This window comes from Colias eurytheme, chromosome 19 (genome assembly GCF_061535395.1).
Source record: "Colias eurytheme isolate Ceu_HAF_F1 chromosome 19, ilColEury1 Martin Lab GWU primary, whole genome shotgun sequence".
Lineage (NCBI taxonomy): Eukaryota > Metazoa > Arthropoda > Insecta > Lepidoptera > Pieridae > Colias > Colias eurytheme.
The window spans coordinates 6,676,198-6,804,598 of record NC_142998.1 but is presented as its reverse complement, the minus strand read 5'-3'; the positions used below and the strand labels follow the sequence as shown (position 1 = coordinate 6,804,598).

The following is a 128,401-nucleotide window of genomic DNA, read 5'->3' as shown; positions in this document are numbered from 1 at the left end:
TCTTTGAAAACGCGGGCGAAGCCGCGGGCGGAAAGCTAGTAATATATAAAAATGAAACCCGTTTCGCGTTGTCACGGGATCACGTGTGAACGGCTGAACCGATTTCGATAATTCTTTTTTTATTATATTCCTTGAAGTAAGGATGGTTCTTATGTAGAGAAAACGTAAATATGTACCACGGGCGAACCGCTAGTGAGTTATATAACTGTAAACTGAATGATAATGTATTTTTAAAAGAACACACTGTGTGTTGTACATTAGGCCCTGCGCAGACGGCACACTTTTTGTGCGATCGAGTCTGCGGCGCACAAAAAGTCTGCATGGCGCGCAAAAAGTCGGTCGCGGATTTTTCACAGACTCAACGACTCACACGACGCACATCTTCGATCATTTTGTCGGCAGAGCTGTAGGGACGTAGACGCTATGGAAATCGTGCAGAGATCGCGAAGTATTATTTTGTACATGAAGTACAGTAAAAGAAAAAGAAATAGATAATTACGTCCACCCCTAGCAAATGCAGATTGCTGACTAAAGTGTGCGCCGTCTGCGTTAGCACGCGTTGAAGCAAACGTTCAATTCTTTTCACACACTTTTTGTGCGGAGCGGCGCGGTGCGATCTGCCCGAATTACACGGATTTTTTGTGCGCCGGACTTTTTGCGCGTCGTGTGCGTTACTGCATATAATTTCATAGGTTCTATTTTCACAGACTAAAAAGTGCGTCACAGATAGTCTGTCGTCTGCGCAGGGCCTTACGATATTACCTACCTGATGGGAAAAGGAAGGATGAGTCGTATACCTAATCTAAAACCTAAAATCTATATATAAAAATTGTTTTTATTGAAAGCCAAAGGTAATTTATCAAATCAATTAGGAAAAAATACACGTTACCTACACATATTACGTACAAAGGGTGATGATACTACATTTATATGGTAGACATTCATTTGAATAGTATTTGATGTAGGTACCTAATCCATACTAATATTATAAATGCGAAAGTAACTCTGTCTGTCTGTCTGTTACTCAATCACGCCTAAACTATGGATGTATGGATGTTTGTTACTCTTTCACGTAAAAACTACTGAACCGATTACAATGAAATTTAGCACACATATAGAGGGTAACTTGGATTAAAACATAGGATAGGTTTTATCCCGGAAATCCCACGGGAACGGGAACTATGCGGGTTTTCCTTTGAAAACGCGGGCGGAAATCTAGTTATATAAAAACGCATGGCACTTTACTGTGAATTATCAATATGATTATTGTATATAATTTGAGCGCCTTAAGATAAAGCTACAATTTAAAAGGTAAACAAATGTGAAATAGGTAATATTATTTAAAATAAATTATCTTTACTTTTTATCAAATTTCAGTCCCAGCAAATAATGAGAATCAAATTTTGTATAACTGCTAATTGTTTCCTACTCACTAAACAAAGTGTTTCATAAGATAAATGGTGAGGATTTTTTTAAAAGATGTTATGTCGAACGTTATGATTAATGGCGGATGGCCAATTTGAATAAAAGTGTCTTATTCAGTGATTATTTTGCTTATTTCTGCATAATAGTTCACATACGACTACATATCCAGAAAATATTTGGTTTAATGTACAATAATTATACATTTCTCAGAGAAAGGTCTTAAATTACATACTGCAGTATACTCTTATTCAGCTTTTTAGGGTTCTTTTTATAGAAAATAAATCCATAAATATTTGAGGTTGATGAGACCTATACTAATGTAGTCTGTATCAAATTGTCTTATCTCTTTCTTTTTTTTCCATGAATTATTTACGCTTTTGTTGTTATTTTTTGGGTAGGTAGACATAATATTGTTGATACGACAGCATTATATCAGTTTTGTCACAAAATGGTGAAATATCTGGATATAAACATACGATATCTTCAACTATTCAGTTATTTGCTGCTTAAGATTTGTAACTGATATTGTTTTAAGCTGAACATAAGACAATTGTACGCTTATAGCGCTATAAGTTAGTTAATACAAAGAGTTTATTTACAATTATGCAGAAGTCAGCTGTGTAAAGAAGAAAAAATCTAAAATATTCAGCATCTGAATAAATTAGTACCATTTCGTACACTATCCAGCTTAAAGAAAATATTTCGTCTACTATTCAGCGTTTTGCTGTTTAACTGCTTTGCTTGAATATGTTATACAGGACAATGCAAAAACTTCAGCTACTGTGCAGATAATAGCTGTTTCAATTACTTTTATTTGAATATCGCTTGTTTAGCAGATTCTACTCTTGATTACTATTCAGCTAGAAAAAATACCACGAACTTTATACAGAATTTAGTAAGCTTACAACATTATTTTAAATTATGAACTCTCTTATTCAAAATAAAGCAATAACGTCAGCTGTACCTAATACAAAAGTAATAAAACTTGACACTGATTATTGTGGTAGGTATATTTTCGCTACTATCTGATCTGGCTTATGTGTTGGCTGGGCAACGGCGACCAATGGGAAAATGTCCTGAAAGCCATTCACTCCCAAGACCAAAATATGTGGTAATGCCACTCTAAACAGTCTTGTACCCGGAGGATACGTGCTTCTACATAATTATATATGAATTACATATACACCTATATACAGTACTCCCAAACTGATAATGCGCATAGAAAAATTTGTCACTACTCACTGTTCGGCAACTGTCATAATCCCCGAGCATCCGAAGACGATATTATGTATATAGAGTGGTTAAATGTATTTTCTTCATGCATAGTTTATTAGAATTATGAGTTTTATTGTGATTTTATTATTAAGAGATAAGTAACGAAATTTGTTTCGATAATTCAATATAAGTTAATACTTAATGAGGATAAGCCACACGATTGCGAATATATATTTGCTGTCAAAATCAATAGATTTACTTGGAAAATTCTATACCTACTTAGAACTATTAAAGTGTCTTACTGAAGCTGGCGTAATGATGGATGTATGGAAGTAAAAATATGGTTAAAATAAAACAAAGTTTATATTAAAAAAAATATTTTCAAACACTGGTTTACTTACATTTAAATTGTAGAAATCTAATCATTAAAATCTCAGTCCAAAGGATTTACAGAATCAGGGATTATCTCTATTTCTGATATTGTAGAATGATCAGAACTTTCATTATGCTCTTATTAATTTTCACTTTCCCCACTGCTATCTGCTACCCGTGTAAACTGTAAATAATCATTTTATCGGAAAATTCAACTTTGGCCAACATAGTTTGATCGTTTAATTAGTCCAGTCTGTGGGGAAATGTAAAAGCCTCTGCTCTACAAAAGGTGGCGTAGAAAATGTTTTGAAACGATATTGTTTAGGTATGAAAGGTTAATAAAAATCCAAGTTTTCGACCTTGACGGACCCAGGCGCTAGCCGCCATCTTGAATTAAAGGTGCTAAAATTAGGTATATTTTAAATAACTTCTCAATTGTTTACTAAATCACAAAAGTGTCTATGAGGGGTTCAAAGAAGACAAAATTACCTACATTTTTTTCATACATGATTATTCTGTAAGTCTTAAAGGTAAAAAGTTACAAGCGACGGAAATAATAATATTTACAGAAATCATATAATTTTAATTTTGTTTAAAAATTGTGCAGCAATCTTTTTTTATTCTTTTTGATGGCCCGGACTGGTTAATGGTGGCTTCTTCATTATCGTCGCTGAAATTTTCTGTTTCATTGTCTGTATTTTTAGTTTCCAACCATGAAATTTCGTCGATTAAATTTACTTTTTATTGATAACTTTACGAATCGTTCATATCGGATATCTTCTAAGGATTCCTTATCCATGTCCCCTCCGTAAAAATTTACTAGAAAGCGTGCTCCAGCGTCTTCGATTTCTTCTGGTCATGATGACGAAATTTCATGGTTGGAATCTAAAAATACAGACAATGAAACAGAAAATTTCAGCGACGATAATGAAGAAGCCACCATTAACCAGCCCGGGCCATCAAAAAGAATAAAAAAAGATTGCTGCACAATTTTTAAACAAAATTAAAATTATATGATTTCTGTAAATATTATTATTTCCGTCGCTTGTAACTTTTTACCTTTAAGACTTACAGAATAATCATGTATGAAAAAAATGTAGGTAATTTTGTCTTCTTTGAACCCCTCATAGACACTTTTGTGATTTAGTAAACAATTGAGAAGTTATTTAAAATATACCTAATTTTAGCACCTTTAATTCAAGATGGCGGCTAGCGCCTGGGTCCGTCAAGGTCGAAAACTTGGATTTTTATTAACCTTTCATACCTAAACAATATCGTTTCAAAACATTTTCTACGCCACCTTTTGTAGAGCATAAATACCTACAGACTGGATTATAATCTTCAACGTTTCACGATTTGGTCATCCACATTTGGTCAGATCGTATAAAATATAGAGATTCCATAAAACATTAAAAAATTCAGAATATTTTAAGAACATGTTTATTGTCATTTAAGTTAGTGCCGCGGTAGCGGCTGGCGAAAATATGGCAAAATATTAAAATACGGCGAATGCTGCGGTTAGTAAACTAGCTAGGTTAGTAACATAGTAGGATATATATATATATTTATGTATAGAATTTTAGACGCATTTTTTTTCTATATAAGATATCCGCGATATTTTCCATAGGAGGTACTCAAACCTCTTACCTAATTAAATTTTCGCCACCGGCCGCCATCTTATCACATAAACACAGCGCTTGCAGCGCCTCTACCAATAATTAATCTACCTAACTGTTTTACGATATGATCAAATAATTTTGATCATTTCATGAAAAAAAAAACGCGCGTTTAGTTGGCCATATCGAGAAACGATTTCTTATCATTGATCTGCTCAAACCACATCATGATGTGGCCAATAGACATTCAACCATTTCATGAAATGCGACCATTTCACGAAATGATCGATCATTTCATGAAATGAGCAAATCTACGATATGGCCTGGACATATACATCTAAATAATTATATATGAATTACATAAAGTTTTTTTACTCTGGTATGCTTTTATATGAGTATATAACTAAGATATAATTGCAAGTAAACCGGCCCCCCCTGTGCCAGAAGGTGGATAGCCCGGCAATAGAGCGTCGTTATCCTTATCGGATACCGACGCCTATTGTCACGTTATGGGCTTAGCCCGCTTAGGCGAGCCGCCAAGTCGCGGCAATGACCACGTAAGCGGTGGGGGTATAAGGCCTGGCTGTTAACCCCTGCCGCCGAAGGTGAACAGTGGCCACCGTTGGGTTTTAGTGGGTATGGCTTCTTGCGAGTCCCACATACCCCCTCACGCAGAAAAACTGCAGAGGGGGATGCGTAAATGCATTTCCCAACGTTAAAAAAAAATGTTGTGTGGTTTTATGAAACCACGGTAAAAGTGAAACTGTTCGAACGGTTCCTAACACTGCTTTGTGTAGCGCATGTCGCGTCACGGTCGGCTGCCGAGTAGGTATACCTACTCGGCAACCGCGATACACGCGACATGCGCTACACAGACCAAAAAGTTTGAGACGATGTAATAAAAGTTTCACTTTAAAAAGATATAATTGGATAAGAGTATTTATGTACTGATAAGGGTATATCAGACTATATGAATCCATAATAAATATAAGGTCTCCATAATAAATCTGGCCATATCAGCACCTACTAAGGAATAATGGAAAATTATATAATATGACCATATCAAGCTATATCAAGTCTGACATAGACATATCAAATTGATAAGGCTTGATCTGGCCTGATATGGCCAATTTTAATATCAGGCCATATCAGGTAAATTGACATTCACGAGCGGTTTAGAGCCTACATTTCTTTCGTTTATTATCAGTCTGTTCAGCTATCACCAGAATGATCACGCCAGCAATATTTCCTTACAGCCTAATTATTTTTCGACAGTATTTTGATGTTTGCATCTTATTTCTTGCATTTTGTTACGAATAGTGTTCGTAATCAGCTGTGAATCAAATTTAACCCAATTTTGTTCAGCCGCATGCTTTTTAACATAGTCCAATAAAACAGTTCTTGCATGTTCATCTAGACCGGGCCTTACACTTGTTCCCTCCAAGTCAAATGCATTGGCTTTTTTTCCAGTTAGAGAACATATACTTAATGCATTCTCTGAAAAAATTTCTAGTAACAACTTTCGTGCAAGGGTTTTGCTGTCTTTCGACGTTATTTTAATATTGCTTAGTTGAATGGCGTCTATGTACACCCGTGAAAGTGGTAGGAGTTCAACGAGGCCAATTTTCTTTTCCCGATGCTTTAGGGTCCATTTTGAGTCGTTCGGATCGTATTCTGGTGGTAAAGTAAACTTGCGCGCTTGGCCACGGATCTTATTCAGTGGATTATTATTTTTAACTTCAGTACCGTCACTGTTCTGTTTCTCTTCTTCCTTTTTTTGAGTATCATTTTGTACTTTTGATCCGGTTGATTTATCTGAATCGTTTTCATTTATATTTACGTCCATCATACTATTTTCTAACTCTTTGACTGCAGAATCTAGACTACTAATATCAGTATTACTGACTTCATTCGTTAGCTCAATCAATTCTTTTATGATTTTACAATTATTCATAAACGCAAGCAGCATTTTCTCTAATACTAATTGGTTTTTTTCAAAATCACTATGAAGTTGTTCCAATGTTTCTTTGAAGTTATCACCAAAGACTGACCGTAGAGCCATGATAATTTGCCATTTTATCATTAACTCTGGAGGGTTCTTTGCTAATGGCTTATTTTCTTGATTGCTGTTAGTCTTATCGCTCTCTTCAACACAATGGCTAGTTTTCGGAACATTCTCTTCTGTAGTTTGATCTGGCAAACTAACGGCATTATTGCCTGATAAAGATATTCTGAGTGACTGTCTTGTCAAATATCTTCTAGCTTTGGGGGAAGAAACAGCAGTTCCAACTTTAGTTTTCTTTTGGCCCATTCTTACCTCAGTATTAGTCACGTCTAGTTGCTCTGGTATTTCTTTACTCACTGGTTCCGCATCACTGTTTAGAGTTGAAGTTGTTCGGACTTTGCTTGTTTCTGAGCTCGATTGTGATTCAAATGCTTTATTGTGCGATGCACATGTTGATGGTACATCTGGAATGAAATTTTTAAACATTAGCGACCTAATCAAAAGAAATACTTTTAAATGTCAACAGAACAATAGATACCTTCGACTACCTTCATGCAGCTCTGCTCTTGATCAAATATTTTATTCAGTATCTTAATATAGTTGCTTGCGTCTTTATAGGAGTCTAGAAAAAATTAGTTTTAGTACTTAAAACATGTTGAATACTCTTTTAGACTTGTATTATTGACAGCTGGAAGTATCTCCAGTTCAGAATTAAATTAGATACTTAAAGTCAATCGCAGCGAAATAGTTTTTAGCAATCATAGTGGAGCTTGAACCGTTGAAACCTTGAACCGTATCAGATACTATCTGCTCGCTACCCAAAAAAGAGGCCCTACAGTGAACACATAAAACGATAATGGTTACAACTTACTTGTACTGTATTTTATATAAGCCAAAAAAACTTTCCCGTTTTCTGAGAATTCTTGTTTCTCAACAAGTTTCTTTATTTCTGATAATTCTTCAACGGGAAATTTAACAAGAGCTCTGCAATTTTCATCTGATGTTTCACGTAACGTTATCCAAGAATTCGGAATGCAAACATATTTTTCAGGATCTATGTATGAAGGTTCCAATAACTCAATTACATGAAACTGAAACTCTTGTTGTTTACTCATCTGAAAATAGATCATTAAATTAATCGATACAAATGCAAAGCACAGAGCAAGTAATATAGTAATGCAAAGCATCTAGTGCGGCGCCTTTACATCCGCAGACTCGGTTATCAGTCGAAAACATTTGGTATTCAATGACGCTACGATACTACGTTTAGAACTGTTTACATTAATTTTTAAATTTAGAACAAAATATTTTTCGATTACCTATTTATAATCACAACGATTATTTGGCTATTCTTTTACGTTATGTCTTTTTGTAAAAAGTGAATTTTTTTTTAAATAGTAGGTACGTTGAATGTGGACTCGGCGCAATTCTCAGTACAACTAGTTTTGTTCGAATTAAATTATACACAGCACTTATTATCAAAATACCTTACGCTTAGATGCAAACTTTGTGTCTGCTGTCGAAGAAATTGAGCCGATTCCAATAATATGGCTTGATAAAGTTTAGTAAGTATTGTTTTTACCGTGACCTTTTCTCAATAAAATTGAAAGGGAAAAAATAATTGCAACGTTTACGTCGCGAGACGTCTGTTATTACGCACGACAAGGACGCTCACTGGTCACTGAGTCCACAGAGCAAACTGGAGTCGAAGTGGAAAAGGGAACTGTAGAGCTGTTATTAATGTTAGATACACGAGTGCGAAAAGGATAGATATAGATTACATTACACAGCTTTTGTCGGTGTTATTAGTCAATGGCAGGTCATTGCGTCATCATTGATTGTTATTGTTTATTTTCGTCGTCAGGAACAATCTTTTGAATGTTACGAACGAAAATACTGATAGCAAAAAAGATCTATGCTATTCATCGACATTTAACTCGTATATTTCTCCCAGACTCAGTTATATTATTTTTTTAATTAGATATTTTTATTATATATGTCGTTGCCATATCGTAGATTTGTTCATTTCATGAAATGGCCAACATAGTTTAATCAGATCATTAAATCGTCAACGTTTCACGATTTGGTCATCGACATTTGGCCAGATCGTATAAAATATCTTAGAGAGTCCATAAAACATTAAAAAATTCAGAATATTTTAAGAACTTGTTTATTGTCATTTAAGTTAGTGCCGCGTTAGCGCCGGCGAATACCAGAAGCGAATGGTTTTTTCAATAGAAAACAGTTAGGTTAGGTTAGGTTAGACTTTAATAAACAACGAAGCGAATCGCTTTTTAAAAAAGAAACAAAAATGGTCGCATTTCGTGAAATGGCCATCCACGTTTGGCCAGATCGACGATCTGGCCAAATGTGGATGACCAAATCGTGAAACGTTGACGATTTAACGATCTGGCCAAACTAAATTGGCCATTTCATGAAATGAGCAAATCTACGATATGGCCATGACATATATATGATGAGGAGGGTATACACTATACAGGGTGTAATCGTTAAGTGTGCACAGGCGATTATTCCGTACACAGATTCCGTAACTATTGCAGATATCAAAAAACTTTAAACTGATATCGAAAGCCCTTTACCTAATGAGTAAAATGACAATAGTCAGGATAAAAAAGACCCTATATTTTTTTTTTATTTTTGGTATCGTAAGAATTTTGAAAATAATTTAAATTTTTTTCAAAATTGGTATAAAACGTTGTCGAAATCGAAAATTTTGACTTCGGAAACTTGACTGGCTGATACAAAGTTTCATCAAAATCCGTTTAGTAGTTAAGTACTGCATGTAACCCAGATAACTAGACTCCTACAGTTTTTTTTAATGTACAGTTAAGTAGATATCACTACCTAAATTTGTTTACTGCTAATTGATGAATATTTACTACGTCAATAACATCAATAAGCTTCCGCACTATCATGTAAATTTATTCAAATTCTCAAAATCTTCGTAAAAATAGAACTTGTAGAATGTGAAGAATGTTTTTAAACCTTTGATCACGACTATGAATACAAGTATTATTCAATCTAATCAAAGCATGCGACTTCAACATGAATAGTCCGCGAATTCGTGCGAACTAATTTTAGACGCGAGTGACAAATTGTTGTCGACTAGCGTATTCGCTTGTGATCACCCCAAATCTTAGTATAACACTGAAAACGTACAACTAATGTTGTATTGACTTCAAGAAGTTTGAATAGCTTTATTACAGTGTAAATATCGTGTTAAAAATGAGGGCGAGAGTCCGTAAAAGTGCTAGTTTTCAAGAGTGCCGTCATGTGAGCTCGGCCACCAGCGATGCCTCTACATCATCGAGTGCGTCTGAAAGCTCTGATACTCCATTGAAAAAGTAATTACATTTTAACTAATTCAAAGTAGGTTATCTCATAAATAATATAGTGAATAATCGCGTTATTCTTCTATAGATTAAGGAATCTTACATAAACTATCGGAAAGGTATAATTATGTAGATATATATAGTAATTAAACTTTCTGTAATCATGTGTATTCAAATTTTTATCGTCAGACGTCACATGTTTACCATCTCTACATATTTCAGAGGCTAATAGATAAATATTTACAGCAACGTGGATATTTTCTGTTAATCTTCTGTTTATTGCTTCTAAAGTATCTTTCTTTAAAAGAGTAGCAAAATATTTATGAATTACATGAAATTTGACGTACGGCAGTTGGCAGAACTTTTAACGAAATAGGTAAGCTTTTACGCACGCGATGAGTAGGTACGTTGTTTTTATAATTTTTAGTTTTATAAATATAATATTAAAAAAGGTTTTTCCTTTTTTAAACTTTAGTTTTATGATGGCACGTTATACAATAGGATTAATTCAAAGACAAAAGAATACTTATTTCTATTTACCTAAGCTCTGAGAATATACAATTTTCGTAGAAACAGCTGCAGTTGCGACACGTAATTTAATTTTTTCTCTTCGATTTCCAGTAGTTAGTTTCATTTATATTTTTATTAAATTGATACAAAATTTTGCAGTGCATAAAGTTTAAATCCAATTGAAAAGGATTAAATAAAAAAAAAAACAGAAAAACCTATTATTCGTAATTATTAAAGAGAAATTGTAGCAATGGATGATTTACAAAATTAAGTAATGTTTTGATATGTGATTAAATATTTTTTTCATGTATGATATAGTGAAATGTGGAATGTTAGATTTAATCGGCTGCTCCGGTCGGCGGTAGCCCGGCGCTGGTCGTACTTCAGGAAGCAATCAGGGCTGAGGGCCAGGGGCCGCTCCGTGTCTGACGCGGGCCTGTGTAGTGCTGTTGATAATGGTATGTAATATAATTTATGGAGTTTGATTTGAATAACTTTTATTCCACTATAGTCCGGGATACATCGCCCATTTTTGCAAGTGATTACTATCAAGCTAATTTTTCGTGAGTAGCTTTATTTTGATGAGATGCCCAATAATTTCATGTACGAAACTCTCGATTGTGGTAGCTTACAGAGGTAACAAGGATAAAAATTTTTGATTTGACGGTTCTCAAATATTTATTACGCAATTTGTAGGACAATACGTCTGTTGAATTAAATAAGTATTAAATAAGTGAAAATAAAAAAATCAGCTGGTTAGTAATCATTTATGATGACTTCGTTATCGATACACATTGGAAAGGGGGACTCTTTGATCAAACCATAGATTTTGTAGGACAAATATTTTTTCGAATAATTTAGATAATTATCTTGAGATTGAACAAAAAAAACATTCAGTTAGTAATTAATATTTGAGAACCATCAAATCAAAATATTTTATCCTTGTTTCCTCTGGTAGCTACCACAATCGAGAGTTTTGTACATGAAATTATTGGGCAAAATAAAGCTACTTACGAAAAATTAGCTTGATAGTAATCACTTGCAAAAATGGGCGATGTATCCCGGACTACTAAGTACTCATTATGCAAAGAATTAGAGCGCTCTATGATCGAAAAAAATGTTTTGCCTTGAGCAACTGTACACGATTGGTAACCCTAAATCTGCACATTTTATGGATAATTGAATGGATATTAATACTATCACTGGATAAAATTTATTAAAAAAATATAACCCGAAAAAATGTAGAAATTGAAAAAAAAAACTAAATTCCTGTCAATCAACACTTTTTTGGTTGGAATATGATACATAGTGAGCTAATAAAAAATATGATTTAATTATTTAGATCTATATCTATATATCAACACCAACCTCCGCATAGCACTATAGAGTGCTGGTTGGTGTTGAAAATGGTTATAGCATCATGTAGCGACGTTTAAGTTATTAACGAAAAACTAAAATAATTTTCTTTTTTTCGCACGAATGAGCATTATGAGTCACTAACTCACTAGCCCTGCATAGTTCCCGTTCCAGTGGGATTTCCGGGATAAAACCTATCCTAAGTGTTAATCTAAGTTACCCTCTATATGTGTGCTAAAGTTCATTGTAATCGGTTTAATAGTATTTGCGTGAAAGAGTAACAAACATAGGTACTTCCACCCTCACAAACTTTCACATAAATATAATATTAGCAGGATAGGATAGGATGCACTTTTGGAATTTCCAATTTACCTCATTAGTATGATTTTTCGCAATAGCGCCTATAACTAATTCTACTCTTTGATGAATGAACTTTTGATTGTTCGTAATTTCTCTTTATGAGGAACATAGCTTTTGACTGATTCAAACAGGAAAAATCACACAACAAAATTTTGGCTCAGAATCAATATTGCATATTCTACGAAAAAATAATTAAACCGTTACACATTTATACCTACATTTGTTGTTACATTGGAATAACTTTTTCTTTCTGAGAATACTGAAATAGGCCAATTGATGGAATTCTTTCTTGTATCTTGTACGTAGGTCCCATAACTCATTCGATTTCAATTATCAATAAGTACCTAATATTTAATATTTATACCTACGTTCGGTAAATATAGTTTCCTCAAGACATTGCGTGTGAAAATTTGAGTAAGTAAGTACTTAGAGATTTTGAGAATTGAATGATTTGATTATTCATAGTTAAATGTTAAATAATTTGAGTTTCTTGCCGACGCGACGCTCGGCTCTTCTGTGTTGAAGTGCTTTCCGAACCTCAATCTATATAAATAAAAAAAAAATTGGTTTAGATTTAATGTTTGTGTTTGAATGGTAGGTATACCTATATATGTAATTACCCTAATCATACTTTTATTCCAGATCTAAGTTATATGACCATGCCAGATATGTGCCAACGGCTCTCCTTACAAGCGCGTAGTGGATCGGCGCAATGCATTGTGCCATCTCTAATGTTAACGTAAGGATATATTCCTACATTTTAGATAAGCTCCCGACTTCATTCGCTTGCTTTAATATCCAGAGTCCAGACTATGCTAAATGTGTGTGTAATGTATCTTTGTAATATTCATACCAACCCCGTCAGCAGTTTAGCCATCCTCACAAACTTTCATACGTTTACATTTACATACGAGATACTTACATCTTTCTTTGCGGAATTTATATTATATTGACATAATTTATATTATAAATAGTCAGTTATCTGACTATTTATAATATAAATTATGTCGATTTGAATTACCTACTTACTTTGAAGAACTATTTCTTAATATGCCATTTTTGTTAGGTACCTAGTAGATGTTTATTGGCGTCAATGAGTTCTTCAGCTATTGATAGAGACATCAAATACATAGGTATAATTATATAAAATCACAGTTTAACATAAACTAAATAAATATTTACATAAACTCTTTATCTTAACAATAACCTTCATTTCTAAAAATAGCTACTTGTGTGGGTGCTTTCGCTAAAAGCATTTTAAAATTGAGAATTGGGACATAACTTATACAATGTCGACTTCCTGCTTAACCGTTACACGTTACACCTTTGAAGTTTGAATGGATAATATTATGTATATCTATTAGATTGAATTTATCTGGGTACTATCAACTAGGTATACCTATGAATGGAGTTACCTATTTTTATTCACCTATCTTAATGTACTTAACAACACAAACACTTTTAAAATAGTTTTTGTCTACCAGAAGGCGAACCCGGGACCCTTCGGCTTTAGCCCACAAGTCAATCTAACTAGGAGGCGATTTCTATTGAAATTAATTGTAATTTAAGCTATGCAAATATTTGTAACATCGAATTATGCTAAAATTCCTTATAAAAACTAAATTATAAAATAAAATCTACCACAAAAATCCTCGTTTTTTCAGCAATCAAAGGCCAAAATTTAAACATGTGATGTTAAAATCTCACCTTATCCTGCACATTGTATTGTTCTTCGAGATTGAATTATTGATCTGATCTTTGCCTTGACCCTTAAAAGAATGATACGACAGTAAATGTTGAATAATAAGAAGGCGTGTTCGATTGGTAATGAATTTTAATGATCGTCTTTTGAAAATATGAGCAGATAATATTTTATGACAAGACACGATACATAACATACCTAGGTAAGTAATATCTAACAGAAAATATTAACAATTTAAGTATAAAACTATTTTAACTTTATTCCAATGAAAAATGGACGAAAGAACATAATACATATATATATATATATATAATTAATACTTAATTTTTGCAACCATTTCTATAGGTAAAGCAAACAAGTTTTACTTACTTATTACTTACATGTACTTACCTATTGGCAGTTGAGAGACCAATGAGTTCGATTTATGCAACCAAAGTATGCAATTTCAAAGGGAAAAGAAATGTTTTTCCTCCCTCTTACCTCGAGTTTTATGTAGCATCTACCAAATCATTTCTTTCTTTCTTATCTTATATTTGATTTTAATGATTAAAATAATATGAATAAAGAAATCGCACTAGTGAAAATTACATTAATATAGTATTTACAGCATAATTTATTTATTTATTTATTTATTTATTTATTTATGTAAAGGTACCTTACAGCTAAACTTACACTAGGTATTACATTAACAATTCAATACGCCAATTAAAAGGTACACCAATAACAATACATAATACTGTGAGTGAGCAAAGTATAAAGATAAAGAACGATATTAACAATTACAAACCCTATATTATATATTATATATAATTATAGTTAAATAAAAAGGTAACAATAAACATGAGTGAGTACAAGTGCGATTGTAAGTGTGTGTGAGTGTGTGTGTGTGTGTGTGTGTGTGTGTGTGTGTGTTGTTTGTGAATTTCTTTACAAATTTTGGTCAATAAGCTGTAGTATTAGTTTTTTAAACTTAGAGCGAGATAATTGAAAGGGATCTGCCAAGGAGAATTTATTATTATAATTATTCGGAATTCTCAGAAAGGGTGAATGTTTGAGGTAATTAGTAGAGGTTGCTGGGACATTAAAGAGAGGCGTATGACGAGTACGTTGTGATGGCGCACGATATTGTAAGTATTCTAAAGCAACAGGAAAATCAAAGTTATTATTGACAATATCATACAATAACATAAGGTCGATTACATCTCTACGATCCTCCAAGGTATTGATTTTATAGTGAGAGCAAGCTTGTGAATAGGTTAAATCATGTTGTTTATTTTTATATTTCATTCTATTTACAAATACCTTTTGAAGCTTTTCCAATTTAGTTATATGACATTTATAACTTGGACGCCAAATAACGCTGGCAAACTCAAGAATACTACGTACATACGCGTAGTACAAAACTTTCAAACATGCCGAATCATCAAAGGGTTCCGCTTGCCTCAAAACAAATCCTAAATTTTTGTAGGCTTTTTGAGATATTAATTCAATGTGCATGCGGTAACTAAGTTTGTCGTCGAGGATCACACCTAGGTCCCTTACTGACGTAACGGATGGAATAATTTCGTTGCTAATTTTATAGTCAAAACATATAATTTTAGTAGCCTTATTTCGAGAAAAGGTTATTTTTTGGCATTTATTTGTGTTTACTGATATTTTGTTTAATTTATAATAATTGGTAAGCCTATTAAGATCGTCCTGAAGCAAGAGGCAGTCCTGAGGAGTTGAAATTTTTCTAAAAATTTTCTTGTCATCTGCATAAAGCAGAAATTTTGAATTTTTGAAACAAGTATCAATATCAAATAAATAAATGTTGTACAATAAGGGACCGAGGTGCGAGCCTTGGGGGACTCCGGAAGTGACATCAACAAAGTCAGATCTATAGCCTCCCAAGATAACAGACTGACTACGATTTCGAATGTACGATTCCAACCACCTAAGGAGATTCCCTCTGATGCCAACCGCGTATAGCTTGCGAATTAATATATTATAACTGACTCTATCGAATGCTTTCTCAAAATCCGTATAAAGCACGTCCACCTGCACTCCTTCATTCATGCTACTATTCACAAATTGTGTTAATTCTAATAAATTCGTTGTGACATTACGCGACTTAACAAAGCCATGTTGGTTGGAAGGGATGCAATTAATTGTTGAGCTATATAAGTGTTTATGTACAATTTTTTCTAACATTTTCGCAAATATGTTAAGTAAAGATATACCTCTGTAATTCGTTATTTCATTTTTAGATTCTTTTTTGTGTATGGGTATGATTAAAGCTTCCTTCCAGCATTTAGGAAAGACTCCTTCGTTTAAAGAACGCTGGAAGAGTAAACGTAAGGGTATAACTAAACTAGACTGACATTTTTTGACAAAAATTGCAGGTATTCCATCAGACCCAGCACCCTTCCGACCATCAAGCTCTCTGAATAATGCTTTTATTTCCTTGTCAGTAATCAATATAGAACAAATACAGTCGGCAAGATTTGACTCAACAATAGGATTCACAAGATCAGAAGAAACATCTGGTCGAAAAACAGATTGAAAGAAATCGCTAAATGCCGAACACATATCTTTTCCCGAAGTTAACATATGTCCACGATAAGACATACAACATGGATAGCTAGAATTCATACGTTTGTTCTTGATATAAGTCCAAAATTCCTTAGGAGAAGATTTAATAGAATTTTGACATCGTAAGAGATAATTTGAGTGTGCTTCTACTTTTAATTCTTTTACTCTAGCTCTGAGTAGTGAAAAGGTTGAATAATCGATAGGATTCTTGAATTTTTTCCATTTAGAGTGAAATTTAAATTTTTCTTTTATGATATTTATTAAAGCCGGAGTGTACCATTTAGGATAACGCCGACGCGAAGAAATACGAACTGAAGGCACGTATCTATCTATTAATGAGCTTAAAATAGTATAAAAATTACTGGTAGCATCATCAACTGAACCAGAATTTAAAATTTCATCCCAGTTAAATTTCCATAATTCTAAGTTGATAGCATCGTAATCCGCTTTAAAAAACTTTTTTATTCTACCAAACTGCGGTCGTAACGGCTTATTATTAATGTCGTAAATTGTAATGAATAGTGGACTATGATATCTATCCATGTTGATTAAGAAATTAGAAGTAATGCCCTGACAGTTAATACTTAAATTAGAAAAAACTAGATCCAAAATATTTCCACAACAGTTAGGTGTATTGTTAAACTGACCCATACCCATTAAATTAGTTAGATTTAAAAAACCCAAAGTGGCTTCTAAAAGATCTGAATTGCAATAATTGTTAATGTTGTAGTTAAATCTATCCACCCAAGAAATAAATGGTAAATTAAAATCACCAATAACTAAATAATTATCATTGGGGTAATTGTCATAAATTGAAAGCAACGTAGAACTGAGAGATCTTAAGAGATTAGGCAGATCTGACGAAGGAGGCAGGTAAGCGGCAACAATGTGAAGATCCACCTTACCCTCAAACGTCTCACACGACATTGAGAGCCATACACTTTCTACATTACCACACTGAACATTTTGAGTGATGAGAGCATTGTAATTTCTTTTAATGCAGATTAATACGCCACCGCCTTTCCTATTGTGTTCTCTATCGCATCTAAAAACCTCGTAGCGAGAATCGCAAATTTCCGAGTCTAAGATTCCGTCGCATAACCAACTTTCTGTGATTATAATTAGATCATAATTGTTCAACAAAATGTTTCTGTGCAACTCCGGTAATTTAGTACGTAAACCACGAGCGTTTTGATAATAAATTCTAATTATATCCTTATTTCTGGAAGCCATTGAAATAGAATGAAATAAACAAAATAACAAACGATCTCAATAAATGCAACTATATGATCAATTAAAACTTTAATTACAATAGAAACAAATAACTCGGTAATGTAAAACATATTGATTACTAACACGGCTTTTATTATAATATACGAATAATAACTAATTAAAAATTCGCGACAAAGAATTGCAAGATCGTTACAAAAAATATTAAAAGTCTCGCGGGCAGTTCTAAAAAATGTCGTCAAGGTCAATGTCCATTGCGCACGAACAGAGTAAATCAGCGGAGAGAAACCTTTTAAAGATCTGAAGTAAACATGGTTATGCAAAATTATGGAGTTATGAATAATTGATAATTGATCGAACAACACTTTAATATTAAAAACTGGAGTCAAATTAGGTCGATAAGTTAAATATGTATGAGATTTATGATTAGTTTTTAAGTGTAAATATAAGTTTGGATTTGTATAAAACTGTGAATATGTGTAATAAGAGGTAAGTTTTAACTTGTAAATTGTAAACAAAAACAAATAGAAAATTTCTACAATTTGGTATGTAAAAGTATGTTTAAATCTATTAGATAAATAAATAAAATTATTATAATATGTATGATTAATTTTTATGTGTAAATATGAGAGTGGATTTGTGTTAAGTTGTGAATATGTGTTATATAGGGTAAGTTCTAAAATTAAAATTTTAAACATAAACAAACAGAAATTTTCTACAATTTGGAATCTAAAAAATTTTTTAAATCATCTTCGGAAGATATAACTTTGGCTGGAGTCTTCTCGTTTGCGCGTATGTATATGGTACAGTTTTTAATCCATACGAACTTAATATTCCTCTCTTTGGCACGTTTTTTACATGTATTTAATAAAATTTTATTTGCCACGGTGAGGTGTTCGTTTATGAAGATCTTCAATGCGTTACCGGTAAAGCCGAGGTCATGCGACATAATACTCTTAGTTTTATTACACTTCTTGAAATTGCTTATTAATGTATCTTTAGTAAGTTTATCTCTTAATTTAGCGACAATTTTACGTGGGGAGTCCCTCTTCTCTCTGAATGACTGAACGCGAGTAATAAATTCAATGTCCTCCTTATTAAGATCACAATTAATAGCTGATGCCAAACGCAAAAAAACTTGAAGAAGATTTTCGTTTGATTCTTCAGGTATTCCAACTATTTCCACGTTCAAAAATCTACTTTTTTGTTCATTACGCTTGGATTCTCGTTCGAGAGATGTAACAGTCGTTTGAAGGTTGTTTATAATATCACGACTCTTTACTGAATCCACTTCATACTTTTGCAACCGTCCCTCGAAACCCTTAACTTGCGATTTCAACCTCTGGATATCTTCGTTCAATCTGTCTACTAAGGATAACTTAATGTCAATATCTTCGATTCTTTTATACATATCTTCAATAACATTGGGATTAATTTTGCTCGTTAAGTCATTAAGATCGTTTCTTAATTTTTCGACCTTATCAGGCAACGAAGAGAGAGTCGAGAGCATTTCCTCAATTCGGTTTAAAGAAAGTTGATATGAAGAAGGTTCTTCGCTGGGTTTAGCGACTTCACCAGATGCAGCTAAATTTCTACACTCCGAACAACACCACGCACTCTGTCTTTCGCACCCGAGCCTACGCCAGCCGATTTCCGTTAAAGTAGCACAATGAAAATGATATGAGGAACGGCAGCTCGAACAAAATGCTCCATCAGACACTAATTCGCTACAACGTTTGCAATTCATGCCGAAGGTTGTAAGCACAGGCGACAATAGAACGTCGTACAAAGCTAAATACGTTCACTTATTTCGCGTAAAGTCTCTTAGCATGAATAGCTCGAAGTCGCAACCGTCGGGCACTACGATCCGCGAAACCAGAGTTCAAATCCAAAGCGGGCAAAAAATATTTTTAATTTTAAGCACAATCTTAGAAACACGGACGGAATGTCTTGCCACACACAGAACTAAATTCAAACTGTAATGCATAATAAACACAAGTAATAAATAAAATGGTCAAAAATTAAAATAGACTAAAAGAACATTATTTTGTGGTACCATACCACTCCCACTTACATTCCGATTCATGTTATGTCACCACTCAACATATCTGCGCCTAAGGTAATACTGTAAGGTAATTTTAGAAATTATTTTATTAGTAGTAGCACAGACTAATAATAATATACTATGGTAGTAGTAGTAGTATTATCTATCGATGACCCCTCGTTGATTTGTTTTGTTTGGTGTGGCTTAAGAATCAAATAAAGAAGTAATCAAATATCTAGTTAAGTACATAAGTCACACATTAACTATCACGATGCTTATTATTATAATATAAGAAGACACTGTATGATACACACTAGAAAAAATAGAAAATTCATTTTTTTATTTTGGGAATTTAAATAAAGATATTTGCTGATTTACCATTTTCTACCTGTTTCACCTCGATAGCTTATACATTGTAAAATATGAAATCCATAGCTCTACATTTATAAATACATCGGAAATAAAGGTTTTTTAATGAGGTGATCACATAAAGTTTGATGATTTACCATCTGTCACCTGTTTCACCTCGATATAGTAGATCTAAATCCTGAAACATGAAATTCATAACCCTACATTTATATTTGGAAATTAGACCGGGAGATACTGACACAAAATTTCGAGTCATTTGTAACAGGATGGCGGTTCTACAGGGTTCTTAGTACGCAATGACAAAAAGAAAAATGATGGTGTGAACGCTGGTACCGGCGGCTTAGTCGCGTGGGCGTTAGTCGAACTCGTCGGAAAATAGCGAAAGTCAAACGATTTGTAACAGTATGGCACTTATTTTTCCTGGAAGTTTGAGGATCAAAGAATATAAATACAAAATTTCAAAGATCTAGGTGTTGGAAATCTTCACTTATATAAATTAATACTAAATTAATTTTTCAAGTATGACAGCACTTTTTCCCCCTACTAGAAGTATGGCAAATATAATAATGGTCACATTTTATCAAATACTCTCCAAAAATCCAAATGCAATACTGGTACAAAAAGTTTGGCGAAATAAATTTTTTTTGCAGATTTTCGGCGGTATGGCGACCATTTGGAATCGTCCGAAAAGTATGGCATGGCGATTTTCGTAAATGGCTGCACGACGATGGTTACCTGTGCAAAAGTTAGCCTGGTACAAATGGTTGAATAATTGTTTTATTTAAATCAACATATTCGCATCGGTATGGCGGGCTGTAAGTCACACCGGAAAAGTATGGCATGACACTACCGCCTACTTCTTTTTTATGGGCTATCGGTAAATACTAAAATTTTTGTGTTACAAATCGTTTGACTTTCGCTATTTTTCCGACGAGTTCGGCTAACGCCCACGCGACTAAACCACCGATACCAGTGATCACACCATCATTTTTCTTTTTATCATTGCGTACTAAGACCCCTGTAGAACCGCCATCCTGTTACAAATGACTCGAAATTTTGTGTCAGTATCTCCCGGTCTAAATTATTTAATTTTTCTTATCGAATATACGTCAAGAGCTAGACGTACTGTACTTGATAGTTGATACCGAACAAAGCAAGAGCAAATTTCTTATAATACATATATTATACAGTCCCAGCTCTGAGGTAGAGTGGTTGGAGAGGCTCTAGGCGTAACGGGCGCTTAAATGTATACTTACCGCAAGTGTTGTTTATGAAAACATCTAGTCGTTTGATTGTTATCGACGAATTTGGTTCATAGATTTTGTAAAATAGCAAAAATGTCAGGAAATTGCAATTTGCAATCACACAAGGTATAAAATATGTTAAAATATGGTAAACAAAACATTTTATTTTTTTATTGCATAAGTAAATTGCTCCACAAAATATCTTCCCCTTATTTTACTCCAGATCATGTAAAATTGTCGTAATATTAATATCGTCAATAGATGCGCATATTCTAGTTTTTCATTCCTTGCACTATGCTGTTCTCTTCCCTAAGTTGGGGAACTTTCCAATTTCCAACAATACGAAAATCAAATTGCCGCCATTTTGCTCGCTGTACATATGATTGCAATCAATAATATGCGCAATGCACCACGGCGCATGTTTCTCTAGGTCTAGGGGTGCTGCAAACAAATTTAAGTTTAAAATATACTCATTGAAGGCTTATTATTCAAACGTCGGCTCCTTACCCAGATGATGTCCACGATTTGTAGGGGATCGTAACAGTATGGTGTGTGATATTGTGAGCGAAAATATACGGAAAATAATGGTGATAGTCAATGAAAATCCATAATACCACGTTTTTTTAGAATTACATGCGTATTCCTTAGTCGAGTGAAGTGAGGATAGTGTGATTGTTGACCTTATAGTTAAATAATCGTTTCGTTCAAGGATTTTAATTCATAAAAATAAGTTCTTAAGTAATCGGTTACCATCATCAAATTAATGAGGAAAAATATACACATAAATTCAGGTGTTTGCTATATTTCGAATGGAGAATTTCTAAATTAAATTACATTGCACTCTTTCATTGCGTATTAGGTTATATAAATAAGTGTAAATTTAATCAAGTGAACTGTTTTATTATAAAGCAGCGTAGGTGTTAAATCTCTACTCTGTTACGTAGTAGGTGTAAGCAGTGTTATTATGGTTTAAATATTATAACCTACTTAAAATGAATATTATCTCGATAAAGTCTGAATAGTGTCTATATCGGTATAATCCTATGAACTTGTAAGTCATCGAACGTGTTACAAGTCCACATTGTTTGGCTAAACTCGGACAAACCTGGAAGTATTCAGTTATCATCATATGTTTTTGAAGAATAGTGTCATGTTATTAAATTAATTAATCCCTATATCATGTCAATCCTGGATTATGGTTTTCTGTGCCAATAATATAAGTTTAAATCATTAAATTTCGTGCTATAAAAGTGTACATAAAATATCAAGTCATTAGTCGCTTGAAGAGAATATTTCGGTAAGTGTAGCAAAAATTAAAGAAGTCATTTTGATATTCAGATTTAAATTATGAATTAGTAGTTCTATTTATCCCTAGAATTTGAATGAAAATTAAAGTCCTATTTAATTCCTCTCCTGAAAGCATTTTCATCAAGACCTAATGATAGCATAATTTTAGATAATCCATGGAAATGATTACATCCGTAATTAAAATATTATCACTATTCTCATCCAAATTGGTTAAACATAGTACACAATCAAAAATAACTGAAATAAAAAATTGCCCAAGTATGATACGTACAAAATTAGATTACCAATAGCCCTGCAACCTTAAAGCCATAACAATGCTACACAGATGAAAATCATTTGCATGAAACGTGTTAACGATATTATAAAATGTCCTTATATTAACATGATTATACCTATATATGAGTGCATAGAGCTTAGCGTACAAAATTTTTAGGTAATCGGCATGGAGTTCGCCAGGTTCATATACCATCTAGTAATCGAGAATTAGCGCCTGCTTGCAGCTTTTCAGAGCTTAAAATGCCAAGGTACTGAATATATGCAAGCACTTCTCTTTCACATTATAATAATTATACTTATAGGCTTTGTATTATGTAAGGTTTTAGGAGCACGTATTTTGGGTGTATTTATTTATCGTTTATTTGCCTGTTCAAAATCTTGTTGTTTTTAATGTCTGGTGCATGGTTTATTATTTTTGCGGCTTTATTGCAAAAAGAAGGAATTATTAAATGTAATTTCTTAATACCACATTCAAATACTTATGTCAAACATTATTTTTGGAATAAAGCCTTATCCTATAATCTTATCCTATCTTTTATTTAAGGTAAGTTTAATCTCAAATAAATATTATGTATGTTTTGTAAGGTAAGTAGATAATATATTATGTATATTAAGGTAGATAAGAAAACGCTTATATTATTATCAATAAAGCTTCTGCTTTTTATTTAAATAATTATTGATGTACCTAGTACATAAATTTAAACTACTTATTTTTTTTTATTTATATTCGTATTTGATGTGATAATATATTCTATCGCTTAACTAACTAAATTAGAATACCTCTTTAAACATATTGAATAAAATTAAAAGTTTTTTATTTTTAATACCGTTATTTTTTTTGTAAATCAGTCTAAACTCTAAAGTAGGTACGAGTTTACGTAACCAAATCTCTAAAAAAGCTTTGCGTGTCGCTATCTTTTCAATTTCGTTTCATGTACGCAAGATAATAACATAAACTAACAATTCCGCTGATTTCCCAGTCATAAAATGTTATGCTAATATAAACTTCTATTGGGTAAATATTTATTTTCAATGCCGAATATTTTTTACAAGCTTAATAATTATATTTTTACATGTTTGAAGTTTTCGACGATCTTATCCGATATCCAAATAGTTAGGAACAAAATAATAAATATCTATTAGTAATAAATTATCTATTAGACTTCCCAAAACAGATATTATTCAGTCACAAATAGATTATGACGATTTGTCCAATAATCAAAACGAAACAATTATCTTTACAGACTACAACTACTACGTGAAAAACACTGTACTCTTTGCAAACACACATTATTCTAATTTATGTCTATATATGTATATATATTATTTATATCTATGTAAAAGTACCTAATCAATATTATAATATATCATAGGTCGGCTGGTGGGTCCGGCAGTTCGCACGGCCTCGAGGAGGCGTCCGACGGCAGCGACGCCGACCGACCGCGCCGACACCATCTACGGGTACCCTCCACTGTTTACCCGGGACAGTAAGTTTTATTCTATACTTATAGCTAAGACTTGTATTATAAAGCTGAAGAGATTGACATTGAAGAACAATAAGCAACTATACTCACCATCGTTCAAAAGTTGTCCGAAGCCAAACTCTGCCTTCGCGTGTGTTAGGCAGTTTTCTAATGAGCGTAGACTTTGAACGTGCCACGAATCAGGGTGTTAATTTGAATGAAGGTTTTATACAACTACGGTATTTTTTTAACTAACCTTTCAAATTAGCCCATTAGGGCTTTTACATCCACATTACATCTGTAGTGAATTTAGTATCTATCTCTCTATATATCTAGATTTGTCTAGAAAAAAAACACACATATTATAATACAGATTAATATAAAGAACTTCAAAAATATGAGTAATTTTGGTCGCAAATCAAAAAATTAACATAGTATGAAACTAATAATTAGCAAGCAGGTTACTGATAAAAAAATTTTAAAACTCGGATAAATATTTTTTTGCGTTTATCAAAAGCAAACACATAATTATTCAGTCTTACGTAATGGTGTGTTAAATACCACAATGTCGTGCATAATATACTACCACAGTATTACCATTATTTCCTACAGTAAGGAATCGCCTTTGATGTCGCGCGATGCCGCCGCCAGCGTAGGTAATTACGCTGCAACACGAAAATACGCTAGGGTTGCAACAAATGGGAAATAAAACAATTGTGATTATTAATATTATGATGAAATCTTTATTCATATTTACATTCAAAATAATTGCGATTATTAAATCTGATGTAATTATTTGTTCATAAATATATAATTACAGATATTGCACTGCTAAATATTATTTACGTGGACACTTTATTTTTGGATGTTCTTAATTGTATATTATAACATTTAACTAAGTAATGCATTCGCATTGGGATGTACAATCTGATTAGAAAATAATGAGGACAGCATATACATAGCTTTGATTTTAATTCAACAGATACAATTAATACAATCTTTCTGAAATATTGTTTCCTTCTGGGATTTCAATGTAGATTTACATCCGTAAACCGAACAGTTTGTGCGCGCCATAATAGAATATGTAAGTACCTACCTATGTATAATAAAATTATTACACAAAAAATACGACTGCGTCATCCTTTCGCGCTAGGTAAAGCAAACTAAGCGTGTTTGCTTTACGCGGCCCGCGTCGCCCGACCCCCGCCAGTTCCCCTCCGTTTCTCTGCACAAGTACATTCGTCGCACTACTGTAGGAAATAATGGTAATACTGTGATACTACTTTACGGGTACGTTTATCAAATGAAGGCGAATGAAATTATAATTTAATGCATGTCGTTTTGGTAGAGGTAACACGATCGCAGTAAAATTTGCTAACAATTGTTATTGAACACCTTATCACTGAACTATAAATTGCGTGTTAAACGATTTTATTTTCTAGAAATAATTTATGAAATACCTATTGTTTAATAATAATTAGTAAGTAATTAGATAGTTTAGTAAATAATGCGTAATAAATTAAAGTACCAAATTATAGTCCACGCAATGTATTTTTTTTATAATTTTATAATTATCCTGTGAGTAGATACATATAAATATATAGATTTATAAAGTATAATATTTTTTCTACAATACGTATCACGTCACAAGCACAGATTAGAGAATAGTTACTTCGTAATCACAAGTGTGATGACCGGTCAAAGGATGCACCATTGATAATACTTCTCCCGCTAAGATATAAAGTACTGAAAACAATACAGTGTTGTATGAATTCTCTGGCTTTGTTCCAACCCTCCCACCCTGTCTTTGTAAGCAACTAATTGCGTCTAGCCAGTAGTGTACAGTGTACTATCGCCATTTATTTTATAGATAATACCAGAATATCAACACGCTCATGTTATTGGCCAACACCTGTTGATATTTGCTTGTCTATTGAATATCTAATACATATATGGATATTCTGTGCAAATAAATAATTTGGGGGTCTGTTTGTCCTGTCTTAATACAAGTAAATTTATGTTTAAAATAAGTGTTATTTTATTAAAAGTTTACTTGACTAATTTTATGTAGAAAACTAGATTTCCGCCCGCGGCTTCGCCCGCGTTTTCAAAGGAAAACCCGCATAGTTCCCGTTCCCGTGGGATTTCCGGGATAAAACCTATCCTATGTGTTAATCCAAGTTACCCTCTATATGTGTGCTAAATTTCATTGTAATCGGTTCAGTAGTTTTTACGTGAAAGAGTAACAAACATCCATACATCCATACATCCATACATCCTTACAAACTTTCGCCTTTATAATAGTATTAAGATGTGTTTGTCAACCCCGATAGATTTTTGCCGATATATTTTCATTGAGCGGTGTCAAAATCGCAAACTATCGCTAGTTGATCAAACCCTATGGAAAAGGTGTGAATATTGCATTATTTAGTTTTCCAAATTTGATGCATAAATGCTCCAAATAACCCGTTACGATGATTGACGGTTATTATGGAATAGGGTCGGTTTGATTTGAAATTTGGCGCAAGATAAAGGTCAATATCCTATGTTACTATCGAACTATCCCAAGAATACATAACGGTTTACATTATTATAGCCTAGAATTTTATATAGAGTCTACTTTTTATAGCAAAACGCTAGTTTAGTGTAAAAATATAAATTGGACACTAAAGTTTTAGTACATAGAATAGTCAATAGACATTACGTAAGTAACTACCTATACAAATTATCATTTTTATATCTCCAGAGTATACCTACGTAATAGTAATAAAAACATTTATTTTAGCAAACACGCAAAAAATAAACAATATCTTAATTAAATACAATAGTAATTGTGTTCATGACGCAAATTACGACTTTTATTCTTTTACAAAAATCTTAAATGGCACTACATTTAGTGATACCTTTACAGATCTCAATAAATGTTAGGTTTAACAAATTTAATATTATAAATCAAGTTTAAAATGTTATCAAGGGTGTACCGGAATAAAGAATAATGAATAAACGAACAAGAAAATCAATAAAGGAACTATTAACTTTCGTATTAATAAATTGATCTTCCTTAGATAGACTTGGGCAAGTGTTTTTCGTGTGTCTTTCGTATTCTATTCGGTTATTAACGGATTTTTTTTTATTGTCTTTCCGACTTGAATAATACAATGGCGACCGTATGACTAGAATGCGAATAGTGATATTAATTATTCATCAACAGTACCTACTAGCGTACTTTGGGGACCACCAAAGGATTATATGCGAAACGGACAGTTGATTTTTATGTAACAATAACCGATTCCTTTTTAGTTTTTGACTCGTGTTGAGAAGCAATAAATCTATTCAATAAATGTATCCCTTGACAAGATAACGAATAAATCAGTTTTCTGTTTCGTTCTACCATGGACCCAATATTATTGGGTCCATGGTTCTACTGAATACAAAATATAATATCATTTACGAGCACAGTATATTTTGTACCTAATTGAAATCATGTTTTTAAATGATGTATTTGAAAAAAAGTACTTTGTTATTGTTTAAAAAATTATATCATTTGTTTTCATTAAACTTATAGATAATACAGCCCGGTTATATTGTGGTACCTAATTAAATTTGAATACTTTTTGAAGATAAACTTTTATCTAAAAAATTTATGACTTGTAAATAGAGATGTACACGTAATTAAGCCTTAAAACTCCAGGTAATTGCAAAAAGAAAATTATATGGCCAGTTGCTTTGTTATAAATTACTTTCTTATGCAAATTTAAATAATCCCACATATTGAATAGACAACGAATAATATGAATACCTCAAATTATGCTATTATAATATAATTAATGCGTTGTTCGTTAAATAATAATTAATATTACGTATTGTATATGTATTATGCAAAGGAACAATTTTGCTCCGAATAAATTTGGTTTGCCTTGTGTTGCGAGGCTACTTACTATGCGATAGAAGATAACGTACCTATTACGTAAAAATATTATAATAACGCCTGCTGTTCAAAAGGTTATCTGAAACAATTGTAATTATTTGCAGGAATGTAGTACTCAGTTTTAGGTAGAACACACGGATCTTTATTTATTCGGTCGTATATCTCAATGCAAATAAGAAACGAATGCGCGCGATAAGAAAGAAATAATAACGCTAGTGTTATGCCGACTATGCGGCGTTTTGATCGTGATACATGAAGTAATTACTAAAGAAAATGTAATTTTATTTGAGTTCGTATTCCCACAGTACGGAAAACTGCGAGCTATTTCTACGCTGTTCCTTGTTATTCCAATTTTCGTGTCTGCGTTGCATTTGTTGTACGGGGAGATTCTATCTGACTATAATGGTGTTTTGTTAAAAAATGGATAGTGATGTGTTCATAGAATCATCTTTACCCCTACCCCGGACACGACTGAAATGGCTGTTACGCCGGGAAAGCCTTCCCATAGCAACTATACGAAAAGCCTGGCTCAAAAGTAGAACGAGCATATCACCAGAAAGTTGGCGGAGACGGTAATTTTTATTTAAATTACATTGTTGATTTAACCTCTAACTTCATTTTTAATGATAAATGGATAATCAGGAAACACTCCATATCAGTGCCTATTTTGCTTTATCTCCTATTTTTTGTAAATTAAGGTTTATGACCGTACGAAAACAAATGTAGGAACTTATACCTATCAATATTTTATTTCAGGTTTGTAACTTGAAAATGTATTTTTTTAATGAACTACGGAAATGTGAGTCTTAAAATATTTGTGTAAGTAATCAAAAAAATACTACAAAATATAATTAATATCAAATAGGTACTTACCTTTATGACGAAGATATTACCTAATTATAAAGTATAATATCAATTAGTAGGTAAGTAGGAACATCTTACCCAAAATTCCTTGTACATAGGTAGGAGAAATCCAAGTACATACCTATATCCTGTAACTAATTCGTACTAATTGTAAGTAAACACAAACATTCGTGTCATGATATATACTACAAACATCTACAAATTACAATGAGCTAAATATCACGTCGGCCATGAAATTATGCAACACCTTGATACATATACTTGACTTCCACTAAATTGTAAACTTTCTGCTAACAGATAACACTATCTGTTATCACCTCTCAATTTGCGAAAAACAAGAAAGATTTACGAAACAAATAGATACGATAACTCTGATTTATACGACTTACATAACAAAAAATAACCTACTTGAATGAATCAAATAATATTTTGATAGATACTGTACATACCGTGTACTCATTACAAAAAGCTCTTGCCACGCAATTTATCCAATTTCCTACACTGGTCTGTGTATGATTTCATCCTTTCACCTTGTTTAGGACAAACACCTGTTTTAGTGAAAGACTTACGCACTCTGATTAGAAAAAAAATGAATTTAAAAAATGTTATGGCAGTTTTTAATAAGAGCGCGAACGGCGAATATCAATCCCTGGAATTTCTGAATGCCTTCTAGAAGTTTTCAAATTTTACTACAGATTCATAATAATTTTATTTCCTAGAAAAAGTCAAATTGACAGTTTTAAACTGTGGTTTTAAACGTTCTAAAAAACGAAACAACTCAGAAAGTAAATTTTTTTTCTGTTATGGCAAGTAGGCTATTTAAAAGATAGAGAACCCTAAGAGAGAACCTCATAGAGAACTCTATTATTTTTAAAACTTTTTTCAACAGATAAAAAAGGACACACGTATTTTTTTCTTGTGATCGTCGATCGAACGTATTTGGATGAGACTGAACTATTTGCCAGTGTCAAGTTTTAAATTTTATTATAATTGAAGTTAATTCTTATTAATTAATACTTATATTGAATTGATGTGGCGAAAAACAATAAATACGAAGTTATAGATAAAATAATAAATGTTTTACGATTTAAATTATCTACGGCACGAGTGCATGATTTTTTCATAAAATTAGTTTTAATAACTGATTGCATTATAAATCCATAATTATTATTGCATTGATTTTAATGAACTTAAAAATAATTTCTCATCGATTAATAATAAAAAAAGGTATTAATATACCTAGGTACTTAGTTACCTTAACTCTTAATTAATTAATTTTAATTATTACTGAATTTTTAATTTTTAATTAGCAATCTCGAGATGATCGGCTATCGCCTATCATACCAGGAACTCATAATGTTAGATGCCTGAATATCCATTTCAATAAATTAGGTTACAAGTGTTTACGAGGTCTTTGCCCGGTATTAATCGGCGCAGTTTCACATGTAACCTGAATAATGTTTTGCTCCAGCGGGAGTAGTGCCAAAATTTATGTCGATGACAAACAAACAGTTGATAGTTGATCTTACAACGTTCGTTTAGATATAACTACATAATATAGTGCCAACCATAACTGCGTTGAGTAAAGAAGGATTACTTATAACGTATTTTTGGTGGTGACATCACTGTTTTTATTTCTTCCAAAATATAACTATTGTTATTGCATTATTAATGTTTATGTTAATGACGTCATGTTTTTTATTTCAATTTTCAATACACAAAATGAATTGTGACTACAATAGCAAAATGGTATTAATGATTTACACAATTTGTACATTTGAAAGAATTGCAAATTGATTTTCGTTATTTTAAAGGCATTCATCACTACATAGTATAAAACAAAGTCGCTTTCTCTGTCCCTATGTCCCTATGTATGCTTAAATCTTTAAAACTACGCAACGGATTTTGATGCGTTTTTTTTAATAGATAGAGTGATTCAAGAGGAAGGTTTTAGTATATAATTTATTATGTTTTAGACAAGGCGGGCGAAGCCGCGGGCGGAAAGCTAGTAGATTATATATAAACTAAAAAGTCATTGTAACTACACTTTCAAGGTGACCAAAGACATAATATGATTTGAAAACATATAATATGTGGGTATACATAAAAAATAAGCAGCCGGATTGGCGATGGATGTGTAATTAAAATATATACTCTACTTATAAAAGGTAGAAAAAAAAACCTGTCAACAACTTTTGGGGGAATACATTATGCGCAATAGTTTAGACTTTAGAGCATCTTTAGAGTAAAAATAGATGTAAGTGCGTAAATTTTTCCAGCTATTACAATTATTTGAATCATCTAACGATAGTTTAAGCGATGACTGAAACGTGTTCTTGTAAGTGATGTTATCATGTTATGTTGGTGCAAAGTTGACAGGTTATTTAGCTTCCTGGAAGCGAACTATTTCGCATCGTTTGATGTATGATCTTGTACAAGGAAGAAATTTGACGCATCAGATGTTACTATTAAGTGTAAACAAACATTCACTGTTTACATCTTTGAAAATGTTCGGCTACGTGCATTTCTCTATACATAAAACTCGGTATGATGGCTAATGTTTGCGTGTGTTTTTAAAACCACATATTATTTTATGCTCTCATTAAATCTTACTGTACATAATATTTCCAGTCTTCAGATATTGCTAATGGGCGGTGATGATAGCTAACCACAAAAAAAAAAATATTCTATGTACTAAAATTTACTTGACCACCATATTACCATATAATTATTTGTGTCGACGTTTAAAAATACAGAAAAAAGTAAACGTAGGTATATTTTTTTGGAAATATGTACGTATTATTGCATAATCCTTTTTTGTAAGAATTGAATTTGATCATACATTATTATGATATTTTAATATTGTATAAGTATGTACTATGTACCTACTCAAATATTGTTTTTGTGGCATTTTCGACGTTCTCATAGCTTGAATATATTCCAAAACCCAAAAAAATTTAAAACAATTAACAATCATATTATTTAAAGTATCATTTATGTATTTTTAGTGTTCAAAAGTGGTACGATCTAAGTAGGTACCTCTACCGAGTACCGACCGACCATTTTATAAAGCGTTGCAATGTTTGCATTATCAGGGTTCCTGGTTACCCTGGTGATCCCACTTTTGTATTCCCTTCTTTTCCATAGTGTTATTGATCGTGTTAAACGTGATTGTATTAAAGTGTCCTGTTAGGTTTCTAAACTTCTTGATAAGTTTGATAGAATGTACCTATTAAACTTTAGTATCTAAAGCTTTTTCAAAAACAGACAATGATCCATATCGCAGATCATCAGATATATATGCATATGCAAGCAGAACTAAGGAGACCATTAATAAATCCAATTAGGTATTTCATACAGTGTTTATAAGTTTAAAAATAACGGTCGTTAATCTAGGGTCATTGCGCTGGTTTTCGTCCAGTTATGGGAGTTGCCAACTTTGTGATGCGAAATAAATATTTTGGAGCACCCTTCCTTAAACATATGTATAATATTTTTATTTAGTCCTTATATAGTCTTCTTTAAGATTATATTAAGTGAAAATAAATCATTTTGACGTATCTTTTTATTTAAATTATTTTCTGCAAAAGTAGGGTAAATGCTAGTTTTCGTCCAAAAAAACTGGTTTTCGTCCTAGTGTAAGCTAGTTTTCGACCACCGTGTAGAAAAAGGAGGGTAGGTCAACTATTAAGTTAAAAACCAATTACAGGTAAATATATACTTTTATTTAATCAACATTACAATTTCTCACTACCTTACAGGTTTAGTTTTACTAATAATAATCAATATAACTAGTCAACACTGAGATCTATGTAGCACTTGGCAGTCTTTATATGCGTTAGTGATGACTGTTTAATCATTCGTAATAAAGAAAGGAATGCGTTACTTACAATGTAAATGAATAAAGTAATAATTATAGGACTGAGAAATTACATCAAAAAACAGAAATATTCATTCTAATACTTTGTTTATCAAATGAAACGTACTATATTAAACACAGCCATAATAATACGTTTTAGCTACTAAAATAAACTATACTATACCTTACTGAACTATGCATTATTGTCTTACTGATGCCTTTATTAAAGATTCTTCAGTGTACGTAGCGTTTTTTTTCTAGCTTTCTTAGACTCCTTCGAGGCCATCTAAAAACAATAAGATCTTTCTTAGGATACGTTGAGTAAGTAGAATAAAAAAATATTGCATTGGCAAAACAGACCTAGAATAAAAGATGATACTCAAGTGAATGATAATCAAGAAAAATACAGTGTATTATGTCTGACCTACCGGCTACCCCCATTTATGCCACGAATAATTGACTCTACTTCACATAAGGAGAATGATACATGACTGAATGAATGACAATATTAGGTACCTACAACACTCTGGCCCTCACCAATTATTTATAAGGAAGATACTGAATAGAAAACTTTTCAATACGTAAAAAAGACGAAAAGTACTGCAAAAGAATAGCCATTTTTAATTTTTGTCCACTCCAATACTCATTAATGGACGAAAACTAAAACGTTTAAAGCTAAATTTAGTTTTCGTCCACTTCTTTAAATATTTTTTTATTTTGGCAGCACTGACAAAGCAGTGGACGGAAACCAAAAAATCTAAACTAATAGCAATAAAGATCACTTCGGGAGAAACTATTCAGTATTTTAAAGGTCCGATACAGTAAAAAGAACCTAACAAATATTCACGTAGCTGTTTGAGTTTTCGTCCACTTGGACGAAAACCAAATATTTTGAGAATTTGGTAAACTAGTATCCGTCCACTTAATTTTTCGAAGAGTATTATAAAAAAAGTATGATAAACACTTCTAATTGCGTTTAATAGGCTTATAACTAAACATATACGTACCAAAAACATTACGTTAACTAGCTAAAACAGTGATTTAACTTACCATGAACTTTTCTCGCCGGCAAATTTTTCTCTCGCGCGATGACATCTGCAAGGCACGGATGGGAAGCGGCCACTTTTACGTTAATTTTTTGAACTCTCTTCTTGTCAAATCAAATTTTGATGTTGATAGTACTGTTGCTTACACATTAAGGACCGTAAAAAGTGCAAACTTGCGCGGGAAGGTAGGTTTGTATTCAAGTTTTACGCACGTGATTGCAGCAGGTCAGTCAAATGGACGAAAACCGAAACTGGACGGCAAACCAGCGCAATTACCCTATGTATTTTATATGTATGAATACTATACCTTATTAATTAGTATTAATACTAAAATGGGGTGTCTATAAATTATGTACCTACTTATGGTAGTTTTACAAATACTTCTAGACACAGTTCTTAGAGTATAATATATACTCTAAGCTTCTAAGGAATACTTCTTTTTAATATTGCGTGAGCGTGTCGCTAGTTTCTTCTTTAAAGTACATAGGTAAACAATTAACAATTATATATTACTAAACATAGGTAATACAAACGCACAATATAATGTATAGTACATATTACATTATTATTGTATAGCATTATACACCAAACCTTGTCCTATAGGAGGGCGGGGGCAACCGGCAGACGTAAACGAACCGGCTCCGTGCCTATCCGCGATTCCGCGCTCCACTTGTTCAGTATTCGTCAACAGCTGTTTCGAGTCGAGCGGCTTTACGTTCAACGAACACGTGTAGACGTTTCATTATGTTTTACGTTACCGAACGAAACGAAACGTCAAACTAATCGTAAACAATATAGTTTATCAATTCGTATTATCGATTTATAATGTTTTTGGCGGTGAATGTAAATTAGCTATGAAACTATTTCCAAACAACCAAAAATAATAGCACGTCTGAACAAGTGAATTGTTTTGTGTCCAATTGGATTTAAAGTTCCGTTAAAGAGTTCCCTCACTTCTTGGAAGATGTACTGTGTGACTTCGTAAAGGTATTTGTGTTGTTTATAAAGTGTATATCGCTCATCGCTGTCGAAAATGATCAAATGATTTTCGACAAACCTTATCAATGAAGGACATTCCCGATGAAATTATGCTGTGCTTAGTGCAAAGTTTTAGAGATCGAGACAACGGTTATGGCAAAAGTCGAGAATCCGTTGAATGTGAGGTGACTGACAGCAATAACGTTAAGACTAAAAAGAAAAGTGAAAAGCGTGTTACTTTGGCCAAGGAATCTAACTCTGAAGTGAGTGGACTCAGTGACGTAGAATTACGAAAGCCCTCCCTAAGTGTACGCAGGTCCTTTAGGGCATCAGGCGAGAAGTTTCTCAAAAACTTGCCGGACGTGAAAAGGAGCTTTAGTGACCGCTTCTCAGTCATATCGGATGCAAGTGGAAAAAGGCCCCAAAAAGCTTTCTCGACCATTAGGAAAACTTGGTAAATATTATAAAATTAGAAATACCTACTATTTTTGAAATTGGTCTAAATGTCTGTCTGAACATAGGTAGTAAAGTATAATTTTTGTATCTGCTTTCCATTTTTATCATTAAGTTTATAAAATGATAAAACATGGCCTTTAACTTAAAAAATGTTAATCAAAAAATTATCTTTTTGAGGTTATCAATTTTTCAACAAAATATTTGATTTCAAATTTTTAACTTAACATTATTATTTATTACCTACTTCTGAAATTTTAATAATTTTTTAACTGTCTCAAAAATGGGGTTTTGAATTTAAGTCAATAGACAAAATATGGTTTGACTCACTAATGATTTAGTTTAATAATTCAGGCCCCGGAACCACATCACAATAGAAAATCTATTGTGTCTGGGACCGCTCGGGCCGCTTGGGGCTCAATAGGTTAAATGGCTTGTACTTTACAATCATCATCACATTTTACTAGTCCAGTTTTAATATTAACAGCCTAAGCTATTCACTTACATATTGGTTTTTAGGTGTTAATATTTCAAAGCTGAAGCTTCAAAATGAATTGTGGTTGGACAAATAAATATTTAACGATGATACAAATCTATTTAGCTTATAGAGTTCCTGGACAACTAGAACATCTCCCTGAGACCTGACCAGGAAATTTGTTATTGTTAGTCCTCACGGGTAATCAAACCTAACATTTTACCTATGCTTATTCATAATCACTGAACGAAAAATATGTTCATCGCCTGCTTAATCAACCAGGTTCAAGAATATTCCGACATAACCCACGGCTCCTTCCCCGGAGACCGTGGGTATCTTTGGAAGATTTCCCCACTATAAAAAAAAAAAGGTTCAAGAATATATTTCCATCCAGGTTCAAGGTATAGGTAATTTTACTTGTGAAATGTTAAAATTTAATACAAATAGTAAATTCTATCCTATAAATAATAGTAGTACAAAAATAGATACACAAGATAACAATAAACTTAGTTTATATTTATAGTTTACAACTATTATATATTTGAACTCCATTCTTTTTGAACACATATTTAATCCATCAGGCCCCGGAATCACAGACACAATAGAAAATCTATTGTGTCGCGACTGGATCTGGCCGTTCGGGGCTCAATGGGTTAAGTAGGCTAGACTTAGAATATTGAATTAAGATTTTTTTAGAACAATGTCCTTTAATTTTTGCGACAAGGCAAAATTTTACGTTTGGGCCTTCAGTTCAATCACTGATTTATAATTTCATAACTTCAAGTTAAGAGTCAGAATATTAATTCTGACTTTTATCTATTAACTTTCTGTAAAATATCTGATAAGATGCTCAGCTATTATATTAGTCCTTGTGTTTAAACACAGTTTTCTGCAGTATGACTGTTCAATGATTGGCGTCAATCATGATTCTAAGTAGTCTAATCTAAATAAACACGGCTTATCCATCTTCTTGTTATCAAAGATAAGATAGCCAGGTGTTGAGGAAATAAAATATCTTTATGTACACCTGTAGATTGTAAACATAGGATTAGAATTATGAACATAATTTTACAATTCTACGGCAGAATCAAATATGTTTACTTTAAATAATAAATTATTAGATTTGTAAATGTTAATTAACAGAACTATGTGTTTTCCTTTTTGTTTGTAGTGTTTTAAATTATCCTTTTGCTTAAAGTTTATTGGATTTAATGGGAATATAATATTAAATTCCCGTCTTTCCTTGTTTTATATTATTATTTTTGTCAATATATAAGCAATAATTTAAAGTAGTTAAAAATACTATAAAATTGAAATATAATCATCAACTTTCTGGTTAAACTTAATTATTATGAAATTTGTAACATTAAATTTTATTCAACATTCCAAAGGTCTGTAGAAAGTTAAATTAGATAATAAATTGTCTTTTGAAATATGTTAATTTATCTAAGTACACCAATCAAATGTGATAACTGTCCTTAATTTGAAGTAATTTTCAAAGCAAGTTTATAACTTAAAAGCATTTAATACAACAAATAAGTAATTTTAATTACAAAATAAAATTAATTATGCGAATTTAGCGAAGATGTCTTGCTTAAATTGAACAATGAATCTTCATTAAATATCATTAGACATATTACCCTATTGACCTTTGCCAATTTAAATTAGTGCACCGCTGAAGTAAGTATACCTCATAGTGTTACCTACATGTTGGTTTAAATTTAAAAATTGATTTCAGTTATTTAGTCTATTTTTCTCTTTTATTTTTCTGTCAAGTTTTGAAGCATCCTTAGTTTATAAATCTATACTAATATTATAAAGAGGAAAGGTTTGTATGTATGTAGGTATGTATGGTTTTCACGCATAAACTACTGGACCGATTTTGATGAAATTTGGCACAGATAATCTTAAGACCCTGAGAAAGAACATAGGCTACCTATTTTCTATTAAATAAATAATAAATATACGCTATTGCGAAATATGTACCTCGGGCGAAGCCGGGGTGGACCGCTAGTTGATCTACTCATACTTTGATCTCAATTACTTTGGTAAGTCGTAAGTCTGACAGTTAAATAATTTTGAAATTCGCTCAATTAATTTTCACAATCATAACAATTAAATAGCCAATAACAGTAATTTTAATTCAATTATCATTACAAGGATGTTAAATAAAACCACAATACCTAAAGCTTTGCAAGTTAGTCCTAACAGGGAAGACGATTATTTAATGGGGAATAATAAAACGAGCGACTGAAAATAAAGTGAGCGACTGATTATAGACTAGAGTAGATAATTTTTGAAACAAAAAAAAATCGCAGTCGGATGAAACCCATTAGAAAAAGAGGGGAATATGATGAAAATAAAAGGAAAAATAAATTACGGTCAATCCGAGTTCGGGAAGTGGGAGGGGGGAGCTTTTAAGAGAAAAAAATGGTTTCTCTCGATTTCCGACAAAACTACAAGTCCTACGGAAAAAAGACAATGGCAAAGTTGTAGGTAATAAAAAGGTCTACAACTTTTGTATTTACAATTTTTTCACATAACCTCAAAATTTAGGTGAAAAATTCCAAAAACAAAGTGATTGGTTTTTTATTTTTATCTACTTAAAATTTTATTTTTTTTCTACGAAATTTGGTGGAAACTTACTTTATTATGTCCCAAATACACTGTAATTTATTTGATTGAAAATATTTATTTTTTCGCCTTATTTTTAATTAATACAAAAAAAAATAACCTAATTTTCAATCGAAAAGTCACCCGTCAAAATATCAGCTTTTTTCAAAAACTTGGGGAGCTTTTTATTCATTGAAATCTCGTCTTTCATATGATGTAAAAAAAATAAACATTACCATAGTAAATGTTCTCAAGAAATGCATGTACAAACAGTGTGATAATGAGCTTTTACTAAATCAGGCACACTTCTCGAACTCTATATCTTCTCTCGTATCAGCTTTTCGGTAATATTTCAAAAGAAAAAAAATTATCTGTTCTGAGTATAATATTTTACAGCATATTCAAAAGCAAAATGATGCCGATAAAAACATTTCAGGTAGTTTGTCACTGAAACGATTAATATTAGGTCGCTCAAATATTATGAAGCTGCTCATTTTGTATTTTATGTAACGCAAATTAATGTTTGTTAGTTGCTGAATGCTGATCTATTAATTTTTCATCGCTCGCAGTCAGTCGCTCACTTAGTACCTAATTCTGTTACCCCAATTAATTATTTTTGATAACTAAAACTTTAATTTACAGTCACTCCTTTAATTACTGCCCTTATTTAATTATTCATATGTGATGTCGTAATGTGATGATAGAGTTTTACCACATGTTACTGACCTACTTTATGTTGAACTGTATCACCGAAATAACTCGTAATACGTAAAGGCCAACATATTTTTGTCGTTACCCGAGATCTATGTATTCGATTTTGGTGATTATTGCTATTTAAATAAGGTCCTGTTTTGTTTTGACTAAAATTGAAGGATGTGATAAAGTTATTACATAATTTTGTGCAAATTTAAATGTTTTATATTTTACACAGTAGGAACAGACGGGATGTATGATATTTACCTACGATAAAAATTAAAAAATACTGATAACTTCGTCTGAAACTCATTTAAATTTCAATAAAATTCATTGGTTTCCATATCATAAAAAGGTTTTGAAAAAAAGACAGCTTGTAATACCTACCTATAGAACTGAGTAATAACGAATAATACGAACTTTTGTTCCATTTTAAAATAGCACGAGTAAATAATACTTAAAACAGACTCGTACCTATAATTTACATTTTTATCATGATACATTATGTTATCATAGCATGTACTGTATGATGTTAAACTGAAAAATGGGGGCGCGACTATGAGGTCATGCTAGGAAGCCAAGGAAGTTGAAGCCCTGTCCTGATAAACGGTCCTTTTCTTTGTTATAAATCTTGCAAGTAGTCCTTCGTACTCACGCGTAATATTATGTTAATGATTATAGACCATATTGTTGTATAAGATTAACGACAGTCTTCTAAACAAAATCTTGTTCTATCGTACGTTCGTATGTCAGTAAAATATTCTTCCCTTGATCTAAAGTTTTAATAGAAAATAAGTAGTGTGTTCATTGTTCCTCCTCCACAACATAACATTATATATAATATTTCCTTGAAAAGGTACATAGACATGTGTGTTTTTGTGGCCATAAAGGGGTCAGTTTGATAAGAAAACTGACGATCAAATAAGTAGCCTACGGGACCGCTAGATGAACGAATTGGTTTAAGTACCTATTGTAGAATAATAATTAAAATATTATTTTTTGACGACTTCACAATTCTCAACTTCCTAACAAGTGCACGTATTTGAATTGATGATTTCATCGAACCGGATATAACAGTTTTGTCTCTGTTGCTAGGCTGCAGGGCATATTGAACTAAGCTATAATTAATTAAATCACGAATGTATCAGCTAATTATTTAAATACGATACAAGGCGAAATAGAAGAGATTATGAGGTGAATTTAATTAAAGAAAAATAATGTTGAATTTATTTAAACTGCATAGACGAAGCAAACTAAAACCTTGATTTGTTAGGTCATTTCCTTTACGATTGTTGTGCTTAGCGGCTTGTTTTTATACTCTTAATCACCTTTAAATATTAAATAATGTTTTTAATTTGTAGGTTAAGTATGCCTTTAAATGAAACGTAAGTTTTCATCACTGAATTATACATTTAAATTAGTATCAATTATTAAGTTCTGATTACTTTTTCTGCACTTCGTTTTAAAAAGAGTTTTCCTCACGCGGGCTCACTTCGCCTTACCAAATTAAAGTCCATATCACAAATGCCTCTTGTATTGTGTGACTCGTCATCTCAATGATTAGCATCTGTCCATGACCTTAGAGTCTGTAGCTCTGCAGTAGTTTAACTTCACCCACGCAAAGTACCTACGTGCCTTGGCAACGTGATACGAGGTTTTCACGGTGACTTATGAAATCTGATATAACTGCATCCGAGTGTTCCATTTACAATACGTTATGTAATTTATAATAAGCTAGAAAAATGTATTCTTATTGTTAATACAAGTACGCTTTGTGACGGCTGTGCATAAGTTATTGCTTATACAAATTTTGATGAACAAGATTTTTTGCGGTTACATTGAACTTGTATCATAGTGGATATACATATTATTGTTGTAAAATTTCCAATAGTTGCTTTTTTGTTGCTGTTTTTGTAGATCCTATAAGATTGACTTAATATGTATTTGTTTAAATTTACTGTCTTTCTAGTTTATCGAGAGTTGATACCGAAATTTTTATTTTTGACTTGTGATCTGATTAAAATTAGTTAAATTATATTTTAGTTTTTAATAAATAAAGTAAGAATGTACTTTTGATTGACTTCGTTTTCAATTTGAATATTAGCAGTAGAAGTTATTACGCTTTCAATCATGCCATTGAATTAGGTAATTATTATTGGTTCTTGGAAAAAGGTGACTACCTATGCCATTTTCTACATTGTTTTTCCGATTCCAACACAGGCCATATATTATTAAGTGCACAATGCTAGATAACTTGAAAATTTTATATCTGCTGGTGATATTCCCACATCATCACAGATAGTACCTATATGATTAGTTGAGTACTTATTTAATTTAATAAAGATTAAGGAGTAAGGACAGATTAACATAAGAATTAAGAAGTATTATATATTGAAAATGTATGAAGAATTATCCATAGGTAGGTACATAGTTCAAAATATGACATCATAGTTTTTGTTAATTGGAACTTCAACATTTTCATTTCAACTTATATTATATTTGATTGGCATTCCCGTTGAATCGCGTGTAAAATTATTAAACGATATTGCATATTAATTGATATTGCGAATGAACTAACGGTGAAAGTAAAATCAGTAAAATAGATATCTTGCAATGCTGTAACGCCTTCGCAGTTAGATTCTAGTTCGATTTTCCTTCGCCACTATTCACTAGCCATCAATTCGTGACTGATAATAGACCGCCAACATCAAGGCCACTCACACATATACGGTGTGACTAAATATACTATTGTATTAAACATTACACCGCGGTTGTGGCGGTTCCTTAGAGTGACTGTCTCTCCGAAATTAGTCCGCCTCTAGCTTTTTGTAAAGTCCACGACGTGTATGGAAGTTGGCATGATGCCAAGTTTTTGTCGTATATCTTGTTAAACGCGATAGGCAGAATTACTTTGACCGTTTTATTTCTATTTTATCATTATTCCGAAATGGAGATGCTAAGGTTCACTGTTTGTCGTTGAATTGACGTCTTCTTTTTGTAATCGAAATATCTGTTTAGTAAAACCGGTTCTTTTAACGATGGTCTGACGCCAATTATGTGGTTTTTATACGATTGACGAACGCAGTCTTTGCTTTCAAACATAATAGTATTCGGATGTTAACCAACCATCATCACAACTCACAAGTTAGGTAATGTTGTGAAATGCGTACGTACTTCGTCCTTTTTCCGTTTTAAATCATGTCAACCAATAAAAGTTTTTGTTGCTTTTTTATAATGATAAGCGATAAGTGGTTTTAATATCTGTTCGTTTGTTAAAGGTTTAACAACTGCGATATATTATCGTCAATCAATTGGCCAAATCTCCCAAGTCTACATACAAGGCCATTTTCGCTAGCTATTGATTAAGAAACCAATGACGACCCGAATTTTCTTTAGAATAAGACTAATTTTTACTACCTTTATTTAATTTTCGTCAGGTTCTAGTCGTTACTTTCGTTTTTTATTATGTTCAATTTAAAAAATAAATAACTTCATTCTCTTTTTCATACATCTGTGGCTTATAATTTCTTATGACACAGACATATAATATCTTATAGAGATACTTAAACTAAAAATAATAATTCGATTTTTTCTATAGGTAGGTACCATAAATAAACACTATTTGATCTAAGATTGTGTCATATTGATATATTAAAATACGACAAAAATATAGCTATACCTATTCGTTTTTAGGGTTCCGTAGCCAAAATGGCAAAAACGGAACCCTTATAGTTTCGTCATGTCCGTCTGTCCGTCTGTCCGTCTGTCCGTCTGTCACAGCCGATTTACTCGGAAACTATAAGTACTACAGTGATGAAATTTGATGGGAATATGTGTTGTATGAACCGCTACAAAAATATGACACTAAATAGTAAAAAAAAGAATTGGGGGTGGGGCCCCCCATACATGTAACTGAGGGATGAAATTTTTTTTTTCGATGTACATACCCGTGTGGGGTATCAATGGAAAGGTCTTTTAAAATGATATAAAGTTTTCTAAAAAACATTTTTCTTAAAGTGAACGGTTTTTGAGATATCAGCTCTCAAAGTCGTAAAAAGTATGTCCCCCCCCCTCTATTTTTATAACTACGGGGTATAAAATTCTAAAAAAAATAGAGGTGATGCATGCTAATTAACTCTTTCAACGATTTTTGGTTTGATCAAAGTATCTCTTATAGTTTTTGAGATAGGTTGATTTAACTGTAATTTATTATATTTGCTGCTACGGAACCCTTTGTGCGCGAGCCCGACTCGCACTTGGCCGGTTTTTTTATCTGAGATGAATAAGTACTCTTATTTATCTTTCGATCAATATAAAATAAGATTTTCAATAAAATTCCTGAAGAGACACATATAAAACAATGTAGGTAATGTAATGTAAATACATAAATACCTAAATCGAATATTTCAAGTTTCAACGTATTTTTCCATACTATCCGACTGTAATGTTGATTTCGTATCAGTGAAACGAGAGAGATATAGGAAAAATACTGTATTTTCCGTGTAATATATAAGTATTTCTCCAAAATGTTTACGTTTCGGCACATACCTATGTTACACGTGATAAGTAATCTTGTTTGTTAGAACGGGTTTATGTTTCGTTTAGTAGGCTAACTAGTGGTGGTCGTGACTTGTAATATGTTACAACAGACTATATTGACTTAAAAGCCATTAATCTCTAAAATACCGGTAAATATAGCCTAGTGAAACTATTCACATGAAAGGACTGTGGTATATTTCTTATTGTATTGTGAGCTATTTAATAAGGTAAAATAAAGCATTCATATTGACGATAAACTTTATACGACCTTGACGGCATTCTCGGATCAATACGAAATTCACATGGATGGAATTACTGATTTATGATTATGAGAAACAGCAGTTGAGTTTTCACATTACGTCATAGTTACTTAATCATAATTATATCGTTAAAGCAGGACATGCTCGATCAGGTGTGAATATTTGGCTAACACCTCTAAGTTAGATCTTGGCTTATATATTGTTTACGATTTGTTATCCGTTAATCTAATTATATTTGGCATCGACTTGTCTCCCCAAATACGTTTGCTGCACTGCGACATAGAAATTATCAGTAAAAAAAATTACACAGTCGTTTTAATTTTTATTGGTGATAACACACAGTAATATAAATTGCATTTTTGCGCAATTTTACTTTAAAATTCTTGTGGCTTCACCAAGCTTGTGGTATGGGTGGCACTTCCTTATAATACCTGTAAATATTATGGTTAAGTAATTAATGGGATTACGCAATAAGTGTGGACTTACCGTTTTAGGAGGGTTATAAAACCCGCATGGCCTTACGTGTCACCGTCTGACACCGTATTTAACTAATGCCGATTAGAATAATATTTTAAAAACAGGTTCACTAATAAGGGAAATATATAAATTATATGTATTTGTTCTTATGGGTAAATGTAAAAAAGTAATTAAGCTACAAGAAAGGGGATTGCCATGATTTAAATTTTAAATACTCAAATGAAAAAGTCGCAGTCTAAAAAAGTAAATTGATGTTAAAATTGTAAAGTAAAGGCTCTTTATTTTTCTTTGATTATTATTATCTGTGATGACCTACTACGTGATTTTTATCTTGATATATTGTGATATTTTTTTAGATTGTTGCAACGAAGCAACAACTTTAAACACATAAAAGAGTATACCCAATATAATAGATACTTTCAAAGTAGGTGATACAGGTAAGAAACTTCAGAACCACTCGATTATCGAAATGTTAAAAACCAGTTCGATAAAATTTAAAAATTTGGTTAGTGAAGGTATGTTAGTAGTAAAGACTCAATTTAATCATTCGTCCTATTTTCATCATTATTCAAAATAAAATATAACAACTGGGTCGAAATATTCCAACTACTAGCATGCCCTGCTAATCGTCGGCGTATCGCCCTCTGCTTTATTTATAAAGCTTTCAGAGTGTTTCAGCATTCCCCAGATGAATCATAAAGAAATACCCAGTTTTATTCTCCTTACATACTGTTCAATACATGCACACCAACTGTATGTTAAGGGTCACAAGTAGGTTACTCTACCACGTTAGGGTACTAATGTGGTAGAGTTCTAACACACGAACGGCAAGTTGTGAACGGCAGAGGCTACTTCAGCTGTCGCCACATGTCGACAGCAGTCGTCGGAACGTCGACGGCACGTCGACGGCAGCAGTTAATATGTGGCTGCCGTCTTCACAATTTGCCGTTCGTCTGTTAGAACGCTTAGTATGCAAATATTTTAGAAATATGTTCATGTGAACAGATTGTTCCGTGCTACATATTAATAACGCATTTTCTCCATATGCTGCAAGTTTATTACTTGTGCATAGCAAGGCCTGATACTAATTTTAGTGGGCGTTTTGCCAGATCCTCGATGTAGGCATGGATTTAATGCTCACATGACTGTATTTCGACATACAATACCACCGAGATAAATGCGGGCCTGTAATGTGATATTGTGAAAGCAGAACAAAGAAATATGAATTCTAAACGCAATAGGATTACGGTAAAGAATTGTATTTACCTTACGAAACCTCCGAGTGGAGAAAAGGCTTTATCATTCAATGGCACCAGCAGCGGCGAGGCCTTTAGCCCTTGTGGCATCTTGATAAAGTATTTCACGCTGCCCGGTATCAGAATACCTGTTTATGTGTGATAGAAATGAGAACTGTGTCGAAATTCATCAGAACAATGCAAGATTTTACATATATATCATTTATAGAAACGGGTGGGGTATTGCTCTAAACTCTATCATTCTGTCCTGATATCAAGTCATCTACGTGCATAAGAATAATATTTATTCGTGTCTTTATTCTTGGGTGGTTATTAATACATATTTTATTTTATAAGAAATATATAGTTTCAGTGTACGTAACAGTCACTTTCACATTTGTAATGCTGTATCGGTATCAGAATCAGTAGATTTGAAATAAATGTAGATCGGTTTATTCAGTAAAAAAGATGAAACAATTACATAAGATGTCCTCCGTGATTTCCTATAACTATCAAACAATGGATCAACTTGTACATAACATTTATCAAACAATGGATCAACTTGTACATAACATTATAAAATTCAAAATTGAAAAAAATAGAATTCTGAATTTATCTCGGCAAAATCAGAAGTTACTAATTATTTCTATTTTTATTTATACTAACTAGCTAAAGAATGCAAGACAAAGAAACTCATTATATTAACTTACCATTGGCATCATATCTATACTTTCGCAATAATGACTGCACGTTTGGATTGTGAATATTCGATAGAACAACGATGGAGCATGGCTGTGAATTAGAGTTCAATCAATCAATATAATTATCTAAGTAACTAGATATGTAGAATCACGATCAGAAGGTCAGGCTTTAATGCTTTAAATACATGACAATATTTGCATAGAACTCGTTTCTTTTAATGGCAATACGGTCATGGAAAGATTATAAGAACTGGGCCGACGTATATGTATGGTATTATCCGATTCTATAAAAAGTCTTCTTTATTTAAATAAATATCTAAAAATACCCAGTATGGAAGTACTTATGTTCTATAAAGAAATGCTTAATTACCAAATATGAAACAGCAAATTGATGAAAGGTGGAAGATTTAAGAATAATATCTGATCAAAGTTTAGTTTATTCAGAAATGAGGAACAGAAGATATAATTAGACGGAATACCATTTGGATCGATCTGCTTAGTGCTTGTTATTGTGAAATCGGCAAAGATTACAAGTACATACCAAATAGCACCGAGCACGATTACCTTTTTGACTTTTTCTTCAGCCTTTTTCTCTGTTTCTGGCTCGAAGTGGCTGTCTTGATCATCGTACTGTTTCAATGGTGGTAATTTTTCTCGTGAATTCTCATTATAACTACCAACTGGGATCGAAAGGAGTTCTTCATCAATCATAGGCTCTTCTGTGACGTACCTGGCTAATATTATTCCCTGAAATTTACAATTTTTCATAGATGAATGTTCGTAGATAAATTTCACACATCAATAAACAAATCGTTATGAATTCATAGGCTAACAGATTTTGTTATTAAGGCAATTTGCGTGTGTCCAAACAAAACATTTCATTATCGCTTCGTTAAAAGAAAATTAAGCCGCCTACACGAAATTGAAGTGAGGATATTATTAAACGAATTAATTGAATGCCAGTTTATTGCTTATGTTATTTATACGGAGGTAAGAACCACTTACAATACCTAAACAAAGCAATTACTGTATTCTAATGGAATAATTGTTTGTCGCTTTATTTTTGGATAAGAGAATTTTCTATCGTTAAGGTATTGACGTAAATATGGTGAAATTAAGTCTTTGTATCATTAGGTAACGTATTATTTGAATGAGTAAAAGTCGTAAAAAATATAATAATAAATGTGAGCTCACGCTCTCCACCAGTAGAATATTAACAAAGGCTATAAAGATCCCACTTCGCATTGTGAACCAAACGAGACCACTTCCTGAACTGAAATGACTCTATGTCTATACATCAAGTGACTTCTATATTTTATAAACACAGAGTCCAATAACTCTAAATTGAAGTACATATTTCACAAAACATTCCTATGAAGTTGTGTTGAAAAACAACATTTGTTTTGTTTAATTTTAAAAGCAGAGCAGTGAGAAGCATTCGTTCCCAATCCTCGTGTAGTGTCAGACATTACTCTTTAACTATGTTGTGTATGTTTATAAGTTCTCCTATATGTATTTTTGATCATAAAAACTACGACGTAAATAAATTATCGTGGATGTAGGTGAGTATTGAACAAAACGTTTTAAATATGTAACGTTTCAAAGTGTTTCACTTAGCAAGATTAAAGATATAAGATAATATTTATATTCCATCTAGCGCCCACATTTTTGTTTTAAAGCGAATTACCTGGCTTTAATATCTATTACACTATGTTTAGATTTAATCCGTTAACCATAATGATATTACGTTTTAATCTAATAAATATCTAAAAATATAATCTTAGTGGCAGCGCGTAGGTGTTGAGGTGTGATAGGCTGCTGACTCATGAAGGTAATAATGGGAAAGCCACATTAGTTACTAATTTTATCAAAAACATGATGTCATTTGTCTGTGTTTTTTAGTTAATGTCATTTTTTTCTACCTCATCAGTGTGCACTTTATGTTGATTGCCAATGTCTAAAATGTCTGAGAATGTGATAATTAGTTATGTTCACACTATATTTCGTTTCAACTAAAATACATAATATGTAGGTATTACATTTATCACCTCCGTAAACACTTAAAGCAGTTACGCGTATCGATTGTCTTAGTTTTTGATTGGTGTTAAGAAATAGATAGGCGTATCAAAATAAGTACATAGAAGTATTGAAACTGGTTTAAGAAAACAAAGTTTTGACCGAATTATCCGTCGGCTTTTTATACGATGTTCCAAATGGTACCAAATCGGCTACGCGGTTTCGTCTTAGCAACGGTGGAGTATTTTTGTCTCGGCTCGCGAAGTAGGGTAAGGTTCGTATAAAACTACCTACAGTGAACGCAGATACGGACATATAAAAGCACAGTAAAGTAGAGAAGTAAACAATTCGGTGAAACAATGATGGTAGACAGACGGGCGCCTGGACGAATTGCGTAGTTTATTTTAATGTTAGTTTTTATTGCCCATCTCTGGTCGCGGAGGAAATGTTACTGGTTGTGATTTGGCATTTATTTTAATCTTACATGCTCAGTTTGTTCGGTCGGTGGCTTAGTATCGTCACTACATGCGATCACGACTGGTACAAATACAGATAGCTTTATCCTATCTTATAATTTTCTCGAAAACTTGTATTTGAAAAGAAATTTATCTACTTCATTCCAGATTTAGACGAACGTGTTTCTAAAACCAATTTATCTTATTATGATCTACTGAAAACCATTAGCTCTTTACCCTATAGCCAATATTAGTCCGGGATCCATCGCCCATTTTTGCAAGTGATTACTATCAAGCTAATTTTTCGTGAGTAGCTTTATTTTGATGAGATGCCCAATAATTTCATGTACGAAACTCTCGATTGTGGTAGCTTACAGAGGTAACAAGGATAAAAAATTTTGATTTGACGGTTCTCAAATATTTATTACGCAATATGTATGTTGAATTATATAAGTATTAAATAAGTGAAAATAAAAAAATCAGCTGGTTAGTAATCATTTATGATGACTTCGTTATCGATACACATTGGAAAGGGGGACTCTTTGATCAAACCATAGATTTTGTAGGACAAATATTTTTTCGAATAATTTAGATAATTATCCTGAGATTGAACAAAAAAAAAACATTCAGTTAGTACATAATTAATATTTGAGAACCATCAAATCAAAATATTTTATCCTTGTTTCCTCTGGTAGCTACCACAATCGAGAGTTTCGTACATGAAATTATTGGGCATCTCATCAAAATAAAGCTACTCACGAAAAATTAGCTTGATAGTAATCACTTGCAAAAATGGGCGATGGATCGCGGACTATATTAGATGAAAATTTCAAAGTTTCAAGTACTTGCTGTTTATACTTTATAATTTACTTTTATCAACTACCTCAGTCCTCACGCTTTCTTTCTGATTTCAAGAGATAATTTTGAATATCTAACATAATCTTATCTAGAGACTTATTTTAAAAAACAACATTATGATGAAATAGTCCTTGTTTTTCTTCAAAATATATTTGCTTCTTGTTTTATTAATTGCATATTTTCAAAACAACACTACACTTTGTCCAAAAAATCTAAATTAACTAACTAATTTAGGCACTTCAAGTACTACATTATCCGTTTGTTCTTTCATTTCTCTTATCATCTATACCTTTATCTTGAACCTTATTCATGAGGCTTTTGATTTATTCATGATGAGTCTAAAATCAGAATAATTATACATAAAACTTGTTTTCTAACTAAACGATGTTGATAACCCTGCTTGTTTTGGTATTAATTGAGATCCAGGTCAACAAATAAGGAGTCTTATTTCGAGGCTAAGAAGGAGGAATTATCGATGCGTATTTTACGCAAGATTAATTCTATTACTCTGGTATTGCTCTGGTAATTAGTAGGTATATACTATATGTTGTCTTTGCAACCATAGAAGCAATCAAAACGTGTAGGGCTGTCGAGCTACCATATAATTTTACTAGATTTCCGCCCGCGGCTTCGCCCGCGTTTTCAAAGGAAAACCCGCATAGTTCCCGTTCCCGTGGGATTTCCGGGATAAAACCTATCCTATGTGTTAATCCAAGTTACCCTCTATATGTGTGCTAAATTTCATTGTAATCGGTTCAGTAGTTTTTACGTGAAAGAGTAACAAACATCCATACAAACTTTCGCCTTTATAATAGTATTAAGATTATATGTTATAATTTATTATATTTTGCAATGCTTAGTCAATTTATTAAATTAAGGACGATCTTATTTATTAATTTATATTATATAATTGAGATATGATCCCTTAAACTCGTGTAATAGTAGGGGAGCCCAGGATGCTAAATGTGGATTTACTCGAGCGTCACGGGAACCTATTAGAATTGGTAGATTAGACCATAGCGAGAAAAAAAGGTCCTAACTATAATGTTTTCACTTTTAGCGGTGGGGAAGGGTTTTTTGATTTTTTTTTAATTTAAAAAAGAAAAAAATTGGCTTGGAAATACTCAAGCGCGTTAGATATTGATATTTTGCATGCTCCAGGACGTCACTGAAAAAAAGTACGTATACGTTAATCTGACGATTTAAGTGGCGATTTAATCGCTATGAAGAAAGGGTAAAAAATTTAAGTAATATTATTCGAGCGCGTCAGATTAATATATGGGGGGGTTAATTACAATATAAGAAGTCCCCATTTCGCTAATCTGATGATTCGAGCTCAACCTTAGGAAATTATGGATTATTCAAATTTTCCAGCGGGGCCCCTGAGCGCACCCACCAACCATAACTGCTCATATTGACTAGAGGTACTAATGAATAGCTAAGGTACCGTCCCTTATAGTAATCTGACGCGCTCGAGTAAATCCCAAAATCCCCTCTTGGGCTCCCCTACTATAACTAACATTCTTCGCGATTTTATCGGGCCATGAGTCATGACGCATTTGCTAAAAACATTTAATTGTAGTTATGTAAAATTATATACTCTACATTTACATCATCCTTATTAACTCGGAATGACCTTCCGTATTTATACAGTCGGTGTATCATTACTGTTGCAATTATAAACTCCAATTAGATATTATAATATGTTATTGTTGACGATATTCCTGTCCTGTAATAAAGATTACAATATGTGCAACTGTTTTGAAAGGAATTTTTCCAGGATATTATTTACTATTGTTTTTGTATAAGCCTGATTATATCTCATACTACCTACCTTAATCATGGTAATAAGTACTTACAAAAAGAAAGTGCAACTCATACGGATACAAACATGTTGAATGTAGTTTCGAATATTTTCGCTTTTAAGTTTTAACAATACCTTCTCTTGATTGGACAATGTGCAATTTATTATTTATTTTAAGAAAATATTAGTAGATATCCATTCGTTTCTAATGTAAATATAGACATTTTAAACTAATACATCATATTTAGAGTTTAGCTAGGTAAAGGAAATTTTAATTTCAATCGCACATAGATAACGTTTTCTCTAGAAAAATTATTTCATTATCATTATCATAATATTGCCTTTTGATAAATTTAATTAAGGACAACGATTAAAACAAAACAAATAGCGATTTCCTTGAATATAGCGCAATTAATTATACTTCCAAGTGAAAATCTTTATAAGGAATCATCTTCTAATGAAATTGTCAATTCTAAGAAGCGAAAGTAATTTGTAGTTATTCTTATCAAATCAAATTTCCTATTTGTGTGCGATTTGCGAATATACGGGCTGGAATTTTGTAATAGTACCTGAAAGGAACCACGATCGATGGAAATTTTTACTCAAAGGAAACATTCCATAATTTTTGAAAAGGGATATAACTGCTATTAAATACTTTCGATAATTTGCTTGAAACAGAAAAATACAATACAATAGTCAATAACTAAATATTAGGTCTTTTCACAACCCTAGATAGTGTTAGGCAGGATATAAATAGAAATTATATAGGTAGGTAATCTGTAGGGAATTAGATTTGTAGTGACAGAACTATAAAATACAATTAACCGATCGTTACCAAACCTTCAATTGACGTAGATGTTATCGCGACTTGTTGAACATTAAACAGGTGTTTCGATGTTTTGTATCAAGAGTTTATTTAAGCATACATTACATACATAAATGTCTTTCCTAGACTATCATTAAATAGTGGTGAATTTTAAATTTAAATACGTACCCTTCGAACGATTTTCGAACGAATTTATCGATTCGGTTTGCCTTTTTTTTTCTTATGCAACTATATTTACTTCATAATGATAAACAGTATGTTCTATGGTTTTAATATCAGTAAATTTATTATGTCCTTAATCGTTTTATACGAAATGTCTCCAATATTTACGCGTTTATGATAAAAAAATAATTTATTTCTTATACTTAGCGCCGCGCTCGAGAAAAAACAGAATGAATTGATGATGTAGAAATTAAACGTTTTTATGTGAATTAAACAAGAAAGTAGAAATTACTGAAAAAGTTTTATGTATCTACACACCCAATACCCTCTGTTGGTTTAACTTGTTTTACTCTAACCACAATCTTAACTTTTGTCATAATTACTTACATAATATTAATTGTAGGTATACGTAATGTTATTAATTAAAACTTTTCACAAAACATGAGGCAGCGCTTCGTTTTGTGTATGTTCTGCCTTATACGACCATTGTTATGGGCAACTAATTTAATTAAAGTCGGTAAAACAAGATTAAAAATGAAGTGTAGGTATGGATATAAATAAATATGAAGAACGTATAAAATTATTAGCTATGGTTAATTAAAATCTTAATTAATGGTGTTTTTAACATTAGAATATTTAAACTAATAATTTATACACTTTTTCCTGAATCGTAAATACTAGTTACAATTATAAAGTGAATTCACTATTCTAAAATGGATTTCACAAATAAAAACGTAACATAAACGAATTTCATCTAAATTTTTCATGGGCCACAATGGGGGGCAGTGTTAGGAGAGTAGAGGCTATCACGATAGTGTTCAGGGCCTAAATGTTTATGATCGGCCGTCATTGTAGTTTATTCATAATCGCCGTAATCGCGGCATACATCGACGATCATTTTTTGGTCCAACGCTGCCCATTGTGAAGAGGGCCCATCAAGCTATTCTCTACCCACAACAGCAATTAAACCTACATTTGCTACTCTTTTAAATCTGAAACAATTTTCTCAGCTAATAGTTATTTTTCTTGCAGGTCCACCGGCAACTTCGCATCGGGCGCGGGTGGCGGGGTCGGGGCGCCGCGCTCCGCCCCCGCCACCCCGCTACAACTTGAGCCGCAGGCAAGGGCCAGCAAACACGATAAGTGAGTATAAGATTTTGGGACATTTTGGGAAATATAAAGGTTGTAGGGAAAGTTGTAACTGAACTTAGAACTTTATTCTGACTTCTAATATTATATAAATGCGAAAGTCGACGTGTTTATTACGCTGATTCTTTATGATGCCATGTGATCAAATGACTGACACACCTATGGTTAAATATCAAAATCAATACAAACTTCTGAAATAGAAAATGGAAAGGGTTGAAATTGAAAAGAAATTTCAATGTACCTATTTTTAACAACCTAGTGTTGACATATTATACGAACTTCCATATGAAAGGGCATCTTCATCACTAGTTGAAGGTACGGTCCAAATCCACAACCTGTGACCAAATAGTTCGGCTTACTGATATCTCAATTTTCCGTAGTAAATTAAGGTAAGTGAAAGGATGCAACACTTAATAGTAATTGACACGAAAGCCATAAGCAGCCGTAGTCGACACCATCTTATTTGTAGCGACGTAAGATATGTTTACGAAGAGATAATATTATGCTCTCCGGAATAATGTAAGCTCAACTTTCTAGTATTTACCAAATTTGAGAACCTAATCTGTGTTCACGAACACTCCAAGGTTTATGCACCAAGTTAAGCTTTCAAGCAGCCTAATTCTTTGTTTTAATTTGTGGCATCGTCATTGTTTTTGTTTAGTTTACTTTTTCTGTTATGAGCTGTGTCCTTCCCATACGCGAATTAAAGAAATTATTATGACACATGATTATTTCTCCTTTAGGTATCAAAATTATTTTTAATAGTATTTCCAAAGTTTGTTGCACAAATGGTTTTAAAATCGTTTTCGCAAATCTTTATTCTAAATACGTTTATCGACTTCCTTTGCAAGTTGTATACGATACTTCCCATTTAAGCAAGCGCTCATCCGATACTGCCTTCCTACGGAACATCAGTTAGTTATTAGATGTCTATGTCAACAAATGTGTTTCCCTTACCTATTTATTTATTTAACTATTGTGGATTGTATATTTTGCATAAGGCCAAAACCTATATTAGTATATGGGTGATTACCAAACGTCTATTATGCCGGTATGTAGGTACAATAATCAGTTACGCTTATACCGCGATATTAACCAAACGTGTGTGCAAAAACGCACTTTTTGCCAAACATTAGACACATTGTGTATTTTGTTCCTTCGTAAATTTAGCTTAGTTATGTTTTCGAAGTAATGAGTGATACATATGGCGCCATACTCTGAACTAAATGAAGACTCAACATGGTCTGTGATAAAGGTTTTAAATTACGCTTATGATGGATTAAGGTAATTAATCTATGTGCTAACAATGCTGTACAAACATTGCTACACTTGCGAAGATTTTGTTGCGAAGATATTATGTTATAGGCTTAGATAAAATTCGCTTGTTTTTTGACACATGATATCACAAATTGGGTCAATTATTCGATCAATTAATAATATTATTATCGATCTTACATTTTCACAAGATACTTTGAAGGGAAATGGGTATTGATGTCCAGACTGCGGCTTATTAAATTTATTGACTGCCAGTGTTTTTTTTTTGTATTTACATAATAATATATAGAATACTAATGCTAGTAAACACGAAGTGCTTGATTTTAAATTAAGTAAATATCATTTTAGTGACGATTGATTATACCTGAAAAATAAAAATAAATGTCTTCATTTTGGAAATCTATTAAATTTGACAAGTATCTATCAGAAGTTAGTATTATTTTTTTATTAACACTTATATTAGTCGAATCGCGTTTAATTATTTCTCGTTTGATTATTAACAGAGCATGAAAACGTATTGTTGGCGTCTATATTGTTCTTTACAAGTTGTATTTTTGTAAACAAAACGTACTATCCATGCTAACGTGAAAAATGCTCAAGTAAATGTATTCAAGCTTGAAATTATTATATAGGGATGTGAATAAATTCTAATGTGCCGGTTGATATACAATCTATCATACGAAAAACCAAATTATGATACATATAATTATTATAGAGGATAAGTTGAAATTTTATTTTTCGTTTGATCCAGTCTTTTAAAATATAGTTATAACATTGTTGTAAACATGTTTTTGCATTGTGTTTACCAAAATCCATGAGATTTAATTAATTATAACTTAATTTAAAGTTAAAATGTATACAAAACAATTAATGTGAAACTTAAAGGTTTGTAGCAAAACCTGTTGGTTCACAAATGCGAGTTGCGATTTATTGCACGCCTCTTAAGCGAAGCGTTGAGGTGGGTACTACTGTCACTTCGCGAAAAACATCTGATTTTTCAAACTTAAAATGTCTTTATGTATCATACATTGCACTTGTAAGATAATACATACACACACATATTAAGAAAAAACACTATTTTTAACGTTCATGATATTTTTGATGTCATTTTTGTTATTTAAACTAGTTAAAAAAAAGTTTAAAAAAGTTCTGTCTTGGACGTCCGTGTGTCTGTATGTGCGGATCCTTTTTCTTGTTAACACGATAGCGACCGAAATACTTTACTAATCGAGTCTTTTTTTTTCTCTTACGCTTGAGTATGCTCAGGAATAGAACCCTTTCATTTTTCAGGGTCTGATTCGATGTGGTTTAATTGTTATTAAATAAACAAAAATAATAATTAATAAATATTTATTAAAAAAAAATTATGAGGCGTGCACTTTTGGCTTTTCCAAATTTATTTATTATTATTGAAAATGCTATTTCTTTGCAAAAAAGTATTTTATAACTTTTAAAAATTTTTTTTAAAGACATCCGTGCAGTTACAGATTACTGAATCTGTATTAATTATTTAATTAAATATTGTTTTTGTTTGATACAATGAGATAGCTTCCCACAGGGCTACAGGGGCAAGTACCTATCCTGTCATTTGTTACACATCTTTAAAATGTGTTGAAATGTCCATTTGTTACACATCGTTATTCAGTTAAATTTATATAGTATAGTAAAAGAAACGTAAAGTGAATAAATAAACAAATAATAATAAAATTTACGAGGATTTGGACCCATATTATCGTGATGTTTGTGATGATTAGAATGTTAACGTAGTTTTTTTCCATAGTAACTTGTTTATTATTACTCAAATTCTTCCCGGAATAAATGCGAGGTGCGTGTTCTCACTTACATTAATCTAGAAGGTTCTTGGCATTATATATTATAATGTTAGTTTCACAAAGAAAAACAGTATTCGAGCAATAAATAATAAGTAATTATATCTGCAGGTTGTTCCATGGTGCTGTATATTATATTGCTTGGTTAGCTTTGCCCGTAAATCATGATAAACTAATTTGAATCAGTTACGTTTTTGCTAAAGTATAAAAGATCTGGTTCATGTTACTCTTGAATAACTATTTATCAAATAGTTTTAAACTGTACGGTTTGAATTCTTTCAAAATTTGCTGTTTCGTTTGTTGTTGAAGTAAAAATGTAGAATTATTTTATAAAACAGGCTTTGTATTTATAATTTTATAATAGAGACGTCTATTGTTATTTTTCTGAATTTAATTTACTTCATTCAATGTTCGTGGTTATTTTTATAATCCAAATGTAATTTTAATTTTAATACCATTCGACCTTCCATCTATTTTCTATAGGTATATTTACACTTAGTTATTACTTATTAGTAGTGATGCAACGAATACTACTTTTACGAATACGAATACGAATATCAAACCTACTATTCGGCGAATACGAATACGAATACGAATATCTCGCCTTGGTAATAAAAGACTTATTTATTTAATGAATGTTTACTCATCTAATAATTAAAATTTACAATACAAAACCGTTGAAAAAAGTCTTTCCGAAGCACTATACATGGCTTCAGTGAAAAATATTTTTGGGCGAGTTTTTTCTGACTTGGAAAATTGACATCTTCTCGCCTTTTGGCGATCCACACATATGATATGTGAAACCATCTCCAGAATGTGATCTTCTTGTTTCTTCCTCATTGCACCCATCTTTTGATTGCGTGTTTATGTGATTTTGTACAAATAAAAATAAAACTCTCTCTTTATGTACGAATTAACCTTGACGTGCGTATTTACTATTTACCAACATAAAAATCTACCAAGGTGTCCCGTTCTACCGCAGCGCACTGAAACAATATTTGCGCAGTCGAATTTTTACACGCTTCCACAGAATATTTGCCGCAGTTATAACACGTTATAGCATATGCTCGATGTTGTTATTATTTAAACGGTGCGCGGTGTAATCTTTGTTCGATAGATTATTAGATAAACTATTTTTAACGGCTTTTAACGGTTATACAATCTTATCGTCGGAACACTAAGGGCTAGAATTGCGCGAACGAATCAAGATATCTGTCCCTAGCGATTGACGTCAGCGCACAGTAGGTAGGTATGTTGATCATTTATATTGGAGCAAAATATGATAATGCTCATCTTAGGCTACGCGCAGACATAGAGCGTTCTGCGTTCCGCGTTCTGCGTTCTGCGTTCGTCAGTTCTGCGTTCTGCGTTCTAGCGCACACAGGAGCACGTTCAAGATATTTGCGTTCTATTTCGCGACTCTCCGCACGTGAAACATGTCTCTCGAAAGTTCATCTTCCGAAGATGAAGCCTTGCTTTTGTGGAGTCTACCTCGTGTGTTCATAAGTTTTGAGACGAAATAAAAGTTGCATATCTTTTATAATATTTAACTTATAATTCTAAAATTTATACAACATATTAAGCGAGTAATAACAAACAATAAACTTTCATTATCACTCAAAATGTCCACCCTTATTTTTTATACAGGCCCTCAGACGATTAGGCCAGTCATCTATAGCGGCACGAATCTTTTCCAATGGAATTCGCTTTGCCTCTCTGACAAGAGCTCGCTTCAGTGACTCCAAGTTTCGGTGGGACTTTCGGCAGGCCCTGAGCTCTAATTCAGTCCATAAAGAATAATCCAGCGGGTTGAGTTCGGGGCTGGAGGAGGGCCATTCGTTAGCCGCAATGAAGGCCGGCACATTCTCCTTCAACCAAGCTTGGGTGGTTTTTGCCTTATGAGATGGCGCTGAGTCTTGCTGGAAAACCCAATCCTTGTTGTAAAATAAAGTATAAGACAGGGGTTTCACAACAGCCTCTAAAATATCACTTTGATAATTCTTGGCTTTCACCTTGACACCTTGTTGGCAGAAGCAGCTGAGTGACACCTTCATACGAAACTCCCTACCATCACACTAGCCGGATGATGAGTACGCAAGACATTCCGTGCTCAAGGTGGGACGTCCTTGCTACTTTTGGCATACACTTTATTGTTTTGTCGGTTGAACTTTTCTTCGACAGTAAAGATTTTCTCATCAGTAAAGAGTATCTTCCTCGCATCGTGTCTCCTAAGCAGTATTGGACAACGTTCGCGTCGCAATTTACGAAGGCGGTCGTTTAAAAAGTGAATTTTCCTACGGCTGTACGCCTTTACCTTAAGATCATATTTCAGTATTCTATTGATTGATACGCGCGAAATATCAGTCTGCAGTGCGAGTTTTTTCTGAGTGCGACATGGATTTCGGCGAAGTCGCTCTCTGATGATTTTGATGTTCGCAGGCGTCCTCACAGAGCGTGGCCGGCCACTTCTTTGGCGATCTTGCAAAGAATTAGTCTCCTTGTATCGTTTGATAGTGTAATACACGAAGTTACGGCTCACACCAAAAATTTTCACCTCACGGAAAATCTCCATTGGTTTTTTCCCCGCCTAAACAGCGAAATCACGGTCGCACGTAATTCTTTAGTTCCCTCCATCACGAGAAAATTGAAAGAAATTAATTTGAAACTCAAAGGAATTAAAATTAAACATTCCAAATTCAAAATTGGAAAAAGAAATAAATATCAGCCAATGATATTTTATCTTATTTTTTAACTACAAAGTTCGTCTCAAAACTTATGAACACACGAGGTAGAGGAGTCAAAAAAAAGTAGAAAATGTTGGGTACACCCTATCAACACGAAACGAGATGATATGGGAGAATTTAGTATTCTTATCCCTGAGCTGCTTCAAGATGAAGAGAGATTTTATATTTATTTTCTAATGTCAATAAATAGCTTCAATGAGTTACATGACTATGTAAAATCTGAAATAGAAAAACAAGATACCAATTGGAGAAGACGGACCAGCCATAGCGAGAACGCGAGTTCTTTGTAATTCTGTACAGAGAACGCGAGAACGCAAGCGTTCCGAATGACCGCCGCGGTCTAACTGCGTTCTGTGTGCGCCGGCGCTATAGATCCTTCACATTACAAAGAACGCGGAACGCAGAACGCAGAACGCGGAACGCAGAACGCTCTCTGTCTGCGCGTACCCTTATTATTCAGCGGTAAGGTTATAGGCCTATAAAAACGAGAGAAATGTGTTTAGTCGTCGCGTTAATGTGAATTATACTCGAGTTTCTAGTTTTAATAGTGTAAACTGTAAATCCCAAGATGAGCATGGAAAATTGATACAATTTGTGTCTTTTATGGCTTCCGCTAATTCATGGCGCTTTCGCTTCGCTCGCTCGTACTTTATTTTTGTCCTTTTTGTTGTATTAAAGTAGTGTAGTGAAGTATTCAAATATCAGTATCAGTTTTGTGGCTCAATGAAAATTCATGCAATATGATGATGATTGAAGTATTAATTACGCAGTCAAGAAACACGTAGTACCTTGTCACGTGTGGTGTGCGGTTCGAGCGTGAGTTGTGCCCATTTGTCCAATCAACGTAGATAATGTTGATGTTCCCGGTTTGCCCTCAATTCATACCAGTACCGACAGCAAAAAATACGTTCCCACTTTTTGCTTTTCCAATCTTTATTTTGACTTGCTAACACAGCACTTTAAAAATAAATAATAGTTGTACATCAATAAAGAGAGTAATGACCTCGACTATATTTTATTATATGTTTGCATATTTAATGTGGATTGTAAAACGCAGCGATTCACTGTCGTTGTTATTATTTTCTATGATATAATTGTCACCAATCGGACTTGCATAAAACAATTGATCGTAATTACCTGCGATTATGCAAGTACTATTATTATTATTATAGACGATATGTTCTCGAGTCCGTGTTATCGTCTGACCGTACAGGGTATTTATAAACGATCGCTCTTTACTTCATTACAAACATAATATCTGCATGTGCCGATTGCAAATTGCAGTCTGTTGACGTTTAGCAATCAAGTAGTACCGTTGGCGCGGCGTGGTGCGCGGCGTGGTTGCGAGGTGAATGGTGGTCTCAGGTGTCTCGTCCGCGTCGGGGCTCTCACTCACTCGCTTATTGTTTTCGATCAATTAAACTTCAAGTTCAACGCAGATTCAGTACGCGCCGCTAAAGCCGCTCATGCGGTCCAAGTTCGACGAACTCCTTTCCGGAGGTCAGCTGTATCTCGCTTTTATTGTCGCGTCGGTTGAAACCGCGAATACGTTTAATTCGCGACGGCTCGCCTAGGAAACGCTATCTTATCGGCCGTAGCGATAAATTACGGCTCATTCGATATACAATCAATATGTCTATACACATTATGTGAACAGTTGTGCTCTCGTGCGCGTAGCGAACGTCGGTGTCCGCCGGTGTTTGTGTTTTAATATTAATAGAAACCGGTTTCTAATACAAATATTTAGAAAGAGCGCGTTTACTTTCATTCCAGCGAAAAGACGGCGGTCGTGTGAACCGTGTGTACGAGTGTGTATTCATTTGGACCAAATTTCGACATGGCTATGAAATTGTGTGCTCAATTAAAATGCTGATGAATTGGCCTAACTATCAGGAGTGATGTAATATAAGTCCACTCTGCTTCGGTTTATTTACCGTAAATTCACAAAGTGTGAGTGGAAACTCGGGATGTGTCGATACATCAATGGTTCTAAGCATACGCACATTCATTGATGAACGTTAACGTGTTATCATTTGACCTCATAATGAAGTGTGAAAGCGTCTTATAAAGTCAATTTCTTATCATGTAAGAAATGTACACGTACTTTATCTGAACCGAGCGATAGTGAAGGCATAAGTGTAAACAGTGGAAATGTGATCTTCTGCATTGTGATCAAGGATGGTGGATAACGCAAGTTTCGAGTATTCCGACGAGTCCAGTCCTGAAGGCAGTTTCACTGGTCGAGAAGGAAGCACGTAAGGCTGCAACTTATATTTTTTAGTTTTTAAAATTATTATAATTGATAACTATAAATCAATGCAGTAAATTACCTATATCAGTATCATTCGAAATAATCATCCAAAATCTGCATGATAAAATTGTAGTCATGTTTGATTTGAAGAATATCAGTGTATAAAATATGATATGAATTAAAATGAATTAAATAAAGATTGTGTACTCAACTTTATATTAAAGTTGCATACTGTCGTTTCTTCGGTCGGGAAATGACGTCCGGATGCGTTGTATAAACACAAAACTTTTAGCCTCGGTTGTGACTGGGACATCACACGGTCCATATTTAGATCATTTAAATTGCTATTTATGATGACAGCTTGAACTAACTCGCGCTAGTAGAGTACCTGCTACAAATATCTCAAAGATAAAGATGCTTTTGTCACCAATAGTTCTTCTATAAATAGGAAGAGTAACAACAATTGACTTATTTATCTATGTACCTAATGTTTTAAACCTTTTTCGGTTTCTAAAATCAAACCATTCCCCATTCCCCGGAATCACAGACACTATAGAAAATCTATTGTGTCGTGGCCCGATCGGGCCGCTCGGTGGTCAAGGGGTATGGAAAATTGACCCATATATCCTATACATAATAAATATTCCGTTACTTCTAAATTGTTTATTTTTAACACATTAGATGCAGAGCATGCATTGTAATATAATGAGAGTTGTCACGAACACTTCGTCACGATAAGACATGGTGATTCCATTCAATCTCGGTTCATATAAATGTATGGTAATTTCAGTCTGTCCTGAGAAAATTATACCAGTTTATATCGATTTATCTAAATTAATTCCAAAATTATTCCGGTGTGAATTTATGTATTCGTTTGGGAAATGATCAGACTTTATTTTTGTATGTTTTAAATTAGGAGCTTTTGTTTTTGCGCCTAATTTTAATATGTACTAGGTTGCGAAGAGTATTTACAATTTACTTCAAGATAAGTCTAACTTTACATTTTTAAATAGGTTAAGCCAAGATTTAAATTACCCTTAATCTTTACTGAAAAAAATATGTTTACTGAAATAATAGTTCAGTAAAAATACTTAAGACTGACAGCGGTCTGCGATCTAGAACGATTGATCCGCTTTCAAGTTTCTGGAATAGCGAGTCGTGTCAATGGGTCACTCGGCACTCCGTATTTCGGTGCACTGATATATCATATTATTAACTCCCCACAAATCGGTCCAGATGCTAAACAGCATAACAGTTCCTCAAACCATGTCATATTAAAATTCAATGAGTTGCGTCGCTATCAGCGTCATTCATACATGATTTATGTATTAAGATCGCTTCTCGCAGTGTCTTTGGGCATAAGATATGTTCTTGAAATGTCGGTCGACGTTTACCAACTGAAATTCTAATTCCATATGGATTCATATAAACTTGGGATTATACGGGCTTCCATCAGTTGCCCCTGCTTTTGTTTAGAGGGTCGGTGTGGTGTTTCGTTGTCCTCAATAAAATGGGTGTTGTAGTCGTCACGAAGTACGTAATACGTTTGTTCAAGTAAGCGCTTTATTTGTTGTACGAAGTTTATTTGTTAGCGTCTGTACTTTTTTATAGTATTTGTTTATTTTCATTTTTTATTGCCGTGCTGGTGTGTGAAGATAGATTTAAAATTCGCGGTGATGTTTTTGATCAATCATAAATTTATTACCATGACACGCAATAATAATAATAAGGTTCTATAATATCCAGTGTTAGTAACAAACTTTTGTAAACGATTAGTTTAACTAAGTCTGTGCCATTTAAAAATGACTTGCAAATGTAGCTGTCCAATTTATAACAAAAATACCGATTCTATAATGATAGTATAACTGGTTTTCATTATATTAAATATCGCAGGTTTCGCAGAACTCAGCGTTATAAATTGTTTCATGTTTATTATCTTTTGACTTAAGAATTATATAAACCAATAATTAAATATTACTTTTACGTGTATCTGCGCAAATCGTTGTTTCAGTTTCGGAAATTTGTTTATTACACGCTTTATAGTAGCTTCACCTGTATGTTTGTTTGTTTGTAACCGACTTCTTTGGGCACGATTTTGACCCACTTTAAACGGCCAGATTTCGTTCAAACTTTGTAGATTTATTGAGGACCGATGACAATACACTAATTTGATAAAATTTTCTATTTTTTAGTTCGGTTTTCTATAAAAAGCGTGTTTTTTTTTACTATTATTATTTTTGTTACTCGTTTATTGTTACACGCATCCTCCCCGGTATGTCAGATCGGTTTTAAAAAGTAGATAATATAGTGTATAATATTGGTTTTAAATTGGTACACGGTGATATCGATCTTAAACAACTGTTTCTTACGACACGATTTCCATCCCAGAGGATGTGGGTTCGATCAAAATTAGAAAACGTATTCAAGGAAATGTGCATTTGATAGCGTCGCAATTTACTAAATTTTCGTTGCTCTATTTCTAATGCTTTTTTATTTTTCCGTAGAATACCTATAATTACTAAGGGCCGATTTTTCAATGCTTGGATAAAACTTATCCGTCCAATAATGAATAAAGTATTACTCGATAATATTAAAATGTCACGTAAACTGTCAAATACGGGCAATTAGAATACGTTTTTAAAATGGTAGTTTTATACATTATTCGACGAATAAGTTTTAACTAAGGATTGAAAAATCAGCCCTAAATTAATTACAAAACAATGCCCAAGCACACGTACCTACTCTATTTTTCATTATCTTGCCGCTTCAATTTAATAAATACACAAACGGGTAGAGACTTATGCATAAATAAATTAATTTTAGACTCGTTTTTCCGTAATCTAGTGTACATTATCATCGTCATACCAAAATAACCAACGTAGGTGGGGAGGGATAAATTATTATTATTTTTAATTTTTAAACAAGTGACTCACAATGTGTGGTTATATCTATAAATTATTATATCTAGATGAAATGATAAGGATATGAACACTTCATACATATTATCGAGCACATTGATGATTCATCGGTGTAAGAGCTTTTAGTTATGTATTTCAGTAAAGTACACGCCATTAAAACTGAAATGTATGTGAAATAACTATAAAGTAGTTTGCAAGGACTTCCTTGAGTCCTTGGCAAAAATATTATAGCATGACTCAGTAGAAATATAACGAAGTAAATTGCATTATTAAACATTGTTAAGTACATAACACGTCAAAATATATTATAATTTATTGAAGGTTTAACGAAAAAAAACAACTGGTCTCGTGTAGGAAGTTCCAAAATAAATATCCCCAACCAGTTCATCATTGCAACGTCATACTTATAAAAACTTAAAAGTGCCGCCAATGACGTGTTATGGTTATGCTAATTAATTGCAAGTCGTGATTGTTGCGCGCCCGATTTCTCCGGTTATCTGTGGTCATTGCACTGCAGGGGGGTGAAACTTAGAGTATGGTACATTATACAAAGAAACTAGCGACATCTATTGGCTGTCCGGCAGCACTATTTAATTAACTTTTTCCTCAGAAGATGGCAGAACGTAAAATTTTTATGCAAAAAGAATAGAATGGCTATAAAAATAACTAAAATCATTTTATTTAGAACAAAATTCAATTGCTTTTATAAATATATAATATATGTGATGAAACGATTTTTAAGTGCTTTATACAGCGGAAAATGAAACGTTTTCTCTCATAAGTGTCAGAACCAGTGTTGCCGTTCTAGGAACGTTGTCTCTTAAACTAGGGAATTTAGGGGAACGTTTCGGGGATAAACAAATTCAGGGTACGTTTAGCTGCGTTTTGAAAATAGTAGAAAGTATCAAATCAGCCATACTGGTCAATTTGATACTGATTCTGAAAGAAACGATGTGCTCAACAATTTTTTTTTTTCGTTTTTGATTTTGTTAGTTTTGCTAGTGACTTTTAATTTTGGAAAAAGGCAACCCTGTCCAATGCGAGATATGACAGGTCGCAGGATAATCCGTTTATTTTCTGAAATTTGAATTATTCTTGAGTTTGTTGTTAATAAGTTTTAAAATGGCTTGAGGAAGGTGTATTGTGTTTTTGGATGTACATAGTGAAATGGGTAAGTTTTCTTCAAAATTACTTATTTATATTGAACTGATGCTACCAGCACGTATCCCTTATTGTTTGTTTCGGTCATGGCCGCAGAACATCTTTGTTTGCCCTTATATTATGTATCACTATTTTACAAAAATTTTAAATATTTGAGTATTATATATATTTAATTATAAGTATATTTATTATTTAAATATACTTACAATATAAAAATAAATATGGAGAACACGTGACATTTATTGCGTATTTCTGTATTGTAAAGGTTGTTTTTTATGTATTTACAGGAGCATATATGCATCGTTTCCCTCACCCTACAAGAGAACGAGTTGTTTGCTAACTGGATTTCAATTGTTGGTGAACGACTAAAAGATCTTGAGCGTGACATGATCTATAGAAACAAGAGAGTCTGTGATTACCATTTCAAGCCTGAGCACAAAGTTTCAGGTCACCGATTACTCCATTTATCTGTTCCATCAATCTACTTGAGTGGTGAGTTTGAATATTACCCATAGTTAATACTTTATTTATCAAATTAATCATTATCTTAGGTAGGATTATTATATATAATATACAGGATTTATACCACACTATTTTTAGTTAGGGAACTGGTTCTTATTTCTACTGGTAAAACGCTACTAAGCTTTTAGTAACAGAGTCCTCAGTGGTAGACTAACTAGCTTGATGAGCACCAGTCAATGCTCTACCACTATTCTTTAGTTTCTTCAACCAGTTTTCATTTCAAAAAAGCTCAACTGCAAGTTTATTGTAAAAAAATAAATAAAATGATACATTCTGTAATTTTATCTTTTGTAATTTTGACTTTACTACTTTTATAATTACAGGTATATTTCATTCTGCGAGTACAGCAGTTTACATGGAACATAACTATTCTCAGCCAAGGATGTGGCCTTGTGAGACAAGGGCAAATGAAGATAATGATGTCCCATTATATCAGCAAATTTTAGATAAAGGTATAATAATAAATATTTTTTTATACTGCTCTTTTTACCTAAATCGGCAGAAGCAATTATGTAATGGGGTGTTAATTATGGTATCATATCAAAATATAAGATACTTAAAATCTCATTTAAAATATCTAGTGAGTGATAAATTGGTCCTAAGATACATCCAATTTGGGGGATTATATGTTCAACATTTGTATTAATCTACATTAACTGTGCTGGATGGGTTTATTCTAAAGTAACTCTGTAACTTGGTATTATAAAGTAAAGCAGAAATTTAGACACAACATGACTTGTCTCTCAAATGTACTGATTTCATTTGTAAAAAAATATCTTTAATAAAGTTTTTATTTTCTTTATAGGTACATTACATTGGGATGAATACTTAGTAGAAAAATATAAAAGGTCCCAAATTGAACAGAAAAAATTAAAGTTTAAGAAAACTATGTCTAAAGAGAGAAGTTTTAAATCACGTCTTGCCAATGCCGAAAAATTAGTTGCTGGTCAGGCATTTCATAAAGTCAAATAGTCATAAAGCAAAAATGTCAGAAGCTGGAATTTTTTTTACTGGAATACAATATAAACAAGCTCTGAAAAAACCTAAAGGAAGACGTTATACCACTGAAGAAAAAGTGTTGGCCTTGACTTTGCTATTTTATTTGTTATGTTTGTGTTATTATAATGCTTAACCAAACCTAACACTATTTTATTTGTTATGTTTGTGTTATTATAATGCTTAACCAAACCTAACACTATTTTATTTGTTATGTTTGTGTTATTATAATGCTTAACCAAACCTAACACTATTTTATTTGTTATGTTTGTGTTATTATAATGCTTAACCAAACCTAACACTATTTTATTTGTTATGTTTGTGTTATTATAATGCTTAACCAAACCTAACACTATTTTATTTGTTATGTTTGTGTTAATTATAATGCTTAACCAAACCTAACACTTTTCATTCATTCTCTCTTCTGCATAAATGTTTTAAAAAATAATACTTCTTTCTATAATCCCATGGTCCGTATGTGTCGCTTGTATAATGATTTGACTTCGCGTAAGCCAAACACAGAACTTGACGTATTTGATCCAAAACTGGGTAAATTTAAAAATCAGGTCAAAACCGTGCACAAGTCTAATCTACAAGTTCTATGATATTTTAATCTTTAACTTCCATAGTTCTGAGATACTTTAATGTTTATTGGACATAATTTATTATTATACTGTGATAAAATGTAATGAATTGTATCTTATGTGATTGAATGTAATGTAGGTATTTATTGATTTTACTGTATTTTATGTGATTTAATGTATTGTAGCTATATTGATATATTTATCAGCTGTGCTATAATTTAGATCCAATTTACTTTTTGACTTGTATTTAAAAACAAAACATATTTTACTTGATCTATGAATTGTTTGAATGAATTGTTGATAATTTAATCTTTGACTGCCATAGTTTCTTAGATACTTTACTAATTGTTAGACATAATTTATTGTTATACTGTGATGGAATGTAACGAATTGTATTTTATGTGATTGAATGTTATGTAGGTATTTATTGATTTAACTATATTTTAAGTGATTTAATGTACTGTACTTAGCTATATTGATGTGATATTTATCTGTACTATGATTAATTAGATTCAACTTATTTTATGACATGTATTTTAGGAAATTATTTTACTTGATCTATGAATTGTGCTAAATAATGTAATTTTTAATAATTTTTTTTTCCCTCAACTATGCTGTGTGCATACAATTAATTGGTTGGCATTTCACCGCAACATGTAATTAAATTTTGTATAACGAGGCAAAATTGTCAGCTGTGGTGTGCACCTTATTAAATAAATAAATTAATATTTGTTATGTTTGTGTTAATTATAAATTATAATGCTTAACCAAACCTAACGCTATTTCATTTGTTATGTTTGTGTTATTATAATGCTTAACCAAACCTAACACTATTTTATTTGTTATGTTTGTGTTATTATAATGCTTAACCAAACCTAACACTATTTTATTTGTTATGTTTGTGTTATTATAATGCTTAACCAAACCTAACACTATTTTATTTGTTATGTTTGTGTTATTATAATGCTTAACCAAACCTAACGCTATTTCATTTGTTATGTTTGTGTTATTATAATGCTTAACCAAACCTAACACTATTTTATTTGTTATGTTTGTGTTATTATAATGCTTAACCAAACCTAACACTATTTTATTTGTTATGTTTGTGTTATTATAATGCTTAACCAAATATTAATACCTAAGATTATTAGAATGCTAATTATATAGTGTGGAAAAAAATGAATAAACTCCCAATTAATTTAAATCGTTTTTCTTTACCTGGCCCAATTATCTTTATATTTTCAAATGTGTCAAGTGATTTGTTTTGTTGTTATCTTTTTTATCACCTGGAAATGTTTAGCTTTAAGTCCAGCCACCAATTTATTACGCAACTAGATTTTTTTTATATGCATTGTGTAATTTTGCGTTGGGTTTTTCACGCATACAATGATTGTACGCGCCAGAACAGATCGACACAATAATACAGTTGTGATAAAGGTAACGCAATATAAATTATTATCAGAATAGCTATAGCGACGTAGCAATAATACCTATAGGTACGTATATAGATATACGTATAGGTATCTATAGCACTTTTAATGCGCCCGCCATACGCTTGGGGCGCTAGTGTTCATGGGTTCTCGTTTTATCACGCAAGATGGCTCTCTTTTCCTTATACATAGTTACTATACTCTTTGTTGCACTGGCCAATTGACATATCGTAAATAACAGTATATAAATACTACCTTTAACCCTCGGATTCGCACGCATGTTCAAAGAAAATTCTGGGCATGAGGTGTGTCACCGAGGTAAAAAGCTAAATATAATCACTCCCTAGCCTCTTATCTCCAGAAACAAAACTCGTACCATAAAATTGCTCGCAACTTGTAAGAAAAACAAACAATTACACTTTCGCATTTATAATATTCGGAAGGATGGTTAGGATAGAAAATATTGTAAGGATAGTAAATATAGTGAGGATAGTTAGGAAAGAAAAAATAGTAAGGATGGTAAGGATAGTCAGAATAATAAGGATTTTAGTTACAATTTTAACAAGGAACTATTTCTCCAGGCATGCAGTGAAGCCGCTCTCGGGCTCAGCGCCGTCGGTGCGGACGGCCGCGCTGGCCGGCTCCGATGAGACGACGGAGTGCAAGCAGCCCAGCAAGTCCCGGCAGAAGAAGTTCCAAAGGCACTTCCCGCAGGTCGGCCCGGAGGAACGAGTTCTTAATTGTAAGTTGGCAAATAGGTGCAAATAGGGCTGATTCGAGATAAAGACTGTAAACAAACTGTTGGTACGAAATGGTATCTTTCTTCTGAACACGCTTTGCAGATGTCGGGCCACAAAAGTCTTTGACAGAAATGATTTGAATTACATATGAAATATACAGACAGAAAATTCGCCCACTATCGCAGGGTAATGGTCAGATTGTTTACAATTTATATATTATTTAGTCTCGCTGATAAAATAGATATGGAGATATTTGGAAGTGTAACCCCTTTAATAATGTGATTGATTATCGGCAAATAATTTGTACACAAATGACGCAGACCAACTTTATCTATGCGAAGGTATTTCAGGTCAAGATTGATTGATCAATAATTTTATTTTTCTATATACTGTAAATGTATATAGAAAAATAAAATTATTGATTTATTCGGGCCATGGTTGTCTGTTGTCGACAAGATCTTTAAGACTTTAAGAAGATTTACCATCTACGTAGAAGATATTATTGAAAACAACTGCATAAGTTTCGTATCTTCTCGGACCTGAAAGAGCTTAATCAATTGATTTTTAATTCATTGTTATTTGTTTACCTATTTCACCGTTATACAAATGATTATCTTGGAATTAAAATATTTCCTAAATAATTATCTTAAAATAATAATATTTTCTACATACTTTACATCGTGTTTGACCCTCGTTTGTTTAGAATAACTTAACAAGGTCTGCAGATAAAGAAATATCATTTGTTCACAGCCCAGTATTTCGTGCTCGTAATTCAATAATTGTACATCTTATTAGCATTCGTTAACCTTGTTTGTAAATTCACTTCCTCTGCTCGATTTTTTCCTAGATAAATATATGTGAATCATTATAAATTTGTATAAGCAAATGGTTAGAAAACAGTCTATTGACTTTAAATACGGGAAAAACTAATTATATTTGCTTTAGCAAAACCTCATCTATGCAGCCAAGGGGTAACGTCAATGTTAAATTACATATCTTTCCATGTAACCGCCATAACAAATCTAGCGTATGCTCTTGCCCAATACTGAATAGGACCGTCAATATGAAATACCTGGGTATCTGGATTGATGAGAAACTAAACTGGAAAGAACAAATTATTAGCACGTCGAGCAGGCTCAGACAACTTATAGTTATTTTTAAAACCCTAAGAGACATTGCAACCCAAGAGTTAATTATTAGAACATACAAAGCACTGGGTGAATGTGTGATCTCATATTGTATTGTTAACTGGGGTGGAGCGGCGAAAACATACATGATACAAGTAGAACGTGCGCTTAGAGCTCTGCTCAAAGTATCGCTCAAACTACCGTTCCAATTTCCAACATCGCTGCTATTCAAGAGGGCTAATGTATTGAGTGTTCGTAAGATTTTTGTGCTTCAAATAATTAAACGGTTTCACCGCACTGAGGTACCGAAAAATAATAATCCCTTGAATACTAAAAGAACCTATCGTGTACCTGTACCTTACACTAAGACTCGTTTTGCACAAAGGCAGTTTTATTATCTAGCACCCATTCTTTATAATCGTTTCAGTTTATATACTAAAAATGCTTTTGCTCTCACTAATCATAAAATATTACAAAAACTAAAAGAATGGCTTTTACCACTCGATTATTAAATAAATAAAATAAAAAACACTTTATTGCACACACAAAACAAAACAAATCAAACAAAAATAATACACAAACAAAGAAGCGGTACAAATAGGCGGCCTTATCGCTAAGAAGCGATATCTTCCAGGCAACCTTAGGATATAGGAAAAATATGAAGAAAAATGAATAATTGGATAGTAGAAGGAGCATAGCGAGGTATTATAGAAGGTGCAAATAAAAGTAGGAAATAGATAAATAAATACAAATATTAATACATATATACATAGCAAATAAGGAAAAATAAGGAATAACAGGATGAAAGTAAGTAGTTAAGATAAATAAGAACGGATGAAACATTTAAACGTTAGTTGTGAAGATAATGCTGTTTGACCAGATACTTGAAAGAGCTGATAGATTGAGCTTTCCTGATGTTTAATGGGAGCGAGTTCCACAACCTTACAGCTTGCACGGTGAAGGAAGCATCATAAAAACGGGTTTTGTGAGCGGGCATGCGAAGCGTAAGGTTGTCCAAGGAGCGTAGATCGAGTTCATGGGAGGAGCCCAAGAACACGAATCTATTTTTAAGGTAGGATGGGGATCTAGGATCAAAAAGGATATTGTATAGGAGGGAAAGGATGTGAGTATTCCGGCGAAGTCGGATGGGCAGCCAATTGAGTTTCGAGCGATATTCTGAGATATGATCATATTTGCGCAAGCCAAAGATGAATCTGATAGCAAAATTTTGAAGTCGTTCTAATTTGTTAAGTAGCTCCTCATTAAGGTCTGGAAAGCATGCATCACCATAATCAAGGATAGAAAGCAACAAAGACTGCGCCAGAACAGTTTTCGTAGGTACAGGTAAAAAGTTGCGCAATCGACGTAAAGATGACGTAACACCAAAAACCTTACGGCTTACTTGTTTTATGTGTTCGGTCCAGGATAGGGTTTGATCGAAATGAATACCAAGGTTTATAACCGATGTACTATAAGGAACTGGGACTCCATCGATCGAAATACGAGCTAAATCCGGAAAAGAAATCTTAGAAAGGAAATAAGAACTGCCTAAAATAATAACTTGAGTCTTTCCAGGATTTAATTTGAGACCATAAGCTTGAGTCCAGTCGACAATGGATTGAAGGTCAGTGTTGATGCGAGTAATCGCTTCTTCAAGATTTTCCATTGACGAATGGGTGTAAATTTGTAGATCGTCTGCGTACAGATGGTAGAGAGAGGAAAGTTTAGAAGAAATAGAGTTAATGAAAATACTAAAAAGGAGGGGTGACAACACGCCGCCTTGAGGGACGCCAGCAGAAACATCACACCATGAGGAATAGGATTCATCCACCCGGACGCGCTGCCGACGACCCTGCAAGTAACTACGAAACCAACCAACCACCGCAGGAGATACGTTAAGAGAACTAAGCAGAGCTAACAGGATATCAAAGTCAACGGTGTTGAAGGCATTGGAGAAATCGAGGAGAGCAAGGATAGTTAGCTGCTTATTGTCCATTGCCATACGAATATCCTCTGTAACTTTGACAAGAGCAGTGACCGTGCTATGGCCCGTACGAAAACCAGATTGTAAAGGATCTAGAAGGGAATTATAGTTAAGAAAGGAGCACAGCTGTTGTTGCACTAGCCTTTCAAGAACTTTAGATAGGAATGGTAGAATGGAAATAGGGCGATAATCGGAGAAATTGGATGGATTATTTTTTTTAGGGAGTGGAATGATGAATGCATCTTTCCAGATCTGGGGAAAAGAACTCGAAGATAGGGAGAAATTAAGGATGTGTGTAAGGATGGGAAGGATAATGTCAAGAATGGGCAGAATCATAGCACGGCCTATACCATCACAGCCGAGAGCATTCGAAGCGATGGCCAATGTATTCTTCTTAACGTCACTGGCAGTGAAAGGTACAAGAATGAACGGAGGAGAGTCAGGAGTTTGCATGGTAGAAAGAAGTGAAATGGTATCAGTTTTAGTGTTACAGTCCAGAGTAGACTTTGACGAGGAGAAGTGTTTGTTAATAAGATCTAAATTAATATTTACAGGAAAAGAGATATTCTGAGATTTACCAACTCCAAGTGTTTTTAAAAATTTCCAAGTGTCTGCAGTGTTGCCGCTCTCAACGGATTTGTGAATGTGGCGTCGTTGTGCATCTCTACACATCGTATTACAGCGATTGCGAATTGCTTTATATTTTTCACGATTGGAGTCCGAGTTATTCAGTTTAAATTTGGCTTTCGCCAGATTTTTTTTGTGAACAATGGATCTAAGTTCATCTGTCAACCAAGGAGCTGGAACATGCTTCATTTTAACTGCTTTAATTGGCGCATGAGTATCGTACAGTTTAGTAAGTAGTAAATTAAAGGCTGCAACTTTGGAGTCTATACAATTAGCAGATGAGACAGGTGACCAATCGATTTTTTGAGCATCATCACACAGACGCTCAACGTCCATTCCACGGAAACTGCGCTGTAACAATACTTTGTGCTTTCTTTTGGGAGGACGAACACGGTAAGAAAGGAAGACAAGGTCGTGGTAAGAAAAGGCATCGGCAGTGCACTGACCGTGCTTAGAGACAAGATTAGGGGAGGAAACAATAATCAAATCTAGGAGAGAAGGACAACAGCCAGGAGAGAAGTGAGTAGGATTGAGGGGAAGGATATTAAGGTTACAGGAGGATACGATTGTTGAAAGCTTGTCACTCCGGATGTCATTTTTAAGAAGACAGGTGTTAAAGTCTCCCATAAAAATGACATGGTCATAGAGAGGACGTAAATTCTCTAACGTTTTTTCAAACGCCGGAAAATAGTTAATAAGAAGTGAAGGGACATAGAAAACACCTAAAAGAAGTTTAGTGCAGGAAATCATGACTTCAATTAGCAAGTGTTCGGCCTCGTCGGCAGGTGGCGGTTGTGGAGATGTGCTGATAACGGTGAAAGGTAAGTCGGAGCGTAAGTATATAGCAACTCCACCACCCACCCGACCGGTACGGTCGTTACGTACCAAATTGAAGCCAGGTAAGGAGTAAGAGGTAGAGGAAAGACAAGGCTTGAGCCAGGTTTCAGAAATAAGGATAGCGTGAATGGAGTTAGAATTAAATGATGCATGCATATTGGTAAAATGTGCCGGAATACTCTGTGCGTTGATGTGGATAACGTTAAAATTTTTTAAAACATCGGAAAAGGTAGAAGTCAAACATATATCAAGAGGTGGGCTGTCAAAACTCTGAAAACTATCATCACAACTATGAGCGCTTACGAAGGAATCACAGTCACTGTCATTCGAAAACGAAATGGTGGACTAAATGTAATATATATTAATATAAGAAAGAAATTTGTATATATATGTATATATAAATAAATAATATCAAATATAAATATATATATATACTTTTCCTATACCCGCCAGCTACATAGAAAATAAAAATTCAACAAACAAGTAAACAAAAACAAAAACATAAAACGGAACGTACTGAAACATTACAAACTAAGTTGACATCTCCGAGGTTGACATTGATTCACTGACATTTGACATTAGACATATTACGAGAAGTCAACAGTCAACACAAAAAACAAGAGTGACATCTAAAAACGTGAAGTGTAGAAATTATAATATAATTAATTGAATACGGGGGTAATTTAACTTGCCGAGCGCACAGATAAAAAAGTGACACAGAAAATAGATACAAATCACAATTACAACAAGAAGAAAATTACAACAAAGATAAATATTATGGATACTCATATTATAAAGAAGGGCTCACTTTCGTCCGATTCTTTTGGGCCGGGTGTTACCCGAACCCTTAGTCGCTGGGGCAGCACCGGTTACAGTGTTTGCAGGCACAGCTGCTGGATCGCTGACGATAACGTCGAGTTCATCAGAACTTGTGACCCGGTGTCTTACACCATCGGCAGATCTCACAATAATATTTCCCTCTTGAGTCCAACAGTTAGAAACTCCAAATTTTTTTACGAGCCAACATAAAGGTATCATGCCGAGATTTTGTGAGAAATTCGGAAATAGTAATTCCCGTATTTTTGAGGCAAGTTTTGGAGAACCATACCCGATCTCGGACTGGCACCCGGTCAAATTTGACAACGATTGGCCTGTTTCTATCAGCTGAGTAATGGCCCAAGCGGTGGCAATGACTAAATGACTCGGCATTAACATCTGGCAGTTCAAGGTGCTCAACAATAACTTTAGCCACAAGATCAGCGGTGTTCTCTTTCTTCTCTTCGGCAATACCGTGAAAAAGGAGCATCTTGCGACGAGAGCGGGTTTCCTGCTGGTCCGAGATTTTAAGCAATAACTCCACTTGTGCATGTAGCGTCTTCAGTGAGGAAGTTACAAATGTGCGAAACAAATTAAAATCAGTTGTGTTCTCACCCGAAGTTGTTTCATTGTTGAGTAGCTTCCTTTCAAATTCTGCCATTTTAGTGTTGAAATTAACAGTCATCTCTGACAAAGTGTGCTTAAGTGACTCCATGGTAATAGTAATTTGAAATAAAACTTGTTAGTTGAAGATAAGAGTGAAAAATACAGGAGAATGATGCTGGTAGGTATAGTTTTTACACAATCATAACTTTACACTTAGAAATCAAGTAAAAATATTCAAAAATATAATTTTTAGTAGAGCAGTTAAAATTTGATGTTGCTAGGTAGATTATTCTGAAATAGAGCACCTTTTAATGCCCACATATACAAAATAATTACCAAATATACCTATAAATTATTTTATTTTATTTTTTTTTATTTTCTTTAATTTTATTTGTCTACCTATAATGATAAGTTTAAAATTATATGTTTTTTTTAACTATATCTGCTTTCTTTTATGTTTTAAAAACGACATTGGAACACATTCACACACATACATACGCACATACAAACACACACACACACACACACACACACACACACACACACACACTACTTGCACTACGTCTTCAAAATACACTTTTTTTTTTAATCTTTAATTACTTCGTTTATTATAAATGATACTAATCAAATAATTATTTTAATTGTATTAATTATTTAATTGCTAAACAGTAAATATTGTGGAACTAAATATTATGTTATGAAATGTAAATTGTTTTAAATATTTTAATTTATTAAATTTTTTTTTTTTAAATATTATGATTTATAAATTTTCTTCTTGTGTCAACTTTAAGTAAAATTTTCTTTGTAACTAATTACTATTTTAATGTATTTTATTGAACTATTCTAATGTACTGTATCGGGAAGGCACAGACTCCTGAAACACAGCGAAAGCTATATTGGGAGTCTGGGGTCTATATTTTGATGTAAGGAACCTTGTTCAATAAATGATTTTTATTTTTTTTTTTTTTTTTTTATAAATGTGTGTATTTTAGTGTAGACGTTAATACGATGTCGAAAGATAAATTATTTCTATTGTAACCAGTAGGTCGGGCAGTTATAAAGTGTAAACGTAAAATCGAATACTATAAAACACACAACATTAAAATAAAACAATGATTCTGAAATGTTTTTACTTGTTTATTGGTGTGAAATTGAAACGAATTGACGCATTGGAAACAACGTTGAAGTTACAAAAAGTATACAAATATACCAATGACTTCTGGAAATTTCTTTGATATCACGTAAAAGCCAGATAAATGTTGTTTGCGGTCATTATACTCGTAATACAATTCCTTCAATATTCAGACAAAAGTTAGAAGGAAAATTAAAGCTCTGTACGAATTTAAAACTATTCAACACATTTTGAAATGAAAATCATGAAAGAGATTATTATTCACATTCACTATGTTAGTTTTGAGACGAACAAAAACACTAAAAACTACGTATGTATTTATGTGCCTACACGTCATGAGGACTTCCCTCTTTTTACTCCAACTTTTGAAGTAAAACTTCTGTAGGCGCTTTGAGAGTAATATTTCAAGGTAATGGCAGTACCGTCACGTCATGGAGTAAGGCCACGATTTTATATCTTTGTATCTTTATATCTTGCCAAGGAAATTTCACTTCTGACACGTGTGATCGGTACCCACACTCATACCTGTTAATTACTCAGCTTAGACTGAAGGTCGAGTTTCAAAAGCTCCTTTCACTTTTTTTGTTTATGAACTTGTTTTACATTTGTATGAATATTTTAACGTAATGAAAGCGGTGTTACGTTTGATCGTGCATGGGAAGTTATTATTATAATTTATAGTGCATTCTTGTAAAATAACTTATTGCAGCTTTTTCTTGCTTGCAGCTTACAAGCAAGTTAAAATTACAGAATGAAAGGACACTTTCTTTTAAAATTTTCTAGTAAAGAATTGAAATTATAGATTTATATTTCTTCTCTTTTTGATTTAGAGCGTGTATAATAATTGTATGACTATTTTCTTTTCCAGATTATTCATGCGCCCTGGTTGGCGACCTCCTCTTGCAGGGCCACTTATATATAACCAAGAATTATTTCGCATTTTATTCCAATGTTTTTGGATATGTGACTAAGGTGAGTTATTCTATATATTTTTGTTCTGTATCTGTATTTTGTCGAATTTCATGCAATTTGTGTTAAGCTCTTCCATCTTTAAGATTAGTAAAGTCATCAAATAATTAATAAGCGATTATAGCAATTAATGTTCAAATTAATGAATGGTCTCTTATGCAATTTCATAAAAAATAGCACATTTTGTAAAGATATGTCAAGATAATGTATTTCTAATTTATCGCAGCTATAAATTACTATCAATGTCTGATAGTTAATTGTATTAGCTAAATATTGCTTAAGATTTATAATTTACTAACTTCTGTAATTGATTTTCGTAAATCGTTTCGATTTCTATCTATGAATTAAAAATAATGAGATAATTAACAGTATTGTTGAAATTATACCTTTTCAATCTTCATTCTAATAAATTTAACAATAAACAACTAGACTAGTAAGTAGTCACCCAATCACACTTAAAATTTGTCCTAAGCAAAACTCTGCCTACGCGTGTATTAATTAGGCAGAGTTCTAATCAGCGATATAATAGAATTTATACTTTACGGACACGAACACAAGTTGTTATTTTCAATGAATTTTTATATACACTGCTTGGCGACCTTTTAGACGGTTGTGTGTCTTAATTACTGCTGTTATAGGGTTCAAAATTGTTACAGTTACTAATACCGACGTCGTCGGTGCTCCGCATCACCAAAGAGAAGGTGGCGCGGATAATCCCAAACGCGGTGGGCGTGTGCACGCGCGACGAGCGGCACGTGTTCGGCTCGCTGCTGTCCCGCGACGCGACCTACAAGCTGATGACGCACGTGTGGAAGGCGGCGAAAGTTCCAGAGCTTGCAGTCCCGAAGCCTCAGGTACGTTAGGTTAGGGAAGTTTGGTTCGGTGTAGATTTGAATGATCACATACCATAAGCGCGTTCTTAGTTTTCCATCAGGAAAGATCGTGCCAGGCGATGTCCTATCGACCAATTAAATTGTTTGTGTACGTGTATTTCAGGGATGTGGTTGGGAGTAGTTTTGAATTAACAGGTACCTTCTAGCGCATACCATATCTTAGCTCTCCATTAGGCGAAATCGTGGTTAAGCGCTTCCCTATCGACTATGAAAAAAAGCTTGGTATTGCCACTAATGATACGGTAAAATTAGCTTCAGTTAATGGCTTTTGGTGTGGTTGCCGGAATGGACGTGTCGAAGAGTAATGAGCTTTTGAGATCATGTGATATAATATGTAGATTGGTTAGGTTAGATTGCAAGTTTTGCTTCAGTTCTCGGTTAAAAAGTGGTCAGTAGTGGCCGGGCAAAAAATGATGTACTTATCTGCTCATAACTTGCAGATCCAATGAGACGCTTTTGTATTGAAAGAATTACCAACATCCACTCATCCGTTAACAGAAGAAATACATCTTGATTGCGGGCTAAAGCTGTAGTTTTTATGGATGCGTTATTGTCTTGTTTTATATATCCTTGTATAATTATGTAAATATCTTAAGGTTTTTATCCGAGTTCTAATACTTTCTTCAGTTCTTTTGTGCTAGGTTATATAGCAATAAAGTAAAAATGCCTCAGCCTTTGCTCAATGTCACCAAATCGATTTTTAATGACACGTGATTGAACGCGTGAGAAAACCGGCATCTTTAAGTATTTTGCGTTGCTTGTTATTTTGTCGTCTGATATTTTTTATTGTCATTACTTTAGAATTCCTGGTTAATCTTTTAAAAAACAAATATGATCTGTATAAGTCATAATAATCTGTTTTACTAAATCTCACGTTTACTCATAATTAAAAAAAATATATATTTAGTTTTAACAAGCTTGATGAACGATAATAAAATCTTCAAGTTAAGTGATGCCTGTAAATGGTAGAAATTTCCATTCCGTTAACTAAGGAATAAGGACAAAGAAGTCATTAGTTCTATACAATAATTTCATTTGTCGTTTATTTTGCACAAAGAATAATTTTCCAAGACTGCGAATTATGATTTTTTCTAAACAGGCTAAGTTCAAAGGTTTTTGTACGAAGATATAAATAATCTTCAACATGACAGATAAAGATAAACGTATGTCTGAAAGTCCAGTTCAAAGACTTTTCTTAAGTTTGAGTTGAAAATTTTAATGTAAACACAATTATATAGTGAAAACCTAACGTATTTTCGGACGTGATGTAAGTAAATAACTAGTCGAAAACATAAAAAAAAATCATCTTAGGAAGAATAAAGTAAAACATTATTAAAAGTTATATTTCAAGACAGTAATTAACATAAGGTTTTGATAAGATCAAATAATATCACGACGTTTGTTGACGTACATAGAAAACACTAGAAAGAAACATCATCGCAGTGATCATGTTTAGGAAACCATAGCAAATCGTTTTAAAGTGCTGACGCTGTTGTCTGTCACGTTGTGCGATTTTATTGATACTTTAGCCGTTTATATCCGCAATTAGATTAGCGTAATACATGTTTCTAGTTGTTGTTTAAACATTACGGTAGATCTCTGAAAAATAGATTGCCGCATTGGAATTTCCTAAATAGTTTTTTTCCTTGTGTATTTTGTTTGGGGAAAATAGTAAAACTAATTTTATTTTAATGTCTAATGTCAACATACTATTTTGAATTCATTTCATACTTTGACAATACCCACTTAACCGTCTAATCATAATGACTGGCTTTTAAACATTTCTAGGTAGGTTTTACTAATGAAAGCTCAATATTTTCAGGACTTGCGAACGTCAGAAGCGGAATTAGAAGCGTCAGAGTATTCGCCAGAGGATGACAGCAGTTCCGGTGGTGCAGACCACATCGACTCCTCGAAGCCCGTGCGACATGAACCTGAAGTTATTATGGCTGCTGGTGAGTTTAAATTCAAATAAAGTAGAATTTTAGTCTTTGTTAGATATAGTGTTTCATGTAGTGTTTAACTACCTTCAAAAGAAGTAGGATTGGGACTGTAGCGTGGGTTATATGTAGTACTCGTATACAATTGGCCTGAGAGGTTAAAAATGTGGTATAAACAGTTGATACAGCTTTTTCTTGCTTATATGTTATTACCTACTAGTTTTTAATTAATAATTGGCATATTTGTATATCATGTGTTTTGTCCAAATGATGAACATAATGTCATCAGCAAATAAAAATACATATGTATATTTATGGTAAAAAGCTTGAAAATATCACTAAGACATAATCATAATAAGATTAGGCCTAAAACGTGGCCTTGTGGCACGCCTTACTTGCTATATCTATTACAAGATGAGTAAGATAAAATCTCATTATTGGTGGCAATATTTATTATCCACTTTGCTGACGGTGTCTTAAATTAGATAGTAGCCGTGGTCGAGTATGGCTTCTTATTCTGTTTCTATCAAGCTTAAAAGTAAACTACTATACGAAACAAAATCAAATGCTAATGAAAAATCCAAAATTTTTTGGAAACCATATTATTCTTTATCTAAAATAAAAAATAAAATCGTTTATTTGTTTCAAAACTATCTATTAAAATGTATTGTAAACATAAATAATTTCTGTGAAAATTTTTCTCGAACACTAAAGATAAAGTAGAGATTAAAGTAATCCAGCGATAATTCACAATAACATATTAATTATGTTGTTTATGAGGTTTGAAAAAATGTTTTCAAATAAAATATTTATGAGACATTTTTTTCTCTTAATTCTATTTTCAGAGTTTTATCGATAATAATTAGTTACATGAATTTCGTGTCGAATATATATTTTATTATGTCTCACAAGCAGAAAAAATACAATTTTTGATGCATTTAAAGACGTTTAATGAAATAATCTAAAGTTTTTAACCTTGGTTTGTTATTTTTTGCCAAATTTTCGTTGAATTTGGTATAAAAAAAATGTGTGTGTGTACTAGTGTACACACGTAACTTCTTTATGACCTTATTTTTCAAAAAATAATTTACTATATATATGCAACTTAACAGAAATATGTCGAATCACGCGTGGTAGGGATAAGAAAAAGATGGCGCGTAACAGAAAAATGTCACGCGTAACGAAAAAATGTTACACTAAATTTTTGAAGTGAAACTTCTTTATCGGGGTTGGACAAAAATTTAGTGTAACATTTTGCGTTACGCCGTACGCGTGACATTTTTGCGTTACGCCGTACGCGTGACATGTTTGCGTTACGCCATACTCGTGACATTTTTAAGGTCATAAAGAAGTTTCACTTCTTACGTGTGTACTCTAGTACATGCATACATTTTTTTCCAACGCCGATAAAGAAGTTTCACTTCAATAATGTTAACGTGTGTATCCTGTTGTCAGCGAGTGCGGCGGTGATCCAGCCGGCGCTGCTGACGGGCGGGTTGTCGGCGCGGCGCGGCTCGCCCCCCGCGCACGTGGCGCTGGCGCTGCTCGCGCTGCTGCTCGCCTGCTCCGCCGCCTGCCTCGCCTACCGCCTCTACTGCGTCGCGTACCGACCGCACGTGAGTGTCCCCCCTCACACACACACACACACGGGCGGCGTGTCGGCGCGGCGCGGCTCGCCCCCCGCGCACGTGGCGCTGGCGCTGCTCGCGCTGCTGCTCGCCTGCTCCGCCGCCTGCCTCGCCTACCGCCTCTACTGCGTCGCGTACCGACCGCACGTGAGTGTCCCCCCTCACACACACACACACACACACGGGCGGGCTGTCGGCGCGGCGCGGCTCGCCCCCCGCGCACGTGGCGCTGGCGCTGCTCGCGCTGCTGCTCGCCTGCTCCGCCGCCTGCCTCGCCTACCGCCTCTACTGCGTCGCGTACCGACCGCACGTGAGTGTCCCCCCTCACACACACACACACACACACACGGGCGGCGTGTCGGCGCGGCGCGGCTCGCCCCCCGCGCACGTGGCGCTGGCGCTGCTCGCGCTGCTGCTCGCCTGCTCCGCCGCCTGCCTCGCCTACCGCCTCTACTGCGTCGCGTACCGACCGCACGTGAGTGTCCCCCCTCACACACACACACACACACACACGGGCGGCGTGTCGGCGCGGCGCGGCTCGCCCCCCGCGCACGTGGCGCTGGCGCTGCTCGCGCTGCTGCTCGCCTGCTCCGCCGCCTGCCTCGCCTACCGCCTCTACTGCGTCGCGTACCGACCGCACGTGAGTGCCCCCCCTCACACACACACACACACACACACACTTCCCACTAGTGATGTAACGATACATGATTTTGTTGATACGATACCGATACCGATATTTGTAGTAAATAATCGACGATACAGATATTGATGACTTGGTAGATAAAGTTGCCTACATTTAACAGACTCCAATTTAAATCGTATATTTAAAAATAATGCTACCAAAAACAAAGAAAACATTTATTTTAGTATTATCATTTTAGTCAGTTAAAGTATTACAGAATTAAATGTTCAGAAAAAAAGTGTCCGCGCGCGGGCGGCCACTTTTTTGAACCTCGTTCATTCGGCGCGTTTTTTGAAATATTTAATTTCGATATCGGTTGTTTTATAATTGGCGATACCGATAGGCCGATTATATCGGCCGATATATCGATATCGGTATCGTTAGGACGGCCGTACACGAACCGCTTCAAGCACTGACGTACACGGACTGCTCGAGCCGTCGCGCGTCTTTAAGCCATCAACTGCGCGGTTTGTAGTCGCTCGGCCGTTAACTGCTCGAGCCGCCCGTGTATGGCCGCTCATCGCTACTAGCCACTAAATCCCGCTAACGCCGCTCGGTTGCAGGACGCTATGTCGGGGCAAATGTTTGAGTTAGATATATCGGTAACAGTAACAACTAACAAGCTCGGTCGCAGGACGCTACTGGGGGGCTGTCGGGCGAGGAGCTGTACGGCGAGCTGGTGCGGTGGCGCGCGAGGCTGCACGGCCGCGCGGCCAGCGAGCTGCACGCCTTCCTCACCACCAACCTGCTGCTGCTCACCAAGGTATACACACATTAATCATTTAAACAAATACTAATATATGACCGCCTCCTTGGTACAGTGGTTGACGCGTGAGCACAGAATACATAATAGTCGCTAAACGCTACAGAACGGACACTCTCCGCCTCCCGCCAAAATTAAACACTTACCTCAACCCACACGATCGTGATTAAAATGGGCCATATTTTTCTGCAAGGACGATACGCAACGAAGATTGACAACATTAATCAAATTGACTTAAAGTAATTTTATTATTTTGGATTTGTGATTATCGTTTTTCGTAGAAAATGGTTAGATATTGTGCTGTTTACGGATGTATTTCATCAGAAAAACGCCAATTTTTTTTTACGCTAGTCAAAAATATGCCAACCATAAAGCGTTAACACACATTTGCAGTCTACAGTGTGACTGTCAAAACGATAATTTTGTATGGAGTGTCCGGGGTGTGGCGAGAGCATAACACCGAGGCGTCCTGGGTTCGATTCCCGATGGAGACGAAGAAAAAAAAATGTCTCGGTCTGGCAGGACATAGAAGGCTGATCACCTACTTGTCCCTAAGGAAAATCGATCAGTGAATCAAATGTATAATTCATCTGCCCCTTACCCCACTAGGGGACATTGGACTTCACTTTTTTCACTAAAGACTAATATAGGACTAACATACGAATGACACAATTCGACTGACTAAAACTAAAGTTATACCACTAACATTCCAATGATACAATTCTACTACGATTAAGAATGGTTAAAACCCAGCCTTACAACACTAACATTCTAGCAATACAATTTAATTGATATTAATAATAGTTCACATACTAACGTAATACCACTCACTTTCTATTGACGCTATTTATCCGACCCTAAACAATTATAACAGTAACTCAAACCAATAGTATACCACTACACACCCACTGACATTAATAAAAGTTCAAACTCATAACAAGATAGTATCCCTGCTACACAATTCGACTGACATTAATAACGTCAAACTCAAACCCCTATATAACTTTTACAAAAGTATGAGCAGTTAGTTATTTATGTAGGAAAAGCTATGATTAGATTAATCTTAATACGACATATGTACTTTTATTTTTACTCATTCATATTTTAATATTTTTCAGGTCAGAGAATCCTTAGAAGCGCTTTCCGGTGTAATACTAACAGATATGGCGGAAGGCGGGGCCAACGTCAACGATGTGCCCAACGAGACGCTGTTCAGTTAGCGAGTGAGTGAGTGAGTGAGCGAGTCAGTGAGTGAGTGGGTGAGTGAATGAGTGAGCGAGTGAGTGGAAGTGAGTGACGGCCAGTGAGTGAGTGATCAGTGAGATTTAGTGATATTGAACATACGACTCGATTCGTTTGGAGCTGATGGTACCTTTGAGTAAGTTTTTAAAAGCGTTAAGAAGTTTTAAAAGCGTCTAAGAAGTTTTTATATTATGTATAATATGATGGTTCAATATCTTTTGAACATGTTGTAAAAAATATTAAAATATGTTTTTAATTAAATATTTTTATTTTACATTAATGTTGCAGTTATAAGTCTACTAAATTACAAGTGTTTTTTTTATGTAGGTATTTATATTAATCGCTTATAATCAAAGGTATCAGCAGTGCACAGTTGAATTGCTGTGATCCAACAAGTTACATAGATTTCTATATTAGAATTTCATTTGATAACATTTATTTTTGTTTTAGCGTATCCAAAGAGCGGCTTTTGTGATTACTTTGTATATACCAGTTGATGCCTATGAGGCGAGGCTAGGTCACAGTGTCAGACACGTATTAGTTAAGCGTTAAATAATATCAGTCTTTGAGAAATATTGCAATTTCTAACATTTCTGAACAAAGGAAAAGGCACCCATAAGTCTATGTGATAGGGTCGGTTTTAGTTTGACTCTTCGTCAAACCTCTATAAGATACAGTAAAATTAACGTACTTTTCATAACTATTAGTTTTAAAGAAATCATTAAAATAAGACGGTATCACATCATTTTTAATTTAGTAAGGGCCTGTTTCACAATCATTAAGTAAAGCTTTGAGTAGTTACTTAACGAGTTAACTACTTGGAGGTTAAATCCTTTCGTTAACTTTTTTGCGTTTCACAATCATCCAATCGGTAAATTAAAGTAAAGAGTAACTAATTAATACTTACTCAAGAGTTTGCTGGCAACATTAGAGTTTAACGTTTCGTTTCAAAGCATGCATAATTTAAGTGATTTTTTTTAAAGTGTAATAAACACAGAATAATCATTAGAAATATTTTTCGTTCAATAACCAAGTATGTAAAGGTACATTGATGTAAAAAATAGTACATTGTAATGTAATGTGACTTATTTTTTAAACGATGTTTTTAAAATCTATGTTTCTGTCAAAGAGTAAAGTAATACATACGGGTTTCTGTAATAACGGAACGCAAGTCGCAACGAATTGTCAGTGTCAGTTTTAAATGCTCAACGATTTTGTTTGTCTTTGTTGGTTTCGTGCCAAAAATCTGAAAAATATTCTGTTAAAATGTCTTTAAAACGGGAAAGAGGTAGTAATTTTACGCGTGAAGAAACTGACACGTTAATTCAACTTGTACTTAAATATAAAAACGTGCTGGAAAACAAAAAAAGTGATGCCGTTACATGGGCGGAAAAAGAACAATGTTGGCAAAAAATAGAAACAAATTTTAACAGTATAAGTAGTGTACGATTTCGTAGTGCAAAAGCACTAAAAATCAAATACGACGGAATCAAGAGGGATACGAGAAAGAAATCCGCGGCGATCCGGGCAGAAACGTATCGTACGGGAGGCGGTCCAAGTACCGCTCCAATATTGACACCGAGCGAAGAAAAAGTAAAGGACATGATTTTACTTTCAGTGGTTGGAATGGACAGTGTATTTGACTCTGACAAAAAAGCAGAAACAGGTAATAATACTTTTTACCCATGTCAAACATATAGTAAACTCATACCTACAGGGGGGTGATTTTCTAACTCCAACATCTATCCCGATTGCTTTCAATTTGACCGGCATTGCTTGTAGTCTACAGCATACTTACACAATCGCTTTAGCAAACAAGCAGTGCTTGTCAAATTGAAAGCGTTTGTGATAGATATTATAGTTAGAAAATACCCTCTCAGGCTACATTGGACATTTTTAACGTGGTAAAATTATCAAATGAGTCCTCCCACCCCAGGCAGGGCGGGAGGGACTGTCAGACTGCTACTGACTAAAATCCACGGTGTTCCTTCAATAGCCCTTTATGTTCCGGGGTCACAGTAATGAGATAAGTCCCGCGACCAGGCTACATTGGACATAGCTTGAATGTTTACCTGACCTACTAGTGTTAAAATTGGAAATTACTATTTTTATTTATAGAATCTCCTCAACTGATGACCAACCTGAATATAATTGATGAAGATTCTAGAAATTTTGAAATTCACCAATCTGAACCTGTAGTTGTTGAAACTATTGAAATGCCTGATGAAACACTTCTGATACATGAAGAACCAATGTCAAATGTGTCATGTGAGTATTGTCTATTTCTATTACCTACTATTATTATTCCTTGTTTCATTATTACATAATTTTAAAATTTATTTTTTGGATTCAGGTGAAAACAAGCAAAAAATAAGAAAGTTAAACAACTCTGATGATGCCAATGTTGAATCTGCCACAAAATGGTCACAATGGAAACCATCATCTTTACGTACAAAGAAACATCCTGCTTTGTGTGAGTTTTTTGTATTTTTTTCAAATATATTTTAGCCAAAAATAGGTTTCTATATGTGAGTGGTCGACAGCTTGCTCTAAATATATTCATTTACTACTTGTTCCAGGTAAACAGAAACCCAAGAGACCTTTTGAAAAGGTGGCAGAAAGCAAACTGGAAATTGCAGGCATCCAAAAACAACTTCTTGAAGAAGAATTAGAGAACAAACGGAAACATTGGTTATTTGAAGAAGAAGAACGACAGCACAAAAGAGCAATGTGGGCCTTAGAGAGGCAATTATTACAAAATAAAATAGATAAAATTTTGTAAATATTTTAATTCAAATAAATTTTTGTACATTGCTATTCATCGTATTAGTGAAGCAAAATAGTCATTTATTATGTTGCTGCGTACACTACTATCCTCTGTATTCTGTGTGCTGCTGTGATATTCCTCCCCATTGTCAGACTCTTCTGGCCAGTTTTCTTCAAATTGTTCATCTCCCATATCAATCGCAATATTGTGTAATACTGCACATGCCACAATCACAGCCTGAACTCGTGATACATGCAATATTATTTTTTTGGATAGAACAGGGAACCGATTTTTCCAAACACCGAATGTTCTTTCTACCACATTCCTGGTTCTTATGTGGGATTGATTGTACAGTTGCTCTGCAGGTGTTCTTGGATTTGAGAGGGGTGTTAGAAGATATGAATTATTTTCGTATCCATTATCACCGAGCACTACACAAGAACCAAATTCTCTATTCATCAATTGTTGCTTTATAAATGAATTATTGAATATAGTTTGATCATGGGTTGCTCCGGGCCATCTAGCTACAATGTCAATTATTTTCAATTTTGCAGTTACCAGAGCTTGAACATTAAAAGAAAAAAATGACTTTCTGTTTCTAAAATTTTCTGCATTTTCTCCACCTAAAAATAAAAATATATATATATTAAATTACATCAATTTCAATCTGTACCTACTTATTTAATATGAATTTTGAGTGTTATAGGTATGACCCATACAGAACAGATTTTAATTTGGTAGGTAGGTACAGTAATTTGAACTATAACTAAATACAAAAATTGATTCTTACCTGGAGATTTAATAGGTATGTGTGTACAATCAATAGCGGCTATTACTTTGGGAAATCTTGCGATATCATAAAACTCTTGCTGCAGGTGATTCGTATTTGTAGGAAATTTTATAAATTGTAATCGTAGTCGCGCAATCGCATATGAAACTAACTTAACAATGCGACTAGCAGAAGCCTTGCTTACACCAGTGAAGTCACCTACTACGGTAAGGAAACTTCCTGTTGCATAATATCTCAATGTTAATAAAAGACGATCCATAGGCGTAATTGCATAATTCCTGGAACAAGGACACAATACATTAGACAAGGTAGGTGCATAACACAGGCAAAGCACTGAAGTTTAGATGTATAAATAAATATAGATAGATAAAAACTTACCTCGACGTAGGGGCAGTTATTTTGTCATGTATTAGAGAAAAAACATAATTCACAGCTACTTTAGAGAGTCGAAATCTTATCTTGAAATCAGTATCGTCATATTTTTCCATATTATTTGAACGATTTCGAAATAATGGTTCCCTACGCGGTCCCGTCACCCGATCAAAAAATTCATCGAATTCGTCTTCAATAATATCAAAAATATCCATTTTAAAACGAAAATAAATTGATAGGCACCACTTTAATTTCGAAGCGCATTTGACATTTGTCGAATTTACTTGTCCAGTAAACGGCTACTTGTCAGTCCATCCGATGATTAATTTACTGATCACATAAAGTGATGATTAACCTTACTGTGGGATTGTGAAACGCAATTAAGTTGTTTACTGAGCAGTTATGTTCGAAGTAGCTTACTTAGAACTTTACTTAGCGATTGTGAAACAGGCCCTAAAATTTGGATACATTGTAATTTAAAAGAGATTATGTAGCCAATGTGTAGTTAATACAATATTATAATTGCTTGCTTAATTTATTACGCATTTCCAAAAGTAGTTATAATTTTGTAGTTTCGTTTACATTCACGTGGAGTGATGTTGTGTGATAATTTCTAAATTGGTGCTAGTTGTTGTTAAGATCACGGAAACATTCCTCTGTTGAGATAGTACATGTTGAGGGTACATTTATTTTTATTGTAATATCTGTGCAATGAAATAGAGATGAGATGTACTAAAATTGATTAAAACTGTTTGTGAAAAGGTTTGAAAAATGAAAATGCTTATTAATTATTCTACTATACTTCCATTTGAAATAACAATAACATACTAACATTATAACACAAACAGCGGGACTCTTTGATATATGAACTCGTAAATTATCTGGCATCAATTATTTATTGTATGGAAAATAATAAAATCAATTATATAGTGTTTATTTCATCTCTATTTCATTGCAAAGAGAATGTTTTGTAGCAATGTACCTTTAGAGAGGATTAACAATAATCTAACATTGATAAAGGTACGTCGCTACAATAAGGTACTTGCCAAAAACTTGATTTTATTTCAAGGCACTCAACATTTTCAATATTTCGGTTAAACATAAATATCGCTATTATATTATGTATTTTCGTGTATGTTGTAATTTATTATTCTAGTCTTTAGTAAAGCTCAAGTTGTCAATATGAAGTTATTTTGTGTACTTACACATAAGTGGAGCTTTGATTAGTGAATAAAAAGTATCCGGCTACCTTATTTCATTTTGTTATAGTGCTATCTTTGTCGGTTATTCTCTATTCGAAATATGTGCGACAGAGAGAACGCTAAAGATGGCCGATTTTATTTGTCAAATGTCGGATATTACCAAACTATATTTTTGGATTGAATAAGTTTTTATCGTATATTTCCTGGAGTGTTAGGATCCTCACTCTATGGATGTTGAATTATTATGTTTTAGTACAAATTGATATGGTATTAGCTATTCATTTTTAGCCCTCTTTCGACCTAATCTTATCATACCCTTCAAGGTTGTTTGATTAGGTTTATGTTTTAAACCTAAGTAAAAATACACCTTAATGTACTCCTATATAAATTAAGAAATTTATGTAAATCCCGCAAGTTGTAGGCCTTAGACCATATCAGTTTGAAGCTATCAAATGATCAAAGTTTTATCCGAAAATAAGTTTGGTTAGTTTTACATTATAAGTGGGCTTTAAGGGAAATAAATATTCAGAGCTAGATTTATTTTTCAATGAACATAATGTTTATTTTTCTTAGTATATTTTTGTTGCAGAGTAAAATAATATATTTTTTGTTGGTTTTCATGAAATTGTAATGTGTATTATGGTGTACAATTTTATAATCGCAATTTATGTAATGTGACAGTAACTGCATTTAGATAATATTCCAATGAGAGTTAGGTAAAAATTCACTTAGGGCAACGTTTTAAGAAATTTGCATTAATTTGAGGCCTGTTTTAAGTCTCATGTGCTTTAGTTTTTCCATGTATTCAAATAGTTTATTTAAAATTGTAATGATTTAGGTATTTACACTGTTATTCTTGTGTTACTGTGACAACTATATATTGCTATGACCACGTTACCACTAGTGCCAAAGTGGTATTTATTTAGCTAGGCTGTGTAAACTATTTCCTAAGAACACAATAAATGTTATTGCCAAAGACAGCTAGACTATCATACTAGTTGATACATTCATCTTATATTTGGTGGATATTTAGCGCTATTTTGGTAAAATGTATATAAAACGGCATTCGTAAACTAAATGAAAACGTGTTTTATATGTTTGTATATCTTTTGTATACTTATTACAATGGCTGTAATCATGTGGAATCAAATGTACAATTATGTATTATATGGATTGTTGCATGTTTTTTGTTGAACAATTTTGAGAAACCCATTGTAGATGTGTATTGAGAACGATGAGTTTTTGTTTAGTTCACGATTGCCAATATTCGCTTAAGCCTGTTTTCGGTAATTGTAATTAAGGCGAATCGTGATGTATATTGGTCGGAGGATTTTTCTACAAATTGTTATGGGTTTTGTTTTAAATCGGTCATTTGTATATACGATTCAAAGGGTTCAGTTGTTATTTGATGTAAATAATAGATAGCGGATTTTATTGAATACTGTGTTTTTATTTCATTACCTACCCCTGTAGCTCCATCTATCTATACTAATATTATAAAGAGGAAAAGTTTGTAAGTATGTATGTATGTATGTATGGTTTTCACGCATAAACTACTGGACCGATTTCAAAAATTCTTTCACCATTAGAAAGCTGCATCTTTACTGAGCAACATAGGCTATATTGCATTTTCAAAAAAATTAGCGATCCTTACCAAAAATGCAATAATGTAACCCAAGGTGTAAAAAAATCCTCAATAAATCTTCTGTCATCGCGTGCGCTGCGGAATATATTGAAGATAGAACAAAAAAATGTTCTACGGTATTATAGAATGGATCAATATCTACAAGAAAGTCCGCGATACCATATGTCCATCTTCAGTAATTATTCCAACAACTTTTTTACGTTTTCAAAGTAAATAGAAGTGCCGACAGTAATCAAACCATGTTATCCATACACATATATTAATCCTTATCCCATTAAATGATGTTTTATTATAGACTGTTTCAATACCAGCAAAATACTTTTTAAATGAAAAGAATTGGATATTCCATTCAAAAGATATAACGAATTTTTAAAAGTGTCAATCTACAGAAAATAGTAGGTATACTGTTCGAGCAGGCCGTAGTGCGGGGGTCACGGAGGAATTTTACCAATATGTGTCTTGACGGAACACAGTGGGGTTTTGGTCGGTAGGAATCCGACATAACCCACGGCCCCTCCCCCGGAGGCCGTGGGTATCTATGAAAGATTTCCCCACTAAAACAAAAAAAAAAAGGCCGTAGTGCGGGACGGGGTAAAGGCGATTTTCATGTGATTAAAAATTAAACCTATAGTCCGACCTATAGTAGACTTTTCACTGTAACGATATCTCTATCTATGCGGGTGAAACCGCAGGGCATTGCTAGTACTATAATAAACTTGAAACAGGTCTTTAAATTAGAGACATGGAAATCTTATATTATATTTCACCCGCCTAAAGAATTTTTCAAATCGGACCTGTTTCTGAGATTAGCGCGTTCAAACAAACAAACAAACTCTTCAGCTTTATAATTTAATTTGATTTATTTTTTATAATATTAGTACTTATAGATTAAATAATACATAATACATTTTTAGATGGTACTCTATAATAAAAAATTCCATTTAAAAAATCTCTGTCTGATTTTCATTAAATCAATTATTTTCTCTAACTTCGAGATAATACCATATAATACTTGTGCAGTCAAAGAAAACTAACAGAAAGTGTCACATTTTTAAAACAGCGCCATCTATTGGAACTTATAAAGTTCGGAGTGTTTCAAATGCAGATCATAATGGATCTTTCAATGGAAATGAGAATGGATATTTTGAGTGTGGAGATAATCGGTTCTACGACATAGTTGTTTGATATAGTTTCAATACAAAAAAATCTTGTTTCTCTTAAGGCTTGTTGTGACTTATATTTCAAAGAAAAAGATCAGTATCTGTGATAGAATAATGAATGTAATGTGAATACGTAGAGAAAAGATTTCTTTAACCACTAAAACTACGATATACTTGTGTGATAAAAGTATTTTTTAAATATCAATATTGCTGACACTAGCAATGTACCTATGTAATATGTTTGTTTGTACTGCTTATGGTAATTGTACGATAATAAAAAAAAGGATTTTTGATATGAGGCTGCTAGAACCAGAGTGGCCTAACTGCATTTTAGCGACTTTTGACTTAATTGCATTTTCGTAATTTAAAAATCTTAATTTACAAAACCAGAGTGGCCTAAACTGGTTTACATGATCGCGACAATAGATGGCGATACAAATACATTTCGGCTTATAATCAAATCGACTAAAATCAAAGTGCCACAGTGGCCTATGAGGGTTAGGCCACTATAGCACTGGCAACATCAGAAAAATTATCTAAATTTGACAACTTAGGTCAGTTGTCAATGTCAGTTGATTGTCAAAACGACGACGTTAAGGCGCGTAACTTGGACCTTGGTTAGACAATATTTATCAACTTACTTTTACGATTGTGACTGTTGTAGATTTATTTATTTGTTAAAAAGTGAACATGGACAGAGGGGAACCGAGTAGCAGCCTTATACAAGAAACAAATCTTAGTGTAGAGAAACAAATGGAAGGTACTTAATTCAATAATTAAACTAAATCAATTGAATATTGTTTTTTTAAAATGATTCGTCCCATTTCATTTAAATCTTCTTTGTTTTAGATTTGTTTCACGATAGTGAGGAGCCATTCCAAGAATCGGGTTCCGAGTATTTACCGTCAAAAAGCTCATCGCCATCCTTAATAGAATTAACTGAGCTTCTTGGTGACGAAAACATACCTCCAGTATTAGAAAATGCACAAGAAGTTGAACCTCAGAAGAAGACTAGAAAACGCAAACGTGAACCAAAGAAATGGAAGAAAAATGTACGGAAGGATAACAGAGCTAAAGGTAAACAATACATAAATACTAAAGGCAAAACTATACCCCAAAAAGAAATCGATGTCGATCAACCATGTCCCTGTGTAGAAAAATGCCACACCAAAATAAGTCCTTCTCAACAAAAAGAGTTATTTCAAAAATTCTATGAACTTGGAACATTTGATTTACAAACATCATACCTATTTTCTCTCATTAATGTTACTCCAAAACTGAGACAATCACATGCAATTAATCAAACAGAATCTTCAACGTCTCGGCGTTCTAATACTAGGGTATACAAAGTTGCAAATTCTGATGGTGTACCAACAAAGGTGTGTAAAGAATTTTTTAAAAAAATATTTCAAGTAAGTGATGGTCGAATCACTAGATTGCTTAAAAATAAGTTGTCTGTTTCGACTCCACCACAAGACCAAAGAGGAAGACATATACCAAAAAATAAAACAAGTGATGATCAAGTTCAAAATGTAAAGTCATTTATAGAAAAATTTCCAACATATGAATCCCATTACACTTTACATAAAAGTTCAGCTAGACTATTTTTGCCTCCAGAGTTGAACATAACCAAAATGTACTCTTTATACTGTGAACAGAGTGCTACACCTCTATCTTATTACATGTTTACTAAAATATTTAATGAAAATTTTAATTTATCATTTCATCCACCAATCAGTGACTCATGTAAAAGGTGTGACATGTTGAATATAAAGATGCAAGCTTGTGATAATGAGGAGGAGAAAAGCCATCTTGAAACTCAGAGAAAGCTCCACTTACTAAAAGCAGATTCTGCAAGAAATAATTATAATAAAGATAAAGAAGAGGCTAAAGTAAATGGTAACACCACAGTATTAGTATTCGATTTGATGAAAACATTACCTACGCCTATAATTTCAACAGGTATCTGTTATTACAAGAGACAACTGTGGACTTATTGTCTTGGAATCCATGATGCTGCTACTGATAAAGTCACTATGTGTTTATGGGATGAAACAATTGCATCCAGAGGTCCCCAAGAGATAGGATCTTGTTTGCTGAGATATATTAAAGAAAATGTGACTACCAAAAAACTTATTCTTTACTCTGATCAATGTGGTGGGCAAAACCGGAACATAAAAATGGCAGTTTTGTGTCAGTATATAACAGCTCACCCAGATTTTGTAGTTGAAAGCATTGACCACAAGTTCTTTCTTAGTGGTCATTCTTACTTAGCTTGCGACCAAGATTTTGGGTTGATTGAGAAGAAAAAGAAACTATTTAAAAATATATTTGTCCCTGATGATTGGGATGAAGTAATTAAAGCTGCAAGGAAAAAAGAGCCTTTTGTTGTTATAAAAATGAAAAAAGAACACTTCTTTTCTACAAAAAGACTGGAAATGAATATTACCAACAGAAAGATTACCAGTGAGGGCTCCAAAGTAAAGTGGTTAAGCATTCAGTGGCTAAAATACCACCAAATGCACAAGCATAAAATATTTTTCAAGTACTCAAATAATGAAGATGTGATTTTTGAGTATGTTGATTTAAGCAAGAGGAATACCACTGATATAACTGAACTAGAACTTCTATATCCTGATGGAAAAGCAATCAGTAAAGAGAAAAAGAAAGATTTACTGGATTTACTTGATTATATTCCACCAATTCATCATCAGTTTTACACTTCTATTAAAGTCAGCCCTACTATAAGCAATACCATACATCTCACCCAAGAGAATAACGACAGTGATAGTGATTAAATTTAGGATTTACTCTTTATTAATAATAAATAGTTCTGACCTAAGTTTGTGTTCTCATTTATTCTTTGATACTTCTTAATGCCATAGTGGCCTATCTGTAAAAAAAAACCGTAAATCCGGTAGATAATTTAATTTTAAATATGCAATAAATAAATGCGTAATTTTATAATTCATAACACGTAGTAAAATACAATACCTTCATTAGAGTAATTTATTAAAAATGAGTTTGAAAATGACACATTTTGACTTTCCTCTGTATTGTAAAACATGTTTTTTGTAGTTAGGCTACTCTGGTTCTAGCAGCCTCATATTGCAGAAGATAAGGTCAGCCCCCCTATGCAAGTGGCTTTCTGTTAGCGTAGCGTTCAATAGAATAGACTACGAAATTACGAATGTATGAGATTGACGTAGGCTGTAGATAAACGTATCTACAGCTTACGTCAATCTCATACATTCGTAGTCTATTCTATTGAACGCTACGCTAACAGAAAGCCACAGTAGTTGTGTCGGTCTTAATCTTCTTATCTTATATATAAAAATGAATCGCAAAATGTGTTGGTAAGCGCATAACTCGAGAACGGCTGAACCGATTTCGATAATTCTTTTTTTATTATATTCCTTGAAGTCCGAGGATGGTTTTTATGTAGAGAAAACGTAAATATGTTCCACGGGCGAAGCCGGGGCGGACCGCTAGTTATACATACAAATGTACGTAAAAATTGTATTCTTCTAAATATTGTTTGTGACAGAGGTAAAGTTTTGTTATAAGACATAATGATTACGAGTTTTTATGAATCTGAATGAAGACGATAATTTAATATGTGTGACATGTCTGATATTTTGCAATAATTAGGTGTAAATGATAGCAGTGGGAAACGAAATAAAATACAAAAATGTCGGAACAAATATATTTTATTGAACAATTACCATTGAGATATACATATGGAGACGACACCGCCTACATCACTTATGTTCTGCTCAACATACGCCATATGGCGTAACTGCACGCTCATTTTTTTATGTTTTAAAGTAAAACGTATCAAATATGCCTTCGTGAGTGTTACGATATTGCACAAATAATACGGAAAAGTGACTAACATAACTTTTCATCGGTAAGTACCTAACTAGATAATAATTTTTAAAACTTAGTTAGAGCAAAAAAATGGCGCACAGATTTTGTTCGTGGTGTCTCCTCCATACGTATACTATATTATCTCAATGACAATTACACATTTATACATTTAATCTATCGGTACCGGTCACAAGTTGCACTTTTGAGTTTTTTGGAAGAAAAAAAATAGAAAGTTCAAGTATCGTAACTACCCTAATAAAATTCAATTCCCCGTAAACGCCTCCGTGGTGGAATCTAGTATTTTTATCAATGATAGACCTAATTATGAGCAATCTATCTGTACCGGTCACAAGTTGCACTTTTGAGTTTTTTGGAAGAAAAAAATAAAATGATCAAGTTCAGCAACTCAAACTACCCTAATATAATATTTTGACAATCGATTCCTCCTAAAGGCTTCCACGGAGGAATGTGTTTATTTTACCAATTATAGACCTAATTGAGAGCAATCTACCAGTACCGGTCACAAGTTGCACTTTTGAGTTTTTTGGAAGAAAAAGATAAAAAGATCAAGTTCAGTAACTCAAACTGCCCTAATATAATATTTTGACAATCGATTCCTTCTAAAGGCTTCCATGGAGGAATGTGTTTATTTTACCAATTATAGACCTAATTAAGAGCAATAGACTACAAGCCCGCATATGAAAAAAATATGGGTCAAATGAACCACCACGGGACATATCTAGTACGAAAGAAGAGCAAAAAATAATAAGATTCATCACTATGCCGTCACTTGTAAGCTGTCCAACTGAGTGCAGATGAGAATTGAAAAGTACAGGTAGACTCGGTAAATTTTGGTCATATATTTTTGTACGGCATTCTTAACCATCGATAGATCCATTAAAAATAATAAGAAACCGCTCAGTGCCGTACAAAAATGTTGGTCCACCAAGTCGGAATTTTTATTTAATTTCCGAGAGTTACCGGGGGTAAATTTGGTCATTTGACCATGTACGGCATCTGTGTCATACTATTGCTATACTACTTTTAATCCATTATTCCGCAACGCCGTACAAAAATCATGGGGACAAGGGGAAAAAATCGAGAGTTGTAATCCCCTCTCTTTCCCCACTCCAGGGGGTCATTTGACACAACACGAAATAAATTTATTTTTAAAGTATTTTATGCATAGATAATATTTTTTCATGTGCCGTACATTTTCGTTGGTTCAAAGGGGAAAAATCTGAAAAAGAAAAAATCCATATAATGAAATGTTTGCTTTATATTTTGATAATAAAATATAAATATACATTAATATTAAGAAGCTCGAGGTGGTTAATTATCACCTTGGAAAGTCGGAGTCAAGTGGAATGGACTCCGTTAAATTGATGAACTAATAAAAAGCTATGAACGAAAAGATGTGAATTATATGCAATCAGCCCATGAATACAGGTAAAGTCACAAGCAAATGCTAGTATTATATACATATTCAAAATGTACAAGTAAAGCGCTTTCAAATGATACCAAACACGGCATATTTATCTTAACTTTATTTTTTTACTCTGTATGTTTTGTCCGCTAGAGGGCGCCACATTAGATTTTGTGAAACCCCATATAGCCTTTAGCTAGCTGGTCGCTGGTTATCCAGTGAACAATTCAGATGCTTCTAATGATATGTTATTTGTCGAATTCTGATAAGTAGTTTAGAAGTTACGAGGGAATAGATGAACATACATACAAGACCTGTCAAAACCATAACCCTCCTTTTGCTTTGCCGTAGTTGGGTAAAAATATGTTAATGCCGTACTGTATCAAATGGCCATAAAGCACCCTTAAAATTGTAGCTTTCGTCGCTTTCATCAGCCTAAAAGATGTGGTCTGCACAAAAATGTACAGCATCGTTTTTTCCTAATTTATCTATGTTAATACTATTTAAAACAACGAATAAAGTGTAGAAAACTATTATATTTCATTAATCTACGATGTTTAAACTTTAACAAAATTTCTGGTTTTGCATGTCTCTATAACTTTTTTTAGAACGGTTTCTTTTGAACGGCAATACTATACAACAATTGAATTTTACAATATCATGTTAAAAAAAAAGTTCCCGTACAGGGTCAAATGACCTTACAGCTCTTTATATCACGAATTCGATGAAATTAAGATGATTATTGGTATACATTTAAAAGAACAATTATTTTTTGACGGCATTGCTTTTAATAGTACTTTTGAGTGCTAGATAATGTTTTGGAACCGAAGCCGTACTTAGTCAAATGACCCCCTGGAGTGGGGAAAGAGAGGGGATTGCAACTCTCGATTTTTTCCCCTTGTCCCCATGATTTTTGTACGGCGTTGCGGAATAATGGATTAAAAGCAGTATAGCAATAGTATGACACAGATGCCGTACATGGTCAAATGACCAAATTTACCCCCGGTAACTCTCGGAAATTAAATAAAAATTCCGACTTGGTGGACCAACATTTTTGTACGGCACTGAGCGGTTTCTTATTATTTTTAATGGATCTATCGATGGTTAAGAATGCCGTACAAAAATATATGACCAAAATTTACCGAGTCTACCTGTACTTTTCAATTCTCATCTGCACTCAGTTGGACAGCTTACAAGTGACGGCATAGTGATGAATCTTATTATTTTTTGCTCTTCTTTCGTTCTAGATATGACCCCTGGTGGTTCATTTGACCCATATTTTTTTCATATGCGGGCTTGTAGTCTAAATCTATCAGTACCGGTCACAAGTTGCACATTTGAGTTTTTTGGAAGAAAGAAATATTTTTTGATCGATTGATGTGTAGTATGGGGAAATTGTTTGAGCCAAAATCATTTTTTACTGCGTATAACTCAGAAACGGTAGGATATAGGAAAAAATGATTTAGGTACAACTTGTAGATAATTTTATGGCCTTTCAACTTTTCCTTGAAAGTTTTTCTCTAACATGTACCGTTTTAGAGATTTAAGCGAAAAATGAAAAAAATGGACCCATTTCCCCCCTCCCCCCACTCCGGGGCTTCTCCTAGTGTACCGGGGTTTTAGTATGTTTATTACCTAGGGACTCTTGACATGTTTCCGAAGAAACATCTTACGTTACTAACTCACGCACTCTAGACCCCTCTTGGAGGGACTCATTCAATGGACTAAATCTTACCTTAGTAAAATGTAAAAAGAAGGTTACAGAGTGGTTGCTGACCCAGAATTATTCAGATACTGAACAATACATAGTTCAAATAAAAATTTAGCAAACGCAACCACTATGGCCACCACACCCCGGACACTCCATACAAAATTATCGTTTTGACAGTCACACTGTAGAGACTGCAAATGTGTGTGTTAACGCTTTATGGTTGGCACATTTGTGACTAGCGTAAATAAAAAATTCGCGTTTTTCTGATGAAATACATCCGTAAACAGCACAATATCTAACCATTTTCTACGAAAAACGATAATCACAAATCCAAAATAATAAAATTACTTTAAGTCAATTTGATTAATGTTGTCAATCTTCGTTGCGTATCGTCCTTGTAGAAAAATGTGGACCATTTTTAGACTGATCGTGCGGGGTGAGGTAAGTGTTTAATTTTGGCGGGAGGCGGAGAGTGTCCGTTCTGTAGCGTTTAGCTACTATTATGTATTCTGTGCCACTACATCCACTCACGCGCTTACACACTCATTCACACATACATTCACACACACACACACACACACACTCATACATACACACACGCTCACACATGCATACAAACACGCACACTCATTCAAACACGCACGCACAACATATGAGTATCTATACATATAATAAATCTGTAGAAGGGTCATTTCTGTACATTGAAAATATTGAAAAAATAAATAGCAGGGGGTGTTACTCGATCGATACCAAACCCAAATATGTGATTAAAAAATTTTTTGTCTGTCTGTCTGTCTGTCTGTCTGTCTGTCTGTCTGTCTGTCTGTCTGTCTGTCTGTATGTGAAGACATCACGTGAAAACTACCGGTTCGACTTCGATGAAACTTGGTATAATTATACCTTATTATCCTGGGCGTAAAATAGGATACTTTTTATCCTGGAAAAATACATAGAAAAAAAAATAATCTTAATTTTTCAGTTTTATCCATATGTTCTGTAGAACCGCCAACACGTTGCGTATTATTATAGGCCTAGCCGTATTTGGGTCCAATAGATATTTATAAGATGTCATTGTCAGAGTTACTCAAAATGAAGAAATAAACCATCCACGCGATGACCGACATCCGCGCGGACGGAGTCGCGGGCGGAAGCTAGTTAATAGAATAAATATGATGTAAGTATGTGTAGAATAAATATGTGTATAAATAGATAAAGGTAAGTTTAGTTAACATATTATATTCCATATTATACATTTGATAGATTTACAAATATTAGATGGAGACATATACTATTTATTATATTTATCCAATTATCATCACCTGCAGTGGCCACTAAGGTTGGATCTGTTTCTCAAGTAATATAACAGTGTATTTTTTTTTAAAGTTCTCAACCGCGCGGAGGCTAGGCAGCGGCGGTGGTAAATTGTTCCAACACTTAGTGGCACTGTATTTGAAGCTACCTCGGAAACTGGCAGAGTGGTGTTTAGGAATCATCAGTTTAGTCGCTGCTTGTCTCGTTTTGTACGCTGCCTGATGATCTCCCATCCAAACCAACTTTTGAAACAGGTATTTGGTGGACTCAAACTTAATAATATCAAAAAGGAACGAGGCGAAATGGAGTCGTCGTCGAGTTTCCGGACTTAGAAAAATTTTCCTAACCTAACCTAACCTAACCTAACCTAACCTATCCTTTTCCACCTTATAGAAATTTTTCCTGACGTATAGAAATTTTCCTGGTGTATGGAAATTTTCCGGACTTAGAAAAATTTTCCTAACCTAACCTATCCTTTTCCACCTTATAGAAATTTTTCCTGACGTATAGAAATTTTCCTGGCTTAAATAAATTTTCCTGACGTATAGAAATTTTCCTGGCGTATGGAAATTTTCCGGACTTAGAAAAATTTTCCTAACCTAACCTAACCTAACCTAACCTAACCTTACTCCTTTTCCACCTTATAGAAATTTTTCCTGACGTATAGAAATTTTCCTGGCTTATATAAATTTTCCTGACGTATAGAAATTTTCCTGGCGTATGGAAATATTCCGGACTTAGAAAAATTTTCCTAACCTAACCTAACCTCACCTAACCTATCCTTTTCCACCTTATAGAAAATTTTCCTGACGTATGGAAATTTTCCTGGCTTATATAAATTTTCCTGACGTATAGAAATATTCCTGGCGTATGGAAATTTTCCGGACTTCGAAAAATTTTCCTAACCTAACCTAACCTAACCTATCCTTTTCCACCTTATAGAAATTTTTCCTGGCGTATAGAAATTTTCCTGGCTTATATAAATTTTCCTGACGTATAGAAATTTTCCTGACGTATGGAAATTTTCCTGGCGTATGGAAATTTTCTGGACTTAGAAAAATTTTCCTGACTTATACGAATTTTCCTCATCTGTTTAAATTTTCCCGACTTAAAGAAATTTTCCTGGCGTATAGAAATTTTCCTGGCGTATGGAAATTTTCCGGACTTAGAAAAATTTTCCTGACTTATACGAATTTTCCTCATCTGTATAAATTTTCCCGACGTATAGAATTTTTCCTGGCGTATGGAAATTTTCCGGACTTGGAAAAATTTTCCTGACTTATACGAATTTTCCTCAGATAAAATTCATTTATTTATTCCTACTTTTACCCCTATATCAAATAAATGGATGAACCGATTTTGATAAAACGTTCACTTTCATCTTAATCTTAATCTTAATACTATTATAAAGGCGAAAGTTTGTAAGGATTTATGGATGTATGGATGTTTGTTACTCTTTCACGTAAAAACTACTGAACCGATTACAATGAAATTTAGCACACATATAGAGGGTTACTTGGATTAACACATAGGATAGGTTTTATCCCGGAAATCCCACGGGAACGGGAACTATGCGGGTTTTCCTTTGAAAACGCGGGCGAAGCCGCGGGCGGAAATCTAGTATCTACTAAATTTGAGTTAAAATGTATAATTTAAATTTTATTTTGTATAATTTTGTATAAAAAATAGCTAAATTACCTAAATCATTATTTAAGTTAATATTATGCTATAGTTTTGTTATTATTGTGTCATTAAGGAAGGTGGACCCCAAAATACAGGCTGTCCTAGTTTGGGGTCCAAATGTTACATGTTTGTACCTAACCCACAAATTGATCAATAAATGATTTTTATTTATTTTTATTTATTTATTTATCACCGACCATGTCTTTTTTACAGATCTTACAATCTTTGCTTATATTTTTCAAACATTTACTGAGGACCCATCCACATACATAATTTGCCTGTCCCACATCTTTTGGATCACAGTCAATATTTATTTGAGGCACTACAATTTCTTCACCCTCATTACTCGCAGACTGAAAAAGTAGTGCCTCATCATTGGGAACATTAGATTATTCTTTTAAAAAGAAGTCTAATGAATGTAACACATTATTGTCATCATTTTCGCAATTACTATTGACCGAGTGTGGTGTGTTAAAATTATTTAAAAGTAATGATTTATAGGCACCCTCAAAGTGAATAGTATTGGGTGCCGTATTGCGTACACCATAACTTCTTATGTTCCCAAAGAAGTTTTCTAATGGGTCCTGATTAAAATTCCGTGTAAGCATGGCATCAAATGCATATTTTTCGGATAGTATTTTCCACAAATATTATACCTTCAATGGTACGGATAAAATTACTTATTGATGGTACTGTACAATCAATATAGTAGATTTGATCTTTATTATCTTTTTTACTTTTTAGAAATTTTATAGATTTTAGAATTCGCAAGGCTTCTGTCCATAATTGATGATGAGGTGAATTCTTTCTAACACAACTTTTATATATTTTGCCATTGTTGGGATAAAATGTACTTGCATTTAACGAGTCAAAAAGATTGTCCATAATTTTCGTGAATTTTATAATTTGTCGACATTCCACCGGACACACGCCTCATCCCGTGAGGTGTTCAGCTGCCACAGCGACGCTGTGGCTGAAGATTTGCGCAGCTGTTTTCACCTTCATTTTCTTCATTTTCTCTGTGTATACATGCTCGTCTGTCAATTTTTGAAGGAGTTTCAATTCGCCGTAACTTTGATCCGCTTCGTAAACTTGTTGATAATATTGCCATTTAATGATTTTCTCCACTTGTTCCTCAAAATCAAAATACTTCATGTCTTTAGTCAAAAGATTATTTCTTACGCCTTTAATCAGATGGGGAACATCAAACAACGGAACTATTTGTTTGCCACTTACTTCTATTATACTGTGTCGCCACTCTTTGTTTTGCTGGAAGTATTTTCTTTTTGTTTCTTCAATCATTTCATTGATTGCAGCTACATTTGTGGCGCTTTGGTCACAAACTGTACACAAAACATTTAAACCTGTCCTCTGAACATACCTGATAATATTCAGGGTTATTTCCTTTAAATTACTTTTCTTTAAACAACTGGTAAAGTAATATGCCACTGGCTGTTTAATTTTTTTTTTCTAATACCCTTGACCATGTATACTAGGACATGAATCATGATCAGCAAAGGTTTTGCTGCCCCAAGCAAAACCTTTTAGTTTGTCTTTGGCCGCGTCGTATTGTCGTCGAATATTAGACAGCATAGTCGATCTTGGGGAGACAAGGCTTTCACTGTTTCCTTCATTTTTAAAAATACTGCTTTGTTCATTCCACTTTCTATCTCCACTTTTGCCAGTAATCTTTTCAAGGCTTTTGCCGAGGGTAAACAAAAATATGAAGCTAGCAGTGTACAGCACTTAGGGCTTCTTTTATACATTAAAAGTGATAATACTTTCTCCTTCAATGTAAATCTTCTCCCTTTCGATTTTTTGTAGCTTTCCCTACATTGCATTTTAGTAAAAATTTTGGCAGCAGGTGTCATATTTGCTGTCACTTTTTCTAGAGCTCGGTCCATGATCATTTTCGAAGCGCTAGCAAGTCTTGTTTTGAAGTTGTGGCTCCTTTTGCGTAGTCAATACCACTCTGTACCCCAATATTTGATTTATTTATTTGACTGGTCTGTTGGTCTAGTGGTTACTTGGTTAGTGACCCTGACTGCTAAACTGGAGGTCGTGGGTTCGATTCCCACCCAGGACAAATCTTTGTGTGATGAGCATGATCATTTGTTCTGTGTCTGGGTGTTATTTATCTAATTTATGTATGTATTTAGAAATATATAAGTATGTTTATTAGTTGTCTGATCACCATAACACAAGCTCTTCTTGATGCTTGCTTACTTTGGGATCAGATGGCCGTGTGTGAGTTGTCCGGAGAGAGTTAAATTTCTTTATTACACGCATGTGTTGCACAAATTTGCAAGTTGATATACAAAACTTTTAATAATAGTAGGAAACTTCGAAATTTGTTACACAGTATGCACTCTTAATGGTTTACTGTGGGGCAAAATCTGAAACCTTATAGGATACACACATACATAAACTAAAGCCACCATCCCATTGAGGTAGGCAGAGAACAAAGAGTGCCACTTGCTACAATCTTGACATATTTCCCTTGCTAAGTTGCTACCTTTTGCATACATGCTTGATGCACTACTATAGGATTCACTTATTAAGTAAGTTTATATTATGTGGGTAGTGGCATTTTAAGATAATAAAAAGTAAAAGAACTAAAACCCAACTACGACAAAAAAACGACGCTGAAAAAGTATAAAACAACATTTTCAGAATTCCACTATGTAGAGATAAATTTTCATGTTTGGAAAGGCGTAGTCACACGTTGTCAAAGTGCTACGGTAGATATATGTAACGTGTGACTACGCCTTTCCAAACATGAAAATTTATCTCTACATAGTGGAATTCTGAAAATCTTGTTTTATACTTTTTCAGCGTCGTTTTTTGTCGTAGTTGGGTTTTAGTTCTTTTACTTTTTATTATTTGTACTATTTTGGTGTTAAAGTGTATTTGTTGCGCATAATATTGACAAAAGTTAAATTGATGAACTAATAAAGAAGCTAAGAACGAAAAGATGTGAATTATATGCAATCAGCCCATGACTACGGGTAAAGTCACAAGCAAATGCTAGTAATATAAATATATTCAAAATGTGCAAGTAAAAAGCTTTCAAATGATACCAAACACGGCATATTTATCTTAACTTTATTTTTTTACTCTGTATGTTTTGACCGCTAGAGGGCGCCACATTAGATTTTGTGAAACCCCATATAGCCTATAACCAGCGGACAATTAAGACGCTTCTAATGATATGTCATTTGTCGAATTCTGATAAGTAGTTTAGAAGTTACGAGGGAACAGATGAACATACATACATACATATATACATACATACATACATAGCCTGTCAAAATCATAACCCTCCTTTTGCTTTGCCGTAGTCGGGTAAAAACACAGCATTACTGCACTATTCCAACCGGAGGATGTCGTAAATAAAAAAAAGGCAAATATCATCACTGCAAGATAAGGAAACCTTGAAACCAAAGCCTATGCCAACATGTGTAGCCAGTGTAGTATAATAGGCCAATTTCCGTCCAAATATAGGGAGCCCCTACCCAACAGTGAGAAATTTATGCTATGAAGTTATTTTATTATCATAGTGGCTATGGCCATCATTGCACTCCTTTATCCCACTGATATACTCACTTTTATTCTTCAAAACTGCTTTGTCTGACTGTATACAGTACGAATGTTCTGCTATTATTGCGTTTTGAGAGATGGAACCTGAAACAACAGCATGCCATTATTTACAATAATGTTGAATAACAAATAAAATTATGTCAAGTTATAATATGATAAATGGTCAATTATATCCAAATTTAATTTATATCAAACTATCTGAGCCCGTGACTTTGTTCGCATGGAATTCAAAAAAAGGGCGACAAACTCATTATTTGCGGCTGGTACAGTAGCTGTTTCTAGGAGTTGAACCGCAAAATTAAGTTTGTTTTGCATTATTCATAGAGGTAGCTTTCACAATGTGAAAATAAAAGTAGTCTTAGAAGTGTACCTGTAACTGTTTCAGTTGAAGCTTCTGGAAGTGACAGTGTCACCTGTGGTAATGAATGATCTAAATCAGGAGCAGGCACAGTAACCACTTGTGTTGAAGATAAATCACCTGCAACAGTGAAAAATTTAAATTATATATGTGGTTACATTTGGATGGGTACCTTAACATTATCCACTATGCAACTATGATATGTAGGGTAAAGCAGCCAGTGAAATTACTAGCATGTGATACTGAAGAACTTATACCTCAAGGTGGTCACCACTTACCATCCACCAAGGGCAATAAAAAAAAAGCATGTGTGGTTTTATGAAACCATGGTAAAAGTGAAACTGTTCGAACGGTTCCGAACACTGCTTTGTGTAGCGCATGTCGCGTGACGGTCGGCTGCCGAGTAGGTATACCTACTCGGCAGCCGCGATACACGCGACATGCGCTACACAGACCAAAAAGTTTGAGACGATGTAATAAAAGTTTCACTTTAAAACTACTACCTACTTACAAAATAACCATGGGGAATAAACTTGCCTTACACAAAACTCGGCACATAGTTGCAGTAGCAGATGTGGAGCAAATTAAAGGGAGTTATTAAGGCAGCTTTCACTTACCGTGAAGATGTAGTGTAGGAATAGCCATATAATCTAATCGGGTTGACTTTAGAAACGTGCGGCACGAATTTCGGCGCGATTTTAATTTTTATCGATCGATAATGATGCCCCGAAACATACATTAGCGGCTTTTCGTGCGGAAACGTGTAATTACAGAGAAATCTTTTTTTTAATTTTTGAGATTATGTTCAAAATTGGTTGAGTTACATTGACAAAACTACAAGAATTGTGTTTGAAAGAGATAACAAATGTCTTAATGTACATATTAAAAACCATAGTTCATTCAAAAGCATGTTGCTGAGGGGACAACAATTCATACGGGTTATTGGCGAGCATAGCATATGATTGTTTGGGGCAATATGGGTATGTTCATAAAACCCAGTGGCATGTTGTAAAAAGATTTTTTAAAAAAAGATAACTATAACCACCCAGCAAACTTCGGTGATAATACTATAGAATATGTGGAGACGATGGGTGGAAATAAATAAAATGGATCCATTCATTGCCATTGTAAATTGTATCAAACATGTATACAAGATTTGAAAAATAATTATTTAAAAAAAATGTTTTTATTGTATGTAAGTATATTGCACACAAATTGTTTATCACAGAACCGAATCTGTCCACCCCGATTCCACGTGGTACTTGTCTGTCATACACTAGAGTGTATTTAAAAAGTCGGAGGCGCGGAGGAGCGTGGCGGAGTCTTCACTCGCCTTCGTAGCTTCGGCTTTTTGGTCGCCTTTGGCGACCAGCCTCAGCCACTCCGGCTCGCTTGACTCTGCCTGCTCCTCAGCACACGGGGGCAAGCGCCACGTTCTGCAGCGCCGGAGCAGTCAAGAAAGCCCATAATCTTCGTTATATTTCTAACTACATCACTACATAGTATAAAACAAAGTCACTTTCTCTATCCATGTCCCTTTGTATGCTTAAATCTTTCAAACTACGCAACGGATTTTGATGCGGTTTTTTTTAATAAATAGAGTGATTCAAGAGGAAGGTTTTAGTATATAATTTATTAGGTTTAAGTCAAAGCGGGCGAAGCCGCGGGCGGTAAGCTAGTATAAATATAATCTCAGAAAAAATTTAAAAAAAAATAGAAGGGGGGGTTTCCTCACCCCCCCACTTTATAGGGGGTCTCCTCTTACCTCCCCCCTCCCTTTCCCTCCCCTCCCCCCCCTTAATTCATGCCGCAAATTTCTAAAGAAATACCGTCTGATGGTGTTTCCAATTTGCCACCAACAATATGAACCCAGGCCTTGAAACGCTCAGGATTTCTTTCCATATGTGGAAATTGGTGGTATGAGAGACCTGGAATATTAAAATAAAGAAAATTATAAAAACTGCTAAAAAAAACTAAACTAAAAACTAAACTGTTAAATTCACATAAAATGAAAATCATGATAAAATTATTTTGTATAATATCATAGACAAATATCTATATATATATAAAAATGAATTGCTGTTCGTTAGTCTCGCTAAAACTCGAGAACGGCTGAACGGATTTATCTTATCTTGGTCTTGAATTATTCGTGGAGGTCTAGGGAAGGTTTAAAAGGTGAGTAAAATTCGAATAATTGCGAGTAAGATATAGTAAGACGACAATTCCATTTTCCCATATAAAAGTTGACCACATACTTTCTGTCAAGCATTTGACGGTATTTGTACTCTCAGTTCCACTCAAATTGAAGAACGCATTAAAACAAGACTTTTGAATCGACAACATAATATCAAATTTGCTCATAACATCGTGTATTTAAATTTGAAATTATAAAAATAATTTTTATTTTCGTACATGTCAATCAGTAATAATAATGTACTCTGTGATGTCAATCATTAGTTGTCAATTCTGTCAAATAGGTACGGAAAATATTGTTTGACATTCATGCGTTCAAAAATGTATTTTGTGTAAAATAATTAAAAAGTAAAAAGGGTGAATAAACTATTGTCTGTATTTTTTTTTAAATCAATTAATGAAAAGTGCAATTATACAAAGATACATAAAAATTCATCAAATATTTGTGTTTACGCGTGCTTTCAGCAATTGATAAGGTATTTTCCTTAGAGTATATATTACAATAGTATAGAGCGCGTGTATTGCACAAATTGCTCAGTGCACATCGTAGGCAGATGAGCTATAGATACTATATAGATGTGTGTGTGACAAATAGGGATGGGTAGGTATCAATTGCGTGTTGAACTATCGATAAGTTATGTAAATAAATATGTATCATATGTAAATTTTATGTTCAATAAGTTATTAAAGGATAAATATATATGAATAAAGTATAAATATGTAATTTTAAATTTTGTTTATTCAGTTGGTAAACAAATCTTAATCTTGTATTAATTATAAACTGTACTTTAAAAAATATGTTTGATTGGAATATCAGAAAAACGTGAGTACTTTTTAAATAATAAAGTTAATAAAAATAAAAGATCAGATCTATTTCTTTAACAATAAATCAAAAAATAATAATGTTTTAAAAATGTTAAATAAAAATAAGAAATAATTAATAATTTAAAATTATAATATAGTAAATAATATTAATAATTTTTTTATTTAATTTTATCCATTCTACTATCAAAATATTCAAAATCAATTTAGCGGTTCCGAAAATATATCGTAACATTACATACTTTACATTTTACACTATAATTAGTAATACATTCGCATTCATAATATTAGAAAGTGTATCATAAAAAACACACCACAAAGGAGAATGGGCATTTTACTATGGAAGTTAGGCCTGAACCCTTGAGTTGGACCAATACACATGAGATATTGTTTTTATAATAGATCATAACACATATATAACGGGAAAAATATATATAAAAAAATAATCAACCGGGTTTTTGTACAGTCACATCAAGTTTTATTTCTTTGTGTATAATATTTTTTGCAATAAATAACTGTTATAAGACAATGACAATATCTTTATGTTACTCCAATTAACTTTCACTTACAAATACGTACTAATCTTAAGCCTTCTAATAACCGAAATACACTAATAATATGTTTTGTAACAGGTACCGTGATAGTAAGCATAAAGATAGTAAGCAGGTACCTAGATACCGTGTTTATTATAATTCAACGTAGTTAGACGTTTTTTGTGGTTAAACTCAGTCACTTCAGTGACATTTAGATTTATATTTACTTCACTCGAATTAAAAATACCGTTATTGTGCGCAAAATAATAGCCAAATAAATAAAACTTTTTGCCTTGACTGTACAAGAACCCGGTTGATTTATTTATTTATTTTATTTTTTTCGTAAGTTATGTGTAATGATCTATCACAAAAACGATATTTCGTGTGTATTGGTCTTAGCCAAAGTTTCAGGCCCAATTTGCCCATTCTCCTTTATTTATTTATAATAAATTTTTAAAAGAGTTTTAAAGTTAAGTAAATAATTTGTCAGAATATAGTTCTTCTAGTAAACTTTATATCGAGTACAGCGTTGATCAGGTCACATCACTACGATAAAATGGCGGCAGTGAGGCGCGCGAGCGAGCCTGTGCGTGTCCGCCTCCCACCTCCCCTTCACCCCCGCGATGCTTAATTTATTTTCATAAAAATAAGTATATATCAATCGACTTACTGATGAAATGTGATACTGGATTTCAATTTTGTGTATTTTCTAGTATCGTTTTTGCAAGATAGAACTGCACATTTCACAATGTTTATTCGTAAATATGAAAAAAATTCCGGAGCAACGCACTTCGACAGCACTCAACCACGACTGCGAGCGCTCGCTAGGGAACTGGGAAGTGAATAAATAATCGATTATTACTTTAATCGATTTTTTTTCCAATGTCGATTTTTTATAATCGATTTCATTAATCTATTCTATACTTATAATAAATCTGTAGAGAGGCCAATTCTGTACATGAAATATATTTAAAAAAAAACTATGAAGGGGTGATAAGGGATCGCTACTGATGCCAAAAATGCAATCAGTAAAATTTTTGTCTGTCTGTCTGTCTGTCTGTCTGTCTGTCTGTCTGTCTGTATATTCGTTATAGAAACAAAAACTACACGACGGATTTTAACCAAATTTGGCACAATTATTCTTCATACTCCTGGGCAGGTTATAGTAAAAGAATCATGTAAATCGGTGTAGAAACACCAAAGTTATACATGAAATACGCTATAAGTCATCGCGCGTGAATACAGAATCATGCCATAAGGATTATTTTTGTGTATCAGTTGCCGTTTTCGACGCGCTTCGCGGCGGGAGCTATAAAAAGGCGGCGGGTCTGCACCCGCTTCGCGTTGTCACGGCATCACGTGTGAACGGCTGAACCGATTTCAATAATTCTTTTCTATTATGTTCCTTGAAGTACGAGGATGGTTCTTATGTAGAGAAAACGTAAATATGTACCACGGGCGAAGCCGGGGCGGACCGCTAGTAGCTAATATAAAGCGTGTACTTAAAAAAAAAACAAAATTCAAACATCATATTCCTGAATTCTTTTCGGCATTTTAATCAAATTTGTCATACTGCCATCTGCAGGATACTTGAGTAAATATAAATTGCTTAGTAATTTCGGATGGTGTCGTTAGAGAGTGCTATTTTCAATTTAGTGGATGATTTGACAGCTTGTTTAAGTGGGGGGACCACTGCGTCCAGTTCTTCGGCCTCCTCGCACCTGAGCGCACGTATGTAACAAAAGTTTATGTCTGTACCTTTTCATTGCCAAATCTGCAATAAAGCCTCCATTTTATTTATCGACGCGACTGGCCTTTTATTTTCTGCACCACTCAACAGGTGTCATAATTTTAAAAGTCGTGAAATGGATTGATAAGACGTTTGCTGAGTTTATATTAACACGTTGTAATCACATGTAACAGATAAAACTTATTTGGGACAGGCATAAATCTTTATTACAATTGTAAATGCAACAAGTACATATTATTCCAATGTGTTCGTTAAAATAGGTAAGTGAGCTTACACGCACTATCACGTACCACTTTTATCGTTAAAAGTCTCGATTGACTTCGAAAATCGATGTAGTTTGCTTGACCACGTGATTCGTTCTCTTAAATAAAATCCTAGATTTATAAATTATTTAATCAATCTATTTATAGAAATAGTAGGTTATGACAGTTGAACGAAATATCGTTAGGATAGCTAGCGCAATACTACGGAAGTTCTTGGAACTAACTTGGTTCATCAATGATGAAATAGTTCGACCGACATCCGTTAGATGTCACCAGTATATTGTTGAAGAAACGCGGAAGTTTTCATAACTATTTTGTGAGCTATAACTCTACTTACGAAAGAGATTTCGACTGAATCCGTAAGATGGCGTTTTACAGTGTGATGCGTCTTATTGTGTGACGCGTTTAACTTTATAGATCCACTAATAGTTCACCTCTATGTTGTGAAATAAAATTAATAGGTATCAATATGTTAAGTATAATAGGGATCAATATGTTAGGTATGTAGAGCGCGTGAAGTAAAATGAACATGGTTCATTTAAAACGTTTTTGGATGGAATATGACTCATAACATCACTAGACTACTCGACACATTTTGAAATATTTTTCAGTGATTTCGAATTTTTAGATGACATGAATTGTGGAAATTGGGTCAATATGAGAATAAATCTGGAGAGTTTAACAACTGCATGTGGTTACTCACCTAGTTTTTCGAGGATTATAAATAAACTGCAGAACCATGTGGTAGAGGCCAGAGGGTAATTCCTTATCAAAATTAAGCATACCGAATCGCGTCCTGTGACATCACTTAATTTAAGAAACTTTAGGATTCTGACGGATTTATCTAGGCTAATAAATGGATTAGTGAAAACATACAATTTCATGAGCAGTGGGCTTTTTAGATTACCTAAATTTTAAACTAGAAAATCTTAATTGCCTAATTACTTATAGATGAGGCCTCATACCATTATAATGTCTATTATTACGTGCCATTTTCCGGCGAAAGAGGCAATAGATATCATTACTTACATCAATGTTTATTTCTATAGCTTAGGATTAGAATCTGCCTTATAATATAATCTGATTTATAGAACCGTATGATTTTTTTTTTACTTGATAGCAAAATAGACATTGCTCCCTGCGTCAGAACTTTATGTAGTAAAAACTAGTGCTCCGCTGCATGCTATCAATTCAAAATGAGGACGAAACTCAATAACAGGCGGCAGGATTATTGTTGTGATTAGCTCATTTATGTGTTTTTTTCTTAACTTCCCGCTAAGAAAATTGCAAATTTTCAAAGGTTGTAAAGCTATTGATTTTACTCCGTTTATCGAAAACCGAGTTTTCATGATGATGATGATGAGCCTAATTGTTTTTTTTTTTACCAGATGAGAATGACTAATAGGGATCAAAGAAGATCGTTTTATGTAGTTCAGTTCATAGAATTACCTTTCGACGGCATTGATGACTACGTGTGTGTGCCCTATTCCTGGATAATACCTCAAAAATCCTCAAGTCGGAAGATAGTAATTGTGACTTACCCGAACAACGAAGATCCCTTGAAAACGAGAGAACGCGTTAGAAGGAAAAAGCGACCAAATGATTCATGGAGATTCTACAAGGCCTACCTTAAATATGAGTCAGGTGAATAAAGTGCTATTGTTGATGATCAATATCCTTCTTATTGGATTGTTAATTGATAGAATAATCCTTAAATAAGTAACCTTTGAAATTCATTTCTATTTCAGACGATCTTGAAGATGGTGATTTATGGATAGCGAAGAATAAATATGGACCTGTTAAAGAAGTATCAAAAAAAAAAAGTAAGGAATTTATGAAACGTCAACTGCTACGTCTGCTACAGGTCTAATTTACTAACGATTTTTTTATGTTTCTCGTTTCAGATATTAAAACAGAACCTCATATGAATAGAAAGCTACGAAGTGCCAGTCAATCTTGTTGGTCAAAAACCAACTCAGATAAGCCTCTAAAACCACTACCAAGAATTTCAATACGACGACCGCTATCTCCGGACCCCGATCAAAGCCTAAATACTAAGTGCTTAAAATTAAATGAAAATGCTAATCCTGTTATCCTGACTGACCGCATAACCACAGTGTCTAGCAGCTCAAAACAAGAACAATCAATAGTCATCACTGGCAATCAGGTGATTCAGAAAGGTCAGATGAAGACGTACTACGCTTCTAATGGCGAGATGAACACCGAGCAGAGTACTCAACCTGAAGTTATCAAGGAAGATCAGTCAGTTCAACTTGCAGGTCAGACTGCTCCAGCAAAATCGGATGAACATCACCTTTCACCACAGCCGCCAACGGAGCAACAACTGTCTCTACAGCCTCTAACTGCTCGAGAACCTCCATCGCAGCCTCCAATCGATCGACAACCGTTAACGAATTTTATAGCTGAGCAACATTCTTCATCAAAGTTTTCGGGTAAACAACAACCTCCATCTGTTGGCCAAGACTATCAACAACCTGTTAGCATGACAGCTGTAGACCTGAATGAATCTAAAGGAGATCACGATAGTTGTCAAAACGTTCTGTATGATCGTATCATGGATGGAACACCATCTACTAAAACTCCTCCGAACACTTTCAAACCGAATACTCAGCCTCACCCGATGAACGAGAGACCAACTCCACTGGTTCATTATGAACATTCACTTCCTAAGCCGCACTCGCAAAATGTAACTGCTGGACCATCAAAGGAACCCAATGACTGCAGAGAAACTCATTATTTTCAGCAATATGGATACCCTCAGTCACCAATTTTTTCAGTTAGTAGCACTCTGAATACGAAATTCCAACCCCAAGGAGTTAGTGGGAGAAATTCTAATGAAGTGGCTGATAACCAATCGATTCTGCGCTCTCAAGACATTATTAACAGCATGCCATCTACTTCTCATCATGAAAACATTTCAGAGAAGCTGACTCAAATGTTAAAATTGAATGCTAAACAAAAATCTTCAGCAGTGAAGGAAGTAAAAAATCCCGTTGATATGAAATATCGCCTTGAAGGTAGCACAAAAAACATTGCGACTCTACAATATCCACCAAACTCAATGAGACAACTCGGCTTAGTTGGTGGTTCAACCGTCGCACAATCTGCAGAACTAGTTCAATATCACTTACAACAGGCACAACTTGATAGATCACTTTTGAATGACGATAGGCGTGGAATGAGAGAAAACTTTACTAGTCAGAGAGATCCTCGTGCCCAAGGTATGATGAATACATCAGCCGCACAGGACCTCTCAAAATTAGCTCACCAGTATAACCCTGTGCTTGGGACATTACATGAAAAACAATATTTACCGACTCGGGAAGACTATCTGCAGCAATTCACACGTCTTCAAGATATGCTTAGAAGGCCAACCATGACTCCAACACTCGATCAGAAGGCTTATCATCAACATACTATGATGAATGGAGGATTCGTTATACAAAATCAACCGAACCCGATTAACCAGCCCATTCACTTCCTTCCCCAAAATGAAAATCAATACGCACCGATTAACAACACGTACTCACAAGAAGTGAAAAACCATGAACTGATGAAGAGATATACTGACGGAGCTCACGTTATTTACAAGCCCAAGGAAGTGAATATTAAATTTTCTGCACACCACTTAGCGAGTCTGTTACATCAGGATGCCGAACATCAACGAAAAAAACAAGATCAACAGAATTATCGAGATCCGCGTACAACAAACGCCGATAATGGCCTTCCGCTTAAATCGTCGTGTAGTTCTATCATTTCTAAGCCTCAAAAAGTCACTAAGAGATCACGATCACTTTCTACCTCAAAGACTCCAAGTCAGGGACTTTTAGATGTTCAAAAAAGCTGTTTAATCCAAGATCCGAATATACAGAGAAAAGTGAATCAAAGTTCTACGAAATCTTATAATACAAATCTAGCAGCTACTTCTGAAACCCAGATGGTAGAATTAGCTTCTTCTACGGAAAACATCAAGGTCCAAACTATGCCATCATCTAACCAAATACAGGCGTCACAATTTACTTTGGTTCAAAATAAACATGACTGCCGATGTCCTAGCATGAAAAAAATCATGATTGATCGAGCTACCGAAACGGATTCAATGATGGATGCCAGTCACAGTGTAGTAGCAATAGCTGGATCTTCTCTTCCTAAAAGCGCTTCAAGGGCAGTGGAAAGTGTGCGTCAGACGGACGAATGGTTGGAAAAGGAACAAGGCTCAATTTATCAAGAGACATCTTCAGATTCTGAAAATGCAACAGACACCGAGATTGACTCAGAAAACGAAGTAGTTCCAGAAGCTAATCAGGTAAATCTGCCAGTTGAACAAAATCTCACACAGGAAAATCGGCATGAACAATCCAGAATAATTGCTGATCAGAACATGTTGGATGTAATCGGCACTCTCTTGACTCAAATGGGAGCCAATTTATCTTTCACAAGTGACATGTTAAATTGCTTGCGAAATTCCATCGTTGTATGTACACAAACATACGAAACATTGTTAGAAAAAGTCAAGAAATCTAACTCGATTGAGCCCCTCCAGAATTCTGTGTCTCCACCTAACAACATGATATCACAAGTTACTCAAGGAATACCAGCTGTAGATATCGATAACAGTACTAGTGTGGGAAACGCAACGACATCGATTTGTGAGCAAAAAGGTACGTTCTCTCTGCCAGCAGAATATGATCCAAATGATACCAAGTGGACTCTAAAGTACCGAAAGAAGAAGGCAGGACTCGTCGAGCTTCTACCTCAAACTGGTGTTTACGTCAAAAGGAAAGAGCTGAAACGTTGTATACGGGAATCAAACGACTGCAGAACGCTGGTACGCTTGCTATTAACAGAAGTCTTTAGCCACAGCGCATTGAGTGTGTGCTCATGGACAGGTGGGAAGGCAAAAGCTTTCAATTCCGTGAACATTGACGTCAGGCCAGGACTAGATGAAAACGCCAGAATGGTCCTGCTAACATTCGTTGAACAGTGCGGGAAAGACCAAGGTTGGGTCACAGTCAGCACATCAGCTGTTATGAGTACTATTCGAACCAAGATTAATGACATAAGAGCCAAGCATGAGCAGACATGCAAAGTTTAAATAGTTTGGAAAATCCAAAAGTGCACGCCTCATAATTTTTTTTTCATCATCATCATCATCATCATTTCCAGCCTTTCAGGACGTCCACTGCAGGACATAGGCCTCCCCCAAAGATTTCCAAAACGACCGATCACCAGCGGCCTGAATCCAGCGGCTCCCCGCCACTTTGATCAGGTCGTCTGTCCATCGCGTTGTAGGCCGTCCCACACTGCGACGTCCTGTACGTGGTCGCCACTCAAGAACCTTTTTGCCCCAACGGCCATCGGTTCTGCGGGCTATATGCCCAGCCCAGCGCCACTTCAACTTACTAATACGGTGGGCTATGTCGGTGACTTTAGTTCTTTTGCGGATCTCCTCATTTCTGATTCGATCACGCAAAGAAACCCCGAGCATAGCCCGTTCCATAGCTCGTTGAGCGACGCGAAGCTTTTGCACCATGCAAATATTTTGCAATTTTTTTTTAATAATTATTTATTAATTATTATTTTTGTTTATTTAATAACAATTAAACCACATCAAATCAGACCCTGAAAAATGAAAGGGTTCTATTCCTGAGCATACTCAAGCGTAAGAGAAAAAAAAAGACTCGATTAGTAAAGTATTTCGGTCGCTATCGTGTTAACAAGAAAATCCTCCGCACATACAGACACACGGACGTCCAAGACAGAACTTTTTTAAACTGTTTTTTAACTAGTTTAAATAACAAAAATGACATCAAAAATATCATGAATGTTAAAAATAGTATTTTTTCTTAATATGTGTGTGTATGTATTATCTTACAAGTGCAATGTATGATACATAAAGACATTTTAAGTTTGAAAAATCAGATGTTCTGCGCGAAGTGACAGTAGTACCCACCTCAACGCTTCGCTTATGAGGCGTGCAATATATACTAAAATAATCATTTGTAATTGTTATGTAACTGATTACGGGTCATAATTATAAGTAGAACATAATAATTTTAATTAGTGCGTGTTTTTGTAACTATATTAAATTAGTTAAGGCTTCACGACTGCAGCCACTTGAAAGATATAAAGAAATATGTATCTACAATATAGAGAAGCAAAACCACGAGTGCTAATAGGACAAGATAACTGGCACTTATTAATTGCATCGGAGATTAGAAAGGGACGACGACATCAACCTATCGCCTCCCGCACGCCGCTCGGCTGGGTGTTACACGGTGCACGCTCAATAGCACATAGTACAACGAAACAATGCTTCAATGTAAATTACGTCAAGTCTACTGATGACGAAATGAACGAACAATTGCGACAATTCTTTGCATTGGAATCGTTGTTAATAGAGGGAAAGAGACCGAGCACCGACCCAGACGTTCGCTACGCCCACTAGACGAGGGAGTTATAGAAAAACAGGGAAAATATGAAGTCCCTCTACTGTGGAAAAACGCAGAAATCAAACTCCCCGACAATTACGACAATACATTAAAACGTCTTGTCAACATAGAAAAGAAGCTAGACCGCGACCCAGCGCTGAAAATAAAATACACAGAGCAAATGGAAGCGCTCATTGAAAAGGGATACGCCGAGCGAGCACCGTCTGAAAAAATAGAGGCAAGAACATGGTATCTGCCACACTTCGCTGTGTTTAACCCTCCTAAACCAGCGAAAATACGAATAGTTCACGACGCGGCTGCGAAAACGAAAGGACTTACTCAAGGGGCCCGATCTAATACAATCGCTACCCGGCGTGTTAATGCGATTCCGTCAGCGCAACATAGCGATAACAGCAGACATTAAAGAGATGTTATGCAAATAAAAATAAAAAATGAAGACAGAGATGCACTTAGATATCTCTGGCGTGGCGACCGCAGAGATAACACAGCGCCCGACGAGTACCGAATGACTTCATTAATATTCGGCGCAACGTGTTCACCTGCCATAGCAATATACATCAAGAATAGAAACGCGGCTAAATACATAGAATCTGATCCAGATGCGTACAACGCCATAGTACGAAACCACTACGTCGACGATCTCCTAAATAGCTACGACACTGACGATGAAGCGATCAACTCGGCTCGACTCATAAGCGAAATACACAAAGAAGCGAGCTACGAGCTATGACAATGGACGTCTAATTCGCGTAACGTATTAAACGCGTTAGCACCGGGAACAACGAGATTATCAATATCATTGGACGGCAGCAGCAACGTGGAGCGCACCTGAGTCTAGCGCGTCTACCACCTGACGCCATAGAAAACTCACAGCCAACGAAGAGAGAGACACTACGCATTCTCATGTCGCTGTTCGATCCATTGGGATTCGCTTCACCAGTCACAATAGGCGCTAAGCGCATACTACAACACATATGGAGGCGTGGCACCGGCTGGGATGAACGTATACCGCAAGATCTCGCTGAACAGTGGACGAAATGGATTACACATCTTATACAATTAAAAGATGTAAAAATACCGCGAGCGTACAGCTTACACTACAGTAACGCAACATCGCTGCAGCTACACATATTCGTAGACGCGAGCGAGGAAGCCTACGCCGCAATAGCGTATTGGAGAGCGTCGACAACGACCGGCGTAGACATTTCACTCGTAGCAGCTAAAGCTAAGGTCTGCCCGCTCAAACTTACGTCTATACCTAGACTCGAATTACAAGCCGCCGTGATGGGTAGTCGTCTGAGCCACAGCATTATAGAAGAACACGACATAAAACCAGAGTCAACGACATATTGGACCGATAGTAAAACCGTGTTAACATGGCTCAAGACCGGCGCGCGCTCGTACCGCCCGTTCGTCGCACATCGCATAGCAGCTATAGAAGAAAATAGTACATTATCAGACTGGCGATGGGTTCCCACTAAACTCAACGTCGCGGATGATGCAACTCGAGATGTGCCGATAGACTTCAATAAACAACATCGATGGTTCACCGGCCCTTCGTTCCTGCGCGACGACCCGTCTACGTGGCCTACGGAGCGACCTACAATAGAAACACCCACTGGCGAGGAGAGAGTACATCTCGTTATAAGCAACGTCGCAACATACAACGAGGCCGTGCCCGACCCAAAACGCTTTTCCAAATGGAAACGGCTGCTACGATCAACGGCGAGAATACTACAGTTTATTGATTTATGTCGCCCCGCACATAAAACTTGTTATGGTTATAGAAGAAATAGAAAAAATCAGCAAACCGACGCCGATTGGAATAGCAAAAATACGAAAAAGAAAATCGCGCCCGGCTCATCGCTACGTATTAAAAACGTACAACAAGAACGTCGCTTTAAAAACATAGAAAGCGAACATTTACGACGTGCTGAAGAATTACTTGTGCGAGTTTAACAACACGACTCGTTTTCAAGTGAAATAGCTACCATGGAAAAAGGAAAGCTGCGATCGTTGTCAATAGAAATAGAAAATGGTTTATTGAAAATTAAATCACGTATAAACGCGACAGAAGGCATCACACCCACGCAATCGCGTCCGCCTGTGTTATGTGGCGATCATCACATCGCGAAGTTATACATAGACTACGTACATAGGCGATTACATCACGCGGGGGCTGAAGCTACGATAAACGAGTGTCGCACTAAGTACTGGATAAGTACTCGAAACACGTGGCCTATGGGACGAGTATCACGCATTTACCCCGGAAACGACGGCGTGCCGCGTGACACGAGTAGCAGGCGTGCAGACAAGAGGCGGCGAGCTTCGACGACCGGTCAAGAAGATGGTGGTGTTAGTTGAAAATTGTCCATCACCTGTTAACAAGTGAACCTTAATGGACATAGTGGTTCACGGCGGGGGGGAATGTTCGGAACAATAGGTACGAATCTAAATATAGATCATGTAATCATTTATAGCTTTTATGTTTTTTAACTTATTTGAATTATTATGTTTTAATGTCCCGATTTTAGTAAATTCAAATTGTTGTATCTCGCTCTATTAAGTGACAGCGACAACAAGACAGTTCTATCTCACTCTTGAGATTTGTAATAGCATGATCGCTCTGTCTCGATCTAACAATTTACTTTTTTTGATAATTTATTATTGTAATTAATATTGTTTTAGTATAATTTAATATCTATCGTTATCTTATAGTTAAATAGTTAAATACGTAATTTATGTAAATTCAATAACGTAAAGTCGAAACGTTAAATAGTTTGTTTGTCTCAATTACATTTCTGTTGAATGTAAAACGTATATAACTATCTAAATATGTATGTACATATATGAATGTTTAATATAGTAAATAATAAATATATAGAGAATTACTTGTGTTTAATAATAGATTTAATATAATAGAAATAATAGTTGATTTGTTTGTGTTATCATAGTGTTTATAGTGAAAAGCCATAGTTTGTTTGTATAAACCCTTATTAAAACGCTGGGAGCTATACTTCCCACGTCTCAGATTGAAGTAAATCGTGTTTTATTTTTATATGCTTAAACCTAATGCAGTGTTATATTTATCTACGCAATCTTAACATTTTAGAGAACTTTTTTTCATGGAAACAGTTTTCAGAGAATTATTACTTACATGTCATGGTAAACACACGTCAAAGTCAGGTGACGTGATTTTGCAGCCGAAAACGACCGTTATTTTTTAGTTTTTGGAGTAATGCTAAAAAAAAAATTAGATAAGTAGATTTGAGTTCTAGCTATGTAAACTAGACTATATTTCGGTTGCGTGAAACGTAAAAATATGCCCAGAATCTTTCGTATATACCTTGGTAGAGTCGATTGAAATTAAGTGGGAAGATATCATCCCAGTGTTCGTCACTGCACACGACATTCGGAAATTCTATATATTATAAAATCTGTGTGTCTAAAAAATATTTTTTAGTTGGTATAAGCAACTTATTTATTGTTATTCGTTATTTCCTGATCAGATAATTAGAAATCTTAACTCAATACATTAGTATTTACCTATTGTTTTTATTTTGTTTTAGAAAAATGCCATTTTTATGTTGAAGTCATTCGTTTTTCAATTCCCGAATTCTTCCCTCAGTAAAAGAAACTTGCATTGATGAGTACTTTCACCTCCTTTATTAAAAAACTTGATCTTTATAATTTTTTACGATAACATTAAATTCACAAGTGGAGTCAGGGCAACTAACTAGTGTTTTAAAAATTTAAAATATTGATGTCTGGAGTGGACACTGGGAGCTATAGTTCCCACCTTTCCAAACTTTTTACAAGAGAGAACAGATGACGGGATATATACTTCCCACCGAAAAAAAGGTACTTCCCCCCCACTAACCCCTTTTTTGTGTGTATTTTTGAAATCTACGACCCAAAATTACCCAGGAACGTATATTACTTTTTTGTTAGCTCCTCCATAGGCTCGCGTTTGAATAAGGGTTAATGCTTTATTTTATAGTTATAGTTTTGGAAATTGTACAATGTACAGATTATATATATCATTATTATAGTTGTTAATTAATAAATAGTGTATAAATAATGATAAAAATAGTCATATAAATATAGAGAAATTATGTAATTTATGTGAAAATAAACGCGCTATGCCTACCTCCGCACGCACCTCACTAGTCCGCGCATATTAACGCGCAAAAATCGAGCTAAAATCACTCTCGTCACTCTCGTCAACGCATTCGTCAAGTACTCTCAAGCATACAGTCCACAAGCTCTACATTAAGCGGCGAGGCCTGGCATAGCAAAACATCAACTAGGCATTTTGATTCACTCCAAACCCAGCATCATCAAATAGTACGGTGCAAAATAGCTATAGACTTGTGCCGTACAATTTATGTATGTCTTATAAGTATTATTGTTAAACTGAAACGGGTAGTTGTTTACTTATATTTTCTTGCTGATTAGGTGAATAAATTATCAGTTAGTCTGGTAGTGGTTGAGTACAACAACGTAGTGTCAAGACTGATCACTAGCTGTAGTAGTATATTATTGTTTATATTTATACGTCTTTTAGAACATCTTGCTTGTAGAAAATTATACAATAAAATGATAAACTCGTGTTTTTGTTCAGATAACTTTTCCATGTAAATATTCTAATTAATGGACTTCCTAATCAATTTTTCTTAGTTGTTAGAACGCAATTGTGTCAAAGATGATAAATTTTCTTGAAAACAGTTCCTTTTGATCATTATCTGAATCTTTTCAAGTCTGCCGCATTGCCTCAAGCCCAATATCGTCACCGTACACGTGTAAAAATATTATCATTTATCTTAGATTACAAAATAAAAGGCAGATGGAGCATGACAATCATCCATCGCCCTTGTCAAAGAAAATACGAAATCAAAAACGAATACGAAACTCCGCCAGTCTCCGCCAGTGCTATATATGGCGATGCAAAGATTCTCACTAGCGCCTCTAGTGTCAAAATTGTGAATCTGTCTAAGAACGACACTCTGTGACGACGCTTTGTCAGTTTTCGTAACGGATTTTTTTTTTATTCAAATCATTAGACCAAAGTACAGAAATAATCAATGCTGCCCCCCTAGTCAAGTGGCTTTCTGTTAGCGTAGCGTTGAATAGAATAGACTACGAATGTATGAGATTGACGTAAGCTGTAGATATTCTATTGAACGCTACGCTAACAGAAAGCCACTTGACTAGGGGGGCTGAGCAGGGTACTCCTTCTTGGCATAAAGCTAGAAAAGTAAGACTAACAGCCTCCAAAGCGAGAGCCCAGTTTACTTATTATTCTAATAAAAATGCTGATTGGGATAAAAGATATCAAGAGGTTTTTCACAGTAATTTCCTTGGGAATGAAGATACTATCAGAGGCCTTCGCTGTGAAGCATTCGCAAGAGATTTAATGCAGAGAATTATAGCTGCATGATTTTAGAGTCTGGATTGCTGGTTCGTCCAGAATTACCATGGCTTTCTGCAAGTCTAAACGGTACTGCCATGGATAAAGATAAAAATTTTCTTAGAAATATTGAGATTAAGACATTAAAGGAAGGAACTCGTTTAACTGCAGATGAACTTATAGAAATGAATGCAATTCCTATAATGGATAAAAATCAAAATTTGAAACAAAATACTCAGCATTATACTCAAATGCAAGTAGGCATGTTATTGTCAGGTATTACAGAATGTGATTATTTAGTTTACTCTGAAATAGGAAAGGATTTAGCTGTAAGAAGAGTTTCATTTGATGAAAATCATATTTTGGAAATTTGTGTATGTCTTGTTAATGTTTATTTTGAGAAATTTCTTCCTAGAATAGTTAACGAGTATGGATCAAATTATGACTGAATTATAATAAAAATAAATACAACTCTGTGTACTAAATTATTTATTCACTGTAAAAATTTATTGCCACTATTACAATACCCTTCCTATTCATAAGCTTCACTTAACTCCAATCTTCACGGGGACGATAATTTCTGTAATCCACTAAATTGACTTGTGTCGATGAAGTCATGACAATATGAAGATGACTGTTGTTATCAGTTATATTATTGTCCTCAAATCCATCTTCAATTTTTTTTTTTATGTCAGAGCAAGCAAAGGAGCAGATGGGCCACCTGATGTTAAGTGGTCACTACCGCCTATGAACACTTGCAACACTAGAAGTGTTACAGGTGCTTTGCCGGCCTTTTATGGACAAATAAGCTCTTTTCTTGAAGGCCCCAATGTCGTAGTAAATATACATATAAATATAATTTATGTAACTACAATAAAATAATTAAAACATAATGGGTATCATTTAAGCTATCACCAATTTAATTAGTTTTGTGTTTCTTAAATAATAGGGTTTGTCCTCAAAATAGTAGATCTGTCACCAAAATGTAGTCACCAAACTATGCAAAATCAGTTCCACAATAAATAACCTAAAATCCTGAGATATAAGGTCTAGTACCAAATAAATGTTTTTGTATGTATTATAATAGGTGTGTCCTAATATGGTCCTAATAAGTATTTAAGCAAACTAATTTAAAGAGATCACCAATAAATCATATTATGTTACTAGAAAATTGCATTAAGTTCAAATAAAAAATTAGGGTTGTCATCATCGTTTCAACCAAAAGATTCTGCTACTTAACTAGACTCCCAAGGTTCTAAATTTCCACTGGTAGTATAAATTATATTTAAATAAAAATTTTAGCAGAGTAGTAAATAAAACAATTATTAAAGTCAAAATAATCAATATTTATTGTTTGAATATTACCACTGAATAATCAGCTCTGGTTTAATAGCTGGCTTATGGCCTAGCATAATTGTGTAGATAAAACACTTAATTAAAGTTAAAATAATCAATTTTTAAAGCGCGCCATTTTGTCTCCGCCCCTTTGATCATTTTTTCATTAAAATTATAAATTTATGTATTAAATTGGTAACGAATACTATTAATTTAATATCTGAACGAAATAAAATGTTACTACTGTATTGGTGACAAAATCTCTTATATATAAAATTCTCGTGTCACAATGTTAGTCTGCATACTCCTCCGAAACGGGTGGACCGATTCTCATGAAATTTTCTGTGCATATCGGGTAAGTCTGAGAATCGGCCAACATCTATTTTTCATATGTACCACGGGCGAAGCCGGGGCGGGCCGCTAGTATCAAATAAAAAGGAGTCGCAGTCAGGGATCGATAATCGATCTACCATTCTGAGCACAGAGCTATTATTTAAGTAACAAAACCGTTATTAAAAGAACGAAGTTTATATTCATGTAATGCAATATAATTTTATTGGTTATCGATCTCTTATTTTACACATATATTAACACTAGCTTTCCGCCCGCGGCTTCGCCCGCGCAGTCAAAGATAAACCCGCATAGTTTCCGTTCCCGTGGGATTTACGGGATTGCGTCATTTTCCCGGGATAAAAAGTAGCCTATGTCCTTTCTCGGGTATCAAAATATCTCCATACCAAATTTCATCAAAATTGGTGCAGTAGTTTAGGCGTGATTGAGTAACAGACAGACAGACAGAGTTACTTTCGCATTTATAATATTAGTATGGATTAATTTGATAATTCATACCTGGGAACAATTTTTGTTTATCTGAGAACGAAAATATTTCGTGGTGATAGATCTATTTATTAGGTGATACAACTTGATGACAAATATAAATTTTGGTGATAGAAAATATAGTTCCCAAACATAATTATACTTACTGTTTGGAAAAAAGTCTGAAGCTTGAAAATGATGAGAACAAACTCTCATTGACGGTGAAATTATGGTGAAATTGGCTTGCCTATTCTTAAAGCAGTCTTCTATATTTTATTCTTCATAATTTTGTCTTTTGGGAATAAATGAAAACTTATTCCCGTATCTCCGTAAGTACTACATTGAGGAACGCAACAATATTTCGTATTTCTGCTTTTATTAGCAACAGGTTTCCGTACCTATATAATCGTGATCCATCTGAATATTCTAAACATAACCTCAAAAAATAAATGCAAATCCATACTAAAATAATTATAAATGCGAAAGTAGGTAACTCTGTCTGTCTGTCTGTTACTCAATCACGCCTAAACTACTGAACCAATTTGCATGAAATTTGGTATGGAGATAATATTTTGATACCCGAGAAAGGACATAGGCTACCTTATATTGCGAAATATGTACCACGGGCGAAGCCGGGGCGGACCTCTAGTAAACCATAAAATATAAATAAACAAACAAAGTGTCAAAGTGTCGTTCTTAGACAGCTTCTAAATTTCGCCTTCTAAACATCGTTTTACAGGTTTTCTGTAGATTATTTGGCTTATTTAATTTTGTAAACAAATACTTAATAATTTTACATAAACGAAGGAATACAAAACTTCAACGTATGCTGCCAGTATTATGAAAATGAATTTGCCATTTTTATGGGTAAAACGGTAAAATGGTTAAAAGATCTTCGGGGTATAGTAGTGCTTTTCGATCTTGAATGTGATTAAGTATTTGTATAGTGCAATTAGGGTTGCCAACACTTCATCATCAAAATATAGTATTTTCCAAAATAAGGTGTAAAAAATATAGTACATTTAAAAAAAATATAGTATTTTATGGGAAAAACAAAAAAATAGACAAATATAACCGGAAGGAAGTTAGCGCGGAAAGTTTATTTTTTTTAATTATTAATATCTCAAAAAATTGCTCCTTAAATGCTCCATCAGAATCTGTAATTGCTCCACTTCTATAATTATTAGTTTATTTATAATAAATTTAAAAAAACATCCAAATACTGAAAACTTGATTTCCCTATAGAATGAAAAATATTCACTTTTCATAGAAAATTTTTTTGCAAAAAAATTGCTCCCGATTTGCTCTATCAATTACAAAAAAAATTATTTAATTTTGATAATTTTTACAATAATTAACTGAAAAACTATGTTTGCATAGTAAACTACTGCGCTGTGACGTC

The 128,401-nt window shown here is 34.0% G+C and overlaps 8 protein-coding genes, 1 long non-coding RNA gene and 2 pseudogenes across 18 annotated transcripts; 6 read left to right on the top strand and 5 right to left on the bottom strand.

The window, feature by feature from the left end:
• Positions 1-5,156: 5,156 nt before the first annotated feature.
• LOC149900227 (uncharacterized) lies at positions 5,157-8,314 on the bottom strand. 4 transcript variants are annotated; one of them, XM_090113118.1, is made up of 4 exons: positions 8,121-8,314; positions 7,505-7,748; positions 7,172-7,255; positions 5,157-7,097 (listed from the first exon to the last, which is right to left on the bottom strand). In XM_090113118.1, exons 2-4 carry the CDS (start codon positions 7,746-7,748, stop codon positions 5,890-5,892), a joined length of 1,536 nt encoding a protein of 511 aa, XP_089969244.1. In that variant the 5' UTR covers positions 8,121-8,314; the 3' UTR covers positions 5,157-5,889. The 4 variants fall into 4 exon arrangements, with proteins under 4 accessions (XP_089969244.1, XP_089969246.1, XP_089969247.1 ...); XM_090113120.1 differs by having other exon boundaries at positions 8,126-8,314; XM_090113121.1 differs by lacking the exon at positions 7,172-7,255.
• A 2,504-nt stretch (positions 8,315-10,818) lies between these two features.
• LOC149900226 (uncharacterized) lies at positions 10,819-24,450 on the top strand. The gene is made up of 3 exons (XM_090113402.1): positions 10,819-10,954; positions 12,855-12,951; positions 24,333-24,450. The coding sequence occupies exons 1-3, from the start codon at positions 10,819-10,821 to the stop codon at positions 24,448-24,450; spliced, it is 351 nt and encodes a 116-aa protein (XP_089969528.1).
• Positions 24,451-34,777: 10,327 nt separating this feature from the next.
• On the top strand, positions 34,778-86,138 carry LOC149900221 (uncharacterized). 4 transcript variants are annotated; one of them, XM_090113305.1, is made up of 10 exons: positions 34,778-35,551; positions 53,697-53,807; positions 70,105-70,265; positions 78,261-78,364; positions 79,018-79,215; positions 81,077-81,209; positions 82,650-83,462; positions 84,068-84,083; positions 84,155-84,267; positions 85,386-86,138. In XM_090113305.1, the coding sequence occupies exons 1-10, from the start codon at positions 35,184-35,186 to the stop codon at positions 85,496-85,498; spliced, it is 2,130 nt and encodes a 709-aa protein (XP_089969431.1). In that variant the 5' UTR covers positions 34,778-35,183; the 3' UTR covers positions 85,499-86,138. The 4 variants fall into 4 exon arrangements, with proteins under 4 accessions (XP_089969431.1, XP_089969430.1, XP_089969432.1 ...); XM_090113304.1 differs by lacking the exon at positions 84,068-84,083 and having other exon boundaries at positions 84,139-84,267; XM_090113307.1 differs by lacking the exons at positions 34,778-35,551; positions 53,697-53,807; positions 84,068-84,083 and adding exons at positions 54,956-55,097; positions 61,435-61,916 and having other exon boundaries at positions 84,139-84,267.
• Positions 44,446-47,806, bottom strand: LOC149900225 (uncharacterized). Its single transcript, XM_090113310.1, has 5 exons — positions 47,738-47,806; positions 47,108-47,290; positions 46,553-46,634; positions 45,874-45,991; positions 44,446-44,561 (listed from the first exon to the last, which is right to left on the bottom strand). The coding sequence occupies exons 1-5, from the start codon at positions 47,786-47,788 to the stop codon at positions 44,522-44,524; spliced, it is 474 nt and encodes a 157-aa protein (XP_089969436.1). The 5' UTR covers positions 47,789-47,806; the 3' UTR covers positions 44,446-44,521.
• Positions 58,411-59,702, bottom strand: LOC149900224 (histone-lysine N-methyltransferase SETMAR-like; annotated as a pseudogene).
• On the top strand, positions 65,354-67,746 carry LOC149900223 (uncharacterized). The gene is made up of 4 exons (XM_090113122.1): positions 65,354-66,001; positions 66,279-66,483; positions 66,837-66,965; positions 67,319-67,746. The coding sequence occupies exons 1-4, from the start codon at positions 65,984-65,986 to the stop codon at positions 67,483-67,485; spliced, it is 519 nt and encodes a 172-aa protein (XP_089969248.1). The 5' UTR covers positions 65,354-65,983; the 3' UTR covers positions 67,486-67,746.
• On the bottom strand, positions 75,643-76,456 carry LOC149900222 (uncharacterized; annotated as a pseudogene).
• A 136-nt stretch (positions 86,139-86,274) lies between the features above and the next one.
• Positions 86,275-88,301, top strand: LOC149900220 (uncharacterized). The gene is made up of 4 exons (XM_090113308.1): positions 86,275-87,175; positions 87,628-87,777; positions 87,863-87,982; positions 88,089-88,301. Exons 1-4 carry the CDS (start codon positions 86,776-86,778, stop codon positions 88,289-88,291), a joined length of 873 nt encoding a protein of 290 aa, XP_089969434.1. The 5' UTR covers positions 86,275-86,775; the 3' UTR covers positions 88,292-88,301.
• An 8,512-nt stretch (positions 88,302-96,813) lies between these two features.
• On the bottom strand, positions 96,814-111,758 carry LOC149900219 (uncharacterized). 4 transcript variants are annotated; one of them, XR_016457795.1, is made up of 5 exons: positions 111,623-111,758; positions 109,234-109,332; positions 108,022-108,149; positions 107,417-107,524; positions 105,719-107,130 (listed from the first exon to the last, which is right to left on the bottom strand). It is a non-coding gene; the product is annotated as an uncharacterized LOC149900219 (long non-coding RNA). The 4 variants fall into 4 exon arrangements; XR_016457796.1 differs by lacking the exon at positions 111,623-111,758 and adding an exon at positions 109,660-109,823; XR_016457797.1 differs by lacking the exons at positions 109,234-109,332; positions 111,623-111,758 and adding an exon at positions 96,814-98,555 and having other exon boundaries at positions 107,053-107,130; positions 108,022-109,169.
• Positions 111,759-112,666: 908 nt separating this feature from the next.
• LOC149900218 (uncharacterized) lies at positions 112,667-118,125 on the top strand. The gene is made up of 4 exons (XM_090113094.1): positions 112,667-112,683; positions 114,354-114,609; positions 114,714-114,788; positions 114,870-118,125. Exons 2-4 carry the CDS (start codon positions 114,354-114,356, stop codon positions 118,079-118,081), a joined length of 3,543 nt encoding a protein of 1,180 aa, XP_089969220.1. The 5' UTR covers positions 112,667-112,683; the 3' UTR covers positions 118,082-118,125.
• Positions 118,126-120,341: 2,216 nt separating this feature from the next.
• Positions 120,342-121,397, top strand: LOC149900217 (uncharacterized). Its single transcript, XM_090113401.1, has one exon. The coding sequence runs from the start codon at positions 120,342-120,344 to the stop codon at positions 121,395-121,397; it is 1,056 nt and encodes a 351-aa protein (XP_089969527.1).
• The last annotated feature ends 7,004 nt before the right edge of the window (positions 121,398-128,401 follow it).

What these genes read in the sequence shown, in the direction of transcription:
- LOC149900217 (XM_090113401.1), top strand. Translation starts at nt 120,342, where the DNA reads ATGTCGCTGTTCGATCCATTGGGATTCGCTTCACCAGTCACAATAGGC.
- LOC149900220 (XM_090113308.1), top strand. Translation starts at nt 86,776, where the DNA reads ATGTCTTTAAAACGGGAAAGAGGTAGTAATTTTACGCGTGAAGAAACT. An exon ending in TGACAAAAAAGCAGAAACAG is followed by an intron (nt 87,176 to 87,627) that starts GTAATAATACTT and finishes TTTTATTTATAG; the next exon opens with AATCTCCTCAACTGATGACC. An exon ending in AAAGAAACATCCTGCTTTGT is followed by an intron (nt 87,983 to 88,088) that starts GTGAGTTTTTTG and finishes TACTTGTTCCAG; the next exon opens with GTAAACAGAAACCCAAGAGA.
- LOC149900226 (XM_090113402.1), top strand. Translation starts at nt 10,819, where the DNA reads ATGTGGAATGTTAGATTTAATCGGCTGCTCCGGTCGGCGGTAGCCCGG. An exon ending in GTGTAGTGCTGTTGATAATG is followed by an intron (nt 10,955 to 12,854) that starts GTATGTAATATA and finishes CTTTTATTCCAG; the next exon opens with ATCTAAGTTATATGACCATG. An exon ending in GTGCCATCTCTAATGTTAAC is followed by an intron (nt 12,952 to 24,332) that starts GTAAGGATATAT and finishes AATATATCATAG; the next exon opens with GTCGGCTGGTGGGTCCGGCA.
- LOC149900221 (XM_090113304.1), top strand. Translation starts at nt 35,184, where the DNA reads ATGAAGGACATTCCCGATGAAATTATGCTGTGCTTAGTGCAAAGTTTT. An exon ending in GGAGGAACGAGTTCTTAATT is followed by an intron (nt 70,266 to 78,260) that starts GTAAGTTGGCAA and finishes TTTCTTTTCCAG; the next exon opens with ATTATTCATGCGCCCTGGTT. An exon ending in GCGTCGCGTACCGACCGCAC is followed by an intron (nt 83,463 to 84,138) that starts GTGAGTGCCCCC and finishes GCTCGGTCGCAG; the next exon opens with GACGCTACTGGGGGGCTGTC.
- LOC149900223 (XM_090113122.1), top strand. An exon ending in TCCATCAATCTACTTGAGTG is followed by an intron (nt 66,484 to 66,836) that starts GTGAGTTTGAAT and finishes TTATAATTACAG; the next exon opens with GTATATTTCATTCTGCGAGT. An exon ending in TCAGCAAATTTTAGATAAAG is followed by an intron (nt 66,966 to 67,318) that starts GTATAATAATAA and finishes TTTTCTTTATAG; the next exon opens with GTACATTACATTGGGATGAA.
- LOC149900227 (XM_090113117.1), bottom strand. Translation starts at nt 7,763, where the DNA reads ATGATCTATTTTCAGATGAGTAAACAACAAGAGTTTCAGTTTCATGTA. An exon ending in TTATATAAAATACAGTACAA is followed by an intron (nt 7,256 to 7,504) that starts GTAAGTTGTAAC and finishes AATTTTTTCTAG; the next exon opens with ACTCCTATAAAGACGCAAGC. An exon ending in CTGCATGAAGGTAGTCGAAG is followed by an intron (nt 7,098 to 7,171) that starts GTATCTATTGTT and finishes ATTTCATTCCAG; the next exon opens with ATGTACCATCAACATGTGCA.
- LOC149900225 (XM_090113310.1), bottom strand. Translation starts at nt 47,788, where the DNA reads ATGCGAAGTGGGATCTTTATAGCCTTTGTTAATATTCTACTGGTGGAG. An exon ending in CTGAAGAAAAAGTCAAAAAG is followed by an intron (nt 46,635 to 47,107) that starts GTAATCGTGCTC and finishes TCTAATTCACAG; the next exon opens with CCATGCTCCATCGTTGTTCT. An exon ending in CCACTCGGAGGTTTCGTAAG is followed by an intron (nt 44,562 to 45,873) that starts GTAAATACAATT and finishes TAATATTTACAG; the next exon opens with GTATTATAAGGAAGTGCCAC.
- LOC149900218 (XM_090113094.1), top strand. Translation starts at nt 114,354, where the DNA reads ATGAGAATGACTAATAGGGATCAAAGAAGATCGTTTTATGTAGTTCAG. An exon ending in CTACCTTAAATATGAGTCAG is followed by an intron (nt 114,610 to 114,713) that starts GTGAATAAAGTG and finishes TTTCTATTTCAG; the next exon opens with ACGATCTTGAAGATGGTGAT. An exon ending in AGAAGTATCAAAAAAAAAAA is followed by an intron (nt 114,789 to 114,869) that starts GTAAGGAATTTA and finishes TTCTCGTTTCAG; the next exon opens with ATATTAAAACAGAACCTCAT.